Consider the following 143,835-nt stretch of genomic DNA (forward strand, 5'->3'; position numbering starts at 1 on the left):
CTTTTGCTTCAGTTCATGAGAGTTACTCCACTTGTGCAATTTCCAGGATGCCGTAGTATCTCTTCTCAGCAGCAGTTTCTTTAAAAACAAACAGGGCCTGAAAAGACAAAAAACGTTTTCTTTGAAGTGATGACAAAAATACTGACCTGTGCAGTATTTATACTGGTAGTACTTAGAATAAGTAGGATTTAAACATTCTGGAAGACCACCCTGTCACCATTAATAAACAAATACAGTATTTCAGCTGTTGGAGGGAAGAATCAGTGTATTTTCAATTTCAGTATCATATAGTTTCAGTCAGAATATTTTGGTGAAGCATGATTACCCTGAAATTGAAACTCACATTTCTAGAAATGTTTGATGAAAATGATGCAAATGAATTACAATACAAAAAAAGTACTTATTGCAGATTAACTATAAGCAGATGAAAGCTGTTGATCAGAATGAATCAGTTTAGCTTCTCATGGTCGGTTTTTACTGCGAGCCTATAGAACATGGAAAAAAATTACCTGTTAAATTTATGTTGAAACTTACCGTGTATGAATTTTCATCACTGACCACATGTCTAATGATCTAGCGATGACAAAGCAGCACATTCAGTTTAAACATATATATCCTGTTCCCTTCAAGATGCTAATATCCAGCAGATGGCACTGTAATTAAACTTTTGCTATGTGATAAATTTTTCCCTTACTCTTAATTTTCTGTGCTCCAGATGATCAATGCTATTCCAAGATACTGAGGAAGATTTGACATCATGAAATTAAGAAAACTGAATTGATTCACTTAATCTAAATTCTCTGAATAATTTAGTGTTCTCCAAAATGGATGCATATATAACGTGGATGCATATATAACTTAAACTACAGCTTTTTATGGAAAGGAATGTGAATAGTTGCTGTCATGACAGTAATTGCAGTTATTCAGATGAATGAGCCTTTTACTCCTTTATTAGAGGCTTCCCAGATGTTGAAACCAATATAGTCCCAAACTATGCAGCTTGTGATTTCTTTTCTCTCTTAAGGAAGCGATTAGAAAGGTGTTATATTTGCAAATATATTTTGCTCAATTTGTGAGTTGTAACTTGTCTTTTTTTCCACTCACAACAATTTTTGTAAGGAATAAAAATAGGCAGAAGATGCATTTAAACAAATAAGTAAATTAATATTTTCAGCCATTTAATTTTTTTTTTTTTTAATTAGTATATATCTGCAACAGTAGCTCTTAGGATAAATATTCATGTATTTGTGATCATCTAATGGAACTGTGATTACATAATTTTTATTCCCTGTTTTCTGTTATCTTTCAGTGAATTACCTGACTCAGGCATTTCGTTCCCTTTGCGTGGACTTGAAGACAGATGAAGGAAAGATCTTATTTTTGCAATACCGATGTGTGCCTATCGTACTAAGCCACTTAACTATATCCAAAAAATGTCTCCTTTTTATTGCACTTAATGCATTAGTTGAGATGGCCATGAACAACGATAAAAGTGAGTAATTGAAAAAAATACATACAAAGTTATGATGAAAGTAGGTGAGGTAAGCATAAATACCAAATCAAAAATAACGTGCTGCTTCTCTATAAATAACCTGATCTAGCATTAGCATTCATTTGTGTCATTTAAATTCATTAGAGATATAAAGTATGTTTCTGAATTGTCCGTCTCTTCTCACTGTCAGCATCCAAGCTTTACATCTTGTCCTGGTTGCTTTCTTAGCGGTGTGATGAGATCCTTAGTGACTGAGTCTTAGTGACTGTTATGAGATCCTTGGTATCTGGCCAGGGGGGCCAAGAGATTAAGAGGAAGACAAAAGAAGCTGAAGGACGGTTGGGAGACAAGACCTGTGGAGAGTGTACAGAGAGTGTTCCATAAACTTGGAATAGTGCCGAGTAAGTACAAAGGGTGAGAGGAAGACTACGAGCCTTCAGCATGAAAGACCCCTAGAGACCCCCAGAGGAGACTGATGCGCATGCTCCAGTAGGAGGAACTGGACCCTGGAACATAATTATAATAATCTATTTTTTTTTAGAAGTAGTAATGAATATGTATTAGTCTAGGTGCATAAAAATCAGCTGCTTGATGTAACTGGTGTGCGTCCTGGTGGAGCAGAGACTCCCGGTGCACCCAGCGCTGTTTGCTTACCTCTATTACTTTATATTCTTTTAATAAGTCCTATTTTTTTATTTAATCCTAATTTGAATCCTGAGCCATTTATAACAATTTGGGGGCTCGTCTGGGATGGTTATAGTTCCTGAATTCTGATTTAATCTAGGAGAGGTGCCCCACCATTTGGTGGCTCCTGTTTGAGTCAGATCGGGACTAATGCCATCCTGAACCTGAATAAAGGTAAGCAAAGAATTTAATTTTTTTTGAGCTCCCGTGTTGCCGGCTGTTTTTTGCCCGTAATTCTGCGCGCGAAGATCCGGACGAAGATGACAGGGTCGTTTGGATACCGTTCGGTTGGATTCCGGTGCCCGGAATCGAACCGGATGAAGACGACAGTCGTTTGGATACCGTCTGGTTCGATCCCAGACGAAGACAGCAGAGACGCTGGTGGATACCGTCCGATTGGAGTCTGGACGAAGACGACTGATTCGTAAGATACCGTCCGGTTGGGTAAGGGTACGGTTGCCAGTTTTTGTGTGTGAGAGTGTAACTGAGACTTCTAAAGTCAGCGTGGAGGTCTTTTTGTTTTCTCACTGGTTCTAATCTCCTGTCGGGGGGGCTGGACTGGTGAGAAGAGGGATACGTGGGTGGGTGATAGGTCCTAAACCCCCTGCAAGACACTCTCACTGGGCAACCAAGGGCTGTGGGAATTGCCACTAGTAAAATTCCCGGATGGGTCAGATAAAATCGAAGACCGAGGACCAGAAAGGGAGAAAATTACCAGATATATGACCAAAAGGTCCAATATGAATAATGATTAGAAATTGGAACAATAAGGGCCCCAGAAAATTAAAGAGTAAATTAAAAATGATCCAGTATTTTATGACAGAATGACCAAAAGAACCCTTAAGACCCCCTGTATTTTGATCCACGGAGGACGGGGTCTGTCAGGCTTTGAACACTAATAGTAGAATACCCGTGGATCCAGAAAAGAGCAAGCTGAAACATTGGAATTAGAAATTAGAGAGCAATTGATTAAGAATGAATATGTGCTCCATTTGTGCCTGTGCTGCGCTTATATCACCAGATAACAGGAGCCTCTCGGACCCCGAGAACCAGATCAAAAACAACCTCATGGTTCAGACTTTAACCAAGGGGTCTAAGATAAGGAGGAGTGTTCACAAAGGGACAGGTTATGTGTGTGTATAGGAATGTTTATGTATATGTAACTTTTTACTAAAGCAACGTTAGGCCTGCACGACTTTGGGGGGGACTACCCGCCCCGTGCTGCACGGCACTGAGTAAACATACCTACTTTACAATCCTACTGATTGTGGAGTCAGCTTTCTGAGAGTCATTTTGGTGAGCCAGGCAGGAGACACTCTGCTCGGCTGCGGGATCAGCTGCAGCGTGGATGCCCCTAGGTGCACCCTGAGCGTTTTTGCTCGGAGGGGACTCCACTCTCAGCTGCTCACCGCAGGAGCAAAGAAACTCCTGAAACTGCAGACAAACGGTATGTTTTCGGCTGCTGGAGGGATACTAACTGGAGTGTTAATAATTGTATGTGTTTTTATGTATGTATTTTGTGTTGAAAGTATTTGTGTAAATGTAAGGGTTTGAAACAAAGTGTTACAAGTCACTTCACGAAGAACACAGTCAGAGACAATACTTGTTTGGTTGGTTATCATTCTAAATTATATTCCTGTGGTATGAATGAGATGTGCTGGAGGCCTCCGTGTGCGATGGTGCTGTGTGAGTGAGACGCAGCGTTGCTGCAAAGCGAGTGCAGAGTTCCGATCCGTTGTTCCGTACTCTCCGCAAGGGGAGTGGGCAGAGACGAACGAAGTGCTTGACAGACTGAAAAGAAGTGCTGTTTTATCCAAGTTTTGAGTGGTGGTGCCTAATATATGGGCCCGGTGTATCTTGTGTATCTTGTGTATCCTATTTTTGCTCTTAAATGTTTTGACTGTGACAAGAAAAAGGCAGGAGCATGACATGACATGCTTCCTGCAACATATGAGGCCCGCACAGGGCGAGACCTGGACTCGCTGAGACCTGAACAGGCCGAGACCAGAGCAGTGCTGGGAGAGCCGAGACACTACGGAGGGACTACCGCTGGACGGAGAGAGCCCTGAGAGACGCTGCGGAGCCACGGACGGCTCTGAGAGACACAGAATAGACCTGACAGAAGCTGCAAAACGCGGGGAAATTGAAGTAATTGCAGAACATCCGAGATCGAGTTGCTATGGGAGACCAGAGGCGTCAGTGGACACCGGTAGCTGACCCTCAGCGTGTGGCGAGTCAGCACAGAGCAGAGGGGCGGACATCAGGACCCTGCAGCCTGTCTGACATAACCATGGAGGCAGCGGCAGCAGCGGCTGTGCTGCTTCACTCTGGCATTCTTTTTATAAGAGGTTTATCTTGCAATGCAAAAAAGACTATTCGTCCCCAGATCGGTGTTATAACTATTGCTAATGACGACTTAGCTCTATTGCAGGGCGGGAGTGCAGAGACGCAGATTACACTGCCAAATGACCACCGGCAGGCTCTTTCACAAACCTAAGGTTGCAGCTGGCACTGCCTGCAGCCGTATAGCAGACGTTACACTCTCTTTCCTAACTAGTAATCATGTGTCTCATCCATTTGTGGTGAATGGTCAGTGGCAAAAAGAAAAGGAGGATGCCACTGACACTAACAGCATGGGTAATAGGAGTAGTATAAGTGACACAGGTGATGGTGCGGGGTGCTGGGTGCTCTGCCTGCTGCTCGCCTTCGCCTGACTGTGCACTGCTGCCAACGGTGCTAGAGTAAAATGTGAAGACTGTCTGGATGGCACTGATGAGAGTGCTTGTGTGAAGAAGATATGTGAAAAAGATGTGTGCTGAATCTGATTTTTTGTGCAACAGTGGTCAGTGTGTGCTAAACAGATGGCAGTGTGATGGGGATCCGGATTGTGAAGATGGGTCTGACAAAAGTGCTGAGCTGTGTCATATGAGAACAGTGTCATGGAAATGTGATGGTGAAAGAGACTGTGACAGTGGAGAGGATGAAGAGAATTGTGGCAATGTGACTTGTAGTGCAGCAGAGTTCACATGCAGTAGTGGACAATGTATTTCCAAAAGCTTTGTCTGCAATGGTCAAGGTGACTGCTCCGACCACTCGGATGAATCTTTGGAGCAGTGTGGCCGCCAGCCTGCACCTCCGGTGAAGTGTTCTGTGAGTGAGGTGCAGTGCGGCTCAGGTGAATGTATCCACAAGAAGTGGTGATGTGACAGAGATCCTGATTGCAAGGATGGAAGTGATGAAATTAACTGCCCTTCTTGGACCTGTGGACCAGACCAGTTCAGATGTGAAGATGGGAACTGTGTCCATGGGAGTAGGCAGTGCAATGGTGTGAGAGACTGTCTGGATGGCACTGATGAAGCAAACTGTAACAATGTTATTCAATGCTCTGGACCTGGCAAATTCAAGTGCAGAAGTGGAGAATGCATAGATATCAATAAAGTGTGTAACCAGCAGAGAGACTGCAAGGACTGGAGTGATAAGCCCCTGAAGGAATGCAACATAAATGAATGTGACTGTCCAGCTGGGAAACTGTGGAGTTAGTGATGAATGCCAAAACCCTGGTATCTGTAGTCAAATCTGTATCAACCTGAAAGGCTATCAGATGAATCCTGCTACAGGAACCTGGAAAGGGCCATACGGCAAAGCAAACTAGATAACTGTTATTTAACTTGTCAGAAGATAAAAAAGAAAGTGTTTCAACAAGCAGCCACGGGAGGGAAGAATCACTGAACCCTCGGTGTGAGGGACTGTACCTTGTTTTACTGACTACTGAAACAGCTGTGAGAACCGCAGAAAGGGACCCATGCATCCAGAATAAAAGGACCAGTAACTACTGAAACTTGGAGGGTTGAGTCCGCTCCTGGGAAACTGAAACTCAAGCTAAGGAAGAACTAATATTCTGGCAACGAGGCTCTGCATGAATTAAGGATGCCAAATAAAGGGGACAAGCTTGAAGTGAGGAAAGGGAGAAGGCAAGACCAGGGCAGGACCCTCCACTGTGGTGTGTATGGTCTACCGAGGGAGGCAACCCCTATGGGTATTGACTGCCGAGTGAGAGGGCCTCGACTGGACTTCTCCCACACTAAGGTTAGGTTGTCCTGAGAAAATAACATAAGAACCTTTATTTTAACCTATATAAATTTGTGATTCGTTTTCCAGGAGCTGGATCACCCTGACAGGCCGAACGGTAACACAAGCCTGAATCAACCCTGAAGGTGTTTGCCTATTATTATCCAGATACGTGGGCAGAAGACAGATCGTGGGACTATAGGACCCCAGTATATATACTTAATAGAATAATTAGGTTATTAGCTGTAATAGAAATAGTTATAAATGATGAGAACTGCTTTGTATCAAAATTGCCTAGCTTTGGATTATTTACTAGCACAAGAAGGAGAAGTCTGTGGAAAATTTAGCTTTAGTAATTGCTGTTTAAAGATTGATAAAAAGGGTGTTTCTTCCTAGTAGCTGATAGAATGTTATGTTCTGGTTTAGGATGAGAAGAATGTTAATAATATGCTGATGTTTTAATTGTTTTGAATTGTTACAGAGCAGTGCTTCCACCAAGCCAAGGACCAAGCCAAATTCAGCTTCTCACTGTCCTGCCAGCAGGCAGGCTGGGAGGAGGGCCGGACTGCTCGGGGTTGGGTTGGGCATCGGACAGCAGGTGGTGAGCAGTTGCATTGTGCATCACTTGTTTCGTATACATTATTACTAGTAGTAATATTATCATCATTATTATTGTTATTATTATTATTATTTTCTTGTTATCTCAACTCACAGGCTTCACTTTCCCATTTCTCTCTCCCATCCCAGAGAAGGAGAGGGGGGAGGTGAGCGAGCAAACACAAACCTGGAAGGATATGGAATGGGATTTATTTTCATGGCTGCCTGGTGGACCATGGGTTAAAAGAGTGTTATTTTTATTGTTATGTGGTGTAAAGATGTTATTGTCTATACCTTGTATGATACCTTGTCTTACATTATCAATACACCGGGTGATAAATAGTACATTGGTAATAACTTCATTAAAAAAGGAAGGGAATATGTCAATTATGATGCTTAAGGATTGGACCCTCCAAGAACAAACTGATGAAATCCAATTATTAATAACAGAAGAGACACGAATTGGGGATAGTAAAAAGAAGATAAGGGATTGTGAGGAATGTTTTAACAATTCCAATTCGTGTCCATAAAGAACAATTCTGTTTGAATCCTGTCTGCCTCTGGGCCCTGCACTGGCAATTTAATTCTTGAACCACAGATGCAGTGTATCCCAGTCTCCCCCTCATTCCAGTCAATTTATCACGTCTTCAGAAAACACTCCCTAAATTTATGAACCTGTTTGCTTTTGTTATTCCGGACTTCTATTTCTAACAGTTACAGCCTTTTTTTCCTGTCTTCTTCGAGATTAACTTAACACTGCTATAGATGTGTCTGTGAATGGCTGGGGAAGAAAGTTTTAATCACTCGTGAAGCATCAAATAAGAAAGCTGTTTGTGTTTGATGTCTGGGAGTTTCAGAACAACTGATAACAACTAGTGACTGTTATGGGATACTATGAGGATCCTTGGTATCTGGCCAGGGGGGCCAAGAGATTAAGAGGAAGAAAAAAGAAGCTGAAGGACGGTTGGGAGACAAGACCTGTGGAGAGTGTACAGAGAGTGTTCCATAAACTTGGAATAGTGCCGAGTAAGTACAAAGGGTAAGAGGAAGACTACAAGCCTTCAGAATGAAAGACCCCTAGAGACCCCCAGAGGAGACTGATGCGCATGCTCCAGTAGGAGGGAATGGACCCTGGAACCTAATTATAATAATCTATTTTTTTTTAGAAGTTGTAATAAAAATGTATTAGTCTAGGTGCATAAAAATCAGCTGCTTGATGTAACTGGTGTGCGTCCTGGTGGAGCAGAGACTCCCGGTGCAACCAGCGCTGTTGGCTTACCTCTATTCCTTTATATTATTTTAATAAATCCTATTTTTTTATTTAATCCTAATTTGAATCCTGAGACATTTATAACACTGAGGTCCCAATGCAGAGGTCACAATGCAGAGGTCCTATTCCTGAGGTCACAATGCTGAGGTCCTATAGCGGAGGTCCTATAGCGGAGGTCCTATAGCTGAGGTCCTATAGCTGAGGTCCTATAGCTGAGGTCCTATAGCTGAGGTCCTATAGCTAAGGTCCTATAGCTGAGGTCCTATTGCTCAGGTCCAATTGCTGAGGTCACAATGCTTACGTCCTATTGCTGAGGTCACAATGCTGAGATCAAAATGCTTAGGTCCTATTTCTGAGGTCACAATGCTGAGGTCCTATTGCTGAGGTACAATTGCTGAGGTCACAAGGCTGAGATTACGATGCTGAGGTCCTATTGCTGAGGGCCTATTGCTGAGGGCCTATTGCTGAGGTCACAATGCTGAGGTCCTATTGCTGAGGTCCTATTGCTGAGGTCTTATTGCTGAGGTCACAATGCTGAGGCCCTATTGCTGAGGTCACAATGCTGAGGTCCTATTGCGGAGGTCCTATTGCTGAGGTCACAATGCTGAGGTCACAATTCTGAGGTCCTATTGCTGAGGTCCAAATGCTGAGGTCACAATGATGAGGTCCTATTGCTGAGGTCCTATTGCTGAGGTCCTATTGCTGAGGTCCTATTGCTGAGGTCCTATTGCTGAGGTCCTATTGCTGAGGTCCTATTGCTGAGGTCCTATTGCTGAGGTCCTATTGCTGAGGTCACAATGCTGAGGTCACAATGCTGAGGTCACAATGCTGAGGTCACAATGCTGAGGTCCTATTGCTGAGGTCCTATTGCTGAGGTCAGAATTCATAGGTCCTATTGCTGTGTTCACAATGCTGAGGTCACAATGCTGAGGTCCTAATTCTGAGGTCACAAAACTGAGGTCCTATTGCTGAGGTCCTAGTGCTGCGGTCCTATTGCTTAGGTCACAAGGCTGAGGTCCTATTGCTGAGGTCCTATTGCTGAGGTCACAATGCAGAGGTCACAATGCAGAGGTCACAATGCAGAGGTCACAATGCAGAGGTCACAATGCAGAGGTCACAATGCAGAGGTCACAATGCAGAGGTCACAATGCAGAGGTCACAATGCAGAGGTCACAATGCAGAGGTCACAATGCAGAGGTCCTCTTGCTGAGGTCCTATTGCTGAGGTCCTAATGCTGAGGTCCTATTCTTGAGGTCACAATGCTGAGGTCACAATGCTGAGGTCCTATTGCTGAGGTCACAATGCTGAGGTTCTATTGCTGAGTTAACAATGCTGAGGTCACAATGCTGAGGTCACAATGCTGAGGTCCTATTGCTGAGGTCCTATTGCTGAGGTCCTATTGCTGAGGTCACAATGCTGAGGTCACAATGGTGAAGTCCTATTGCTGAGGTCACAATGCTAAGGTCCTATTGCTGAGGTCACAATGCTGAGGTCACAATGCTGAGGTCCTACTGCTGAGGCAGTATTGCTGAGGTCCTATTGCTGAGGCAGTATTGCTGAGGTCACAATGCTGAGGTCCTATTGCTGAGGTCCTATTGCTGAGGTCCTATTGCTGAGGTCCTATTGCTGAGGCCCTATTGCTGAGGCCCTATTGCTGAGGCCCTATTGCTGAGGCCCTATTGCTGAGGCCCTATTGCTGAGGCCCTATTGCTGAGGCCCTATTGCTGAGGCCCTATTGCTGAGGCCCTATTGCTGAGGCCCTATTGCTGAGGCCCTATTGCTGAGGCCCTATTGCTGAGGCCCTATTGCTGAGGCCCTATTGCTGAGGCCCTATTGCTGAGGCCCTATTGCTGAGGCCCTATTGCTGAGGCCCTATTGCTGAGGCCCTATTGCTGAGGCCCTATTGCTGAGGCCCTATTGCTGAGGCCCTATTGCTGAGGCCCTATTGCTGAGGCCCTATTGCTGAGGCCCTATTGCTGAGGCCCTATTGCTGAGGCCCTATTGCTGAGGCCCTATTGCTGAGGTCCTATTGCTGAGGTCCTATTGCTGAGGTCACAATGCTGAGGTCCTACTGCTGAGGTCCTATTGCTGAGGCAGTATTGCTGAGGTCCTATTGCTGAGGCAGTATTGCTGAGGTCACAATGCTGAGGTCCTATTGCTGAGGTCACAAGGCTGAGGTCCTATAGCTGAGGTCCTATAGCTGAGGTCCTATTGCTGAGGTCCTATTGCTGAGGTCCTATTGCTGAGGTCCTATTGCTGAGGTCCTATTGCTGAGGTCCTATTGCTGAGGTCCTATTGCTGAGGTCCTATTGCTGAGGTCCTATTGCTGAGGTCCTATTGCTGAGGTCCTATTGCTGAGGTCCTATTGCTGAGGTCCTATTGCTGAGGTCCTATTGCTGAGGTCCTATTGCTGAGGTCCTATTGCTGAGGTCACAATGCTGAGGCCCTATTGCTGAGGTCACAATGCTGAGGTCCTATTGCGGAGGTCCTATTGCTGAGGTCACAATGCTGAGGTCACAATTCTGAGGTCCTATTGCTGAGGTCACAATGCTGAGGTCACAATGATGAGGTCCTATTGCTGAGGTCCTATTGCTGAGGTCCTATTGCTGAGGTCCTATTGCTGAGGTCAGAATTCTTAGGTCCTATTGCTGTGTTCACAATGCTGAGGTCACAATGCTGAGGTCCTAATTCTGAGGTCATAAAACTGAGGTCCTATTGCTGAGGTCCTAGTGCTGCGGTCCTATTGCTTAGGTCACAAGGCTGAGGTCCTATTGCTGAGGTCACAATGCTGAGGTCCTATTGCTGAGGTCACAATGCAGAGGTCCTCTTGCTGAGGTCACAATGCAGAGGTCACAATGCAGAGGTCACAATGCAGAGGTCACAATGCAGAGGTCACAATGCAGAGGTCCTCTTGCTGAGGTCCTAATGCTGAGGTCCTAATGCTGAGGTCCTATTGTTGAGGTCACAATGCTGAGGTCACAATGCTGAGGTCCTATTGCTGATGTCACAATGCTGAGGTCACAATGCTGAGGTCCTATTGCTGAAGTCCTATTGCTGAGGTCACAATGCTGAGGTCCTATTGCTCAGGTCACAATGCTGAGGTCAAAATGCTGAGGTCCTATTGCTAATGTCTTATTGCTGAGGTCAAAATGCTGAGGTCCTATTGCTGAGGTCACAATGCTGAGGTCCTATTGCTAAGGTCTTATTGCTGAGGTCACAGTGCTGAGGTCACAATGCTGAGGTGTTATTGCTGAGGCCCTATTGCTGAGGTCCTATTGCTTAGGTCCTATTGCTTAGGTCCTATTGCTCATGTCCTATTGCTGAGGTCACAATGCTGAGGTCCTATTTCTGAGGTCCTATAGCTGAGGTCACAGTGCTGAGGTCACAATGCTGAGGTGTTATTGCTGAGGCCCTATTGCTGAGGTCCTATTGCTTAGGTCCTATTGCTTAGGTCCTATTGCTCATGTCCTATTGCTGAGGTCACAATGCTGAGGTCCTATTGCTGAGGTCACAATGCAGAGGTCACAATGCTGAGGTCCTCTTGCTGAGGTCCTATTGCTGAGGTCACAATGCTGAGGTCCTATTGCTGAGGTCACAATGCAGAGGTCACAATGCAGAGGTCACAATGCAGAGGTCACAATGCTGAGGTCCTCTTGCTGAGGTCCTATTGCTGAGGTCACAATGCTGAGGTCCTACTGCTGAGGTCCTATTGTTGAGGTCACAATGCTGAGGTCACAATGCTGAGGTCCTATTGCTGAGTTAACAATGCTGAGGTCACAATGCTGAGGTCACAATGCTGAGGTCCTATTTCTGAGGTCCTATTGCTGATGTCACAATGCTGAGGTCACAATGCTGAGGTCCTATTGCTGAAGTCCTATTGCTGAGGTCACAATGCTGAGGTCCTATTGCTATGGTCACAATGGTGAGGTCACAATGCTGAGGTCCTATTGCTAAGGTCTTATTGCTGAGGTCAAAATGCTGAGGTCCTATTGCTGAGGTCACAATGCTGAGGTCCTATTGCTAAGGTCTTATTGCTGAGGTCACCATGCCGAGGTCCTACTGCTGAGGTCCTACTGCTGAGGTCCTACTGCTGAGGTCCTACTGCTGAGGTCCTACTGCTGAGGTCCTACTGCTGAGGTCACAATGCTGAGGTCACAATGCTGAGGTCACAATGCTGAGGTCACAATGCTGAGGTCCTATTGCTGAGGTCCTATTGCTGAGGAACTATTGCGGAGGTCACAATGCTGAGGTCCTATTGCTGAGGTCCTATTGCTGAGGTCCTTTTGCTGAGGTCACAATGCTGAGGTCCTATTGCTGAGGTCCTATTGATGTGGTCCTATTGTTGAGGTCACAATGCTGAGGTCTTATTGCTGAGGCCCTATTGCTGAGGTCACAATGCTGAGGTCCTATAGCTGAGGTCCTATAGCTGAGGTCCTATTGCTGAGGTCACAGTGCTGAGGTCCTACTGCTGAGGTCCTATTGTTAAGGTCACAATGCTGAGGTCACAATGCTGAGGTCCTATTGCTGAGGTCCTATTGCTGAGGTCACAATGCTGAGGTCCTATTGCTGAGTTAACAATGCTGATGTCACAATGCTGAGGTCCTATTTCTGAGGTCCTATTGCTGATGTCACAATGCTGAGGTCACAATGCTGAGGTCCTATTGCTGAAGTCCTATTACTGAGGTCACAATGCTGAGGTCCTATTGCTATGGTCACAATGGTGAGGTCACAATGCTGAGGTCCTATTGCTAAGGTCTTATTGCTGAGGTCAAAATGCTGAGGTCCTATTGCTGAGGTCACAATGCTGAGGTCCTATTGCTAAGGTCTTATTGCTGAAGTCACCATGCCGAGGTCCAATTGCTGAGGTCACAATGCTGAGGTCACAATGCTGAGGTCACAATGCTGAGGTCCTACTGCTGAGGTCCTACTGCTGAGGTCCTATTGCTGTGGTCCTATTGTTGAGGTCACAATGCTGAGGTCTTATTGCTGAGGCCCTATTGCTGAGGTCACAATGCTGAGGTCTTATTGCTGAGGTCTTATTGCTGAGGTCCTATAGCTGAGGTCCTATTGCTGAGGTCACAGTGCTGAGGTCACAATGCTGAGGTCTTATTGCTGAGGCCCTATTGCTGAGGTCCTATTGCTGAGGTCGTATTGCTGAGGTCCTATTGCTGAGGTCCTATTGCTGAGGTCCTATTGCTGAGGTCCTATTGCTGAGGTCCTATTGCTGAGGTCACAATGCTGAGGTCACAATGCTGAGGTCACAATGCTGAGGTCACAATGCTGAGGTCCTATTGCTGTGGACCTATTGCTGAGGTCCTATTGCTGAGGTCACAATGCTGAGATCCTATTGCAGAGGTCCTATTGCTGAGGTCTTATTGCTGAGGTCACAATGCTGTGGCCCTATTGCTGAGGTCACAATGCTGAGGTCCTATTACTGAGGTCCTATTCCTGAGGTCACAATGCTGAGGTCCTATTGCTGAGGTCTTATTGCTGAGGTCCTATTGCTGAGGTCACAATGCTGAGGTCACAATGGTGAAGTCCTATTGCTGAGGTCACAATGCTGAGGTCACAATGCTGAGGTCACAATGCTGAGGTCACAATGCTGAGGCCCTATTGCTGAGGCCCTATTGCTGAGGCCCTATTGCTGAGGCCCTATTGCTGAGGCCCTATTGCTGAGGCCCTATTGCTGAGGTCCTATTGCTGAGGTCACAATGCTGAGGTCCTACTGCTGAGGTCCTATTGCTGAGGCAGTATTGCTAAGGTCACAATGCTGAGGTCCTATTGCTGAGGTCACAATGCTGAGGTCCTATTGCTGAGTTAACAATGCTGAGGTCACAATGCTGAGGTCACAATGCTGAGGTCCTATTTCTGAGGTCCTATTGCTGATGTCACAATGCTGAGGTCACAATGCTGAGGTCCTATTGCTGAAGTCCTATTGCTGAGGTCACAATGCTGAGGTCCTATTGCTCAGGTCACAATGCTGAGGTCAAAATGCTGAGGTCCTATTGCTAAGGTCTTATTGCTGAGGTCCTATTGCTGAGGTCACAATGCTGAGGTCCTATTGCTAAGGTCTTATTGCTGAGGTCACCATGCCGAGGTCCAATTGCTGAGGTCACAATGCTGAGGTCCTACTGCTGAGGTCCTACTGCTGAGGTCCTACTGCTGAGGTCCTACTGCTGAGGTCCTACTGCTGAGGTCCTACTGCTGAGGTCCTACTGCTGAGGTCCTACTGCTGAGGTCCTATTGCTGAGGAACTATTGCGGAGGTCACAATGCTGAGGTCCTTTTGCTGCGGTCACAATGCTGAGGTCCTATTGCTGAGGTCCTATTGCTGTGGTCCTATTGTTGAGGTCACAATGCTGAGGTCTTATTGCTGAGGCCCTATTGCTGAGGTCACAATGCTGAGGTCCTATTTCTGAGGTCCTATTTCTGAGGTCCTATAGCTGAGGTCCTATTGCTGAGGTCACAGTGCTGAGGTCACAATGCTGAGGCCCTATTGCTGAGGCCCTATTGCTGAGGCCCTATTGCTTAGGTCCTATTGCTTAGGTCCTATTGCTGAGGTCACAATGCTGAGGTCACAATGCTGAGGTCCTATTGCTGAGGTCACAATGCAGAGGTCACAATGCAGAGGTCACAATGCTGAGGTCCTCTTGCTGAGGTCCTATTGCTGAGGTCACAATGCTGAGGTCCTATTGCTGAGGTCACAATGCAGAGGTCACAATGCAGAGGTCACAATGCTGAGGTCCTCTTGCTGAGGTCCTATTGCTGAGGTCACAATGCTGAGGTCCTACTGCTGAGGTCCTATTGCTGAGGTCTTATTGCTGAGGTCACAATGCTGAGGTCCTATTGCTGAGGTCAAAATGCTGAGGTCCTATTGCTGAGTTAACAATGCTGAGGTCACAATGCTGAGGTCACAATGCTGAGGTCCTATTTCTGAGGTCCTATTGCTGATGTCACAATGCTGAGGTCACAATGCTGAGGTCCTATTGCTGAAGTCCTATTGCTGAGGTCACAATGCTGAGGTCCTATTGCTAAGGTCTTATTGCTGAGGTCAAAATGCTGAGGTCCTATTGCTGAGGTCACAATGCTAAGGTCCTATTGCTAAGATCTTATTGCTGAGGTCACCATGCCGAGGTCCTACTGCTGAGGTCCTACTGCTGAGGTCCTACTGCTGAGGTCCTACTGCTGAGGTCCTATTGCTGAGGTCCTATTGCTGAGGAACTATTGCGGAGGTCACAATGCTGAGGTCCTTTTGCTGAGGTCACAATGCTGAGGTCCTATTGCTGAGGTCCTATTGCTGTGGTCCTATTGTTGAGGTCACAATGCTGAGGTCTTATTGCTGAGGCCCTATTGCTGAGGTCAAAATGCTGAGGTCTTATTGCTGAGGTCTTATTGCTGAGGTCCTATAGCTGAGGTCCTATTGCTGAGGTCACAGTGCTGAGGTCACAATGCTTAGGTCTTTTTGCTGAGGCCCTATTGCTGAGGTCCTATTGCTGAGGTCCTATTGCTTAGGTCCTATTGCTGAGGTCCTATTGCTGAGGTCCTATTGCTGAGGTCCTATTGCTGAGGTCACAATGCTGAGGTCACAGTGCTGAGGTCACAATGCTGAGGTCCTATTGCTGAGGTCCTATTGCTGAGGTCACAATGCTGAGGTCCTATTGCAGAGGTCCTATTGCTGAGGTCTTATTGCTGAGGTCACAATGTTGAGGCCCTATTGCTGAGGTCACAATGCTGAGGTCCTATTGCTGAGGTCCTATTCCTGAGGTCACAATGCTGAGGTCACAATGCTGAGGTCACAATGCTGAGGTCACAATGCTGAGGTCCTATTGCTGAGGTCCTATTGCTGAGGTCAGAATTCTAAGGTCCTATTGCTGTGTTCACAATGCTGACGTCACAATGCTGAGGTCCTATTGCTGAGGTCACAAGGCTGAGATCACAATTCTGAGGTCACAATTCTGAGGTCCTTTTGCTGAGGTCACAATGCTGAGGTCCTAATATTGAGATCACAAGGCTGAGGTCACAAAACTGAGGTCCTATTGCTGAGGTCCTATTGCTGAGGTCAAAGTGCTGAGGTCACAATGCTGAGGTCTTATTGCTGAGGCCCTATTGCTGAGGTCACAATGCTGAGGTCACAATGCTGAGGTCTTATTGCTGAGGCCCTATTGCTGAGGTCACAATGCTGAGGTCTTATTGCTGAGGTCTTATTGCTGAGGTCCTATAGCTGAGGTCCTATTGCTGAGGTCACAGTGCTGAGGTCACAATGCTTAGGTCTTATTGCTGAGGTCCTATTGCTGAGGTCCTATTGCTGAGGTCCTATTGCTGAGGTCCTATTGCTGAGGTCCTATTGCTGAGGTCCTATTGCTGAGGTCCTATTGCTGAGGTCCTATTGCTGAGGTCCTATTGCTGAGGTCCTATTGCTGAGGTCACAAGGCTGAGGTCACAAGGCTGAGGTCACAAGGCTGAGGTCCTATTGCTGAGGTCCTATTGCTGAGGTCACAATTCTGAGGTCCTATTGCAGAGGTCCTATTGCTGAGGTCTTATTGCTGAGGTCACAATGTTGAGGCCCTATTGCTGAGGTCACAATGCTGAGGTCCTATTGCTGAGGTCCTATTCCTGAGGTCACAATGCTGTGGTCACAATGCTGAGGTCACAATGCTGAGGTCCTATTGCTGAGGTAACAATGCTGAGGTCCTATTGCTGAGGTCCTATTGCTGAGGTCAGAATTCTAAGGTCCTATTGCTGTGTTCACAATGCTGACATCACAATGCTGAGGTCCTATTGCTGAGGTCACAAGGCTGAGATCACAATTCTGAGGTCACAATGCTGAGGTCCTTTTGCTGAGGTCACAATGCTGAGGTCCTAATTCTGAGATCACAAGGCTGAGGTCACAAAACTGAGGTCCTATTGCTGAGGTCCTATTGCTGAGGTCAAAGTGCTGAGGTCCTATTGCTGAGGTCACAATGCTGAGGTCACAATGCTGAGGTCACAATGCTGAGGTCACAATGCTGAGGTCACAATGCTGAGGTCACAATGCTGAGGTCACAATGCAGAGGTCACAATGCAGAGGTCACAATGCTGAGGTCCTATTGCTGGGGTCACAATGCTGAGGTCCTACTGCTGAGGTCACAATGCTGAGGTCACAATGCTGAGGTCACAATGCTGAGGTCACAATGCTGAGGTCGTATTGCTGAGGTCCTATTGCTAGAGGTCACAATGCTGAGGTCCTATTGCTGAGGTCACAATGCTGAGGTCACAATGCTGAGGTCCTATTTCTGAGGTCCTATTGCTGAGGTCACAATGCTGAGGTCCTATTGCTGAAGTCCTATTGCTGAGGTCACAATGCTGAGGTCCTATTGCTGAGGTCACAATGCTGAGGTCCTATTGCTAAGGTCTTATTGCTGAGGTCACAATGCTGAGATCCTATTGCTGAGGTCACGATGCTGAGGTCCTATTGCTAAGGTCTTATTGCTGAGGTCACAATGCTAAGGTCTTATTGCTGAGGTCACAATGCCGAGGTCCAATTGCTGAGGTCACAATGCTGAGGTCCTATTGCTGAGGTCCTATTGCTGTGGTGCTATTGTTGAGGTCACAATGCTGAGGTCTTATTGCTGAGGCCCTATTCCTGAGGTCACAATGCTGAGGTCCTATTGCTGAGGTCACAATGCTGAGGTCCTATTGCAGAGGTCCTATTGCTGAGGTCACAATACAGAGGTCACAATGCTGAGGTCCTATTGCTGAGGTCACAATGCTGAGGTCACAATGCTGAGGTCCTATTGCTGAGGTCTTATTGCTGAGGTCACAATGCTGAGGTCACAATGCTGAGGTCACAATGCTGAGGTCACAATGCTGAGGTCACAATGCTGAGGTCCTATTGCTGAGGTCACAATGCTGAGGTCCTATTGCTGAGGTCACAATGCTGAGGTCCTATTTCTGAGGTCCTATTGCTGAGGTCACAATGCTGAGGTCACAATGCTGAGGTCACAATGCTGAGGTCCTATTGCAGAGGTCCTATTGCTGAGGATACAATACAGAGGTCACAATGCTGAGGTCCTATTGCTGAGGTCACAATGCTGAGGTCCTATTGCTGAGGTCTTATTGCTGAGGTCACAATGCTGAGGTCACAATGCTGAGGTCCTATTGCTGAGGTCACAATGCTGAGGTCCTATTGCAGAGGTCCTATTGCTGAGGTCTTATTGCTGAGGTCACAATGCTGAGGCCCTATTGCTGAGGTCACAATGCTGAGGTCCTATTGCTGAGGTCCTTTTCCTGAGGTCACAATGCTGTGGTCACAATGCTGAGGTCCTATTGCTGAGGTCACAATGCTGAGGTCACAATACTGAGGTCCTATTGCTGAGGTCCTATTGCTGAGGTCAGAATTCTAAGGTCCTATTGCTGTGTTCACAATGCTGACGTCACAATGCTGAGGTCCTATTGCTGAGGTCACAAGGCTGAGATCACAATGCTGCGATCACAATTCTGAGGTCACAATGCTGAGGTCCTATTGCTGAGGTCCTTTTGCTGAGGTCACAATGCTGAGGTCCTAATTCTGAGATCACAAGGCTGAGGTCCTATTGCTGAGGTCCTATTGCTGAGGTCCTATTGCTGAGGTCAAAGTGCTTAGGTCCTATTGCTGAGGTCACAATGTTGAGGTCCTATTGCTGAGGTCCTATTGCTGAGGTCACAATGCAGAGGTCACAATGCTGAGGTCCTCTTGCTGAGGTCCTATTGCTGGGGTCACAATGCTGAGGTCCTACTGCTGAGGTCCTATTGTTGAGGTCACAATGCTGAGGTCACAATGCTGAGGTCGTATTGCTGAGGTCCTATTGCTGAGGTCACAATGCTGAGGTCCTATTGCTGAGGTCACAATGCTGAAGTCACAATGCTGAGGTCCTATTGCTGAGGTCCTATTGCTGAGGTCCTATTGCTGAGGTCACAATGCTGAGGTCCTATTGCTGAGGTCACAATGCTGAGGACCTATTGCTAAGGTCTTATTGCTGAGGTCACAATGCTGAGGTCCTATTGCTAAGGTCTTATTGCTGAGGTCACAATGCTAAGGTCTTATTGCTGAGGTCACAATGCCGAGGTCCAATTGCTGAGGTCACAATGCTGAGGTCCTACTGCTGAGGTCCTATTGCTGTGGTGCTATTGTTGAGGTCACAATGCTGAGGTCTTATTGCTGAGGTCACAATGCTGAGGTCCTATTGCTGAGGTCACAATGCTGAGGTCCTATTGCTGAGGTCTTATTGCTGAGGTCCTATTGCTGAGGTCCTATTGCTGAGGTCTTATTGCTGAGGTCACAATGCTGAGGTCCTATTGCTGAGGTCACAATGCTGAGGTCCTATTGCTGAGGTCCTATTGCTGAGGTCCTATTGCTGAGGTCACAATGCTGAGGTCACAATGCTGAGGTCACAATGCTTAGGACCTATTGCTGAGGTCACAATGCTGAGGTCCTATTGCAGAGGTCACAATGCAGAGGTCACAATGCAGAGGTCACAATTCTGAGGTCCTATTGCTGAGGTCACAATGCTGAGGTCACAATGCTGAGGTCCTACTGCAGAGGTCCTGTTGCCCATGTCCTTTTGCTGAGGTCACAATGTTGAGGTCCAATTGCTGAGGTCCTATTGCTGAGGTCACAATGTTGAGGTCCTCTTGCTGAGGTCCTCTTGCTGAGGTCCTCTTGCTGAGGTCCTCTTGCTGAGGTCCTATTCCTGAGGTCACAATGCAGAGCTCACAATGCTGAGGTCCTCTTGCTGAGGTCCTCTTGCTGAGGTCCTATTGATAAGGTCCTATTGCTGAGGTCCTATTGCTGACGTCACAATGATGAGATCCTATTTCTGAGGTCACAATGCTGAGGTCCTATTGCTGAGGTCCTATTGCTGAGGTCCTATTGCTGAGGTCCTATTGCTGAGGTCCTATTGCTGAGGTCACAAGGCTGAGGTCACAATGCTGAGGTCCTATTGCTGAGGTCACAATGCTGAGGTCACAATGGTTAGGTCCTACTGCTGAGGTTAAAATACGGAGGTCACAATGCCGAGGTCCTATTGCTGAGGTCCTATTGCTGAGGTCCTATTGCTTAGGTCACAATGCTGAGGTCCTATTGCTGAGGTCCTTTTGCTGAGGTCCTATTGTTGAGGTCCTATTGCTGAGGTCACAATGCTGAGGTCACATTGCTGAGGTCCTATTGCTTAGGTGACAATGCTGAGGTCCTATTGCTGTGGTCCTATTGCTGAGGTCACACTGCTGAGGTCCTATTCCTGAGGTCAAAATGCTGAGGTCCTATTGCTAAGGTCTTATTGCTGAGGTCACAATGCTGAGGTCCTATTGCTGAGGTCACACTACTGAGGTCACAATGCTGAGGCCCTATTGCTGAGGTCCTATTGCTGAGGTCCTATTGCTGAGGTCCTATGCTGAGGTCACAATGCTGATGTCCTATTGCTTAGGTCTTATTGCAGAGGTCACAATGCTGAGGTCCTATTGCTGAGGTCCTATTGCTGAGGTCCTATTGCTGAGGTCACAATGCTGAGGTCAGAATGCTGAGGTCAGAATGCTGAGGTCAGAATGCTGAGGTCACAATGGTGAGGTCCTATTGCTGAAGTCCTATTGCTGAGGTCCTCTTGCTGAGGTCCTATTGCTGAGGTCACAATGCTGAGGTCCTATTGCTAAGGTCTTATTGCTGAGGTCACAATGCTGAGGTCCTATTGCTGAGGTCACACTACTGAGGTCACAATGCTGAGGCCCTACTGCTGAGGTCCTATTGCTGAGGTCCTATTGCTGAGGTCACAATGCTGAGGTCCTATTGCTGAGGTCCTGTAGCTGAGGTCCTATTGCTGTGGTCCTATTGCTGAGGTCACAATCCTGAGGTCTTATTGCTGAGGCCCTATTGCTGAGGTCACAATGCTGAGCTCCTATTGCTGAGGTCCTATTACTGAGGTCCTATTGCTGAGGTGCTATTGCTGAGGTCACAATGCTTAGGTCACAATGCTGAGGTCCTATTGCAGAGGTCCTATTGCAGAGGTCCTATTGCTGAGGTCACAATGCTGAGGTCCTATTGCTGAGGTCCTATTGCTGTGGTCCTATTGCTGAGGTCACAATGCTTAGGTCACAATGCTGAGGTCCTATTGCTGAGGTCTTCTTGCTGAGGTCAAAATGCTGAGGCCGTATTGCTGAGGTCACAATGCTGAGGTCCTATTTCTGAGGTCCTATTGCTGAGGTCACAATGCTGAGGTCCTATTTCTGAGGTCCTATTGCTGTGGTCACAATGCTGAGGTCACAATGCTGAGGTCACAATGCTGAGGTCACAATGCTGAGGTCACAATGCTGAGGTCACAATGCTGAGGTCCTATTGCTGAGGTCACAATGCTGATGTCACAATGCTGAGGTCCTATTGCTGAGGTCACAAGGCTGAGGCCCTCTTGCTGAGGTCAAAATGCTGAGGTCCTATTGCTGAGATCCTATTTCTGAGCTATTATTGCTGAGGTCACAATGCTGAGGTCCTATTGCTGAGGTCACAATGCTGAGGTCTTATTGCTGTGGTCCTATTGCTGAGGTCAAAATGCTGAGGTCCTATTGCTGAGGTCCTATTACTGAGGCCCTATTGCTGAGGTCACAATGCTGAGGTCCTATTGCTGAGGTCCTATTGCTGAGGTCCTGTTGCTGACGTCACAATGATGAGATCTTATTGCTGAGGTCACAATGTTGAGGTCCTATTGCTGAGGTCCTATTGCTGAGGTCACAATGTTGAGGTCCTATTTCTGAGGTCCTATTGCTGAGTTCACAATGCTGAGGTCCTATTGCTGAGGTCACAATGCTGAGGTCACAATGCTGAGGTCCTATTGCTGAGGTCACAATGCTTAGGTCACAATGCTTAGGTCCTATTGCTGAGGTTACAATGCTGAGGTCACAATGCTGAGGTCCTATTGCTGAGGTCCTATTGCTGAGGTCACAATGCTGAGGTCACATTGCTGAGGTCCTATTGCTTAGGTGACAATGCTGAGGTCCTATTGCTGAGGTAAATATGCTGAGGTCCTATTGCTGAGGTCAAAATGCTGAGGTCCTATTGCTAAGGTCAAAAGGCTGAGGTCCTATTGCTGAGGTCCTATTGCTGAGGTCCTATTACTGAGGTAACAATGCTGAGGTCCTATTGCTGAGGTCCTATTGCTGAGGTCCTTTTGCTGAGGTCACAATGCTGAGGTCCTTTTGCTGAGGTCCTATTTCTGTGGTCCTATTGCTGAGGTCACAATGCAGAGGTCCTATTGCTGAGGTCACAATGCTGAGGTCCTATTGCTGAGGTCACAATGCTGAGGTCCTATTGCTGAGGTCACAATGCTGAGGTCCTATTGCTGAGGTCACAATGCTGAGGTCACATTGCTGAGGTCACAATGCAGAGGTCACAATTCTGAGGTCCTATTGCTGAGGTCCTATTGCTGAGGTCCTATTGCTGAGTTCACAATGCTGAGGTCCTATTGCTGAGTTCCTATTTCTGTGGTCCTATTGCTGAGGTCACAATGCTGAGGTCCTATTGCTGAGGTCACAATGCTGAGGTCCTATTGCTGAGGTCCTATTGCTGAGGTCACAATGCTGAGGTCACAATGCTGAGGTCCTATTGCTGAGGTCCTATTGCTGATGTCCTATTGCTGAGGTCCTGTTGCTAAGGTCACAATGCAGAGGTCCTATTGCTGAGGACCTATTGCTGAGGCACTATTGCGGAGGTCACAATGCTGAGGTCATATTGCTGAGGTCACAATGCTGAGGTCCTATTGCTGAGGTCCTATTGCTGAAGTCCTATTGCTGTGGTTCTATTCCTGAGGTCACAATGCTGAGGTCCTATTGCTGAGGTGCTATTGCTGAGGTCACAATGCTGAGGTCCTATTGCTGAGGTTCTGTTGCTGAGGTCCTATTGCTGAGGTCACAATGCTGAGGTCCTATTGCTGAGGTTCTATTCCTGACGTCCTATTGCTGAGGTCAAAATGCTGAGGTCCTATTGCTGAGGTCACAATGCTGAGGTCCTATTGCTGAGGTCCTATTGCTGAGGTCACAATGCTGAGGTCACAATGCTGAGGTCCTATTTCTGAGGTCCTATTGTTGAGGTCCTATTGCTGAGGTCACAATGCTGAGGTCCTATTGCTGAGGTCACAATGCAGAGGTCACAATGCAGAGGTCCTATTGCTGAGGTCCTATTGCTGAGGTCCTATTGCTGAGGTCCTATTGCTGAGTTCACAATGCTGAGGTCCTATTGCTGAGGTCCTATTTCTGTGGTCCTATTGCTGAGGTCACAATGCTGAGGTCCTATTGCTGAGGTCCTATTGCTGAGGTCACAATGCTGAGGTTACAATGCAGAGGTCACAATGCAGAGGTCACATTTCTGAGGTCCTATTGCTGAGGTCCTATTGCTGAGGTCACAATGCTTCGGTCACAATGCTGAGGTCCTATTGCTGAGGTCACAATGCTGAGGCCCTATTGCTGAGGTCCTATTGCTGAGGTCCTATTGCTGAGGTCCTATTGCTGAGGTCCTATTGCTGAGGTCACAATGCTGAGGTCACAATGCTGAGGTCACAATGCTGAGGTCACAATGCTGAGTTCCTATTTCTGAGGTCCTATTGCTGAGGTCACAATGCTGAGGTCACAATGCTGAGGTCCTATTGCTGAGGTCCTATTGCTGAGGTCACAATGCTGAGGTCCTATTGCTGAGGTCCTATTGCTGAGGTCCTATTGCTGAGGTCACAATGCTGAGGTCCTATAGCTAAGGTCTTATTGCTGAGGTCACAATGCTGAGGTCCTATTGCTGAGGTCACAATGCTGAGGTCACAATGCTGAGGCCCTATTGCTGAGGTCCTATTGCTGAGGTCACAATGCTGAGGTCACAATGCAGAGGTCACAATGCTGAGGTCCTATTGATGAGGTCCTATTATTGAGGTCCTATTGCTGAGGTCACAATGCTGAGGTCCTATTGCTGAGGTCACAATGCTGAGGTCACAATGCTGACGTCCTATTGCTGAGGTCCTATTGCTGAGGTCCTATTGCTGAGGTCCTATTGCTGAGGTCCTATTGCTGAGGTCACAATGCTGAGGTCACAATGCTGAGGTCACAATGCTGAGGTCCTATTGCTGAGGTCACAATGCTGAGGTTCTCTTGCTGAGGTCACAATGCTGAGGTCCTATGGCTGAGGTCCTATTGCTGAGGTCACAATGCTGAGGTCCTATTGCTGAGGTCCTATTGCTGTGGTCCTATTGCTGAGGTCACAATGCTGAGGTCCTTTTGCTGAGGTCACAATGCTGAGGTCCTATTGCTGAGGTCACAATGATGAGGTCACAATGCTGAGGTCCTATTTCTGAGGTCCTATTGCTGAGGTCCTATTGCTGAGGTCACAATGCTGAGGTCCTATTGCTGACGTCCTATTGCAGAGGACCTATTGCTGAGGTCACAATACTAAGGTCCTATTGATGAGACCCTATTTCTGAGGTCACAATGCTGAGGTCCTATTGCTGAGGTCCTATTGCTGAGGTTACAATGCTGAGGTCCTATTGCTGAGGTCACAATGCTGAGGTCCTATTGCTGAGGTCCTACTGCTGAGATCACAATGCTGAGGTCCTATTGCTGAGGTCACATGGCTGAGGTCCTATTGCTGAGGTCACAATGCTGAGATCACAATGCTGAGGTCCTATTGCTGAGGTCACAATGCTGAGGTCCTATTGCTGAGGTCACAATGCTGAGGTCCTATTTCTGAGGTCCTATTGCTGAGGTCACAATGCTGAGGTCCTATTTCTGAGGTCCTATTGCTGTGGTCACAATGCTGAGGTCCTATTGCTGAGGTCCTATTGCTGAGGTCCTATTGCTGAGGTCCTATTGCTGAGGTCACAATGCTGAGGTAACAATGTTGAGGTCCTATTGCTGAGGTCCTATTGCTGAGGTCACAATGCTGATGTCACAATGCTGAGGTCCTATTGCTGAGGTCACAAGGCTGAGGCCCTCTTGCTGAGGTCAAAATGCTGAGGTCCTATTGCTGAGATCCTATTTCTGAGCTATTATTGCTGAGGTCACAATGCTGAGGTCACAATGCTGAGGTCTTATTGCTGTGGTCCTATTGCTGAGGTCAAAATGCTGAGGTCCTATTGCTGAGGTCCTATTACTGAGGCCCTATTGCTGAGGTCCTATTACTGAGGCCCTATTGCTGAGGTCACAATGCTGAGGTCCTATTGCTGAGGTCCTATTGCTGAGGTCCTGTTGCTGACGTCACAATGATGAGATCCTATTGCTGAGGTCACAATGTTGAGGTCCTATTGCTGAGGTCCTATTGCTGAGGTCACAATGTTGATGTCCTATTTCTGAGGTCCTATTGCTGAGGTCCTATTGCTGAGGTCACAATGCTGAGGTCACAATGCTGAGGTCCTATTGCTTAGGTCACAATGCTTAGGTCCTATTGCTGAGGTCACAATGCTGAGGTCCTATTACTGAGGTCCTATTGCTGAGGTCCTATTGCTGAGGTCCTTTTGCTTCGGTCCTATTGTTGAGGTCCTATTGCTGAGGTCACAATGCTGAGGTCACATTGCTGAGGTCCTATTGCTTAGGTGACAATGCTGAGGTCCTATTGCTGAGGTCCTATTGCTGAGGTAAAAATGCTGAGGTCCTATTGCTGAGGTCAAAATGCTGAGGTCCTATTGCTGAGGTCAAAAGGCTGAGGTCCTATTGCTGAGGTCCTATTGCTGAGGTCCTATTACTGAGGTAACAATGCTGAGGTCCTATTACTGAGGTAACAATGCTGAGGTCCTGTTGCTGAGGTCACAATGCTGAGGTCCTATTGCTGAGGTCCTATTGCTGAGTTCACAATGCTGAGGTCACAATGCAGAGGTCCTATTTCTGTGGTCCTATTGCTGAGGTCACAATGCTGAGGTCCTATTGCTGAGGTCCTATTGCTGAGGTCACAATGCTGAGGTCCTATTGCTGAGGTCCTATTGCTGAGGTCACAATGCTGAGGTCACAATGCTGAGGTCCTATTGCTGAGGTCACAATGCTGAGGTCCTATTGCTGAGGTCACAATGCTGAGGTCCTATTTCTGAGGTCCTATTGCTGAGGTCACAATGCTGAGGTCCTATTTCTGAGGTCCTATTGCTGTGGTCACAATGCTGAGGTCCTATTGCTGAGGTCCTATTGCTGAGGTCCTATTGCTGAGGTCCTATTGCTGAGGTCACAATGCTGAGGTAACAATGTTGAGGTCCTATTGCTGAGGTCCTATTGCTGAGGTCACAATGCTGATGTCACAATGCTGAGGTCCTATTGCTGAGGTCACAAGGCTGAGGCCCTCTTGCTGAGGTCAAAATGCTGAGGTCCTATTGCTGAGATCCTATTTCTGAGCTATTATTGCTGAGGTCACAATGCTGAGGTCACAATGCTGAGGTCTTATTGCTGTGGTCCTATTGCTGAGGTCAAAATGCTGAGGTCCTATTGCTGAGGTCCTATTACTGAGGCCCTATTGCTGAGGTCCTATTACTGAGGCCCTATTGCTGAGGTCACAATGCTGAGGTCCTATTGCTGAGGTCCTATTGCTGAGGTCCTGTTGCTGACGTCACAATGATGAGATCCTATTGCTGAGGTCACAATGTTGAGGTCCTATTGCTGAGGTCCTATTGCTGAGGTCACAATGTTGATGTCCTATTTCTGAGGTCCTATTGCTGAGGTCCTATTGCTGAGGTCACAATGCTGAGGTCACAATGCTGAGGTCCTATTGCTTAGGTCACAATGCTTAGGTCCTATTGCTGAGGTCACAATGCTGAGGTCACAATGCTGAGGTCCTATTACTGAGGTCCTATTGCTGAGGTCCTATTGCTGAGGTCCTTTTGCTTCGGTCCTATTGTTGAGGTCCTATTGCTGAGGTCACAATGCTGAGGTCACATTGCTGAGGTCCTATTGCTTAGGTGACAATGCTGAGGTCCTATTGCTGAGGTCCTATTGCTGAGGTAAAAATGCTGAGGTCCTATTGCTGAGGTCAAAATGCTGAGGTCCTATTGCTGAGGTCAAAAGGCTGAGGTCCTATTGCTGAGGTCCTATTGCTGAGGTCCTATTACTGAGGTAACAATGCTGAGGTCCTATTACTGAGGTAACAATGCTGAGGTCCTGTTGCTGAGGTCACAATGCTGAGGTCCTATTGCTGAGGTCCTATTGCTGAGTTCACAATGCTGAGGTCACAATGCAGAGGTCCTATTTCTGTGGTCCTATTGCTGAGGTCACAATGCTGAGGTCCTATTGCTGAGGTCCTATTGCTGAGGTCACAATGCTGAGGTCCTATTGCTGAGGTCCTATTGCTGAGGTCACAATGCTGAGGTCACAATGCTGAGGTCCTATTGCTGAGGTCACAATGCTGAGGTCACATTGCTGAGGTCCTTTTTCTGTGGTCCTATTGCTGAGGTCACAATGCTGAGGTCCTATTGCTGAGGTCCTATTGCTGAGGTCCTGTTGCTGAGTTCACAATGCTGAGGTCCTATTGCTGAGTTCCTATTTCTGTGGTCCTATTGCTGAGGTCACTATGCTGAGGTCCTATTGCTGAGGTCACAATGCTGAGGTCTTATTGTTGAGGTCACAATGCTGAGCTCCTATTGCTGAGGTCACAATGCTGAGCTCCTATTGCTGAGGTCCTATTGCTGAGGTCCTATTGCTGAGGTCCTATTGCTGAGGTCACAATGCTTAGGTCACAATGCTGAGGTCCTATTGCTGAGGTCCTATTGCTGAGGTCCTATTGCTGAGGTCCTATTGCTGTGGTCCTATTGCTGAGGTCACAATGCTGAGGCCCTATTGCTGAGGTCACAATGCTGAGGTCCTATTTCTGAGGTCCTATTGCTGAGGTCCTATTGCTGAGGTCCTATTTCTGAGGTCCTATTTCTGAGGTCCTATTTCTGAGGTCCTATTGCTGTGGTCACAATGCTGAGGTCCTATTGCTGAGGTCACAATGCTGAGGTCACAATGCTGAGGTCCTATTGCTTAGGTCCTATTACTGAGGTCACAATGCTGATGTCACAATGCTGAGGTCCTATTGCTGAGGTCACAATGCTGAGGTCCTCTTGCTGAGGTCACAATGCTGAGGTCCTATTGCTGAGATCCTATTTCTGAGGTATTATTGCTGAGGTCACAATGCTGAGGTCCTATTGCTGAGGTCCTATTGCTGAGGTCCTATTGCTGAGGTCCTATTGCTGAGTTCCTATTGCTGAGTTCACAATGCTGAGGTCCTATTGCTGAGGTCCTATTTCTGTGGTCCTATTGCTGAGGTCACAATTCTGAGGTCCTATTGCTGAGGTCCTATTGCTGAGCTCACAATGCTGAGGTCACAATGCTGAGGTCCTATTGCTGAGGTCCTATTGCTGTGGTCCTATTGCTGAGGTCACAATGCTTAGGTCACAATGCTGAGGTCCTATTGCAGAGGTCCTATTGCTGAGGTCTTCTTGCTGAGGTCACAATGCTGAGGCCCTATTGCTGAGGTCACATTGCTGAGGTCCTATTTCTGAGGTCCTATTGCTGAGGTCCTATTTCTGAGGTCCTATTTCTGAGGTCCTATTGCTGTGGTCACAATGCTGAGGTCCTATTGCTGAGGTCCTATTGCTGAGGTCACAATGCTGAGGTCACAATGCTGAGGTCACAATGCTGAGGTCACAATGCTGAGGTCCTATTGCTGAGGTCCTATTGCTGAGGTCACAATGCTGATGTCACAATGCTGAGGTCCTATTGCTGAGGTCACAAGGCTGAGGCCCTCTTGCTGAGGTCAAAATGCTGAGGTCCTATTGCTGAGATCCTATTTCTGAGCTATTATTGCTGAGGTCACAATGCTGAGGTCCTATTGCTGAGGTCACAATGCTGAGGTCTTATTGCTGTGGTCCTATTGCTGAGGTCAAAATGCTGAGGTCCTATTGCTGAGGTCCTATTACTGAGGCCCTATTGCTGAGGTCACAATGCTGAGGTCCTATTGCTGAGGTCCTGTTGCTGACGTCACAATGATGAGATCTTATTGCTGAGGTCACAATGTTGAGGTCCTATTGCTGAGGTCCTATTGCTGAGGTCACAATGTTGAGGTCCTATTTCTGAGGTCCTATTGCTGAGGTCACAATGCTGAGGTCCTATTGCTGATGTCACAATGCTGAGGTCACAATGCTGAGGTCCTATTGCTGAGGTCACAATGCTTAGGTCACAATGCTGAGGTCCTATTGCTGAGGTTACAATGCTGAGGTCACAATGCTGAGGTCCTATTGCTGAGGTCCTATTGCTGAGGTCCTGTTGCTGAGGTCACAATGCTGAGGTCACATTGCTGAGGTCCTATTGCTTAGGTGACAATGCTGAGGTCCTATTGCTGAGGTAAATATGCTGAGGTCCTATTGCTGAGGTCCTATTGCTGAGGTCAAAATGCTGAGGTCCTATTGCTAAGGTCAAAAGGCTGAGGTCCTATTGCTGAGGTCCTATTGCTGAGGTCCTATTACTGAGGTAACAATGCTGAGGTCCTATTGCTGAGGTCACAATGCTGAGGTCCTATTGCTGAGGTCCTTTTGCTGAGGTCACAATGCTGAGGTCAAAATGCTGAGGTCCTATTTCTGTGGTCCTATTGCTGAGGTCACAATGCAGAGGTCCTATTGCTGAGGTCCTATTGCTGAGGTCACAATGCTGAGGTCCTATTGCTGAGGTTCTATTGCTGAGGTCACAATGCTGAGGTCCTATTGCTGAGGTCACAATGCTGAGGTCACATTGCTGAGGTCACAATGCAGAGGTCACAATTCTGAGGTCCTATTGCTGAGGTCCTATTCCTGAGGTCCTATTGCTGAGTTCACAATGCTGAGGTCCTATTGCTGAGTTCCTATTTCTATGGTCCTATTGCTGAGGTCACAATGCTGAGGTCCTATTGCTGAGGTCACAATGCTGAGGTCACAATGCTGAGGTCCTATTGCTGAGGTCCTATTGCTGAGGTCACAATGCTGAGGTCCTATTGCTGAGGTCCTATTGCTGATGTCCTATTGCTGAGGTCCTGTTGCTGAGGTCACAATGCAGAGGTCCTATTGCTGAGGACCTATTGCTGAGGCACTATTGCGGAGGTCACAATGCTGAGGTCATATTGCTGAGGTCACAATGCTGAGGTCTTATTGCTGAGGTCCTATTGCTGAAGTCCTATTGCTGTGGTTCTATTCCTGAGGTCACAATGCTGAGGTCCTATTGCTGAGGTGCTATTGCTGAGGTCACAATGCTGAGGTCCTATTGCTGAGGTTCTGTTGCTGAGGTCCTATTGCTGAGGTCACAATGCTGAGGTCCTATTGCTGAGGTTCTATTCCTGACGTCCTATTGCTGAGGTCAAAATGCTGAGGTCCTATTGCTGAGGTCACAATGCTGAGGTCACAATGCTGAGGTCCTATTGCTGAGGTCCTATTGCTGAGGTCACAATGCTGAGGTCACAATGCTGAGGTCCTATTTCTGAGGTCCTATTGTTGAGGTCCTATTGCTGAGGTCACAATGCTGAGGTCCTATTGCTGAGGTCACAATGCTGAGGTCCTATTGCTGAGGTCCTATTGCTGAGGTCCTATTGCTGAGGTCACAATGCTGAGGTCCTATTGCTGAGGTCCTATTGCTGAGGTCCTATTGCTGAGGTCACAATGCTGAGGTCCTATAGCTAAGGTCTTATTGCTGAGGTCCTATTGCTGAGGTCCTATTGCTGAGGTCACAATGCTGAGGTCCTATTGCTGAGGTCACAATGCTGAGGTCACAATGCTGAGGCCCTATTGCTGAGGTCCTATTGCTGAGGTCACAATGCTGAGGTCACAATGCAGAGGTCACAATGCTGAGGTCCTATTATTGAGGTCCTATTGCTGAGGTCACAATGCTGAGGTCCTATTGCTGAGGTCACAATGCTGAGGTCACAATGCTGAGGTGCTATTGCTGAGGTGCTATTGCTGAGGTGCTATTGCTGAGGTCCTATTGCTGAGGTCACAATGCTGAGGTCACAATGCTGAGGTCACAATGCTGAGGTCCTATTGCTGAGGTCACAATGCTGAGGTTCTCTTGCTGAGGTCACAATGCTGAGGTCCTATGGCTGAGGTCCTATTGCTGAGGTCACAATGCTGAGGTCCTATTGCTGAGGTCCTATTGCTGTGGTCCTATTGCTGAGGTCACAATGCTGAGGTCCTTTTGCTGAGGTCACAATGCTGAGGTCCTATTGCTGAGGTCACAATGATGAGGTCACAATGCTGAGGTCCTATTGCTGAGGTCCTATTGCTGAGGTCACAATGCTGAGGTCCTATTGCTGAGGTCACAATGCTGAGGTCCTATTGCTGACGTCCTATTGCTGAGGACCTATTGCTGAGGTCACAATACTAAGGTCCTATTGATGAGACCCTATTTCTGAGGTCACAATGCTGAGGTCCTATTGCTGAGGTCCTATTGCTGAGGTTACAATGCTGAGGTCCTTTTGCTGAGGTCACAATGCTGAGGTCCTATTGCTGAGGTCCTACTGCTGAGATCACAATGCTGAGGTCCTATTGCTGAGGTCACATGGCTGAGGTCCTATTGCTGAGGTCACAATGCTGAGATCACAATGCTGAGGTCCTATTGCTGAGGTCACAATGCTGAGGTCCTATTGCTGAGGTCACAATGCTGAGGTCCTATTTCTGAGGTCCTATTGCTGAGGTCACAATGCTGAGGTCCTATTTCTGAGGTCCTATTGCTGTGGTCACAATGCTGAGGTCCTATTGCTGAGGTCCTATTGCTGAGGTCCTATTGCTGAGGTCACAATGCTGAGGTCACAATGCTGAGGTCCTATTGCTGAGGTCCTATTGCTGAGGTCACAATGCTGATGTCACAATGCTGAGGTCCTATTGCTGAGGTCACAAGGCTGAGGCCCTCTTGCTGAGGTCAAAATGCTGAGGTCCTATTGCTGAAATCCTATTTCTGAGCTATTATTGCTGAGGTCACAATGCTGAGGTCACAATGCTGAGGTCTTATTGCTGTGGTCCTATTGCTGAGGTCAAAATGCTGAGGTCCTATTGCTGAGGTCCTATTACTGAGGCCCTATTGCTGAGGTCACAATGCTGAGGTCCTATTGCTGAGGTCCTATTGCTGAGGTCCTGTTGCTGACGTCACAATGATGAGATCCTATTGCTGAGGTCACAATGTTGAGGTCCTATTGCTGAGGTCCTATTGCTGAGGTCACAATGTTGATGTCCTATTTCTGAGGTCCTATTGCTGACGTCCTATTGCTGAGGTCACAATGCTGAGGTCCTATTGCTGAGGTCACAATGCTGAGGTCACAATGCTGAGGTCCTATTGCTGAGGTCACAATGCTTAGGTCCTATTGCTGAGGTCACAATGCTGAGGTCCTATTGCTGAGGTCCTTTTGCTGAGGTCCTTTTGCTGAGGTCCTATTGCTGAGGTCCTATTGCTGAGGTCACAATGCTGAGGTCACATTGCTGAGGTCCTATTGCTTAGGTGACAATGCTGAGGTCCTATTGCTGAGGTCCTATTGCTGAGGTCAAAATGCTGAGGTCCTATTGCTGAGGTCAAAAGGCTGAGGTCCTATTGCTGAGGTCCTATTGCTGAGGTCCTATTACTGAGGTAACAATGCTGAGGTCCTATTACTGAGGTAACAATGCTGAGGTCCTGTTGCTGAGGTCACAATGCTGAGGTCCTATTGCTGAGGTCCTATTGCTGAGTTCACAATGCTGAGGTCACAATGCAGAGGTCCTATTTCTGTGTCCTATTGCTGAGGTCACAATGCTGAGGTCCTATTGCTGAGGTCCTATTCCTGAGGTCACAATGCTGAGGTCCTATTGCTGAGGTCCTATTGCTGAGGTCACAATGCTGAGGTCCTATTGCTGAGGTCCTATTGCTGAGGTCCTATTGCTGAGGTCACAATGCTGAGGTCACATTGCTGAGGTCCTTTTTCTGTGGTCCTATTGCTGAGGTCACAATGCTGAGGTCCTATTGCTGAGGTCCTATTGCTGAGGTCCTATTGCTGAGTTCACAATGCTGAGGTCCTATTGCTGAGTTCCTATTTCTGTGGTCCTATTGCTGAGGTCACTATGCTGAGGTCCTATTGCTGAGGTCACAATGCTGAGGTCTTATTGTTGAGGCCCTATTGCTGAGGTCACAATGCTGAGCTCCTATTGCTGAGGTCCTATTGCTGAGGTCCTATTGCTGAGGTCACAATGCTTAGGTCACAATGCTGAGGTCCTATTGCAGAGGTCCTATTGCAGAGGTCCTATTGCAGAGGTCCTATTGCTGAGGTCCTATTGCTGAGGTCCTATTGCTGTGGTCCTATTGGTGAGGTCACAATGCTGAGGCCCTATTGCTGAGGTCACAATGCTGAGGTCCTATTTCTGAGGTCCTATTGCTGAGGTCACAATGCTGAGGTCCTATTTCTGAGGTCCTATTGCTGTGGTCACAATGCTGAGGTCCTATTGCTGAGGTCCTATTGCTGAGGTCCTATTGCTGAGGTCCTATTGCTGAGGTCACAATGCTGAGGTCACAATGCTGAGGTCCTATTGCTGAGGTCCTATTGCTGAGGTCACAATGCTGATGTCACAATGCTGAGGTCCTATTGCTGAGGTCACAATGCTGAGGTCCTCTTGCTGAGGTCCTATTGCTGAGGTCCTAATGCTGAGGTCCTACTGCTGAGGTCCTATTCTTGAGGTCACAATGCTGAGGTCCTATTGCTGAGGTCCTATTGCTGAGGTCCTATTTCTGTGGTCCTATTGCTGAGGTCACAATGCTGAGGTCCTATTGCTGAGGTCACAATGCTGAGGTCCTATTGCTGAGGTCCTATTGCTGAGGTCACAATGCTGAGGTCCTATTGCTGAGGTCACAATGCTGATGTCACAATGCTGAGGTCCTATTGCTGAGGTCACAAGGCTGAGGTCCTCTTGCTGAGGTCACAATGCTGAGGTCCTATTGCTGAGATCCTATTTCTGAGGTCCTATTGCTGAGGTCACAATGCTTCGGTCACAATGCTGAGGTCCTATTGCAGAGGTCCTATTGCTGAGGTCACAATGTTGAGGTCCTATTGCTGAGGTCACAAGGCTGAGGTCCTATTGCTGAGGTCACAATGCTGAGGTCCTATTGCTGCGGTCACAATGCTGAGGTCACAATGCTTAGGTCCTATTGCTGAGGATACAATGCTGAGGTCACAATGCCGAGGTCCTATTGCTGAGGTCCTATTGCTGAAGTCCTATTGCTGAGGTCACAAGGCGGAGGTCCTATTGCTGAGGTCCTATTTCTGAGGTCCTATTGCTTAGGTCACAATTCTGAGGTCCTATTGCTGAGGTCCTTTTGCTGAGGTCCTATTGTTGAGGTCCTATTGCTGAGGTCACAATGCAGAGGTCACAATGCAGAGGTCACAATTCTGAGGTCCTTTTGCTGAGGTCCTATTGCTGAGGTCACAATGCTGAGGTCACAATGCTGAGGTCCTGTTGCTGAGGTCCTGTTGCTGAGGTCCTATTGCTGAGGTCCTATTGCTGAGGTCCTATTGCTGAGGTCACAATTCTGAGGTCACAATTCTGAGGTCCTATTGCTGAGGTCCTATTGCTGAGGTCCTATTGCTGAGGTCACAATGCTTCGGTCACAATGCTGAGGTCCTATTGCTGAGGTCACAATGCTGATGTCACAATGCTGAGGTCCTATTGCTGAGGTCACAAGGCTGAGGTCCTCTTGCTGAGGTCACAATGCTGAGGTCCTATTGCTGAGATCCTATTTCTGAGGTCCTATTGCTGAGGTCACAATGCTTCGGTCACAATGCTGAGGTCCTATTGCTGAGGTCCTATTGCTGAGGTCACAATGTTGAGGTCCTATTGCTGAGGTCACAAGGCTGAGGTCCTATTGCTGAGGTCACAATGCTGAGGTCCTATTGCTGAGGTCACAATGCTGAGGTCACAATGCTTAGGTCCTATTGCTGAGGATACAATGCTGAGGTCACAATGCCGAGGTCCTATTGCTGAGGTCCTATTGCTGAAGTCCTATTGCTGAGGTCACAAGGCGGAGGTCCTATTGCTGAGGTCCTATTTCTGAGGTCCTATTGCTTAGGTCACAATGCTGAGGTCCTATTGCTGAGGTCCTTTTGCTGAGGTCCTATTGTTGAGGTCCTATTACTGAGGTCACAATGCTGAGGTCACATTGCTGAGGTCCTATTGCTTAGGTGACAATGCTGAGGTCCTATTGCTGAGGTAAAAATGCTGAGGTCCTATTGCTGAGGTCACAATGCTGAGGTCCTATTGCTGAAGTCCTATTGCTGAGGTCCTATTGCTGAGGTCACAAGGCTGAGGTCCTATTGCTGAGGTCCTGTTACTGAGGTCTTATTACTGAGGTAACAATGCTGAGGTCCTGTTGCTCAGGTCCTATTGCTGAGGTCCTATTTCTGAGTTCACAATGCTGAGGTCCTATTGCTGAGGTCCTATTTCTGTGGTCCTATTGCTGAGGTCACAAGGCTGAGGTCCTATTGCTGAGGTCACAATGCTGAGGTCCTATTGCTGAGGTCACAATGCTGAGGTCACAATGCTGAGGTCACAATGCTGAGGTCCTATTGTTGAGGTCCTATTGTTGAGGTCCTATTGCTGAGGTCACAATGCAGAGGTCACAATGCAGAGGTCACAATGCAGAGGTCCTATTGCTGAGGTCCTATTGCTGAGGTCCTATTGCTGAGGTCCTATTGCTGAGTTCACAATGCTGAGGTCCTATTGCTGAGGTCCTATTTCTGTGGTCCTATTGCTGAGGTCACAATGCTGAGGTCCTATTGCTGAGGTCCTATTGCTGAGGTCACAATGCTGAGGTCCTATTGCTGAGGTCCTATTGCTGAGGTCACAATGCTGAGGTCACAATGCTGAGGTCCTATTGTTGAGGTCCTATTGTTGAGGTCCTATTGCTGAGGTCCTATTGCTGAGGTCACAATGCAGAGGTCACAATGCAGAGGTCACAATGCAGAGGTCACAATGCAGAGGTCCTATTGCTGAGGTCCTATTGCTGAGGTCCTATTGCTGAGGTCCTATTGCTGAGGTCCTATTGCTGAGGTCCTATTGCTGAGGTCCTATTGCTGAGGTCCTATTGCTGAGTTCACAATGCTGAGGTCCTATTGCTGAGGTCCTATTTCTGTGGTCCTATTGCTGAGGTCACAATGCTGAGGTCCTATTGCTGAGGTCCTATTGCTGAGGTCACAATGCAGAGGTCACAATGCAGAGGTCACAATTCTGAGGTCCTGTTGCTGAGGTCCTATTGCTGAGGTCACAATGCTTCGGTCACAATGCTGAGGTCCTATTGCTGAGGTCACAATGCTGAGGCCCTATTGCTGAGGCCCTATTGCTGAGGCCCTATTGCTGAGGTCCTATTGCTGAGGTCACAATGCTGAGGTCACAATGCTGAGTTCCTATTTCTGAGGTCCTATTGCTGAGGTCACAATGCTGAGGTCACAATGCTGAGGTCCTATTGCTGAGGTCCTATTGCTGAGGTCACAATGCTGAGGTCCTATTGCTGAGGTCCTATTGCTGAGGTCACAATGCTGAGGTCCTATAGCTAAGGTCTTATTGCTGAGGTCACAATGCTGAGGTCCTATTGCTGAGGTCACAATGCTGAGGTCACAATGCTGAGGTCACAATGCAGAGCTCACAATGCTGAGGTCCTATTGATGAGGTCCTATTATTGAGGTCCTATTGCTGAGGTCACAATGCTGAGGTCCTATTGCTGAGGTCACAATGCTGAGGTCACAATGCTGACGTCCTATTGCTGAGGTGCTATTGCTGAGGTCCTATTGCTGAGGTCACAATGCTGAGGTCACAATGCAGAGGTCACAATGATGAGGTCCTATTGCTGAGATCACAATGCTGAGGTTCTCTTGCTGAGGTCACAATGCTGAGGTCCTATTGATGAGGTCCTATGGCTGAGGTCCTATTCCTGAGGTCACAATGCTGAGGTCCTATTGCTGACGTCCTATTGCTGAGGACCTATTGCTGAGGTCACAATACTAAGGTCCTATTGATGAGACCCTATTTCTGAGGTCACAATGCTGAGGTCCTATTGCTGAGGTCCTATTGCTGAGGTTACAATGCTGAGGTCACAATGCTGAGGTCACAATGCTGAGGTCCTATTGCTGAGGTCCTACTGCTGAGGTCACAATGCTGAGGTCCTATTGCTGAGGTCACATGGCTGAGGTCCTATTGCTGAGGTCACAAGGCTGAGGTCCTATTGCTGAGGTCACAAGGCTGAGTTCACAATGCTGAGGTCCTATTGCTGAGGTCACAATGCTGAGGTCACAATTCTGAGGTCCTATTGCTGAGGTCCTACTGCTGAGGTCCTATTACTGAGGTCACAAGGCTAAGGTCCTATTACTGAGGTCCTATTGCTGAGGTCACATGGCTGAGGTCCTATTGCTGAGGTCACAAGGCTGAGTTCACAATGCTGAGGTCCTATTGCTGAGGTCCTATTGTTGAGGTCCTCTTGCTGAGGTCACAATGCTGAGGTCACATTGCTGAGGTCCTATTGCTTAGGTGACAATGCTGAGGTCCTATTTCTGAGGTCCTATTGCTGAGGTGCTATTGCTGAGGTCACATTGCTGAGGTCCTATTGCTTAGGTGACAATGCTGAGGTCCTATTGCTGAGGTCCTATTGCTGAGGTCACAATGCTGAGGTCCTACTGCTGACGTCCTATTGCTGAGGTCACAATGCTGAGGTCACAATCCTAAGGTCCTATTGATGAGGCCCTATTTCTGAGGTCACAATGCTGAGGTCCTATTGCTGAGGTCCTATTGCTGAGGTCACAATGCTGAGGTCACAATGCTGAGGTCACAATGCTGAGGTCCTATTGCTGAGGTCCTATTGCTGAGGTCAAAATGCTGAGGTCCTATTGCTGAGGTCACAAGGCTGAGGTCACAATCCTGAGGTCCTATTACTGAGGTCACAATGCTGAGGTCACAATGCTTAGGTCCTATTGCTGAGGTCACAATTCTGAGGTCCTATTGCTGAGGTCCTACTGCTGAGGTCCTATTGCTGAGGTCACAAGGCTAAGGTCCTATTACTGAGGTCCTATTGCTGAGGTCCTATTGCTGAGGTCAGAATGCTGAGGTCCTATTGCTGAGGTCACAATGCTGAGGTCCTATTGCTGTGGTCCTATTGCTGAGGTCCTATTGTTGAGGTCCTCTTGCTGAGGTCACAATGCTGAGGTCACATTGCTGACGTCCTATTGCTTAGGTGACAATGCTGAGGTCCTATTGCTGAGGTCCTATTGCTGAGGTCCTATTACTGAGGTAACAATGCTGAGGTCCTATTACTGAGGTAACAATGCTGAGGTCCTGTTGCTGAGGTCACAATGCTGAGGTCCTATTGCTGAGGTCCTATTGCTGAGTTCACAATGCTGAGGTCACAATGCAGAGGTCCTATTTCTGTGTCCTATTGCTGAGGTCACAATGCTGAGGTCCTATTGCTGAGGTCACAATGCTGAGGTCCTATTGCTGAGGTCCTATTGCTGAGGTCACAATGCTGAGGTCCTATTGCTGAGGTCCTATTGCTGAGGTCACAATGCTGAGGTCACATTGCTGAGGTCCTTTTTCTGTGGTCCTATTGCTGAGGTCACAATGCTGAGGTCCTATTGCTGAGGTCCTATTGCTGAGGTCCTATTGCTGAGTTCACAATGCTGAGGTCCTATTGCTGAGTTCCTATTTCTGTGGTCCTATTGCTGAGGTCACTATGCTGAGGTCCTATTGCTGAGGTCACAATGCTGAGGTCTTATTGTTGAGGCCCTATTGCTGAGGTCAAAATGCTGAGCTCCTATTGCTGAGGTCCTATTACTGAGGTCCTATTGCTGAGGTCCTATTGCTGAGGTCACAATGCTTACGTCACAATGCTGAGGTCCTATTGCTGAGGTCCTATTGCTGAGGTCCTATTGCTGAGGTCCTATTGCTGAGGTCCTATTGCTGTGGTCCTATTGGTGAGGTCACAATGCTGAGGCCCTATTGCTGAGGTCACAATGCTGAGGTCCTACTGCTGAGGTCCTATTCTTGAGGTCACAATGCTGAGGTCCTATTGCTGAGGTCCTATTGCTGAGGTCCTATTGCTGAGTTCCTATTGCTGAGTTCACAATGCTGAGGTCCTATTGCTGAGGTCCTATTTCTGTGGTCCTATTGCTGAGGTCACAATGCTGAGGTCCTATTGCTGAGGTCACAATGCTGAGGTCCTATTGCTGAGGTCCTATTGCTGAGGTCACAATGCTGAGGTCCTATTGCTGAGGTCACAATGCTGATGTCACAATGCTGAGGTCCTATTGCTGAGGTCACAAGGCTGAGGTCCTCTTGCTGAGGTCACAATGCTGAGGTCACAATGCTGAGGTCACAATGCTGAGGCCCTATTGCTGAGGTCCTATTGCTGAGGTCACAATGCAGAGGTCACAATGCAGAGCTCACAATGCTGAGGTCCTATTGATGAGGTCCTATTATTGAGGTCCTATTGCTGAGGTCACAATGCTGAGGTCCTATTGCTGAGGTCACAATGCTGAGGTCACAATGCTGACGTCCTATTGCTGAGGTGCTATTGCTGAGGTCCTATTGCTGAGGTCACAATGCTGAGGTCACAATGCAGAGGTCACAATGATGAGGTCCTATTGCTGAGATCACAATGCTGAGGTTCTCTTGCTGAGGTCACAATGCTGAGGTCCTATTGATGAGGTCCTATGGCTGAGGTCCTATTCCTGAGGTCACAATGCTGAGGTCCTATTGCTGACGTCCTATTGCTGAGGACCTATTGCTGAGGTCACAATACTAAGGTCCTATTGATGAGACCCTATTTCTGAGGTCACAATGCTGAGGTCCTATTGCTGAGGTCCTATTGCTGAGGTTACAATGCTGAGGTCACAATGCTGAGGTCACAATGCTGAGGTCCTACTGCTGAGGTCACAATGCTGAGGTCACAATGCTGAGGTCCTATTGCTGAGGTCACATGGCTGAGGTCCTATTGCTGAGGTCACAATGCTGAGATCACAATACTGAGGTCCTATTGCTGAGGTCACAATGCTGAGGTCCTATTGCTGAGGTCACATGGCTGAGGTCCTATTGCTGAGGTCACAAGGCTGAGGTCCTATTGCTGAGGTCACAAGGCTGAGTTCACAATGCTGAGGTCCTATTCCTGAGGTCACAATGCTGAGGTCACAATTCTGAGGTCCTATTGCTGAGGTCCTACTGCTGAGGTCCTATTACTGAGGTCACAAGGCTAAGGTCCTATTACTGAGGTCCTATTGCTGAGGTCACATGGCTGAGGTCCTATTGCTGAGGTCACAAGGCTGAGTTCACAATGCTGAGGTCCTATTGCTGAGGTCACAATGCTGAGGTCACAATTCTGAGGTCCTATTGCTGAGGTCCTACTGCTGAGGTCCTATTACTGAGGTCCTATTGCTGAGATCCTATTGCTTAGGTCCTATTGCTGAGGTCACAATGCTGAGGTCCTATTGCTGAGGTCACAATGCTGAGGTCCTATTGCTGTGGTCCTATTGCTGAGGTCCTATTGTTGAGGTCCTCTTGCTGAGGTCACAATGCTGAGGTCACATTGCTGAGGTCCTATTGCTTAGGTGACAATGCTGAGGTCCTATTTCTGAGGTCCTATTGCTGAGGTGCTATTGCTGAGGTCACATTGCTGAGGTCCTATTGCTTAGGTGACAATGCTGAGGTCCTATTGCTGAGGTCCTATTGCTGAGGTCACAATGCTGAGGTCCTACTGCTGACGTCCTATTGCTGAGGTCACAATGCTGAGGTCACAATCCTAAGGTCCTATTGATGAGGCCCTATTTCTGAGGTCACAATGCTGAGGTCCTATTGCTGAGGTCCTATTGCTGAGGTCACAAGGGTGAGGTATTATTGCTGAGGTCACAATGCTGAGGTCCTATTGCTGAGGTCCTATTGCTGAGGTCAAAATGCTGAGGTCCTATTGCTGAGGTCACAAGGCTGAGGTCACAATCCTGAGGTCCTATTACTGAGGTCACAATGCTGAGGTCACAATGCTTAGGTCCTATTGCTGAGGTCACAATTCTGAGGTCACAATTCTGAGGTCCTATTGCTGAGGTCCTACTGCTGAGGTCCTATTGCTGAGGTCACAAGGCTAAGGTCCTATTACTGAGGTCCTATTGCTGAGGTCCTATTGCTGAGGTCCTCTTGCTGAGGTCCTATTGCTGAGGTCACAATGCTGAGGTCCTATTGCTGTGGTCCTATTGCTGAGGTCCTATTGTTGAGGTCCTCTTGCTGAGGTCACAATGCTGAGGTCACATTGCTGACGTCCTATTGCTTAGGTGACAATGCTGAGGTCCTATTGCTGAGGTCCTATTGCTGAGGTCCTATTACTGAGGTAACAATGCTGAGGTCCTATTACTGAGGTAACAATGCTGAGGTCCTGTTGCTGAGGTCACAATGCTGAGGTCCTATTGCTGAGGTCCTATTGCTGAGTTCACAATGCTGAGGTCACAATGCAGAGGTCCTATTTCTGTGTCCTATTGCTGAGGTCACAATGCTGAGGTCCTATTGCTGAGGTCACAATGCTGAGGTCCTATTGCTGAGGTCCTATTGCTGAGGTCACAATGCTGAGGTCCTATTGCTGAGGTCCTATTGCTGAGGTCACAATGCTGAGGTCACATTGCTGAGGTCCTTTTTCTGTGGTCCTATTGCTGAGGTCACAATGCTGAGGTCCTATTGCTGAGGTCCTATTGCTGAGGTCCTATTGCTGAGTTCACAATGCTGAGGTCCTATTGCTGAGTTCCTATTTCTGTGGTCCTATTGCTGAGGTCACTATGCTGAGGTCCTATTGCTGAGGTCACAATGCTGAGGTCTTATTGTTGAGGCCCTATTGCTGAGGTCACAATGCTGAGCTCCTATTGCTGAGGTCCTATTACTGAGGTCCTATTGCTGAGGTCCTATTGCTGAGGTCACAATGCTTACGTCACAATGCTGAGGTCCTATTGCTGAGGTCCTATTGCTGAGGTCCTATTGCTGAGTTCCTATTGCTGAGGTCCTATTGCTGAGGTCCTATTGCTGTGGTCCTATTGGTGAGGTCACAATGCTGAGGCCCTATTGCTGAGGTCACAATGCTGAGGTCCTATTTCTGAGGTCCTATTGCTGAGGTCACAATGCTGAGGTCCTATTTCTGAGGTCCTATTGCTGTGGTCACAATGCTGAGGTCCTATTGCTGAGGTCCTATTGCTGAGGTCACAATGCTGAGGTCCTATTGCTGAGGTCCTATTGCTGAGGTCACAATGCTGATGTCACAATGCTGAGGTCCTATTGCTGAGGTCACAATGCTGAGGTCCTCTTGCTGAGGTCCTATTGCTGAGGTCCTAATGCTGAGGTCCTACTGCTGAGGTCCTATTCTTGAGGTCACAATGCTGAGGTCCTATTGCTGAGGTCCTATTGCTGAGGTCCTATTGCTGAGTTCCTATTGCTGAGTTCACAATGCTGAGGTCCTATTGCTGAGGTCCTATTTCTGTGGTCCTATTGCTGAGGTCACAATGCTGAGGTCCTATTGCTGAGGTCACAATGCTGAGGTCCTATTGCTGAGGTCCTATTGCTGAGGTCACAATGCTGAGGTCCTATTGCTGAGGTCACAATGCTGATGTCACAATGCTGAGGTCCTATTGCTGAGGTCACAAGGCTGAGGTCCTCTTGCTGAGGTCACAAGGCTGAGGTCCTCTTGCTGAGGTCACAATGCTGAGGTCCTATTGCTGAGATCCTATTTCTGAGGTCCTATTGCTGAGGTCACAATGCTTCGGTCACAATGCTGAGGTCCTATTGCAGAGGTCCTATTGCTGAGGTCACAATGTTGAGGTCCTATTGCTGAGGTCACAAGGCTGAGGTCCTATTGCTGAGGTCACAATGCTGAGGTCCTATTGCTGCGGTCACAATGCTGAGGTCACAATGCTTAGGTCCTATTGCTGAGGATACAATCCTGAGGTCACAATGCCGAGGTCCTATTGCTGAGGTCCTATTGCTGAAGTCCTATTGCTGAGGTCACAAGGCGGAGGTCCTATTGCTGAGGTCCTATTTCTGAGGTCCTATTGCTTAGGTCACAATTCTGAGGTCCTATTGCTGAGGTCCTTTTGCTGAGGTCCTATTGTTGAGGTCCTATTGCTGAGGTCACAATGCAGAGGTCACAATGCAGAGGTCACAATTCTGAGGTCCTTTTGCTGAGGTCCTATTGCTGAGGTCCTATTGCTGAGGTCACAATGCTGAGGTCACAATGCTGAGGTCCTATTGCTGAGGTCCTGTTGCTGAGGTCAGAATGCTGAGGTCCTATTGCTGAGGTCCTATTGCTGAGGTCACAATGCTGAGGTCACAATGCAGAGGTCACAATGCAGAGGTCACAATGCAGAGGTCACAATTCTGAGGTCCTATTGCTGAGGTCCTATTGCTGAGGTCCTATTGCTGAGGTCACAATGCTTCGGTCACAATGCTGAGGTCCTATTGCTGAGGTCACAATGCTGATGTCACAATGCTGAGGTCCTATTGCTGAGGTCACAAGGCTGAGGTCCTCTTGCTGAGGTCACAATGCTGAGGTCCTATTGCTGAGATCCTATTTCTGAGGTCCTATTGCTGAGGTCACAATGCTTCGGTCACAATGCTGAGGTCCTATTGCAGAGGTCCTATTGCTGAGGTCACAATGTTGAGGTCCTATTGCTGAGGTCACAAGGCTGAGGTCCTATTGCTGAGGTCACAATGCTGAGGTCCTATTGCTGAGGTCACAATGCTGAGGTCACAATGCTTAGGTCCTATTGCTGAGGATACAATGCTGAGGTCACAATGCCGAGGTCCTATTGCTGAGGTCCTATTGCTGAAGTCCTATTGCTGAGGTCACAAGGCGGAGGTCCTATTGCTGAGGTCCTATTTCTGAGGTCCTATTGCTTAGGTCACAATGCTGAGGTCCTATTGCTGAGGTCCTTTTGCTGAGGTCCTATTGTTGAGGTCCTATTACTGAGGTCACAATGCTGAGGTCACATTGCTGAGGTCCTATTGCTTAGGTGACAATGCTGAGGTCCTATTGCTGAGGTAAAAATGCTGAGGTCCTATTGCTGAGGTCCTATTGCTGAGGTCACAATGCTGAGGTCCTATTGCTGAAGTCCTATTGCTGAGGTCCTATTGCTGAGGTCACAAGGCTGAGGTCCTATTGCTGAGGTCCTGTTACTGAGGTCTTATTACTGAGGTAACAATGCTGAGGTCCTGTTGCTCAGGTCCTATTGCTGAGGTCCTATTTCTGAGTTCACAATGCTGAGGTCCTATTGCTGAGGTCCTATTTCTGTGGTCCTATTGCTGAGGTCACAAGGCTGAGGTCCTATTGCTGAGGTCACAATGCTGAGGTCCTATTGCTGAGGTCACAATGCTGAGGTCACAATGCTGAGGTCACAATGCTGAGGTCACAATGCTGAGGTCCTATTGTTGAGGTCCTATTGCTGAGGTCACAATGCAGAGGTCACAATGCAGAGGTCACAATGCAGAGGTCACAATGCAGAGGTCCTATTGCTGAGGTCCTATTGCTGAGGTCCTATTGCTGAGTTCACAATGCTGAGGTCCTATTGCTGAGGTCCTATTTCTGTGGTCCTATTGCTGAGGTCACAATGCTGAGGTCCTATTGCTGAGGTCCTATTGCTGAGGTCACAATGCTGAGGTCCTATTGCTGAGGTCCTATTGCTGAGGTCACAATGCTGAGGTCACAATGCTGAGGTCCTATTTCTGAGGTCCTATTGTTGAGGTCCTATTGCTGAGGTCACAATGCAGAGGTCACAATGCAGAGGTCACAATGCAGAGGTCCTATTGCTGAGGTCCTATTGCTGAGGTCCTATTGCTGAGGTCCTATTGCTGAGGTCCTATTGCTGAGTTCACAATGCTGAGGTCCTATTGCTGAGGTCCTATTTCTGTGGTCCTATTGCTGAGGTCACAATGCTGAGGTCCTATTGCTGAGGTCCTATTGCTGAGGTCACAATGCTGAGGTCACAATGCAGAGGTCACAATGCAGAGGTCACAATTCTGAGGTCCTATTGCTGAGGTCCTATTGCTGAGGTCACAATGCTTCGGTCACAATGCTGAGGCCCTATTGCTGAGGCCCTATTGCTGAGGCCCTATTGCTGAGGTCCTATTGCTGAGGTCACAATGCTGAGGTCACAATGCTGAGTTCCTATTTCTGAGGTCACAATGCTGAGGTCACAATGCTGAGGTCACAATGCTGAGGTCCTATTGCTGAGGTCCTATTGCTGAGGTCCTATTGCTGAGGTCACAATGCTGAGGTCCTATTGCTGAGGTCCTATTGCTGAGGTCACAATGCTGAGGTCCTATAGCTAAGGTCTTATTGCTGAGGTCACAATGCTGAGGTCCTATTGCTGAGGTCACAATGCTGAGGTCACAATGCTGAGGTCACAATGCTGAGGCCCTATTGCTGAGGTCCTATTGCTGAGGTCACAATGCAGAGGTCACAATGCAGAGCTCACAATGCTGAGGTCCTATTGATGAGGTCCTATTATTGAGGTCCTATTGCTGAGGTCACAATGCTGAGGTCCTATTGCTGAGGTCACAATGCTGAGGTCACAATGCTGACGTCCTATTGCTGAGGTGCTATTGCTGAGGTCCTATTGCTGAGGTCACAATGCTGAGGTCACAATGCAGAGGTCACAATGATGAGGTCCTATTGCTGAGATCACAATGCTGAGGTTCTCTTGCTGAGGTCACAATGCTGAGGTCCTATTGATGAGGTCCTATGGCTGAGGTCCTATTGCTGAGGTCACAATGCTGAGGTCCTATTGCTGACGTCCTATTGCTGAGGACCTATTGCTGAGGTCACAATACTAAGGTCCTATTGATGAGACCCTATTTCTGAGGTCACAATGCTGAGGTCCTATTGCTGAGGTCCTATTGCTGAGGTTACAATGCTGAGGTCACAATGCTGAGGTCACAATGCTGAGGTCCTATTGCTGAGGTCCTACTGCTGAGGTCACAATGCTGAGGTCCTATTGCTGAGGTCACATGGCTGAGGTCCTATTGCTGAGGTCACAATGCTGAGATCACAATACTGAGGTCCTATTGCTGAGGTCACAATGCTGAGGTCCTATTGCTGAGGTCACATGGCTGAGGTCCTATTGCTGAGGTCACAAGGCTGAGGTCCTATTGCTGAGGTCACAAGGCTGAGTTCACAATGCTGAGGTCCTATTGCTGAGGTCACAATGCTGAGGTCACAATTCTGAGGTCCTATTGCTGAGGTCCTACTGCTGAGGTCCTATTACTGAGGTCACAAGGCTAAGGTCCTATTACTGAGGTCCTATTGCTGAGGTCACATGGCTGAGGTCCTATTGCTGAGGTCACAAGGCTGAGTTCACAATGCTGAGGTCCTATTGCTGAGGTCACAATGCTGAGGTCACAATTCTGAGGTCCTATTGCTGAGGTCCTACTGCTGAGATCCTATTGCTTAGGTCCTATTGCTGAGGTCACAATGCTGAGGTCCTATTGCTGAGGTCACAATGCTGAGGTCCTATTGCTGTGGTCCTATTGCTGAGGTCCTATTGTTGAGGTCCTCTTGCTGAGGTCACAATGCTGAGGTCACAATTCTGAGGTCCTATTACTGAGGTCCTATTGCTGAGATCCTATTGCTTAGGTCCTATTGCTGAGGTCACAATGCTGAGGTCCTATTGCTGAGGTCACAATGCTGAGGTCCTATTGCTGTGGTCCTATTGCTGAGGTCCTATTGTTGAGGTCCTCTTGCTGAGGTCACAATGCTGAGGTCACATTGCTGAGGTCCTATTGCTTAGGTGACAATGCTGAGGTCCTATTTCTGAGGTCCTATTGCTGAGGTGCTATTGCTGAGGTCACATTGCTGAGGTCCTATTGCTTAGGTGACAATGCTGAGGTCCTATTGCTGAGGTCCTATTGCTGAGGTCACAATGCTGAGGTCCTACTGCTGACGTCCTATTGCTGAGGTCACAATGCTGAGGTCACAATCCTAAGGTCCTATTGATGAGGCCCTATTTCTGAGGTCACAATGCTGAGGTCCTATTGCTGAGGTCCTATTGCTGAGGTCACAAGGGTGAGGTATTATTGCTGAGGTCACAATGCTGAGGTCCTATTGCTGAGGTCCTATTGCTGAGGTCAAAATGCTGAGGTCCTATTGCTGAGGTCACAAGGCTGAGGTCACAATCCTGAGGTCCTATTACTGAGGTCACAATGCTGAGGTCACAATGCTTAGGTCCTATTGCTGAGGTCACAATTCTGAGGTCACAATTCTGAGGTCCTATTGCTGAGGTCCTACTGCTGAGGTCCTATTGCTGAGGTCACAAGGCTAAGGTCCTATTACTGAGGTCCTATTGCTGAGGTCCTATTGCTGAGGTCCTATTGCTGAGGTCACAATGCTGAGGTCCTATTGCTGTGGTCCTGTTGCTGAGGTCCTATTGTTGAGGTCCTCTTGCTGAGGTCACAATGCTGAGGTCACATTGCTGACGTCCTATTGCTTAGGTGACAATGCTGAGGTCCTATTGCTGAGGTCCTATTGCTGAGGTCCTATTGCTGAGGTCACAATGCTGAGGTCCTATTGCTGAGGTCCTATTGCTGAGGTCCTACTGCTGAGGTCACAATGCTGAGGTCCTATTGCTGAAGTCGTATTGCTGAGGTCACAATGCTGAGGTGCTATTGCTGAGGTCACAATGCTGAGGTCCTATTGCTGAGGTCCTATTGCTTAGGTCCTATTGCTGAGGTCACAATGCTGAGGTCCTATTGCTGAGGTCACAATGCTGAGGTCCTATTGCTGAGGTCCTATTGCTGAGGTCCTATTGCTGAGGTCCTATTGCTGAGGTCACAATGATGAGGTCCTATTGCTGAGGTCAAAGTGCTGAGGTCCTATTGCTGAGGTCCTATTGCTGAGGTCCTATTGCTGAGGTCCTATTGCTGAGGTCACAATGATGAGGTCCTATTGCTGAGGCCCTATTTCTGAGGTCACAATTCTGAGGTCCTATTGCTGAGGTCCTATTGCTGAGGTCCTAATGCTGAGGTCACAATGCTGGGGTCACAATGCTGAGGTCCTATTGCTGAGGTTACAATGCTGAGATCACAATGCTGAAGTCCTATTGCTGAGGTCACAAGGCTGAGGTCACAATGCTGAGGTCCTATTACTGAGGTCACAATGCTGAGGTCACAATGCTTAGGTCCTATTGCTGAGGTCCTATTGTTGAGGTCCTCTTGCTGAGGTCACAATGCTGAGGTCACATTGCTGAGGTCCTATTGCTTAGGTGACAATGCTGAGGTCCTATTTCTGAGGTCCTATTGCTGAGGTGCTATTGCTGAGGTCACATTGCTGAGGTCCTATTGCTTAGGTGACAATGCTGAGGTCCTATTGCTGAGGTCCTATTGCTGAGGTCACAATGCTGAGGTCCTACTGCTGACGTCCTATTGCTGAGGTCACAATGCTGAGGTCACAATCCTAAGGTCCTATTGATGAGGCCCTATTTCTGAGGTCACAATGCTGAGGTCCTATTGCTGAGGTCCTATTGCTGAGGTCACAAGGGTGAGGTATTATTGCTGAGGTCAGAATGCTGAGGTCCTATTGCTGAGGTCCTATTGCTGAGGTCAAAATGCTGAGGTCCTATTGCTGAGGTCACAAGGCTGAGGTCACAATCCTGAGGTCCTATTACTGAGGTCACAATGCTGAGGTCACAATGCTTAGGTCCTATTGCTGAGGTCACAATTCTGAGGTCACAACTCTGAGGTCCTATTGCTGAGGTCCTACTGCTGAGGTCCTATTGCTGAGGTCACAAGGCTAAGGTCCTATTACTGAGGTCCTATTGCTGAGGTCCTATTGCTGAGGTCAGAATGCTGAGGTCCTATTGCTGAGGTCACAATGCTGAGGTCCTATTGCTGTGGTCCTATTGCTGAGGTCCTATTGTTGAGGTCCTCTTGCTGAGGTCACAATGCTGAGGTCACATTGCTGACGTCCTATTGCTTAGGTGACAATGCTGAGGTCCTATTGCTGAGGTCCTATTGCTGAGGTCCTATTGCTGAGGTCCTATTGCTGAAATCACAATGCTGAGGTCCTATTGCTGAGGTCCTATTGCTGAGGTCCTACTGCTGAGGTCACAATGCTGAGGTCCTATTGCTGAAGTCATATTGCTGAGGTCACAATGCTGAGGTGCTATTGCTGAGGTCACAATGCTGAGGTCCTATTGCTGAGGTCCTATTGCTTAGGTCCTATTGCTGAGGTCACAATGCTGAGGTCCTATTGCTGAGGTCACAATGCTGAGGTCCTATTGCTGAGGTCCTATTGCTGAGGTCCTATTGCTGAGGTCACAATGATGAGGTCCTATTGCTGAGGTCAAAGTGCTGAGGTCTTATTGCTGAGGTCCTATTGCTGAGGTCCTATTGCTGAGGTCACAATGATGAGGTCCTATTGCTGAGGCCCTATTTCTGAGGTCACAATTCTGAGGTCCTATTGCTGAGGTCCTATTGCTGAGGTCCTAATGCTGAGGTCACAATGCTGGGGTCACAATGCTGAGGTCCTATTGCTGAGGTAACAATGCTGAGGTCCTATTGCTGAGGTCCTATTGCTGAGAACCTATTGCTGAGGTTACAATGCTGAGATCACAATGCTGAAGTCCTATTGCTGAGGTCACAAGGCTGAGGTCACAATGCTGAGGTCCTATTACTGAGGTCACAATGCTGAGGTCACAATGCTTAGGTCCTATTGCTGAGGTCCTATTGCTGAGGTCCTATTCCTGAGGTCAAAATGCTGAGGTCCTATTTCTGAGGTCCTATTGCTGAGGTCCTATTGCTTAGGTCACAATGCAGAGGTCACAATGCTGAGTTCCTATTTCTGAGGTCCTATTGCTGAGGTCCTATTGCTGAGGTCACAATGCTGAGGCCCTATTGCTGAGGTCCTATTGCTGAGGTCCTATTGCTGAGGTCCTATTGCTGAGGTCCTATTGCTGAGGTCCTATTGCTGAGGTCACAATGCTGAGGTCACAATGCTGAGTTCCTATTTCTGAAGTCCTATTGCTGAGGTCACAATGCTGAGGTCACAATGCTGAGGTCCTATTGCTGAGGTCACAATGCTGAGGTCCTATTGCTGAGGTCCTATTGCTGAGGTCACAATGCTGAGGTCCTATAGCTAAGGTCTTATTGCTGAGGTCACAATGCTGAGGTCCTATTGCTGAGGTCACAATGCTGAGGTCACAATGCTGAGGTCCTATTGATGAGGTCCTATTATTGAGGTCCTATTGCTGAGGTCACAATGCTGAGGTCCTATTGCTGAGGTCACAATGCTGAGGTCACAATGCTGACGTCCTATTGCTGAGGTGCTATTGCTGAGGTCACAATGCAGAGGTCACAATGCAGAGGTCACAATGCTGAGGTCTTATTGCTGAGGTCACAATGCTGAGGTTCTCTTGCTGAGGTCACAATGCTGAGGTCCTATTGTTGAGGTCCTATGGCTGAGGTCCTATTGCTGAGGTCACAATGCTGAGGTCCTATTGCTGAGGTCCTATTGCTGTGGTCCTATTGCTGAGGTCACAATGCTGAGGTCCTTTTGCTGAGGTCACAATGCTGAGGTCCTATTGCTGAGGTCACAATGATGAGGTCACAATGCTGAGGTCCTATTGCTGAGGTCCTATTGCTGAGGTCACAATGCTGAGGTCCTATTGCTGACGTCCTATTGCTGAGGACCTATTGCTGAGGTCACAATACTAAGGTCCTATTGATGAGACCCTATTTCTGAGGTCACAATGCTGAGGTCCTATTGCTGAGGTCCTATTGCTGAGGTTACAATGCTGAGGTCCTATTGCTGAGGTCACAATGCTGAGGTCACAATGCTGAGGTCCTATTGCTGAGGTCCTACTGCTGAGATCACAATGCTGAGGTCCTATTGCTGAGGTCACATGGCTGAGGTCCTATTACTGAGGTCACAATGCTGAGATCACAATGCTGAGGTCCTATTGCTGAGGTCACAATGCTGAGGTCCTATTGCTGAGGTCACAAGGCTGAGTTCACAATGCTGAGGTCCTATTGCTGAGGTCACAATGCTGAGGTCACAATTCTGAGGTCCTATTGCTGAGGTCCTACTCCTGAGGTCCTATTACTGAGGTCACAAGGCTAAGGTCCTATTACTGAGGTCCTATTGCTGAGATCCTATTGCTTAGGTCCTCTTGCTGAGGTCACAATGCTGAGGTCCTATTGCTGAGGTCACAATGCTGAGGTCCTATTGCTGTGTTCCTATTGCTGAGGTCCTATTGTTGAGGTCCTCTTGCTGAGGTCACAATGCTGAGGTCACATTGCTGAGGTCCTATTGCTTAGGTGACAATGCTGAGGTCCTATTGCTGAGGTCACAATGCTGAGGTCACAATGCTGAGGTCCTATTGCTGAGGTCCTATTGCTGAGGTCACAATGCTGAGGTCCTACTGCTGACGTCCTATTGCTGAGGTCACAATGCTGAGGTCACAATGGTAAGGTCCTATTGATGAGGCCCTATTTCTGAGGTCACAATGCTGAGGTCCTATTGCTGAGGTCCTGTTGCTGAGGTCACAAGGGTGAGGTATTATTGCTGAGGTCACAATGCTGAGGTCCTATTGCTGAGGTCAAAATGCTGAGGTCCTATTGCTGAGGTCACAAGGCTGAGGTCACAATCCTGAGGTCCTATTACTGAGGTCACAATGCTGAGGTCACAATGCTTAGGTCCTATTGCTGAGGTCACAATTCTGAGGTCCTATTGCTGAGGTCCTACTGCTGAGGTCCTATTGCTGAGGTCACAAGGCTAAGGTCCTATTGCTGAGGTCCTATTGCTTAGGTCCTATTGCTGAGGTCAGAATGCTGAGGTCCTATTGCTGAGGTCACAATGCTGAGGTCCTATTGCTGTGGTCCTCTTGCTGAGGTCCTCTTGCTGAGGTCCTCTTTCTGAGGTCACAATGCTGAGGTCACATTGCTGAGGTCCTATTGCTTAGGTGACAATGCTGAGGTCCTATTGCTGAGGTCCTATTGCTGAGGTCACAATGCTGAGGTCCTATTGCTGAGGTCCTATTGCTGAGGTCCTACTGCTGAGGTCACAATGCTGAGGTCCTATTGCTGAAGTCATATTGCTGAGGTCACAATGCTGAGGTGCTATTGCTGAGGTCACAATGCTGAGGTCCTATTGCTGAGGTCCTATTGCAGAGGTCCTATTGCTGAGGTCCTATTGTTGAGGTCCTATTGCTGAGGTCACAATGCTGAGGTCACATTGCTGAGGTCCTATTGCTTAGGTGACAATGCTGAGGTCCTATTGCTGAGGTCCTATTGCTGAGGTCCTATTGCTGAGGTCACAATGCTGAGGTCCTATTGCTGAGGTCACAATGCTGAGGTCACAATGCTGAGGTCCTATTGCTTAGGTGACAATGCTGAGGTCCTATTGCTGAGGTCCTATTGCTTAGGTGACAATGCTGAGGTCCTATTTCTGAGGTCCTATTTCTGAGGTCCTATTGCTGAGGTCACAATGCTGAGGTCACATTGCTGAGGTCCTATTGCTTAGGTGACAATGCTGAGGTCCTATTTCTGAGGTCCTATTGCTGAGGTGCTATTGCTGAGGTCACATTGCTGAGGTCCTATTGCTTAGGTGACAATGCTGAGGTCCTATTGCTGAGGTCCTATTGTTTAGGTCCTCTTGCTGAGGTCACAATGTAGAGGTCACATTGCTGAGGTCCTATTGCTTAGGTGACAATGCTGAGGTCCTATTGCTGAGGTCCTATTGCTGAAATCCTATTGCTGAGGTCACAATGCTGAGGTCCTATTGCTGAGGTCACAATGCAGAGGTCACAATGCTGAGGTCCTATTGCTGAGGTCACAATGCTGAGGTCCTATTGCTGAGGTCCTATTGCTGAGGTCACTATGCTGAGGTCACAATGCTGAGGTCCTATTCCTGAGGTCCTATTGCTGAGGTCCTATTGCTGAGGTCACAAGGCTGAGGTCCTATTGCTGAGGTCACAATGCTGAGATCACAATGCTGAGGTCCTATTACTGAGGTCACAATGCTGAGGTCCTATTGCTGAGGTCCTATTGCTTAGGTTACAATGCAGAGGTCACAATGCTGAGGTCCTATTGCTGAGGTCACAATGCTGAGGTCCTATTGCTGAGGTCCTATTGCTGAGGTCACAATGCTGAGGTCACAACACTGAGGTTCTATTGCTGAGGTCCTATTGCTGATGTCCTATTGCTGAGGTCCCAAGACTGAGGTCCTATTGCTGAGGTCCTATTGCTGAGGTCACAGTGCTGAGGTCCTCTTGCTGAGGTCACAATGCTGAAGTCCTATTGCTGAGGTCACAATGCTGAGATCACAATTCTGAGGTCACAATGCTGAGGTCACAATGCTGAGGTCCTATTGCAGAGGTCCTATTGCTGCGGTCCTATTCTTGAGGTCCTATTTCTGAGGTCACAATGCTGAGGTCCTATTGCTGAGGTCCTATTGCTTAGGTGACAATGCTGAGGTCCTATTGCTGAGGTCACAATGCTGAGGTCCTATTGCTAAGGTCCTATTGCTGAGGTCCTATTGCTGTGGTCCTATTGCTGAGGTCCTAATGCTGAGGTCACAATGCTGAAGTCCTATTGCTGAGGTTTTATTGCTGAGGTGCTATTGCTGAGGTCACAATGATGAGGTCCTATTGCTGAGGCCCTATTGCTGAGGTCACAATTCTGAGGTCCTATTGCTAAGGTCCTATTGCTTAGGTCCTATTCCTGAGGTCACAATGCTGAGGTCCTATTGCTGAGGTCACAATGATGAGGTCCTATTGCTGAGGTCACAGTGCTGAGGTCTTATTGCTGAGGTCCTATTGCTGAGGTGCTATTGCTGAGGTCACAATGATGAGGTCCTATTGCTGAGGCCCTATTTCTGAGGTCACAATTCTGAGGTCCTATTGCTGAGGTCCTATTGCTGAGGTCCTAATGCTGAGGTCACAATGCTGGGGTCACAATGCTGAGGTCCTATTGCTGAGGTAACAATGCTGAGGTCCTATTGCTGAGGTGCTATTGCTGAGGTCACATTGCTGAGGTCCTATTGCTTAGGTGACAATGTTGAGGTCCTATTGCTGAGGTCCTATTGTTGAGGTCCTGTTGCTGAGGTCACAATGCAGAGGTCACATTGCTGAGGTCCTATTGCTTAGGTGACAATGCTGAGGTCCTATTGCTGAGGTCCTATTGCTGAAATGCTATTGCTGAGGTCACAATGCTGAGGTCCTATTGCTGAGGTCACAATGCAGAGGTCACAATGCTGAGGTCCTATTGCTGAGGTCCTATTGCTGAGGTCCTATTGCTGAGGTCACAATGCTGAGGTCCTATTGCTGAGGTCACTATGCTGAGGTCACAATGCTGAGGTCCTATTGCTGAGGTCCTATTGCTGAGGTCACAAGGCTCAGGTCCTATTGCTGAGGTCACAATGCTGAGATCACAATGCTGAGGTCCTATTACTGAGGTCACAATGCTGAGGTCCTATTGCTGAGGTCCTATTGCTTAGGTCACAATGCTGAGGTCACAACACTGAGGTTCTATTGCTGAGGTCCTATTGCTGATGTCCTATTGCTGAGGTCACAAGACTGAGGTCCTATTGCTGAGGTCCTATTGCTGAGGTCACAGTGCTGAGGTCCTCTTGCTGAGGTCACAATGCTGAAGTCCTATTGCTGAGGTCACAATGCTGAGATCACAATTCTGAGGTCACAATGCTGAGGTCACAATGCTGAGGTCCTATTGCAGAGGTCCTATTGCTGCGGTCCTATTCTTGAGGTCCTATTTCTGAGGTCACAATGCTGAGGTCCTATTGCTGAGGTCCTATTGCTTAGGTGACAATGCTGAGGTCCTATTGCTGAGGTCCTATTGCTGAGGTCACAATGCTGAGGTCCTATTGCTGAGGTCCTATTGCTGTGGTCCTATTGCTGAGGTCCTAATGCTGAGGTCCTATTGCTGAGGTCCTATTGCTGAGGCCCTATTGCTGAGGTCACAATTCTGAGGTCCTATTGCTAAGGTCCTATTGCTTAGGTCCTATTCCTGAGGTCACAATGCTGAGGTCCTATTGCTGAGGTCCTATTGCTGAGGTCACAATGCTGAGGTCCTATTGCTGAGGTCCTATTGCTGAGGTCCTATTGCTGAGGTCACAATGATGAGGTCCTATTGCTGAGGTCACAGTGCTGAGGTCTTATTGCTGAGGTCCTATTGCTGAGGTGCTATTGCTGAGGTCACAATGATGAGGTCCTATTGCTGAGGCCCTATTTCTGAGGTCACAATTCTGAGGTCCTATTGCTGAGGTCCTATTGCTGAGGTCCTAATGCTGAGGTCACAATGCTGGGGTCACAATGCTGAGGTCCTATTGCTGAGGCCCTATTTCTGAGGTCACAATTCCGAGGTCCTATTGCTGAGGTCCTATTGCTGAGGTCCTAATGCTGAGGTCACAATGCTGGGGTCACAATGCTGAGGTAACAATGCTGAGGTCCTATTCCTGAGGTCCTATTGCTGAGAACCTATTGCTGAGGTTACAATGCTGAGATCACAATGCTGAGGTCCTATTGCTGAGGTCACAATGCTGAGGTCACAATGCTGAGGTCCTATTGCTTAGGTGACAATGCTGAGGTCCTATTCCTGAGGTCCTATTGCTTAGGTGACAATGCTGAGGTCCTATTTCTGAGGTCCTATTGCTGAGGTCCTATTGCTGAGGTCACAATGCTGAGGTCACATTGCTGAGGTCCTATTGCTTAGGTGACAATGCTGAGGTCCTATTTCTGAGGTCCTATTGCTGAGGTGCTATTGCTGAGGTCACATTGCTGAGGTCCTATTGCTTAGGTGACAATGCTGAGGTCCTATTGCTGAGGTCCTATTGTTGAGGTCCTGTTGCTGAGGTCACAATGCAGAGGTCACATTGCTGAGGTCCTATTGCTTAGGTGACAATGCTGAGGTCCTATTGCTGAGGTCCTATTGCTGAAATGCTATTGCTGAGGTCACAATGCTGAGGTCCTATTGCTGAGGTCACAATGCAGAGGTCACAATGCTGAGGTCCTATTGCTGAGGTCACAATGCTGAGGTCCTATTGCTGAGGTCCTATTGCTGAGGTCACAATGCTGAGGTCCTATTGCTGAGGTCCTATTGCTGAGGTCACTATGCTGAGGTCACAATGCTGAGGTCCTATTGCTGAGGTCCTATTGCTGAGGTCCTATTGCTGAGGTCACAAGGCTGAGGTCCTATTGCTGAGGTCACAATGGTGAGATCACAATGCTGAGGTCCTATTACTGAGGTCACAATGCTGAGGTCCTATTGCTGAGGTCCTATTGCTTAGGTCACAATGCAGAGGTCACAATGCTGAGGTCCTATTGCTGAGGTCACAATGCTGAGGTCCTATTGCTGAGGTCCTATTGCTGAGGTCACAATGCTGAGGTCACAACACTGAGGTTCTATTGCTGAGGTCCTATTGCTGATGTCCTATTGCTGAGGTCACAAGACTGAGGTCCTATTGCTGAGGTCCTATTGCTGAGGTCACAGTGCTGAGGTCCTCTTGCTGAGGTCACAATGCTGAAGTCCTATTGCTGAGGTCACAATGCTGAGATCACAATTCTGAGGTCACAATGCTGAGGTCACAATGCTGAGGTCCTATTGCTGAGGTCCTATTGCTGAGGTCACAATGCTGAGGTCCTATTGCTAAGGTCCTATTGCTGAGGTCCTATTGCTGTGGTCCTATTGCTGAGGTCCTAATGCTGAGGTCTTATTGCTGAGGTCCTATTGCTGAGGCCCTATTGCTGAGGTCACAATTCTGAGGTCCTATTGCTAAGGTCCTATTGCTTAGGTCCTATTCCTGAGGACACAATGCTGAGGTCCTATTGCTGAGGTCACAATGCTGAGGTCCTATTGCTGAGGTCCTATTGCTGAGGTCACAATGATGAGGTCCTATTGCTGAGGTCACAGTGCTGAGGTCTTATTGCTGAGGTCCTATTGCTGAGGTGCTATTGCTGAGGTCACAATGATGAGGTCCTATTGCTGAGGCCCTATTTCTGAGGTCACAATTCTGAGGTCCTATTGCTGAGGTCCTATTGCTGAGGTCCTAATGCTGAGGTCACAATGCTGGGGTCACAATGCTGAGGTCCTATTGCTGAGGTAACAATGCTGAGGTCCTATTGCTGAGGTCCTATTGCTGAGAACCTATTGCTGAGGTTACAATGCTGAGATCACAATGCTGAGGTCCTATTGCTGAGGTTACAAGGCTGAGGTCACAATGCTGAGGTCCTATTACTGAGGTCCTATTGCTGAGGTCACAATGCTGAGGTCCTATTGCTGAGGTCCTATTGCTGAGGTCCTATTGCTGAGGTCCTATTGCTGAGGTCACAATGCTGAGGTCCTATTGCTGAGGTCCTATTGCTGAGGTCCTACTGCTGAGGTCACAATGCTGAGGTCCTATTGCTGAGGTCCTATTGCTGAGGTCCTATTGCTGAGGTCACAATGCTGAGGTCCTATTGCTGAGGTCCTATTGCTGAGGTCCTACTGTTGAGGTCACAATGCTGAGGTCCTATTGCTGAAGTCATATTACTGAGGTCACAATGCTGAGGTGCTATTGCTGAGGTCACAATGCTGAGGTCCTATTGCTGAGGTCCTATTGCTGAGGTCACAATGCTGAGGTCCTATTGCTGAGGTCACAATGCTGAGGTCCTATTGCTGAGGTCACAATGCTGAGGTCCTATTGCTGAGGTCACAATGATGAGGTCCTATTGCTGAGGTCACAGTGCTGACGTCTTATTGCTGAGGTCCTATTGCTGAGGTCCTATTGCTGAGGTCACAATGATGAGGTCCTATTGCTGAGGCCCTATTTCTGAGGTCACAATTCTGAGGTCCTATTGCTGAGGTCCTAATGCTGAGGTCAAAATGCTGGGGTCACAATGCTGAGGTCCTATTGCTGAGGTAACAATGCTGAGGTCCTATTGCTGAGAACCTATTGCTGAGGTTACAATGCTGAGATCACAATGCTGAGGTCCTATTACTGAGGTCACAATGCTGAGGTCACAATGCTGAGGTCCTATTGCTGAGGTCCTATTGCTGAGGTCCTATTCCTGAGGTCAAAAGGCTGAGGTCCTATTGCTGAGGTCCTATTGCTGAGGTCCTATTGCTTAGGTCACAATGCAGAGGTCACAATGCTGAGGTCCTATTGCTGAGGTCCTATTGCTGAGGTCCTATTGCTGAGGTCCTATTGCTAAAGTCACAATGCTGAGGTCACAATGCTGAGGTCCTATTGCTGAGGTCCTATTGCTGAGGTCCTATTGCTGAGGTCCTATTGCTGAGGTCCTATTGCTGAGGTCCTATTGTTGAGGTCCTATTGTTGAGGTCCTATTGCTGAGGTCACAATGCAGAGGTCACAATGCTGAGGTCACTATGCTGAGGTCACAATGCTGAGGTCCTATTGCTGAGGTCCTATTGCTGAGGTCACAATGCTGAGGTCCTATTTTTAAGGTCTTATTGCTGAGGTCACAATGCTGAGGTCCTATTACTGAGGTCACAATGCTGAGGTCACAATGCTGAGGCCCTGTTGCTGAGGTCCTATTGCTGAGGTCACAATGCTGAGGTCACAATGCTGAGGTCCTATTGCTGAGGTCCTATTGCTCATGTCCTATTGCTGAGGTCACAATGCTGAGATCCTATTGCTGAGGTCACAATGCTGAGGTCCTATTGCAGAGGTCCTATTGCTGAGGTCCTATTGTTGAGGTCCTATTGCTGAGGTCACATTGCTGAGGTCCTATTGCTTAGGTGACAATGCTGAGGTCCTATTGCTGAGGTCCTATTGCTGAGGTCCTATTGCTGAGGTCCTATTGCTGAGGTCACAATGCTGAGGTCCTATTGCTGAGGTCACAATGCTGAGGTCACAATGCTGAGGTCCTATTGCTTAGGTGACAATGCTGAGGTCCTATTGCTGAGGTCCTATTGCTTAGGTGACAATGCTGAGGTCCTATTTCTGAGGTCCTATTGCTGAGGTCCTATTGCTGAGGTCACAATGCTGAGGTCCTATTGCTGAGGTCACAATGCTGAGGTCCTATTGCTGAGGTCCTATTGCTGAGGTCCTATTGCTGAGGTCACAATGATGAGGTCCTATTGCTGAGGTCACAGTGCTGACGTCTTATTGCTGAGGTCCTATTGCTGAGGTCCTATTGCTGAGGTCACAATGATGAGGTCCTATTGCTGAGGCCCTATTTCTGAGGTCACAATTCTGAGGTCCTATTGCTGAGGTCCTAATGCTGAGGTCACAATGCTGGGGTCACAATGCTGAGGTCCTATTGCTGAGGTAACAATGCTGAGGTCCTATTGCTGAGGTCCTATTGCTGAGAACCTATTGCTGAGGTTACAATGCTGAGATCACAATGCTGAGGTCCTATTACTGAGGTCCTATTGCTGAGGTCCTATTGCTGAGGTCCTATTGCTGAGGTCCTATTGCTAAGGTCCTATTGCTGAGGTCCTATTGCTGAGGTCACAATGCTGAGGTCCTATTGCTGAGGTCCTATTGCTGAGGTCCTATTGCTGAGGTCCTATTTATGAGGTCACAATGCTGAGGTCCTATTGCTGAGGTCCTATTGCTGAGGTGCTATTGCTGAGGTCACAATGATGAGGTCCTATTGCTGAGGCCCTATTGCTGAGATCACAATTCTGAGGTCCTATTGCTAAGGTCCTATTGCTTAGGTCCTGTTCCTGAGGTCCTATTGCTGAGGTCCTATTGCTGAGGTCACAATGCTGAGGTCTAATTGCTGAGGTCACAAGGCTGAGGTCCTATTGCTGACGTCACAATGCTGAGATCAGAATGCTGAGGTCCTATTACTGAGGTCACAATTCTGAGGTCACAATACTTAGGTGCTATTGCTGATGTCCTATTGCTGAGGTCACAAGGCTGAGGTCCTATTGTTGAGGTCCTATGGCTGAGGTCCTATTGCTAAGGTCACAATGCAGAGGTCACAATGCTGAGGTCCTATTGCTGAGGTCACAGTGCTGAGGTCTTATTGCTCAGGTCCTATTGCTGAGGTCCTATTGCTGAGGTCCTATTGCTGAGGTCACAATGATGAGGTCCTATTGCTGAGGTCCTATTGCTGAGGTCACAATTCTGAGGTCCTATTGCTGAGGTCCTATTGCTGAGGTCCTATTGCTGAGGTCACAATTGTGAGGTCCTATTGCTGAGGTCACAATGCTGAGGTTCTATATGCTGAGGTCCTATTGCTGAGGTCACAATGCTGAGGTCCTATTGCTGAGGTCATAATGCTGAGGTCACAATGCTGAGATCCTATTGCTGAGGTCCTAATGCTGAGGTAACAATGCTGAGGTCCTATTGCTGAGGTCCTATTGCTGAGGTTACAATGCTGAGATCAGAATGCTGAGGTCACAAGGCTCAGGTCACAATGCTGATGTCCTATTACTGAGGTCACAATGCTGAGGTCACAATGCTTAGGTCCTATTGCTGAGGTCACAATGCTGAGGTCCTATTGCTTAGGTCCTATTGCTGAGGTCCTGTTCCTGAGGTCAAAAGGCTGAGGTCCTATTGCTGAGGTCCTGTTGCTGAGGTCCTATTGCTTAGGTCACAATGCAGAGGTCACAATGCTGAGGTCCTGTTTCTCAGGTCACAATGCTGAGGTAACAATGCTGAGGTCCTATTGCAGAGGTCCTATTGCTGAGGTCCTATTGCTGAGGTCACAATGCTGAGGTCACAATGCTGAGGTCCTATTGCTGAGGTGCTATTGCTGAGGTCACAATGCTGAGGTCCTATTGCTGAGGTCACAATGCTGAGGTCCTATTGCTGTGGTCCTATTGCTGAGGTCCTATTGTTGAGGTCCTCTTGCTGAGGTCACAATGCTGAGGTCACATTGCTGAGGTCCTATTGCTTAGGTGACATTGCTGAGGTCCTATTGCTGAGGTCACAATGCTGAGGTCACAATGCTGAGGTCCTATTGCTGAGGTCCTATTGCTGAGGTCACAATGCTGAGGTCACAATGCTAAGGTCCTATTGATGAGGCCTTATTTCTGAGGTCACAATGCTGAGGTCCTATTGCTGAGGTCCTATTGCTGAGGTCACAAGGGTGAGGTATTATTGCTGAGGTCACAATGCTGAGGTCCTATTGCTGAGGTCACAATGCTGAGGTCAAAATGCTGAGGTCCTATTGCTGAGGTCACAAGGCTGAGGTCACAATCCTGAGGTCCTATTACTGAGGTCACAATGCTGAGGTCACAATGCTTAGGTCCTATTGCTGAGGTCACAATTCTGAGGTCACAATTCTGAGGTCCTATTGCTGAGGTCCTACTGCTGAGGTCCTATTGCTGAGGTCACAAGGCTAAGGTCCTATTACTGAGGTCCTATTGCTGAGGTCCTATTGCTTAGGTCCTATTGCTGAGGTCAGAATGCTGAGGTCCTATTGCTGTGGTCCTATTGCTGAGGTCCTATTGTTGAGGTCCTCTTGCTGAGGTCACAATGCTGAGGTCACATTGCTGACGTCCTATTGCTTAGGTGACAATGCTGAGGTCCTATTGCTGAGGTCCTATTGCTGAGGTCACAATGCTGAGGTCCTATTGCTGAGGTCCTATTGCTGAGGTCACAATGCTGAGGTCCTATTGCTGAGGTCCTATTGCTGAGGTCCTACTGCTGAGGTCACAATGCTGAGGTCCTATTGCTGAAGTCATATTGCTGAGGTCACAATGCTGAGGTGCTATTGCTGAGGTCACAATGCTGAGGTCCTATTGCTGAGGTCCTATTGCTGAGGTCACAATGCTGAGGTCCTATTGCTGAGGTCCTATTGCTGAGGTCCTATTGCTGAGGTCACAATGATGAGGTCCTATTGCTGAGGTCACAGTGCTGACGTCTTATTGCTGAGGTCCTATTGCTGAGGTCCTATTGCTGAGGTCACAATGATGAGGTCCTATTGCTGAGGCCCTATTTCTGAGGTCACAATTCTGAGGTCCTATTGCTGAGGTCCTAATGCTGAGGTCACAATGCTGGGGTCACAATGCTGAGGTCCTATTGCTGAGGTAACAATGCTGAGGTCCTATTGCTGAGGTCCTATTGCTGAGAACCTATTGCTGAGGTTACAATGCTGAGATCACAATGCTGAGGTCCTATTACTGAGGTCACAATGCTGAGGTAACAATGCTTAGGTCCTATTGCTGAGGTCCTATTGCTGAGGTCCTATTCCTGAGATCAAAAGGCTGAGGTCCTATTTCTGAGGTCCTATTGCTGAGGTCGTATTGCTTAGGTCACAATGCAGAGGTCACAATGCTGAGTTCCTATTGCTGAGGTCCTATTGCTGAGGTCCTATTGCTGAGGTCCTATTGCTGAGGTCCTATTGCTGAAGTCACAATGCTGAGGTCACAATGCTGAGGTCCTATTGCTGAGGTCCTATTGCTGAGGTCCTATTGCTGACGACCTATTGCTGAGGTCCTATTGTTGAGGTCCTATTGTTGAGGTCCTATTGTTGAGGTCCTATTGCTGAGGTCACAATGCAGAGGTCACAATGCTGAGGTCACTATGCTGAGGTCACAATGCTGAGGTCCTATTGCTGAGGTCCTATTGCTGAGGTCACAATGCTGAGGTCCTATTTTTAAGGTCTTATTGCTGAGGTCACAATGCTGAGGTCCTATTACTGAGGTCACAATGCTGAGGTCACAATGCTGAGGCCCTGTTGCTGAGGTCCTATTGCTGAGGTCACAATGCTGAGGTCACAATGCTGAGGTCCTATTGCTGAGGTCCTATTGCTCATGTCCTATTGCTGAGGTCCTATTGCTGAGGTCACAATGCTGAGATCCTATTGCTGAGGTCACAATGCTTAGGTCCTATTGCAGAGGTCCTATTGCTGAGGTCCTATTGTTGAGGTCCTATTGCTGAGGTCACAGTGCTGAGGTCACATTGCTGAGGTCCTATTGCTTAGGTGACAATGCTGAGGTCCTATTTCTGAGGTCCTATTGCTGAGGTCCTATTGCTGAGGTCACAATGCTGAGGTCCTATTGCTGAGGTCACAATGCTGAGGTCACAATGCTGAGGTCCTATTGCTTAGGTGACAATGCTGAGGTCCTATTGCTGAGGTCCTATTGCTTAGGTGACAATGCTGAGGTCCTATTGCTGAGGTCACAATGCTGAGGTCCTATTGCTGAGGTCACAATGCTGAGGTCCTATTGCTGAGGTCCTATTGCTGAGGTCACAATGATGAGGTCACAATGATGAGGTCCTATTGCTGAGGTCACAGTGCTGACGTCTTATTGCTGAGGTCCTATTGCTGAGGTCCTATTGCTGAGGTCACAATGATGAGGTCCTATTGCTGAGGCCCTATTTCTGAGGTCACAATTCTGAGGTCCTATTGCTGAGGTCCTAATGCTGAGGTCACAATGCTGGGGTCACAATGCTGAGGTCCTATTGCTGAGGTAACAATGCTGAGGTCCTATTGCTGAGGTCCTATTGCTGAGAACCTATTGCTGAGGTTACAATGCTGAGATCACAATGCTGAGGTCCTATTACTGAGGTCACAATGCTGAGGTCACAATGCTTAGGTCCTATTGCTGAGGTCCTATTGCTGAGGTCCTATTCCTGAGGTCAAAAGGCTGAGGTCCTATTTCTGAGGTCCTATTGCTGAGGTCCTATTGCTTAGGTCACAATGCAGAGGTCACAATGCTGAGTTCCTATTGCTGAGGTCCTATTGCTGAGGTCCTATTGCTAAGGTCCTATTGCTGAGGTCCTATTGCTGTGGTCCTATTGCTGAGGTCACAATGCTGAGGTCCTATTGCTGAGGTCACAATGCTTAGGTCCTATTGCTGAGGTCCTATTGCTGAGGTCCTATTGCTGAGGTCACAATGCTGAGGTCCTATTGCTGAAGTCCTATTGCTGAGGTCCTATTGCTGAGGTCCTATTGCTGAGGTCACAATGCTGAGGTCAAAATGCTGAGGTCCTATTGCAGAGGTCCTATTGCTGAGGTCACAATGCTGAGGTCCTATTACTGAGGTCACTATGCTGAGGTCACAATGCTGAGGTCCTATTGCTGAGGTCCTATTGCTGAGGTCACAATGCTGAGGTCCTATTGCTGAGGTCACAAGGCTGAGGTCCTATTGCTGAGGTCACAATGCTGAGATCACAATGCTGAGGTCCTATTACTGAGGTCACAATGCTGAGGTCCTATTGCTGAGGTCCTATTGCTTAGGTCACAATGCAGAGGTCACAATGCTGAGGTCCTATTGCTGAGGTCACAATGCTGAGGTCCTATTGCTGAGGTCACAATGCTGAGGTCACAATGCTGAGGTCCTATTGCTGAGGTCACAATGCTGAGGTCCTATTGCTGAGGTCACAATGCTGAGGTCACAACACTGAGGTTCTATTGCTGAGGTCCTATTGCTGAGGTCACAGTGCTGAGGTCCTCTTGCTGAGGTCACAATGCTGAGGTCCTATTGCTGAGGTCACAATGCTGAGATCACAATTCTGAGGTCAAAATGCTGAGGTCACAATGCTGAGGTCCTATTGCAGAGGTCCTATTGCTGCGGTCCTATTGTTGAGGTCCTATTTCTGAGGTCACAATGCTGAGGTCCTATTGCTGAGGTCCTATTGCTTAGGTGACAATGCTGACGTCCTATTGCTGAGGTCCTATTGCTGAGGTCACAATGCTGAGGTCCTATTGCTAAGGTCCTATTGCTGAGGTCCTATTGCTGTGGTCCTATTGCTGAGGTCACAATGCTGAGGTCCTGTTGCTGAGGTCCTATTGCTGAGGTCCTATTGCTGAGGTCACAATGCTGAGGTCCTATTGCTGAAGTCCTATTGCTGAGGTCCTATTGCTGAGGTGCTATTGCTGAGGTCACAATGATGAGGTCCTATTGCTGAGGCCCTATTGCTGAGGTCACAATGCTGAGGTCCTATTGCTGAGGTCCTATTGCTGAGGTCACAGTGCTGAGGTCCTCTTCCTGAGGTCACAATGCTGAGGTCCTATTGCTGAGGTCACAATGCTGAGATCACGATTCTGAGGTCACAATGCTAAGGTCACAATGCTGAGATCGTATTGCTGAGGTCCTATTGCTGAGGTCCTATTGATGAGGTCACAATGCTGAGGTCCTATTGCTGAGGTCCTATTGCTGAGGTCCTATTTCTGAGGTCACAATGCTGAGGTCACAATGCTGAGGTCACAATGCTGAGGTCCTATTGCTGAGGTCCCATTGCTGAGGTCACAATGCTGAGGCCCTATTGCTGAGGTCCAATTGCTGAGGTCCTATTGCTGAGGTCACAATGCTGAGGTCCTATTGCTGAGTTCCTATTGCTGAGGTCCTATTACTGAGGTCCTATTGCTGAGGTCACAATGCTGAGGCCCTATTGCTGAGGTCCTATTGCTGAGGTCACAATGCTGAGGTCACAATGCTGAGGTCCTATTGCTGAGTTCCTATTGCTGACGTCCTATTACTGAGGTCCTATTGCTGAGGTCACAATGCTGAGGTCCTATTGCTGAGGTCCTATTGCTGTGGTCTTATTGCTGAGGTCACAATGCTGAGTTCCTATTGCTGAGGTCCTATTGCTGAGGTCACAAGACTGAGGTCCTATTGCTGAGGTCCTATTGCTGAGGTCACAGTGCTGAGGTCCTCTTGCTGAGGTCACAATGCTGAGGTCCTATTGCTGAGGTCATAATGCTGAGATCACGATGCTGAAGTCACAATGCTGAGGTCACAATGCTGAGGTCCTATTGCTTAGGTCGCAATGCTGAGGTCACAATGCTGAGGTCCTATTGCTGAGGTCACAATGCTTAGGTCCTATTGCTGAGGTCACAAGACTGAGGTCCTATTGCTGAGGTCCTATTGCTGAGGTCACAGTGCTGAGGCCCTCTTGCTGAAGTCACAATGCTGAGGTCACAATGCTGAGGTCCTATTGCTGAGGTCACAATGCTGAGATCACGATGCTGAAGTCACAATGCTGAGGTCACAATGCTGAGATCACGATGCGGAGGTCCTATTGCTGAGGTCCTATTGCTGAGGTCCTATTGCTGAGGTCCTATTGCTGAGGTCACAAGGCTGAGGTCCTATTGCTGAGGTCCTATTGCTAAGGTCACAATGCTGAGGCCTTTTTGCTGAGGTCCAATTGCTGCGGTCCTATTGCTGAGGTCAAAATAGTGAGGTCTTATTGCTGAGGCCCTATTGCTGAGGTCACAATGCTGAGGTCACAATGCTGAGGTCCTATTGCTGAGGTCACAATGCTGAGGTGCTATTGCTGAGGTCACAATGCTGAGGTCACAATGCTGAGGTCCTATTGCTGAGGTCACAATGCTGAGGTCCTGTTTCTGAGGTCCTATTGCTGAGGTCACAATGCTGAGGTCACAATGCTTAGGTCCTATTCCTGAGGTCCTATTCCTGAGGTCACAATGCTGAGGTTCTATTGCTGAGGTCACAATGCTGAGGTCCTATTGCTAAGGTCTTATTGCTGAGGTCACAATGCTGAGGTCCTCTTGCTGAGGTCACAATGCTGAGGCCCTATTGCTGAGGTCCTTTTGCTGAGGTCACAGTGCTGAGGTCCTCTTGCTGAGGTCACAATGCTGAGGTCCTATTGCTGAGGTCCTATTGCTGAGGTCACAGTGCTGAGGTCCTATTGCTGAGGTCACAGTGCTGAGGTCCTCTTGCTGAGGTCACAATGCTTAGATTACCATGCGGAGGTCCTATTGCTGAGAACCTATTGCTGAGGTCACAAGGCTGAGGTCCTATTGATGAGGTCCTATTGATGAGGTCACAGTGCAGAGGTCCTCTTGCTGAGGTCACAATGCTGAGGTCACAATACTGAGGTCCTATTGATGAGGTCCTATTGCTGACGTACTATTGCTGAGGTCCTATTGCTGAGGTCCTATTGCTGACGTCCTATTGCTGAGGTCCTATTGCTGAGGTCCTATTGCTGAGGTCACAATGCTGAGGTCAAAATGCTGAGGTCCTATTGCTGAAGGTCACAATGCTTAGTTCCTATTGCTGAGGTCACAATGCTGAGGTCACAATGCTGAGTTCCTATTGCTGAGGTCCTGTTGCTGAGGTCACAATGCTGAGGTCCTATTGCTGAGGTCACAATGCTCTGGTCCTATTGCTGAGGTCTTTTTGCTGAGGTCCTATTGCTGAGGTCCTATTGCTGAGGTCACAATGCTGAGGTCCTCTTGCTGAGGTCACAATGCTGAGGTCCTATTGCTGAGGTCCTATTGCTGAGGTCACAGTGCTGAGGTCACAATGCTGAGGTCCTATTGCTGAGGTCCTGTTGCTGAGGTCCTGTTGCTGAGGTCACAATGCTGAGATCACAATGCTGAGGTCCTATAGCTGAGGTCCTATTTCTTAGGTCACAATGCTGAGGTCACAATGCTCTGGTCCTATTGCTGAGGTCCTATTGATGAGGTCCTATTGCTGAGGTCACAATGCTGAGGTCCTATTGCTGAGGTGCTATTGCTGAGGTCCTATTGCTGAGGTCACAATGCTGAGGTCACAAGACTGAGGTCCTATTGCTGAGGTCACAGTGCTGAGGTCCTCTTGCTGAGGTCACAATGCTGAGATCACGATGCTGAGCTCACAATGCTGAGCTCACAATGCTGAGATCACGATGCGGAGGTCCTATTGCTGAGGTCCTATTGCTGAGGTCAGAAGGCTGAGGTCCTATTGCTGAGGTCCTATTGCTGAGGTCCTATTGCTGAGGTCCTATTACTGAGGTCACAATGCTGAGGTCTTATTGCTGAGGCCCTATTGCTGAGGTCACAATGCTGAGATCTTATTGCTGAGGCCCTATTGCTGAGGTCCTATTGCTGTGGTCCTATTTCTGAGGCTACAATGCTTAGGTCACAATACTGAGGTCCTATTGCAGAGGTCCTATTTCTGAGGTCCTGTTGCTGAGGTCACAATGCTGAGGTCACAATGCTTAGGTCCTATTGCTGAGGTCCTATTCCTGAGGTCACAATGCTGAGGTCCTATTGCTGAGGTAACAATGCAGAGGTCCTATTGCTAAGGTCTTATTGCTGAGGTCACAATGCTGAGGTCCTATTGCTGAGGTCCTATTGCTGAGGTCCTATTGCTGAGGTCGTATTGCTGAGGTCACAATGCTGAGGTCACAATGCTGAGGTCCTCTTGCTGAGGTCACAATGCTGAGGTCCTATTGCTGAGGTCCTATTGCTGAGGTCACAGTGCTGAGGTCCTCTTGCTGAGGTCACAATGCTGAGGTCCTATTGCTGAGGTCCTATTGCTGAGGTCACAATGATGAGGTCCTATTTCTGAGGCCCTATTGCTGAGGTCACAGTGCTGAGGTCCTCTTGCTGAGGTCACAATACTGAGGTCCTATTGCAGAGGTCCTATTTCTGAGGTCCTGTTGCTGAGGTCACAATGCTGAGGTCACAATGCTTAGGTCCTATTGCTGAGGTCCTATTCCTGAGGTCACAATGCTGAGGTCCTATTGCTGAGGTAACAATGCAGAGGTCCTATTGCTAAGGTCTTATTGCTGAGGTCACAATGCTGAGGTCCTATTGCTGAGGTCCTATTGCTGAGGTCCTATTGCTGAGGTCGTATTGCTGAGGTCACAATGCTGAGGTCACAATGCTGAGGTCCTCTTGCTGAGTTACTTTTGCTTAGGTCCTATTGCTGAGGTCCTATTGCTGAGGTCCTCTTGCTGAGGTCACAGTGCTGAGGTCCTCTTGCTGAGGTCACAATGCTGAGGTCACGATGCTGAAGTCACAATGCTGAGGTCACGATGCTGAGGTCCTATTGCTTAGGTCGCAATGCTGAGGTCACAATGCTGAGGTCCTATTGCTGAGGTCACAATGCTTAGGTCCTATTGCTGAGGTTACAATGCTGAGGTCACAAGACTGAGGTCCTATTGCTGAGGTCCTATTGCTGAGGTCACAGTGCTGAGGCCCTCTTGCTGAGGTCACAATGCTGAGGTCACAATGCTGAGGTCCTATTGCTGAGGTCACAATGCTGAGATCACGATGCTGAAGTCACAATGCTGAGGTCACAATGCTGAGATCACGATGCTGAGGCCCTATTGCTGAGGTCACAATGCTGAGGTCCTATTTCTGAGGTCCTATTGCTGAGGTCCTATTGCTAAGGCCACAATGCTGAGGCCTTATTGCTGAGGTCCAATTGCTGAGGTCCTATTGCTGAGGTCAAAATAGTGAGGTCTTATTGCTGAGGCCCTATTGCTGAGGTCACAATGTTGAGGTCACAATGCTGAGGTCCTATTGCTGAGGTCACAATGCTGAGGTGCTATTGCTGAGGTCACAATGCTGAGGTCCTATTGCTGAGGTCCTATTGCTGAGGTCACAATGCTGAGGTCCTGTTTCTGAGGTCCTATTGCTGAGGTCACAATGCTGAGGTTCTATTGCTGAAGTCACAATGCTGAGGTCCTATTGCTGAGGTCCTATTGCTGAGGTCCTTTTGCTGAGGTCACAGTGCTGAGGTCCTCTTGCTGAGGTCACAATGCTGAGGTCCTATTGCTGAGGTCCTATTGCTGAGGTCCTTTTGCTGAGGTCACAGTGCTGAGGTCCTCTTGCTGAGGTCACAATGCTGAGGTCCTATTGCTGAGGTCCTATTGCTGAGGTCACAGTGCTGAGGTCCTCTTGCTGAGGTCACAATGCTGAGGTCCTATTGCTGAGGTCACAATGCTTAGATTACCATGCGGAGGTCCTATTGCTGAGAACCTATTGCTGAGGTCACAAGGCTGAGGTCCTATTGATGAGGTCCTATTGATGAGGTCACAGTGCAGAGGTCCTCTTGCTGAGGTCACAATGCTGACGTCACAATACTGAGGTCCTATTGATGAGGTCCTATTGCTGAGGTCCTATTGCTGAGGTCCTATTGCTGAGGTCACAGTGCTGAGGTCCTATTGCTGAGGTCCTATTCCTGAGGTCAAAAGGCTGAGGTCACAATGCTGAGGTCCTATTGCTGAGGTCCTATTGCTGAGGTCACAATGCTTAGTTCCTATTGCTGAGGTCACAATGCTGAGGTCACAATGCTGAGTTCCTATTGCTGAGGTCCTGTTGCTGAGGTCACAATGCTGAGGTCCTATTGCTGAGGTCACAATGCTCTGGTCCTATTGCTGAGGTCTTATTGCTGAGGTCACAAGGCTGAGGTCCTATTGCTGAGGTCCTATTGCTGAGGTCACAATGCTGAGGTCCTCTTGCTGAGGTCACAATGCTGAGGTCCTATTGCTGAGGTCCTATTGCTGAGGTCCTATTGCTGAGGTCCTATTGCTGAGGTCCTATTGCTGAGGTCCGGTTGCTGAGGTCACAATGCTGAGATCACAATGCTGAGGTCCTATAGCTGAGGTCCTATTTCTTAGGTCACAATGCTGAGGTCACAATGCTCTGGTCCTATTGCTGAGGTCCTCTTGCTGAGGTCACAATGCTTAGGTCCTATTGCTGAGGTCCTATTGCTGAGGTCCTATTGCTGAGGTCACAGTGCTGAGGTCCTCTTGCTGAGGTCACAATGCTTAGGTCCTATTGCTGAGGTCCTATTCCTGAGGTCACAATGCTGAGGTCCTATTGCTGAGGTCACAATGCAGAGGTACTATTGCTAAGGTCTTATTGCTTAGGTCACAATGCTGAGGTCCTATTGCTGAGGTCCTATTGCTGAGGTCACAATGCTGAGGTCCTCTTGCTGAGGTCACAATGCTGAGGTCCTATTGCTGAGGTCACAGTGCTGAGGTCCTCTTGCTGAGGTCACAATGATGAGGTCCTATTGCTGAGATCACGATGCTGAGGTCACAATGCTGAGGTCACAATGCTGAGATCACGATGCTGAGGTCCTATTGCTGAGGTCCTATTGCTGACGTACTATTGCTTAGGTCCTATTGCTGAGGTCCTATTGCTGAGGTCACAATGATGAGGTCCTATTGCTGAGGCCCTATTGGTGAGGTCACAATTCTGAGGACCTATTGCTGAGTTACTTTTGCTTAGGTCCTATTTCTGAGGTCCTATTGCTGAGGTCCTCTTGCTGAGGTCACAGTGCTGAGGTCCTCTTGCTGAGGTCACAATGCTGAGGTCACAATGCTGAGGTCCTATTGCTGAGGTCACAATGCTGAGATCACGATGCTGAAGTCACAATGCTGAGGTCACAATGCTGAGGTCCTATTGCTTAGGTCGCAATGCTGAGGTCACAATGCTGAGGTCCTATTGCTGAGGTCACAATGCTTAGGTCCTATTGCTGAGGTCACAATGCTGAGGTCACAAGACTGAGGTCCTATTGCTGAGGTCCTATTGCTGAGGTCACAGTGCTGAGGCCCTCTTGCTGAGGTCACAATGCTGAGGTCACAATGCTGAGGTCCTGTTGCTGAGGTCACAATGCTGAGATCACGATGCTGAAGTCACAATGCTGAGGTCACAATGCTGAGATCACGATGCTGAGGCCCTATTGCTGAGGTCACAATGCTGAGGTCCTATTTCTGAGGTCCTATTGCTGAGGTCCTATTGCTAAGGCCACAATGCTGAGGCCTTATTGCTGAGGTCCAATTGCTGAGGTCCTATTGCTGAGGTCAAAATAGTGAGGTCTTATTGCTGAGGCCCTATTGCTGAGGTCACAATGTTGAGGTCACAATGCTGAGGTCCTATTGCTGAGGTCACAATGCTGAGGTGCTATTGCTGAGGTCACAATGCTGAGGTCCTATTGCTGAGGTCCTATTGCTGAGGTCACAATGCTGAGGTCCTGTTTCTGAGGTCCTATTGCTGAGGTCACAATGCTGAGGTCACAATGCTTAGGTCCTATTCCTGAGGTCCTATTCCTGAGGTCACAATGCTGAGGTTCTATTGCTGAGGTCACAATGCTGAGGTCCTATTGCTAAGGTCTTATTGCTGAGGTCACAATGCTGAGGTCCTATTGCTGAGGTCCTTTTGCTGAGGTCACAGTGCTGAGGTCCTCTTGCTGAGGTCACAATGCTGAGGTCCTATTGCTGAGGTCCTATTGCTGAGGTCACAGTGCTGAGGTCCTCTTGCTGAGGTCACAATGCTGAGGTCCTATTGCTGAGGTCACAATGCTTAGATTACCATGCGGAGGTCCTATTGCTGAGAACCTATTGCTGAGGTCACAAGGCTGAGGTCCTATTGATGAGGTCCTATTGATGAGGTCACAGTGCAGAGGTCCTCTTGCTGAGGTCACAATGCTGAGGTCACAATACTGAGGTCCTATTGATGAGGTCCTATTGCTGACGTACTATTGCTGAGGTCCTATTGCTGAGGTCCTATTGCTGACGTCCTATTGCTGAGGTCCTATTGCTGAGGTCCTATTGCTGAGGTCACAATGCTGAGGTCAAAATGCTGAGGTCCTATTGCTGAGGTCACAATGCTTAGTTCCTATTGCTGAGGTCACAATGCTGAGGTCACAATGCTGAGTTCCTATTGCTGAGGTCCTGTTGCTGAGGTCACAATGCTGAGGTCCTATTGCTGAGGTCACAATGCTCTGGTCCTATTGCTGAGGTCTTATTGCTGAGGTCACAAGGCTCAGGTCCTATTGCTGAGGTCCTATTGCTGAGGTCACAATGCTGAGGTCCTCTTGCTGAGGTCACAATGCTGAGGTCCTATTGCTGAGGTCCTATTGCTGAGGTCACAGTGCTGAGGTCCTATTGCTGAGGTCACAATGCTGAGGTCCTATTGCTGAGGTCCTATTGCTGAGGTCCTGTTGCTGAGGTCACAATGCTGAGATCACAATGCTGAGGTCCTATAGCTGAGGTCCTATTTCTTAGGTCACAATGCTGAGGTCACAATGCTCTGGTCCTACTGCTGAGGTCCTCTTGCTGAGGTCACAATGCTAAGGTCCTATTGCTGAGGTCACAGTGCTGAGGTCACAGTGCTGAGGTCCTCTTGCTGAGGTCACAATGCTTAGGTCCTATTGCTGAGGTCCTATTCCTGAGGTCCTATTGCTGAGGTCACAATGCAGAGGTCCTATTGCTGAGGTCACAGTGCTGAGGTCCTCTTGCTGAGGTCACAATGATGAGGTCCTATTGCTGAGGTCACAGTGCTGAGGTCCTCTTGCTGAGGTCACAATGATGAGGTCCTATTGCTGAGATCACGATGCTGAGGTCACAATGCTGAGGTCACAATGCTGAGATCACAATGCTGAGGTCACAATGCTGAGGTCCTATTGCTGAGGTCACAAGGCTGAGGTCCTATTGCTGAGGTCCTATTGATGAGGTCCTATTGCTGACGTACTATTGCTTAGGTCCTATTGCTGAGGTCACAATGATGAGGTCACAATGATGAGGTCCTATTGCTGAGGCCCTATTGGTGAGGTCACAATGCTGAGGTGCTATTGCTGAGGTCACAATGCTGAGGTCCTATTGCTGAGGTCCTATTGCTTAGGTCCTATTGCTGAGGTCACAATGCTGAGGTCCTATTGCTGAGGTCACAATGCTGAGGTCCTATTGCTGAGGTCCTATTGCTGAGGTCACAATGATGAGGTCACAATGATGAGGTCACAATGCTCTGGTCCTACTGCTGAGGTCCTCTTGCTGAGGTCACAATGCTGAGGTCCTATTGCTGAGGTCCTATTGCTGAGGTCACAATGCTTAGGTCCTATTGCTGAGGTCCTATTCCTGAGGTCACAATGCTGAGGTCCTATTGCTGAGGTCACAATGCAGAGGTACTATTGCTAAGGTCTTATTGCTTAGGTCACAATGCTGAGGTCCTATTGCTGAGGTCCTATTGCTGAGGTCACAATGCTGAGGTCCTCTTGCTGAGGTCACAATGCTGAGGTCCTATTGCTGAGGTCACAGTGCTGAGGTCCTCTTGCTGAGGTCACAATGATGAGGTCCTATTGCTGAGATCACGATGCTGAGGTCACAATGCTGAGGTCACAATGCTGAGATCACGATGCTGAGGTCCTATTGCTGAGGTCCTATTGCTGAGGTCACAAGGCTGAGGTCCTATTGCTGAGGTCCTATTGATGAGGTCCTATTGCTGACGTACTATTGCTTAGGTCCTATTGCTGAGGTCCTATTGCTGAGGTCACAATGATGAGGTCCTATTGCTGAGGCCCTATTGGTGAGGTCACAATTCTGAGGACCTATTGCTGAGTTACTTTTGTTTAGGTCCTATTTCTGAGGTCCTCTTGCTGAGGTCACAATGCTGAGGTCCTATTGCTGAGGTCACAATGCTGATGTAACAATGTTGAGGTCCTATTGCTGATGTCCTGTTGCTGATGTCCTGTTGCTGAGTGATGTCCTGTTGCTGAGGTCCTGTTGCTGAGGTCACAATGCTAAGATCACAATGCTGAGGTCACAACGCTGAGGTCCTGTTCCTGAGGTCACAAGGCTGATGTCACAGTGCTGAGGTCCTATTGCTGAGGTCCTATTGCTGAGGTCACAATGCTTTGTTCCTATTGCTTAGGTCACAAGGCTGAGGTCCTATTGCTGAGGTCCTATTGCTGAGGTCACAATGCTTAGGTCCTATTGCTGAGGTCACAATGCTTAGTTCCTATTGCTGAGGTCCTATTGCTGAGGTCCTGTTGCTGAGGTCACAATGCTGAGATCACAATGCTGAGGTCCTATAGCTGAGGTCCTTTTGCTGAGGTCACAATGCTGAGGTCCTGTTGCTGAGGTCACAATGCTGAGGTCACAGTGCTGAGATGCTATTGCTGAGGTCACAATGCTGAGGTCAAAATGCTGAGGTCCTATTGCTGAGGTCACAATGCTTAGTTCCTATTGCTGAGGTCACAATGCTGAGGTCACAATGCTGAGTTCCTATTGCTGAGGTCCTGTTGCTGAGGTCACAATGCTTAGGTCCTATTGCTGAGGTCACAATGCTGAGGTCACAATGCTGAGGTCCTATTGCTGAGGTCTTATTGCTGAGGTCCTATTTCTGAGGTCCTATTGCTGAGGTCACAATGCTGAGGTCCTATTGCTGAGGTCCTATTGCTGAGGTCACAATGCGGAGGTCCTATTGCTGAGGTGCTATTGCTGAGGTCCTATTGCTGAGGTCACAGTGCTGAGGTCCTCTTGCTGAGGTCACAATGCTGAGGTCCTATTGCTGAGGTCACAATGCTGAGATCACGATGCTGAGGTCACAATGCAGAGGTCACAATGCTTAGATCACCATGCGGAGGTCCTATTGCTGAGGTCACAAGGCTGAGGTCCTATTGATGAGGTCCTATTGATGAGGTCACAGTGCAGAGGTCCTCTTTCTGAGGTCACAATGCTGAGGTCACAATGCTGAGGTCCTATTGCTGACGTACTATTGCTGAGGTCACAATGCAGAGGTCACAATGCTGAGGTCCTCTTGCTGAGGTCACAGTGCTGAGGTCCTATTGCTGAGGTCACAATGCTGAGATCACGATGCTGAGGTCCTATTGCTGAGGTCACAAGGCTGAGGTCCTATTGCTGAGGTCCTATTGATGAGGTCCTATTGCTGACGTACTATTGCTGAGGTCCTATTGCTGAGGTCCTATTGCTGAGGTCACAATGCTGAGGTCCTATTGCTGAGGTCCTATTGCTGAGGTCCTATTGCTGAGGTCACAATGATGAGGTCCTATTGCTGAGGCCCCATTGGTGAGGTCACAATTCTGAGGACCTATTCCTGAGTTACTTTTGCTTAGGTCCTATTTCTGAGGTCCTATTGCTGAGGTCCTCTTGCTGAGGTCACAATGCTGAGGTCCTATTGCTGAGGTAACAATGTTGAGGTCCTATTGCTGAGGTCCTATTGCTGATGTCCTATTGCTGAGGTCACAATGATGAGGTCCTGTTGCTGAGGCCCCATTGGTGAGGTCACAATTCTGAGGAGCTATTGCTGAGTTACTTTTGCTTAGGTCCTATTTCTGAGGTCCTATTTCTCAGGTCCTCTTGCTGAGGTCCTCTTGCTGAGGTCAAAATGCTGAGGTCCTATTGCTGAGGTCACAATGCTGAGGTAACAATGTTGAGGTCCTATTGCTGAGGTCCTATTGCTCAGGTCCTATTGCTGAGGTCACAATGATGAGGTCCTATTGCTGAGGCCCCATTGGTGAGGTCACAATTCTGAGGACCTATTGCTGAGTTACTTTTGCTGAGGTCCTATTTCTGAGGTCCTATTGCTGAGGTCCTCTTGCTGAGGTCACAATGCTGAGGTCACAAGGCTGAGGTCCTATTGCTGAGGTCCTATTCCTGAGGTCTCAATGCAGAGGTCACAATGCTGAGGTCACAATGCTGAGGTCCTATTGCTGAGGTCCTATTGCTGTGGTCCTATTTCTGACGTTACAATGCTTAGGTCACAATACTGAGGTCCTATTGCAGAGGTCCTATTTCTGAGGTCCTATTGCTGAGGTCACAATGCTGAGGTCACAATGCTTAGGTCCTATTGCTGAGGTCCTATTCCTGAGGTCACAATGCTGAGGTCCTATTGCTGAGGTAACAATGCAGAGGTCCTATTGCTAAGGTCTTATTGCTGAGGTCACAATGCTGAGGTCCTATTGCTGAGGTCCTATTGCTGAGGCCCTATTGCTGAGGTCACAATGCTGAGGTCCTCTTGCTGAGGTCACAATGCTGAGGTCCTATTGCTGAGGTCCTATTGCTGACGTCACAGTGCTGAGGTCCTCTTGCTGAGGTCACAATGCTGAGGTCCTCTTGCTGAGGTCACAATGCTGAGGTCCTATTGCTGAGGTCACAATGCTGAGATCACGATGCTGAGGTCACAATGCTGAGGTCACAATGCTTAGATCACCATGCGGAGGTCCTATTGCTGAGTTCACAAGGCTGAGGTCCTATTGATGAGGTCCTATTGATGAGGTCACAGTGCAGAGGTCACAATGCTTAGGTCCTATTGCTGAGGTCCTATTGCTGACGTACTATTGCTGAGGTCACAATGCAGAGGTCACAATGCTGAGGTCCTCTTGCTGAGGTCACAGTGCTGAGGTCCTATTGCTGAGGTCACAATGCAGAGGTCACAATGCTGAGGTCCTCTTGCTGAGTTCACAATGCTGAGGTCCTATTGCTGAGGTCCTATTGCTGAGGTCACAGTGCTGAGGTCCTATTGCTGAGGTCACAATGCTGAGGTCACAATGCTGAGGTCCTATTGCTGAGGTCCTATTGCTGAGGTCCTATTGCTGAGGTCACAATGATGAGGTCCTATTGCTGAGGCCCCATTGGTGAGGTCACAATTCTGAGGACCTATTGCTGAGTTACTTTTGCTTAAGTCCTATTTCTGAGGTCCTATTGCTGAGGTCCTCTTGCTGAGGTCACAATGCTGAGGTCCTATTGCTGAGGTAATAATGTTGAGGTCCTATTGCTGAGGTCCTATTGCTGATGTCCTATTGCTGAGGTCACAATGATGAGGTCCTATTGCTGAGGCCCCATTGGTGAGGTCACAATTCTGAGGAGCTATTGCTGAGTTACTTTTGCTTAGGTCCTATTTCTGAGGTCCTATTTCTGAGGTCCTCTTACTGAGGTCCTCTTGCTGAGGTCACAATGCTGAGGTCCTATTGCTGAGGTCACAATGCTGAGGTAACAATGTTGAGGTCCTATTGCTGAGGTACAATTGCTGAGGTCACAATGATGAGGTCCTATTGCTGAGGCCCCATTGGTGAGGTCACAATTCTGAGGACCTATTGCTGAGTTACTTTTGCTGAGGTCCTATTTCTGAGGTCCTATTGCTGAGGTCCTCTTGCTGAGGTCACAATGCTGAGGTCCTATTACTGAGGTCACAAGGCTGAGGTCCTATTGCTGAGGTCCTATTGCTGAGGTCCTATTGCTGAGGTCCTATTGCTGAGGTCCTATTGCTGAGGTCACAATGCTGAGGTCCTATTGCTGAGGTCCTATTGCTGTGGTCCTATTGCTGAGGTCACACTGCTGAGGTCCTATTGCTGAGGTCCTATTGCTGAGGTCACAATGCTGAGGTCCTATTGCTGAAGTCCTATTGCTGAGGTCCTATTGCTGAGGTCACAATGATGAGGTCCTATTGCTGAGGCCCTATTGCTGAGGTCACAATTCTGAGGTCCTATTCCTGAGGTCCTATTCCTGAGGTCCTATTGCTGAGGTCCTATTGCTGAGGTCACAATGCTGAGGTCTAATTGCTGAGGTCACAAGTCTGAGGTCCTATTGCTGACGTCACAATGCTGAGATCACAATGCTGAGGTCCTATTACTGAGGTCACAATTCTGAGGTCACAATGCTTAGGTGCTATTGCTGAGGTCCTATTGCTAAGGTCACAATGCAGAGGTCACAATGCTGAGGTCCTATTGCTGAGGTCACAATGCTGAGGTCCTATTGCTGAGGTCACAGTGCTGAGGTAACAATGTTGAGGTCCTATTGCTGAGGTCCTATTGCTGATGTCCTGTTGCTGAGGTCCTGTTGCTGAGGTCACAATGCTGAGATCACAATGCTGAGGTCACAACGCTGAGGTCCTGTTCCTGAGGTCACAAGGCTGATGTCACAGTGCTGAGGTCCTATTGCTGAGGTCCTATTGCTGAGGTCACAATGCTTTGTTCCTATTGCTGAGGTCCTATTGCTGAGGTCCTATTGCTGAGGTCCTATTGCTGAGGTCCTATTGCTGAGGTCCTATTGCTGAGGTCACAATGCTTAGCTCCTATTGCTGAGGTCACAATGCTGAGGTCCTATTGCTGAGGTCCTACTGCTGAGGTCCTGTTGCTGAGGTCACAATGCTGAGATCACAATGCTGAGGTCCTATAGCTGAGGTCCTATTGCTGAGGTCACAATGCTGAGGTCCTGTTGCTGAGGTCACAATGCTGAGGTCACAGTGCTGAGGTCCTATTGCTGAGGTCACAATGCTGAGGTCAAAATGCTGAGGTCCTATTGCTGAGGTCACAATGCTTAGTTCCTATTGCTGAGGTCACAATGCTGAGTTCCTATTGCTGAGGTCCTGTTGCTGAGGTCACAATGCTTAGGTCCTATTGCTGAGGTCACAATGCTGAGGTCACAATGCTGAGGTCCTATTGCTGAGGTCTTATTGCTGAGGTCCTATTTCTGAGGTCCTATTGCTGAGGTCACAATGCTGAGGTCCTATTGATGAGGTCCTATTGCTGAGGTCACAATGCTGAGGTCCTATTGCTGAGGTGCTATTCCTGAGGTCCTATTGCTGAGGTCACAGTGCTGAGGTCCTCTTGCTGAGGTCACAATGCTGAGGTCCTATTGCTGAGGTCACAATGCTGAGATCACGATGCTGAGGTCACAATGCAGAGGTCACAATGCTTAGATCACCATGCGGAGGTCCTATTGCTGAGGTCACAAGGCTGAGGTCCTATTGATGAGGTCCTATTGATGAGGTCACAGTGCAGAGGTCCTCTTTCTGAGGTCACAATGCTGAGGTCACAATGCTGAGGTCCTATTGCTGACGTACTATTGCTGAGGTCACAATGCAGAGGTCACAATGCTGAGGTCCTCTTGCTGAGGTCACAGTGCTGAGGTCCTATTGCTGAGGTCACAATGCTGAGATCACGATGCTGAGGTCCTATTGCTGAGGTCACAAGGCTGAGGTCCTATTGCTGAGGTCCTATTGATGAGGTCCTATTGCTGACGTACTATTGCTGAGGTCCTATTGCTGAGGTCACAATGCTGAGGTCACAATGCTGAGGTCACAATGCTGAGGTCACAATGCTGAGGTCACAATGCTGAGGTCCTATTGCTGAGGTCCTATTGCTGAGGTCACAATGATGAGGTCCTATTGCTGAGGCCCCATTGGTGAGGTCACAATTCTGAGGACCTATTGCTGAGTTACTTTTGCTTAGGTCCTATTTCTGAGGTCCTATTGCTGAGGTCCTCTTGCTGAGGTCACAATGCTGAGGTCCTATTGCTGAGGTAATAATGTTGAGGTCCTATTGCTGAGGTCCTATTGCTGATGTCCTATTGCTGAGGTCACAATGATGAGGTCCTATTGCTGAGGCCCCATTGGTGAGGTCACAATTCTGAGGAGCTATTGCTGAGTTACTTTTCCTTAGGTCCTATTTCTGAGGTCCTATTTCTGAGGTCCTCTTGCTGAGGTCCTCTTGCTGAGGTCACAATGCTGAGGTCCTATTGCTGAGGTCACAATGCTGAGGTAACAATGTTGAGGTCCTATTGCTGAGGTCCTATTGCTGAGGTCACAATGATGAGGTCCTATTGCTGAGGCCCCATTGGTGAGGTCACAATTCTGAGGACCTATTGCTGAGTTACTTTTGCTGAGGTCCTATTTCTGAGGTCCTATTGCTGAGGTCCTCTTGCTGAGGTCACAATGCTGAGGTCACAAGGCTGAGGTCCTATTGCTGAGGTCCTATTCCTGAGGTCTCAATGCAGAGGTCACAATGCTGAGGTCACAATGCTGAGGTCCTGTTGCTGAGGTTCTATTGCTGTGGTCCTATTTCTGACGTTACAATGCTTAGGTCACAATACTGAGGTCACAATGCTTAGGTCCTATTGCTGAGGTCCTATTCCTGAGGTCACAATGCTGAGGTCCTATTGCTGAGGTAACAATGCAGAGGTCCTATTGCTAAGGTCTTATTGCTGAGGTCACAATGCTGAGGTCCTATTGCTGAGGCCCTATTGCTGAGGCCCTATTGCTGAGGTCACAATGCTGAGGTCACAATGCTGAGGTCCTCTTGCTGAGGTCACAATGCTGAGGTCCTATTGCTGAGGTCACAGTGCTGAGGTCCTCTTGCTGAGGTCACAATGCTGAGGTCCTATTGCTGAGGTCACAATGCTGAGATCACGATGCTGAGGTCACAATGCTGAGGTCACAATGCTTAGATCACCATGCGGAGGTCCTATTGCTGAGGTCACAAGGCTGAGGTCCTATTGATGAGGTCCTATTGATGAGGTCACAGTGCAGAGGTCCTCTTTCTGAGGTCACAATGCTGAGGTCCTATTGCTGAGGTCCTATTGCTGACGTACTATTGCTGAGGTCACAATGCAGAGGTCACAATGCTGAGGTCCTCTTGCTGAGGTCACAGTGCTGAGGTCCTATTGCTGAGGTCACAATGCAGAGGTCACAATGCTGAGGTCCTCTTGCTGAGGTCACAATGCTGAGGTCCTATTGCTGAGGTCCTATTGCTGAGGTCACAGTGCTGAGGTCCTATTGCTGAGGTCACAATGCTGAGGTCACAATGCTGAGGTCCTATTGCTGAGGTCCTATTGCTGAGGTCCTATTGCTGAGGTCCTATTGCTGAGGTCACAATGATGAGGTCCTATTGCTGAGGCCCCATTGGTGAGGTCACAATTCTGAGGACCTATTGCTGAGTTACTTTTGCTTAGGTCCTATTTCTGAGGTCCTATTGCTGAGGTCCTCTTGCTGAGGTCACAATGCTGAGGTCCTATTGCTGAGGTAATAATGTTGAGGTCCTATTGCTGAGGTCCTATTGCTGATGTCCTATTGCTGAGGTCACAATGATGAGGTCCTATTGCTGAGGCCCCATTGGTGAGGTCACAATTCTGAGGAGCTATTGCTGAGTTACTTTTGCTTAGGTCCTATTTCTGAGGTCATATTTCTGAGGTCCTCTTGCTGAGGTCCTCTTGCTGAGGTCACAATGCTGAGGTCCTATTGCTGAGGTCACAATGCTGAGGTAACAATGTTGAGGTCCTATTGCTGAGGTACAATTGCTGAGGTCACAATGATGAGGTCCTATTGCTGAGGCCCCATTGGTGAGGTCACAATTCTGAGGACCTATTGCTGAGTTACTTTTGCTGAGGTCCTATTTCTGAGGTCCTATTGCTGAGGTCCTCTTGCTGAGGTCACAATGCTGAGGTCCTATTACTGAGGTCACAAGGCTGAGGTCCTATTGCTGAGGTCCTATTGCTGAGGTCCTATTGCTGAGGTCCTATTGCTGAGGTCACAATGCTGAGGTCCTATTGCTGTGGTCCTATTGCTGAGGTCACACTGCTGAGGTCCTATTGCTGAGGTCCTATTGCTGAGGTCCTATTGCTGAGGTCACAATGCTGAGGTCCTATTGCTGAAGTCCTATTGCTGAGGTCCTATTGCTGAGGTCACAATGATGAGGTCCTATTGCTGAGGCCCTATTGCTGAGGTAACAATTCTGAGGTCCTATTGCTAAGGTCCTATTGCTTAGGTCCTATTCCTGAGGTCCTATTGCTGAGGTCCTATTGCTGAGGTCACAATGCTGAGGTCTAATTGCTGAGGTCACAAGTCTGAGGTCCTATTGCTGACGTCACAATGCTGAGATCACAATGCTGAGGTCCTATTACTGAGGTCACAATTCTGAGGTCACAATGCTTAGGTGCTATTGCTGAGGTCCTATTGCTGAGGTCACAAGGCTGAGGTCCTATTGTTGAGGTCCTATGGCTGAGGTCCTATTGCTAAGGTCACAATGCAGAGGTCACAATGCTGAGGTCCTATTGCTGAGGTCACAATGCTGAGGTCCTATTGCTGAGGTCACAGTGCTGAGGTCTTATTGCTCAGGTCCTGTTGAGGGATTTCTTGAAACAGCAAAAATCCCATGGCTTGCTGTAGCTGAGCAAACCAAGCTACCAGGGCAACTATGAGAAGTTCCCATGACAGTGTTCCCACATCGCCCAATTGAGGAACTCAGAAAAATATTGTTACCAGTAGCTGGCTTCAAGGACAAGGTTTATGTGACTGCTAATCACAAGGGGGTTGTTTTCTTGCAGGTGGGGTTGTTTTCTTGCAGTTGTTTGTCTGAGTGCTTTTGACCAATAATCTTGTGTGAAACACTGTCCACCCCTGTTAAGTTCTCTATAAAAGTTAGGCTATTCGGGCAATAAAATGGAGGAGCATGATCTGACCCTACTGTGTGTCTGTCGTGCTTTCGGCTGTGCTTCCTGCAACATATGGCGCCCGAACAGGCTGAGACCTGAACAGGACCTGAACAGACATCGCACCGGAGCAGACATCGCAGCCGAGCACGGACATCGCAGCGGCGCCGGGGCAAACATCGCAGCGCAGCGGGACACCAGCGGCGCCGGCACATCCGAACGCAGGTAGACCAGGAGACCAGCGGCGCCGGGACCGGCGGCGCCGGGACCAGCGGCGCCGCGATCTCGCCGCGCCGTCGGGACTTCGGAGCGCCCATCCGACCGGCGCTTGAGCAGACCGGACACCGGCCCGGACACACGGTACACGGGCCTCACGGTGAGACGCGGTACTCCCGCTGAGAGACGCGTGAAAACGGTGGGAAACGGGGTTTTTGCGGCGGGACGTGGAATTGCGGAGGGCCGCGGGTAAACGGAGTTGCGGCGAGACGTGGAATTGCGGAGGGCCGCGGGAAAAAGAGTTGCGGTGAGACGTGGAATTGCGGAGGGCCGCGGGTAAACGGAGTTGCGGCGGGACGTGGAATTGCGGAGGGCCGCGGGAAAAAGAGTTGCGGCAAGACGTGGAATTGCGGAGGGCCGCGGGTAAACGGAGTTGCGGCGGGACGTGGAATTGCGGAGGGCCGCGGGAAATAGAGTTGCGGTGAGACGTGGAATTGCGGAGGGCCGCGGGAAAAAGAGTTGCGGCGAGACGTGGAATTGCGGAGGGCCGCGGGAAATAGAGTTGCGGCGAGACGTGGAATTGCGGAGGGCCGCGGGAAAAAGAGTTGCGGCGAGACGTGGAATTGCGGAGGGCCGCGGGAAAAAGAGTTGCGGTGAGACGTGGAATTGCGGAGGGCCGCGGGAAAAAGAGTTGCGGCGAGACGTGGAATTGCGGAGGGCCGCGGGAAAAAGAGTTGCGGCGAGACGTGGAATTGCGGAGGGCCGCGGGAAATAGAGTTGCGGCGAGACGTGGAATTGCGGAGGGCCGCGGGAAAAAGAGTTGCGGCGAGACGTGGAATTGCGGAGGGCCGCGGGAAAAAGAGTTGCGGTGAGACGTGGAATTGCGGAGGGCCGCGGGAAAAAGAGTTGCGGCGAGACGTGGAATTGCGGAGGGCCGCGGGAAAAAGAGTTGCGGCGAGACGTGGAATTGCGGAGGGCCGCGGGAAATAGAGTTGCGGCGAGACGTGGAATTGCGGAGGGCCGCGGGAAACGGAGTTGCGGCGGGACGTGGAATTGCGGAGGGCCGCGGGGAATAGAGTTGCGGCGGGACGTGGAATTGCGGAGGGCCGCGGGAAATTGACGTGATCACGGTGCGATGCGGGACATCCGAGATCGAGTTGCTATGGGAGACCAGAGGCAACAGTGGACAACGGCAGCCGACCCTCACCGTGTGACGAGTCGGCACAGAGCAGAGGGGCGGACATCAGGACCCTGCAGCCTGTCTGACGTAACCATGGAGGCAGCAGCAGCGGCTGTGCTGCTTCTCTTTGGCATTCTTTTTATAAGAGGTTTATCTTGCAATGCAAAAAAGACTCTTCGTCCCCAGATCGGTGTTATAACTATGTTTCTGGATAACATTCCGTGGGGTTGCCTCATTCTACGGACTATTAATGACGATTTAGCTCTATTGCAGGGCAGGAGTGCAGAGACGCAGATTACACTGCCAAATGACCACCGGCAGGCTCGTTCACAAACAGCTTCTAGGATTGCAGCTGGCACTGCCTGCAGCCGTATAGCAGACGTTACACTCTCTTTCCTAACTAGTAATCATGTGTCTTATCCATTTGTGGTGAATGGTCAGTGGCAAAAAGAAAAGGGGGAGACTAAGGGGCGGCAAAGACAGAAACGGTACCAGGAGGATGCCACTGACACTACTAGCATGGGTAATAGGAGTAGTATAAGTGACATAGGTGCAGGGCGGCGGCAGGCACTGCCGCGCTGTGGGGCATTCTGCCTGCTGCTCGCCCTCACCTGCCTGTGCACTGCTGCTGACAGTGCTAGAGCAAAATGTGAAGACTGCTCAGACAGCAGTGATGAGAGTGCTTGTGTGAAGAAGACGTGTGCTGAATCTGACTTTGTGTGCAACAGTGGTCAGTGTGTGCCAAACAGATGGCAGTGTGATGGGGATCCGGACTGTGAAAATGGGTCTGATGAGATTGCTGATCTGTGTTATATGAGAACATGCCAGGTAAATGAAATCAGCTGTGGTCCTCAGTCAACCCAGTGTATCCTGGTGTCCTGGAAATGTGATGGTGAAAAAGACTGTAACAGAGATCCTGATTGCAAGGATGGAAGTGATGAAATTAACTGCCCTTCTCAGACCTGCAGGCCAGACCAGTTCAGATGTGAAGATGGGAACTGTGTCCATGGGAGTGGGCAGTGCAGTGGTGTGAGAGACTGTCTGGATGGCACTGATGAAGCAAGCTGTAACAATGTTATTCAGTGCTCTGGACCTGGCAAATTCAAGTGCAGAAGTGGAGAATGCATAGATATCAATAAAGTGTGTAACCAGCAGAGAGACTGCAAGGACTGCGGTGATGAGCCCCTGAAGGAATGCAACATACATGAATGTGACTGTCCAGCTGGGTTTGAGTTTGTAGACAAGAGAAACTGTGGAGATATTGATGAATGTCAAAACCCTGGTATCTGTAGTCAAATCTGTATCAACCTGAAAGGTGGCTACAAATGTGAACGTAGCCGTGGCTATCAGGTGAATCCTGCTACAGGAACCGGGAAAGGGCCATACTGGTACAAAAACACAAATAACACCTGTGATTACAATGACGCTGCTAAGCAGGGTTTAGGGGTTTGTAGCATGGAGACAAGGGGTAACAACTACAGTGTTTGGAACAATTGTGCAGCTTTGGCCTTACCTCCTGATGTGCTTCTGATTTGTGGGGATGGGGCCTGGCAAGGTATCGCTGCAAATGCTATCAGATGTCCATGTTACTTAGATAAACTCATTGTATTTGCTCCTAGCTTGTTACAGTTGCGTGAGATCACCAGACATAAATGGGCATTGCTTGCATCGGATTGCAATGATAATGTTGAATTGTGTGGGGTTGCAGCTAGAGCGGCATTAGCAATTTCAGTGCCTGGAGTGGCATCTGCGGCCGCACATAACAACTTAGAAAAATTGGTATGCTGGGCCGAGAGGCAAGCCTATGCCACGACAGAGATACTTGAGGAAATGTTACCAGATCAAAATAGTCTGCGACATCTGCTTTTACAGGATCAAGCTGCTATTGACATCTTGCTTTTGGCTCAAAGGAATGGGTGTGAGGACTTTAAGGGAATGTACTGTTTAAACCTTTCTGATCATAATGAGTCAATTCACAAATCCATTACTTTCCTGAAAGAGCATATGAGAAAGATTCAGTATGGTATCAATCCTTTCAATCAATGGTTCACTGACTTGTTTGAAACAAGGTGTAGATGGTTGCTGGGTTTAGTCACAAGGGGATTAAGGATTTGGTTTATGGTGGTGGTAATCATCGTTGTGTGTTGTAAGTATAGCTATAGAGTCACTTGTAAAACTGCTGTGTTGGGCTTGGTTTGCTCAAAAGAAGAAGGGGGAATTGTTGAGGGATTTCTTGAAACAGCAAAAATCCCATGGCTTGCTGTAGCTGAGCAAACCAAGCTACCAGGGCAACTATGAGAAGTTCCCATGACAGTGTTCCCACATCGCCCAATTGAGGAACTCAGAAAAATATTGTTACCAGTAGCTGGCTTCAAGGACAAGGTTTATGTGACTGCTAATCACAAGGGGGTTGTTTTCTTGCAGGTGGGGTTGTTTTCTTGCAGTTGTTTGTCTGAGTGCTTTTGACCAATAATCTTGTGTGAAACACTGTCCACCCCTGTTAAGTTCTCTATAAAAGTTAGGCTATTCGGGCAATAAAATGGAGGAGCATGATCTGACCCTACTGTGTGTCTGTCGTGCTTTCGGCTGTGCTTCCTGCAACAAGGTCCTATTGCTGAAGTCCTATTGCTGAGGTCCTATTGCTGAGGTCACAATGATGAGGTCCTATTGCTGAGGTCCTATTGCTGAGGTCACAATTCTGAGGTCCTATTGCTGAGGTCCTATTGCTGAGGTCACAATACTGAGGTTCTATATGCTGAGGTCCTATTGCTGAGGTGCTAATGCTGAGGTCCTATTGCTGAGGTCCTATTGCTGAGGTTACAATGCTGAGATCAGAATGCTGAGGTCCTATTACTGAGGTCACAATGCTGAGGTCACAATGCTTAGGTCCTATAGCTGAGGTCACAATGCTGAGGTCCTATTGCTTAGGTCCTATTGCTGAGGTCCTGTTCCTGAGGTCAAAAGGCTGAGGTCCTATTGCTGAGGTCCTGTTGCTGAGGTCCTATTGCTTAGGTCACAATGCAGAGGTCACAATGCTGAGGTCCTGTTTCTGAGGTAACAATGCTGAGGTCCTATTGCAGAGGTCCTATTGCAGAGGTCCTATTGCTGAGGTCCTATTGCTGAGGTCACAAGGCTCAGGTCACAATGCTGATGTCCTATTACTGAGGTCAAAATGCTGAGGTCACAATGCTTAGGTCCTATTGCTGAGGTCACAATGCTGAGGTCCTATTGCTTAGGTCCTATTGCTGAGGTCCTGTTCCTGAGGTCAAAAGGCTGAGGTCCTATTGCTGAGGTCCTGTTGCTGACGTCACAAGGCTGAGGTCCTGTTGCTGAGGTCATATTGCTGACGTCACAATGCTGAGGTCCTATTGCTAAGGTCTTATTGCTGAGGTCACTATGCTGAGGTCCTATTGCTGAGGTCACAATGCTGAGGTCACAATGCTGAGGCCCTATTGCTGAGGTCCTGTTGCTGAGGTCCTATTGCTGAGGTCACAATGCTGAGGTCACAATGCTGAAGTCCTACTGCTGAGGTCCTATTGCTCATGTCCTATTGCTGAGGTCCTATTGCTTAGGTCTTATTGCTGAGGTCCTATTGCTGAGGTCACAATGCTGAGGTCAAAATGCTGAGGTCCTATTGCAGAGGTCCTATTGCTGAGGTCACAGTGCTGAGGTCCTATTGCTGAGGTCACTATGCTGAGGTCACAATGCTGAGGTCCTATTGCTGAGGTCCTATTGCTGAGGTCACAATGCTGAGGTCCTATTGCTGAGGTCACAAGGCTGAGGTCCTATTGCTGAGGTCACAATGCTGAGATCACAATGCTGAGGTCCTATTACTGAGGTCTCAATGCTGAGGTCCTATTGCTGAGGTCCTATTGCTTAGGTCACAATGCAGAGGTAACAATGCTGAGGTCCTATTGCTGAGGTCACAATGCTGAGGTCCTATTGCTGAGGTCACAATGCTGAGGTCACAATGCTGAGGTCCTATTGCTGAGGTCACAATGCTGAGGTCACAACACTGAGGTTCTATTGCTGAGGTCCTATTGCTGAGGTCACAGTGCTGAGGTCCTCTTGCTGAGGTCACAATGCTGAGGTCCTATTGCTGAGGTCACAATGCTGAGATCACAATTCTGAGGTCACAATGCTGAGGTCACAATGCTGAGGTCCTATTGCAGAGGTCCTATTGCTGCGGTCCTATTGTTGAGGTCCTATTTCTGAGGTCACAATGCTGAGGTCCTATTGCTGAGGTCCTATTGCTTAGGTGACAATGCTGAGGTCCTATTGCTGAGGTCCTATTGCTGAGGTCACAATGCTGAGGTACTATTGCTAAGGTCCTATTGCTGTGGTCCTATTGCTGTGGTCCTATTGCTGAGGTCACAATGCTGAGGTCCTATTGCTGAGGTCCTATTGCTGAGGTCACAATGCTGAGGTCCTATTGCTGAAGTCCTATTGCTTAGGTCCTATTGCTGAGGTCCTATTTCTGAGGTCACAATGCTGAGGTCACAATGCTGAGGTCCTATTGCTGAGGTCATATTGCTGAGGTCCCATTGCTGAGGTCACAATGCTGAGGTCGTATTGCTGAGGTCCTATTGCTGAGGTCCTATTGCTGAGGTCACAATGCTGAGGTCCTATTGCTAAGGTCCTATTGCTGATGTCACAATGATGAGGTCCTATTGCCGAGGCCCTATTGCTGAGTTCACAATTTTGAGGTCCTGTTGCTGAGGTCCTATTGCTTAGGTCCTATTGCTGAGGTCCTATTTCTGAGGTCACAATGCTGAGGTCACAATGCTGAGGTCCTATTGCTGAGGTCCCATTGCTGAGGTCACAATGCTGAGGTCGTATTGCTGAGGTCCTATTGCTGAGGTTTTATTGCTGAGGTCACAATGCTGAGGTCCTATTGCTAAGGTCCTATTGCTGCGGTCACAATGCTGAGGTCCTATTTCTGAGGTCAGAATGCTGAGGTCCTATTGCTGAGGTCCTATTGCTGAGGTCCTATTGCTGAGGTCACAATGCTGAGGTCCTATTTTTGAGGTCCTATTGCTCAGGTCACAATGCTGAGGTCACAATGCTGAGGTCCTATTGCTGAGGTCACAATGCGGAGGTCCTGTTGCTGAGGTCCTATTGCTTAGGTCCTATTGCTGAGGTCCTATTTCTGAGGTCACAATGCTGATTTCACAATGCTGAGGTCCTATTGCTGAGGTCTTATTGCTGAGGTCCTACTGCTGAGGTGCTATTGCTGAGGTCACAATGATGAGGTCCTATTGCTGAGGCCCTATTGCTGAGGTCACAATTCTGAGGTCCTATTGCTGAGGTCCTATTGCTGAGGTCCTATTGCTGAGGTCCTATTGCTGAGGTCACAATGTTGAGGTCCTATTGCTGAGGTCACAATGCTGAGGTCCTATTGCTGAGGTCACAAGGCTGAGGTCCTATTGCTGAGGTCACAATGCTGAGATCACAATGCTGAGGTCCTATTACTGAGGTCACAATGCTGAGGTCACAGTGCTGAGGTCCTATTGCTGAGGTCCTATTGCTTAGGTCACAATGCTGATATCCTATTGCTGAGGTCACAATGCTGAGGTCCTATTGCTGAGGTCACAGTGCTGAGGTCCTATTGCTGAGGTCCTATTGCTAAGGTCCTATTGCTGAGGTCCTATTGCTGAGGTCCTATTGCTGAGGTCACAATGATGAGGTCCTATTGCTGAGGTCATAATTCTGATGTCACAATGCAGAGGTCCTATTGCTGAGGTCACAATGCTGAGGTCACAATGCTGAGGTCCTATTGCTGAGGTAACAATGCTGAGGTCCTATTGCTGAGGTCTTATTTTTGAGGTCCTATTGCTGAGGTTACAATGCTGAGATCAGAATGCTGAGGTCCTATTGCTGAGGTCACAAGACTCAGGTCACAATGCTGAGGTCCTATTACTGAGGTCACAATGCTGAGGTCACAATGCTTAGGTCCTATTGCTGAGGTCACAATGCTGCGGTCCTATTGCTGAGGTCCTATTGCTGAGGTCACAGTGCTGAGGTCCTCTTCCTGAGGTCACAATGCTGAGGTCCTATTGCTGAGGTCACGATTCTGAGGTCACAGTGCTGAGGTCCTCTTCCTGAGGTCACAATGCTGAGGTCCTATTGCTGAGGTCACAATGCTGAGATCACGATTCTGAGGTCACAATGCTGAGGTCACAATGCTGAGATCCTATTGCTGAGGTCCTATTGCTGAGGTCCTATTGATGAGGTCACAATGCTGAGGTCACAATGCTGAGGTCCTATTGCTGAGGTCCTATTGCTGAGGTCACAATGCTGAGGTCACAATGCTGAGGTCCTATTGCTGAGGGCATATTGCTGAGGTCACAATGCTGAGGTCGTATTGCTGAGGTCCTATTTCTGAGGTCCTATTGCTGAGGTCCTATTGCTGAGGTCACAATGCTGAGGTCCTATTGCTGAGGTCCTATTGTTGAGGTCCTATTGCTGAGGTCACAATGCTGAGGTTCTATTGCTGAGGTCGTATTGCTTAGGTGACAATGCTGAGGTCCTATTGCTGAGGTCAGAATGCTGAGGTCCTATTGCTGAGGTCACAATGCTGAGGTCCTATTGCTGAGGTGCTATTACTGAGGTCCTATTGCTGAGGTCACAATGCTGAGGTCCTATTTCTGAGGTCCTATTGCTGAGGTCACAATGCAGAGGTCACAATGCTGAGGTCCTATTGCTAAGGTCACAATGCTGAGGTCCTATTTCTGAGGTCAGAATGCTGAGGTCCTATTGCTGAGGTCCTATTGCTGAGGTCCTATTGCTGAGGTCCTATTGCTGAGGTCACAATGCTGAGGTCCTATTGTTGATGTCCTATTGCTGAGGTCACAATGCTGAGGTCCTATTGCTGACGTCCTATTGCTGAGGTCACAATGCGGAGGTCCTATTGCTGAGGTCCTATTGCTGAGGTCCTATTGCTGAGGTCCTATTGCTGAGGTCCTATTGCTGAGGTCCTATTGCTGAGGTCACAATGCTGAGGTCACAATGCTGAGGTCCTATTGCTGAGGTCCCATTGCTGAGGTCACAATGCTGAGGTCGTATTGCTGAGGTCCTATTGCTGAGGTTTTATTGCTGAGGTCACAATGCTGAGGTCCTATTGCTAAGGTCCTATTGCTGCGGTCACAATGCTGAGGTCCTATTTCTGAGGTCAGAATGCTGAGGTCCTATTGCTGAGGTCCTATTGCTGAGGTCACAATGCTGAGGTCCTATTTTTGAGGTCCTATTGCTCAGGTCACAATGCTGAGGTCACAATGCTGAGGTCCTATTGCTGAGGTCACAATGCGGAGGTCCTGTTGCTGAGGTCCTTTTGCTGAGGTCCTATTGCTGAGGTCCTATTTCTGAGGTCACAATGCTGAGGTCACAATGCTGAGGTCCTATTGCTGAGGTCTTATTGCTGAGGTCCTACTGCTGAGGTGCTATTGCTGAGGTCACAATGATGAGGTCCTATTGCTGAGGCCCTATTGCTGAGGTCACAATTCTGAGGTCCTATTGCTGAGGTCCTATTGCTGAGGTCCTATTGCTGAGGTCCTATTGCTGAGGTCACAATGTTGAGGTCCTATTGCTGAGGTCACAATGCTGAGGTCCTATTGCTGAGGTCACAAGGCTGAGGTCCTATTGCTGAGGTCACAATGCTGAGATCACAATGCTGAGGTCCTATTACTGAGGTCACAATGCTGAGGTCACAGTGCTGAGGTCCTATTGCTGAGGTCCTATTGCTTAGGTCACAATGCTGAGGTCCTATTGCTGAGGTCACAATGCTGAGGTCCTATTGCTGAGGTCACAGTGCTGAGGTCCTATTGCTGAGGTCCTATTGCTAAGGTCCTATTGCTGAGGTCCTATTGCTGAGGTCCTATTGCTGAGGTCACAATGATGAGGTCCTATTGCTGAGGTCATAATTCTGATGTCACAATGCAGAGGTCCTATTGCTGAGGTCACAATGCTGAGGTCACAATGCTGAGGTCCTATTGCTGAGGTAACAATGCTGAGGTCCTATTGCTGAGGTCCTATTTTTGAGGTCCTATTGCTGAGGTTACAATGCTGAGATCAGAATGCTGAGGTCCTATTGCTGAGGTCACAAGACTCAGGTCACAATGCTGAGGTCCTATTACTGAGGTCACAATGCTGAGGTCACAATGCTTAGGTCCTATTGCTGAGGTCACAATGCTGAGGTCCTATTGCTGAGGTCCTATTGCTGAGGTCACAGTGCTGAGGTCCTCTTCCTGAGGTCACAATGCTGAGGTCCTATTGCTGAGGTCACGATTCTGAGGACACAGTGCTGAGGTCCTCTTCCTGAGGTCACAATGCTGAGGTCCTATTGCTGAGGTCATAATGCTGAGATCACGATTCTGAGGTCACAATGCTGAGGTCACAATGCTGAGATCCTATTGCTGAGGTCCTATTGCTGAGGTCCTATTGATGAGGTCACAATGCTGAGGTCACAATGCTGAGGTCCTATTGCTGAGGTCCTATTGCTGAGGTCCTATTTCTGAGGTCACAATGCTGAGGTCACAATGCTGAGGTCCTATTGCTGAGGGCATATTGCTGAGGTCACAATGCTGAGGTCGTATTGCTGAGGTCCTATTTCTGAGGTCCTATTGCTGAGGTCCTATTGCTGAGGTCACAATGCTGAGGTCCTATTGCTGAGGTCCTATTGTTGAGGTCCTATTGCTGAGGTCACAATGCTGAGGTTCTATTGCTGAGGTCGTATTGCTTAGGTGACAATGCTGAGGTCCTATTGCTGAGGTCAGAATGCTGAGGTCCTATTGCTGAGGTCACAATGCTGAGGTCCTATTGCTGAGGTGCTATTACTGAGGTCCTATTGCTGAGGTCACAATGCTGAGGTCCTATTTCTGAGGTCCTATTGCTGAGGTCACAATGCAGAGGTCACAATGCTGAGGTCCTATTGCTAAGGTCACAATGCTGAGGTCCTATTTCTGAGGTCAGAATGCTGAGGTCCTATTGCTGAGGTCCTATTGCTGAGGTCCTATTGCTGAGGTCCTATTGCTGAGGTCACAATGCTGAGGTCCTATTGTTGATGTCCTATTGCTGAGGTCACAATGCTGAGGTCCTATTGCTGACGTCCTATTGCTGAGGTCACAATGCGGAGGTCCTATTGCTGAGGTCCTATTGCTGAGGTCCTATTGCTGAGGTCCTATTGCTGAGGTCCTATTGCTGTGGTCCTATTGCTGAGGTCACAATGCTGACGTCCTATTGCTGAGGTCCTATTGCTGAGGTCCTAATGCTGAGGTCACAATGCTGAGGTCCTATTGCTGAGGTCCTATTGCTGAGGTCCTACTGCTGAGGTGCTATTGCTGAGGTCACAATGATGAGGCCCTATTGCTGAGGCCCTATTGCTGAGGTCACAATTCTGAGGTCCTATTGCTTAGGTAGTATTGCTGAGGTCCTATTGCTGAGGTTCTATTGCTGACGTCCTATTGCTGAGGTCCTATTGCTGAGGTCACAATGCTGAGGTCCTATTGCTGAGGTCCTATTACTGAGGTCACAATGCTGAGGTCCTATTGCTGAGGTCACAAGGCTGAGGTCCTATTGCGGAGGTCATAATGCTGAGATCACAATGCTGAGGTCCTATTACTGAGGTCACAATGCTGAGGTCCTATTGCTGAGGTCCTATTGCTGAGGTCCTATTGCTGAGGTCCTATTGCTGAGGTCCTATTGCTGAGGTCACAAGGCTGAGGTCCTATTGCTGAGGTCCTATTGCTTAGGTCACAATGCAGAGGTCACAATGCTGAGGTCCTATTGCTGAGGTCGCAATGCTGAGGTCCTATTGCTGACGTCTCAGTGCTGAGGTCCTATTGCTGAGGTCACAATGCTGAGGTCCTATTTTTGAGGTCCTATTGCTCAGGTCACAATGCTGAGGTCACAATGCTGAGGTCCTGTTGCTGAGGTCACAATGCGGAGGTCCTGTTGCTGAGGTCCTTTTGCTGAGGTCCTATTGCTGAGGTCCTATTTCTGAGGTCACAATGCTGAGGTCACAATGCTGAGGTCCTATTGCTGAGGTCTTATTGCTGAGGTCCTACTGCTGAGGTGCTATTGCTGAGGTCACAATGATGAGGTCCTATTGCTGAGGCCCTATTGCTGAGGTCACAATTCTGAGGTCCTATTGCTGAGGTCCTATTGCTGAGGTCCTATTGCTGAGGTCCTATTGCTGAGGTCACAATGCTGAGGTCCTATTGCTGAGGTCCTATTGCTGAGGTCACAATGCTGAGGTCCTATTGCTGAGGTCACAAGGCTGAGGTCCTATTGCTGAGGTCACAATGCTGAGATCACAATGCTGAGGTCCTATTACTGAGGTCACAATGCTGAGGTCACAGTGCTGAGGTCCTATTGCTGAGGTCCTATTGCTTAGGTCACAATGCTGAGGTCCTATTGCTGAGGTCACAATGCTGAGGTCCTATTGCTGAGGTCACAGTGCTGAGGTCCTATTGCTGAGGTCCTATTGCTAAGGTCCTATTGCTGAGGTCCTATTGCTGAGGTCCTATTGCTGAGGTCACAATGATGAGGTCCTATTGCTGAGGTCATAATTCTGATGTCACAATGCAGAGGTCCTATTGCTGAGGTCACAATGCTGAGGTCACAATGCTGAGGTCCTATTGCTGAGGTAACAATGCTGAGGTCCTATTGCTGAGGTCCTATTGCTGAGGTCACAATGCTGAGGTCCTATTGCTGAGGTTACAATGCTGAGATCAGAATGCTGAGGTCCTATTGCTGAGGTCACAAGACTCAGGTCACAATGCTGAGGTCCTATTACTGAGGTCACAATGCTGAGGTCACAATGCTTAGGTCCTATTGCTGAGGTCACAATGCTGAGGTCCTATTGCTGAGGTCCTATTGCTGAGGTCACAGTACTGAGGTCCTCTTCCGGAGGTCACAATGCTGAGGTCCTATTGCTGAGGTCACAATTCTGAGGTCACAGTGCTGAGGTCCTCTTCCTGAGGTCACAATGCTGAGGTCCTATTGCTGAGGTCACAATGCTGAGATCACGATTCTGAGGTCACAATGCTGAGGTCACAATGCTGAGATCCTATTGCTGAGGTCCTATTGCTGAGGTCCTATTGATGAGGTCACAATGCTGAGGTCACAATGCTGAGGTCCTATTGCTTAGGTCCTATTGCTGAGGTCCTATTTCTGAGGTCACAATGCTGAGGTCACAATGCTGAGGTCCTATTGCTGAGGGCATATTGCTGAGGTCACAATGCTGAGGTCGTATTGCTGAGGTCCTATTTCTGAGGTCCTATTGCTGAGGTCCTATTGCTGAGGTCACAATGCTGAGGTCCTATTGCTGAGGTCCTATTGTGGAGGTCCTATTGCTGAGGTCACAATGCTGAGGTTCTATTGCTGAGGTCGTATTGCTTAGGTGACAATGCTGAGGTCCTATTGCTGAGGTCAGAATGCTGAGGTCCTATTGCTGAGGTCAGAATGCTGAGGTCCTATTGCTGAGGTCCTATTGCTGAGGTCCTATTGCTGAGGTGCTATTACTGAGGTCCTATTGCTGAGGTCACAATGCTGAGGTCCTATTTCTGAGGTCCTATTGCTGAGGTCACAATGCAGAGGTCACAATGCTGAGGTCCTATTGCTAAGGTCACAATGCTGAGGTCCTATTTCTGAGGTCAGAATGCTGAGGTCCTATTGCTGAGGTCCTATTGCTGAGGTCCTATTGCTGAGGTCACAATGCTGAGGTCCTATTGTTGATGTCCTATTGCTGAGGTCACAATGCTGAGGTCCTATTGCTGACGTCCTATTGCTGAGGTCACAATGCGGAGGTCCTATTGCTGAGGTCCTATTGCTGAGGTCCTATTGCTGAGGTCCTATTGCTGAGGTCCTATTGCTGAGGTCCTATTGCTGAGGTCACAATGCTGACGTCCTATTGCTGAGGTCCTAATGCTGAGGTCACAATGCTGAGGTCCTATTGCTGAGGTCCTATTGCTGAGGTCCTATTGCTGAGGTCCTACTGCTGAGGTGCTATTGCTGAGGTCACAATGATGAGGCCCTATTGCTGAGGTCACAATTCTGAGGTCCTATTGCTTAGGTAGTATTGCTGAGGTCCTATTGCTGAGGTTCTATTGCTGACGTCCTATTGCTGAGGTCACAATGCTGAGGTCCTATTGCTGAGGTCCTATTACTGAGGTCACAATGCTGAGGTCCTATTGCTGAGGTCACAAGGCTGAGGTCCTATTGCTGAGGTCACAATGCTGAGATCACAATGCTGAGGTCCTATTACTGAGGTCACAATGCTGAGGTCCTATTGCTGACGTCCTATTGCTGAGGTCACAATGCGGAGGTCCTATTGCTGAGGTCCTATTGCTGAGGTGCTGTTGCTGAGGTCCTATTGCTGAGGTCCTATTGCTAAGGTCACAATGCTGAGGTCCTATTGCTTAGGTCCTATTGCTGAGGTCCTATTTCTGAGGTCAAAATGCTGAGGTCACAATGCTGAGGTCACAATGCTGAGGTCCTGTTGCTGAGGTCCCATTGCTGAGGTCACAATGCTGAGGCCCTATTGCTGAGGTCCAATTGCTGAGGTCCTATTGCTGAGGTCACAATGCTGAGGTCCTATTGCTGAGTTCCTATTGCTGAGGTCCTATTGCTGAGGTCACAATGCTGAGGTCCTATTGCTGACGTCCTATTACTGAGGTCCTATTGCTGAGGTCACAATGCTGAGGTCCTATTGCTGAGGTCCTATTGCTGTGGTCTTATTGCTGAGGTCACAATGCTGAGTTCCAATTGTTGAGGTCCTATTGCTGAGGTCACAAGACTGAGGTCCTATTGCTGAGGTCCTTTTGCTGAGGTCACAGTGCTGAGGTCCTCTTGCTGAGGTCACAATGCTGAGGTCACAATGCTGAGGTCCTATTGCTGAGGTCACAATGCTGAGATCACGATGCTGAAGTCACAATGCTGAGTTCACAATGCTGAGGTCCTATTACTTAGGTCGCAATGCTGAGGTCACAATGCTGAGGTCCTATTGCTGAGGTCACAATGCTGAGGTCACAAGACTGAGGTCCTATTGCTGAGGTCCTATTGCTGAGGTCACAGTGCTGAGGCCCTCTTGCTGAGGTCACAATGCTGAGGTCACAATGCTGAGGTCCTATTGCTGAGGTCACAATGCTGAGATCACGATGCTGAAGTCACAATGCTGAGGTCACAATGCTGAGATCACGATGCGGAGGTCCTATTGCTGAGGTCCTATTGCTGAGGTCACAAGGCTGAGGTCCTGTTGCTGAGGTCCTATTGCTGAGGTCCTATTGCTAAGGTCACAATGCTGAGGCCTTATTGCTGAGGTCCAATTGCTGAGGTCCTATTGCTGAGGTCAAAATAGTGAGGTCTTATTGCTGAGGCCCTATTGCTGAGGTCACAATGCTGAGGTCACAATGCTGAGGTCCTATTGCTGAGGTCACAATGCTGAGGTGCTATTGCTGAGGTCACAATGCTGAGGTCACAATGCTGAGGTCCTATTGCTGAGGTCACAATGCTGAGGTCCTGTTTCTGAGGTCCTATTGCTGAGGTCACAATGCTGAGGTCACAATGCTTAGGTCCTATTCCTGAGGTCCTATTCCTGAGGTCACAATGCTGAGGTTCTATTGCTGAGGTCACAATGCTGAGGTCCTATTGCTAAGGTCTTATTGCTGAGGTCACAATGCTGAGGTCCTATTGCTGAGGTCCTATTGCTGAGGTCCTTTTGCTGAGGTCACAGTGCTGAGGTCCTCTTGCTGAGGTCACAATGCTGAGGTCCTATTGCTGAGGTCCTATTGCTGAGGTCCTATTGCTGAGGTCCTATTGCTGAGGTCACAGTGCTGAGGTCCTCTTGCTGAGGTCACAATGCTGAGGTCCTATTGCTGAGGTCACAATGCTTAGATTACCATGCGGAGGTCCTATTGCTGAGAACCTATTGCTGAGGTCACAAGGCTGAGGTCCTATTGATGAGGTCCTATTGATGAGGTCACAGTGCAGAGGTCCTCTTGCTGAGGTCACAATGCTGAGGTCACAATACTGAGGTCCTGTTGCTGAGGTCCTATTGCTGACGTACTATTGCTGAGGTCCTATTGCTGAGGTCCTATTGCTGACGTCCTATTGCTGACGTCCTATTGCTGACGTCCTATTGCTGAGGTCCTATTGCTGAGGTCACAATGCTGAGGTCAAAATGCTGAGGTCCTATTGCTGAGGTCACAATGCTTAGTTCCTATTGCTGAGGTCACAATGCTGAGGTCACAATGCTGAGTTCCTATTGCTGAGGTCCTGTTGCTGAGGTCACAATGCTGAGGTCCTATTGCTGAGGTCACAATGCTGAGGTCACAATGCTCTGGTCCTATTGCTGAGGTCTTATTGCTGAGGTCACAAGGCTGAGATCCTATTGCTGAGGTCACAATGCTGAGGTCCTCTTGCTGAGGTCACAATGCTGAGGTCCTATTGCTGAGGTCCTATTGCTGAGGTCACAGTGCTGAGGTCCTATTGCTGAGGTCACAGTGCTGAGGTCCTATTGCTGAGGTCACAATGCTGAGGTCCTATTGCTGAGGTCCTATTGCTGAGGTCCTGTTGCTGAGGTCACAATGCTGAGATCACAATGCTGAGGTCCTATAGCTGAGGTCCTGTTTCTTAGGTCACAATGCTGAGGTCACAATGCTCTGGTCCTATTGCTGAGGTCTTATTGCTGAGGTCACAAGGCTGAGGTCCTATTGCTGAGGTCCTATTGCTGAGGTCACAATGCTGAGGTCCTCTTGCTGAGGTCACAATGCTTAGGTCCTATTGCTGAGGTCCTATTCCTGAGGTCACAATGCTGAGGTCCTATTGCTGAGGTCACAATGCAGAGGTACTATTGCTAAGGTCTTATTGCTGAGGTCACAATGCTGAGGTCCTATTGCTGAGGTCCTATTGCTGAGGTCACAATGCTGAGGTCCTCTTGCTGAGGTCACAATGCTGAGGTCCTATTGCTGAGGTCACAGTGCTGAGGTCCTCTTGCTGAGGTCACAATTATGAGGTCCTATTGCTGAGGTCACGATGCTGAGGTCACAATGCTGAGATCACGATGCTGAGGTCCTATTGCTGAGGTCACAAGGCTGAGGTCCTATTGCTGAGGTCCTATTGATGAGGTCCTATTGCTGACGTACTATTGCTGAGGTCCTATTGCTGAGGTCCTATTGCTGAGGTCACAATGATGAGGTCCTATTGCTGAGGCCCTATTGGTGAGGTCACAATTCTGAGGACCTATTGCTGAGTTACTTTTGTTTAGGTCCTATTTCTGAGGTCCTATTGCTGAGGTCCTCTTGCTGAGGTCACAATGCTGAGGTCCTATTGCTGAGGTCACAATGCTGAGGTAACAATGTTGAGGTCCTATTGCTGATGTCCTGTTGCTGATGTCCTGTTCCTGAGTGATGTCCTCTTGCTGAGGTCCTGTTGCTGAGGTCACAATGCTAAGATCACAATGCTGAGGTCACAACGCTGAGGTCCTGTTCCTGAGGTCACAAGGCTGATGTCACAGTGCTGAGGTCCTATTGCTGAGGTCCTATTGCTGAGGTCACAATGCTGAGGTCCTATTGCTGAGGTCACAATGCTGAGGTCCTATTGCTGAGGTCCTATTGCTGAGGTCACAATGCTGAGGTCCTCTTGCTGAGGTCACCATGCGGAGGTCCTATTGCTGAGGTCACAAGGCTGAGGTCCTATTGATGAGGTCGTATTGATGAGGTCACAGTGCAGAGGTCCTCTTTCTGAGGTCACAATGCTGAGGTCACAATGCTGAGGTCCTATTGCTGAGGTCCTATTGCTGACGTACTATTGCTGAGGTCACAATGCAGAGGTCACAATGCTGAGGTCCTATTTCTGAGGTCCTATTGCTGAGGTCCTATTGCTGAGGTCACAGTGCTGAGGTCCTCTTGCTGAGGTCACAATGCTGAGGTCGTATTGCTGAGGTCACAATGCTGAGATCACGATGCTGAGGTCACAATACTGAGATCACGATGCTGAGGTCCTATTGCTGAGGTCACAATGCTGAGCTCACAAGGCTGAGGTCCTATTGCTGAGGTCCTATTGCTGAGGTCCTATTGCTGAGGTCCAATTCCTGAGGTCTCAATGCAGAGGTCACAATGCTGAGGTCCTATTGCTGAGGTCACAATGCTGAGGTCCTATTGCTGAGGTCCTATTGCTGTGGTCCTATTGCTGAGGTCACAATGCTGAGGTCCTATTGCTGAGGTCCTATTGCTGAGGTCACAATGCTGAGGTCCTATTGCTGAGGTCCTATTGCTCAGGTCACAATGCTGAGGTCACAATGCTGAGGTCCTATTGCTGAGGTCACAATGCGGAGGTCCTGTTGCTGAGGTCCTATTGCTTAGGTCCTATTGCTGAGGTCCTATTTCTGAGGTCACAATGCTGAGGTCACAATGCTGAGGTCCTATTGCTGAGGTCTTATTGCTGAGGTCCTACTGCTGAGGTGCTATTGCTGAGGTCACAATGATGAGGTCCTATTGCTGAGGCCCTATTGCTGAGGTCACAATTCTGAGGTCCTATTGCTGAGGTCCTATTGCTGAGGTCCTATTGCTGAGGTCCTATTGCTGAGGTCACAATGCTGAGGTCCTATTGCTGAGGTCCTATTGCTGAGGTCACAATGCTGAGGTCCTATTGCTGAGGTCACAAGGCTGAGGTCCTATTGCTGAGGTCACAATGCTGAGATCACAATGCTGAGGTCCTATTACTGAGGTCACAATGCTGAGGTCCTATTGCTGAGGTCCTATTGCTGAGGTCCTATTGCTGAGGTCCTATTGCTGAGGTCACAATGCTGAGGTCCTATTGCTGAGGTCACAGTGCTGAGGTCCTATTGCTGAGGTCCTATTGCTAAGGTCCTATTGCTGAGGTCCTATTGCTGAGGTCCTATTGCTGAGGTCACAATGATGAGGTCCTATTGCTGAGGTCATAATTCTGATGTCACAATGCTGAGGTCCTATTGCTGAGGTCACAATGCTGAGGTCACAATGCTGAGTTCCTATTGCTGAGGTAACAATGCTGAGGTCCTATTGTTGAGGTCCTATTGCTGAGGTTACAATGCTGAGATCAGAATGCTGAGGTCCTATTGCTGAGGTCACAAGACTCAGGTCACAATGCTGAGGTCCTATTACTGAGGTCACAATGCTTAGGTCCTATTGCTGAGGTCACAATGCTGAGGTCCTATTGCTGAGGTCCTATTGCTGAGGTCACAGTGCTGAGGTCCTCTTCCTGAGGTCACAATGCTGAGGTCCTATTGCTGAGGTCACGATTCTGAGGTCACAGTGCTGAGGTCCTCTTCCTGAGGTCACAATGCTGAGGTCCTATTGCTGAGGTCACAATGCTGAGATCACGATTCTGAGGTCACAATGCTGAGGTCACAATGCTGAGATCCTATTGCTGAGGTCCTATTGCTGAGGTCCTATTGATGAGGTCACAATGCTGAGGTCACAATGCTGAGGTCCTATTGCTTAGGTCCTATTGCTGAGGTCCTATTTCTGAGGTCACAATGCTGAGGTCCTATTTCTGAGGTCCTATTGCTGAGGTCACAATGCAGAGGTCACAATGCTGAGGTCCTATTGCTAAGGTCACAATGCTGAGGTCCTATTTCTGAGGTCAGAATGCTGAGGTCCTATTGCTGAGGTCCTATTGCTGAGGTCCTATTGCTGAGGTCCTATTGCTGAGGTCCTATTGCTGAGGTCACAATGCTGAGGTCCTATTGTTGATGTCCTATTGCTGAGGTCACAATGCTGAGGTCCTATTGCTGACGTCCTATTGCTGAGGTCACAATGCGGAGGTCCTATTGCTGAGGTCCTATTGCTGAGGTCCTATTGCTGAGGTCCTATTGCTGAGGTCCTATTGCTGAGGTCCTATTGCTGAGGTCACAATGCTGACGTCCTATTGCTGAGGTCCTATTGCTGAGGTCCTAATGCTGAGGTCACAATGCTGAGGTCCTATTGCTGAGGTCCTATTGCTGAGGTCCTATTGCTGAGGTCCTACTGCTGAGGTGCTATTGCTGAGGTCACAATGATGAGGCCCTATTGCTGAGGTCACAATTCTGAGGTCCTATTGCTTAGGTAGTATTGCTGAGGTCCTATTGCTGAGGTTCTATTGCTGACGTCCTATTGCTGAGGTCCTATTGCTGAGGTCACAATGCTGAGGTCCTATTGCTGAGGTCCTATTACTGAGGTCACAATGCTGAGGTCCTATTGCTGAGGTCACAAGGCTGAGGTCCTATTGCTGAGGTCACAATGCTGAGATCACAATGCTGAGGTCCTATTACTGAGGTCACAATGCTGAGGTCCTATTGCTGACGTCCTATTGCTGAGGTCACAATGCGGAGGTCCTATTGCTGAGGTCCTATTGCTGAGGTCCTGTTGCTGAGGTCCTATTGCTGAGGTCCTATTGCTAAGGTCACAATGCTGAGGTCCTATTGCTTAGGTCCTATTGCTGAGGTCCTATTTCTGAGGTCAAAATGCTGAGGTCACAATGCTGAGGTCACAATGCTGAGGTCCTGTTGCTGAGGTCCCATTGCTGAGGTCACAATGCTGAGGCCCTATTGCTGAGGTCCAATTGCTGAGGTCCTATTGCTGAGGTCACAATGCTGAGGTCCTATTGCTGAGTTCCTATTGCTGAGGTCCTATTGCTGAGGTCACAATGCTGAGGTCCTATTGCTGACGTCCTATTACTGAGGTCCTATTGCTGAGGTCACAATGCTGAGGTCCTATTGCTGAGGTCCTATTGCTGTGGTCTTATTGCTGAGGTCACAATGCTGAGTTCCAATTGTTGAGGTCCTATTGCTGAGGTCACAAGACTGAGGTCCTATTGCTGAGGTCCTATTGCTGAGGTCACAGTGCTGAGGTCCTCTTGCTGAGGTCACAATGCTGAGGTCACAATGCTGAGGTCCTATTGCTGAGGTCACAATGCTGAGATCACGATGCTGAAGTCACAATGCTGAGTTCACAATGCTGAGGTCCTATTACTTAGGTCGCAATGCTGAGGTCACAATGCTGAGGTCCTATTGCTGAGGTCACAATGCTGAGGTCACAAGACTGAGGTCCTATTGCTGAGGTCCTATTGCTGAGGTCACAGTGCTGAGGCCCTCTTGCTGAGGTCACAATGCTGAGGTCACAATGCTGAGGTCCTATTGCTGAGGTCACAATGCTGAGATCACGATGCTGAAGTCACAATGCTGAGGTCACAATGCTGAGATCACGATGCGGAGGTCCTATTGCTGAGGTCCTATTGCTGAGGTCACAAGGCTGAGGTCCTGTTGCTGAGGTCCTATTGCTGAGGTCCTATTGCTAAGGTCACAATGCTGAGGCCTTATTGCTGAGGTCCAATTGCTGAGGTCCTATTGCTGAGGTCAAAATAGTGAGGTCTTATTGCTGAGGCCCTATTGCTGAGGTCACAATGCTGAGGTCACAATGCTGAGGTCCTATTGCTGAGGTCACAATGCTGAGGTGCTATTGCTGAGGTCACAATGCTGAGGTCACAATGCTGAGGTCCTATTGCTGAGGTCACAATGCTGAGGTCCTGTTTCTGAGGTCCTATTGCTGAGGTCACAATGCTGAGGTCACAATGCTTAGGTCCTATTCCTGAGGTCCTATTCCTGAGGTCACAATGCTGAGGTTCTATTGCTGAGGTCACAATGCTGAGGTCCTATTGCTAAGGTCTTATTGCTGAGGTCACAATGCTGAGGTCCTATTGCTGAGGTCCTATTGCTGAGGTCCTTTTGCTGAGGTCACAGTGCTGAGGTCCTCTTGCTGAGGTCACAATGCTGAGGTCCTATTGCTGAGGTCCTATTGCTGAGGTCCTATTGCTGAGGTCCTATTGCTGAGGTCACAGTGATGAGGTCCTCTTGCTGAGGTCACAATGCTGAGGTCCTATTGCTGAGGTCACAATGCTTAGATTACCATGCGGAGGTCCTATTGCTGAGAACCTATTGCTGAGGTCACAAGGCTGAGGTCCTATTGATGAGGTCCTATTGATGAGGTCACAGTGCAGAGGTCCTCTTGCTGAGGTCACAATGCTGAGGTCACAATACTGAGGTCCTATTGCTGAGGTCCTATTACTGAGGTCACAATGCTGAGGTCCTATTGCTGAGGTCACAAGGCTGAGGTCCTATTGCTGAGGTCACAATGCTGAGATCACAATGCTGAGGTCCTATTACTGAGGTCACAATGCTGAGGTCCTATTGCTGAGGTCCTATTGCTGAGGTCCTATTGCTGAGGTCACAAGGCTGAGGTCCTATTGCTGAGGTCCTATTGCTTAGGTCACAATGCAGAGGTCACAATGCTGAGGTCCTATTGCTGAGGTCACAATGCTGAGGTCCTATTGCTGACGTCTCAGTGCTGAGGTCTTATTGCTGAGGTCCTATTGCTGAGGTCCTATTGCTGAGGTCCTATTGCTGAGGTCCTATTGCTGAGGTCACAATGATTAGGTCCTATTGCTGAGGTCCTATTGCTGAGGTCACAATTCTGAGGTCCTATTGCTGAGGTCCTATTGCTGAGGTCCTATTGCTGAGGTCACAATGGTGAGTTCCTATTGCTGAGGTCATAATTCTGATGTCACAATGCTGAGGTCCTATTCCTGAGGTCACAATGCTGAGGTCCTGTTGTTGAGGTCCTATTGCTGAGGTTACAATGCTGAGATCAGAATGCTGAGGTCCTATTCCTGAGGTCACAAGGCTCAGGTCACAATGCTGAGGTCCTATTACTGAGGTCACAATGCTGAGGTCACAATGCTTAGGTCCTATTGCTGAGGTCACAATGCTGAGGTCCTATTGCTGAGGTCCTATTGCTGAGGTCACAGTGCTGAGGTCCTCTTCCTGAGGTCACAATGCTGAGGTCCTATTGCTGAGGTCACAATGCTGAGGTCACGATTCTGAGGTCACAATGCTGAGGTCACAATGCTGAGGTCCTATTGCTAAGGTCACAATGCTGAGGTCCTATTGCTTAGGTCCTATTGCTGAGGTCCTATTTCTGAGGTCAAAATGCTGAGGTCACAATGCTGAGGTCACAATGCTGAGGTCCTATTGCTGAGGTCCCATTGCTGAGGTCACAATGCTGAGGCCCTATTGCTGAGGTCCAATTGCTGAGGTCCTATTGCTGAGGTCACAATGCTGAGGTCCTATTGCTGAGTTCCTATTGCTGAGGTCCTATTGCTGAGGTCACAATGCTGAGGTCCTATTGCTGACGTCCTATTACTGAGGTCCTATTGCTGAGGTCACAATGCTGAGGTCCTATTGCTGAGGTCCTATTGCTGTGGTCTTATTGCTGAGGTCACAATGCTGAGTTCCAATTGTTGAGGTCCTATTGCTGAGGTCACAAGACTGAGGTCCTATTGCTGAGGTCCTATTGCTGAGGTCACAGTGCTGAGGTCCTCTTGCTGAGGTCACAATGCTGAGGTCACAATGCTGAGGTCCTATTGCTGAGGTCACAATGCTGAGATCACGATGCTGAAGTCACAATGCTGAGGTCACAATGCTGAGGTCCTATTACTTAGGTCGCAATGCTGAGGTCACAATGCTGAGGTCCTATTGCTGAGGTCACAATGCTGAGGTCACAAGACTGAGGTCCTATTGCTGAGGTCCTATTGCTGAGGTCACAGTGCTGAGGCCCTCTTGCTGAGGTCACAATGCTGAGGTCACAATGCTGATGTCCTATTTCTGAGGTCACAATGCTGAGATCACGATGCTGAAGTCACAATGCTGAGGTCACAATGCTGAGATCACGATGCGGAGGTCCTATTGCTGAGGTCACAAGGCTGAGGTCCTGTTGCTGAGGTCCTATTGCTGAGGTCCTATTGCTAAGGTCACAATGCTGAGGCCTTATTGCTGAGGTCCAATTGCTGAGGTCCTATTGCTGAGGTCAAAATAGTTAGGTCTTATTGCTGAGGCCCTATTGCTGAGGTCACAATGCTGAGGTCACAATGCTGAGGTCCTATTGCTGAGGTCACAATGCTGAGGTGCTATTGCTGAGGTCACAATGCTGAGGTCACAATGCTGAGGTCCTATTGCTGAGGTCACAATGCTGAGGTCCTGTTTCTGAGGTCCTATTGCTGAGGTCACAATGCTGAGGTCACAATGCTTAGGTCCTATTCCTGAGGTCCTATTCCTGAGGTCACAATGCTGAGGTTCTATTGCTGAGGTCACAATGCTGAGGTCCTATTGCTAAGGTCTTATTGCTGAGGTCACAATGCTGAGGTCCTATTGCTGAGGTCCTATTGCTGAGGTCCTTTTGCTGAGGTCACAGTGCTGAGGTCCTCTTGCTGAGGTCACAATGCTGAGGTCCTATTGCTGAGGTCCTATTGCTGAGGTCCTATTGCTGAGGTCACAGTGCTGAGGTCCTCTTGCTGAGGTCACAATGCTGAGGTCCTATTGCTGAGGTCACAATGCTTAGATTACCATGCGGAGGTCCTATTGCTGAGAACCTATTGCTGAGGTCACAAGGCTGAGGTCCTATTGATGAGGTCCTATTGATGAGGTCACAGTGCAGAGGTCCTCTTGCTGAGGTCACAATGCTGAGGTCACAATACTGAGGTCCTATTGCTGAGGTCCTATTGCTGACGTACTATTGCTGAGGTCCTATTGCTGACGTCCTATTGCTGAGGTCCTGTTTCTGAGGTCCTATTGCTGAGGTCACAATGCTGAGGTCACAATGCTTAGGTCCTATTCCTGAGGTCCTATTCCTGAGGTCACAATGCTGAGGTCCTATTCCTGAGGTACTATTGCTGAGGTCACAATGCTAAGGTCCTATTGATGTGGTCACAATGCTAAGGTCCTATGGCTGAGGTCACAATGCTGAGGTCCTATTGCTGAGGTCACAATGCTGAGGTCCTATTGCTGAGGTCGCAATGCTGAGGTCACAATGCTGAGGTCCTATTGTTGAGGTCCTATTGCTGAGGTCACAGTTCTGAGGTCCTATTGCTGAGGTCCTATTGCTGAGGTCACAATGCTGAGGTCTTATTTCTGAGGCCCTATTGCTGAGGTCACAATGCTGAGGCCCTATTGCTGAGGTCCAGTTGCTGAGGTCCTATTGCTGAGGTCACAATGCTGAGGTCTTATTGCTGAGGCCCTATTGCTGAGGTCACAATGCTGAGGCCCTATTGCTGAGGTCCAATTGCTGAGGTTCTATTGCTGAAGTCACAATGCTGAGGTCTTATTGCTGAGGCCCTATTGCTGAGGTCACAATGCTGAGGCCCTATTGCTGAGGTCCAATTGCTGAGGTCCTATTGCTGAAGTCACAATGCTGAGGCCTTATTGCTGAGGCCCTATTGCTGAGGTCCTATTGCTGTGGTCCTATTGCTGAGGTTACAATGCTTAGGTCACAGTACTGAGGTCCTATTGCAGAGGTCCTATTTCTGAGGCCCTATTGCTGAGGTCACAATGCTGAGGTCACAATGCTGAGGTCCTATTGCAGAGGTCCTATTGCTGAAGTCCTATTGCTGAGGTCACAATGCTGAGGTCATAATGCTGAGGTCCTATTGCTGAGGTCCTATTGCTGAGGCCCTATTGCTGAGGTCACAATTCTGAGGTCCTATTGCTAAGGTCCTATTGCTGAGGTCCTATTGCTGAGGTCCTGTTGCTGTGGTCCTATTGCTGAGGTCCTATGGCTATGGTCCTATTGCGGAGGTCACAATGCTGAGGTCCTATTGCTGAGGTCCTATTGCTGTGGTCCTATTGCTGAGGTCACAATGCTGAGGTCCTATTGCTGAGGTCCTATTGATGAGGTTTTATTGCTGAGGTCACAATGCTGAGGTCCTATTGCTGACGTCACAATGATGAGGTCCTATTGCTGATGTCACAATGCAGAGGTCCAATTCCTGAGGTCCTATAGCTGAGGTCCTTTTTTCTGAGGTCACAATGCAGAGGTCCTATTGCTGAGGTCCTATTGCTGAGGTCACAATGCAGAGGTTCTATTGCTGAGGTCCTATTGCTGAGGTCACAATGCTGAGGTCACAAGGCTGAGGTCCTATTGCTGAGGTCCTATTGATGAGGTCACAAGGCTGAGGTCCTATTGCTGAGGTCACAATGCTGAGGTCTTATTGCTGAAGCCCTATTGCTGAGGTCACAATGCTGAGGCCCTATTGCTGAGGTCCAATTGCTGAGGTCCTATTGCTGAAGTCACAACGCTGAGGTCTTATTGCTGAGGCCCTATTGCTGAGGTCCTATTGCTGTGGTCACAATGCTAAGGTCCTATGGCTGAGGTCACAATTCTGAGGTCACAATGCTGAGGTCACAATGCTGAGGTCCTATTGCTGAGGTCACAATGCTGAGGTCACAATGCTGAGGTCACAATGCTGAGGTCACAATGCTGAGGTCCTATTGCTGAGGTCACAATGCTGAGGTCCTATTCTGAGGTCACAATGCTGAGGTCACAATGCTTAGGTCCTATTGCTGAGGTCCTATTCCTGAGGTCACAATGCTGAGGTCACAATGCTTAGGTCCTATTGCTGAGGTCCTATTCCTGAGGTCACAATGCTGAGGTCCTATTGCTAAGGTCTTATTGCTGAGGTCACAATGCTGAGGTCCTATTGCTTAGGTACTATTACTGAGGTTCTATTGCTGAGGTCCTATTGCTTAGGTCACAATGCTGAGGTCCTATTGCTGAGGTCACAATGCTGAGGTCCTATTGCTGAGGTCCTATTGCTGAGGTCACAATGCTGAGGTCCTATTGCTGAGGTCACAATGCTAAGGTCCTATTGATGTGGTCACAATGCTAAGGTCCTATGGCTGAGGTCACAATTCTGAGGTCACAATGCTGAGGTCCTATTGCTGAGGTCACAATGCTGAGGTCCTATTGCTGAGGCACTATTGCGGAGGTCACAATGCTGAGGTCCTATTGCTGAGGTCACAATGCTGAGGTCTTATTGCTGAGGTCCTATTGCTGAGGTCCTAGTGCTGAGGTCCTTTTGCTGAGGTCACAATGCTGAGGTCTTATTGCTGAGGCCCTATTGCTGAGGTCACAATGCTGAGGCCCTATTGCTGTAGTCCAATTGCTGAGGTCCTATTGCTGAGGTCACAATGCTGAGGTCTTATTGCTGCTGCCCTATTGCTGAGGTCACAATGCTTAGGTCACAATGCTGAGGTCCTATTGCTGAAGTCCTATTGCTGAAATCCTATTGCTGAGGTCACAATGCTGAGGTTACAATGCTTAGATCACCATGCGGAGGTCCTATTGCTGAGGTCACAAGGCTGAGGTCCTATTGATGAGGTCCTATTGATGAGGTCACAGTGCAGAGGTCCTCTTGCTGAGGTCACAATGCTGAGGTCCTATTGCTGAGGTCCTATTGCTGACGTACTATTGCTGAGGTCACAATGCAGAGGTCACAATGCTGAGGTCCTATTGCTGAGGTCCTATTGCTGAGGTCCTATTGCTGAGGTCCTATTGCTGAGGTCACAGTGCTGAGGTCCTATTGCTGAGGTCACAATGCTGAGGTCCTATTGCTGAGGTCCTATTGCTGAGGTCACAATGCTGAGATCACAATGCTGAGGTCCTATTGCTGAGGTCCTATTGCTAAGGTCACAATGCTGAGGCCTTATTGCTGAGGTCCAATTGCTGAGGTCCTATTGCTGAGGTCAAAATAGTTAGGTCTTATTGCTGAGGCCCTATTGCTGAGGTCACAATGCTGAGGTCACAATGCTGAGGTCCTATTGCTGAGGTCACAATGCTGAGGTGCTATTGCTGAGGTCACAATGCTGAGGTCACAATGCTGAGGTCCTATTGCTGAGGTCACAATGCTGAGGTCCTGTTTCTGAGGTCCTATTGCTGAGGTCACAATGCTGAGGTCACAATGCTTAGGTCCTATTCCTGAGGTCCTATTCCTGAGGTCACAATGCTGAGGTTCTATTGCTGAGGTCACAATGCTGAGGTCCTATTGCTAAGGTCTTATTGCTGAGGTCACAATGCTGAGGTCCTATTGCTGAGGTCCTATTGCTGAGGTCCTTTTGCTGAGGTCACAGTGCTGAGGTCCTCTTGCTGAGGTCCTATTGCTGAGGTCCTATTGCTGAGGTCCTATTGCTGAGGTCCTATTGCTGAGGTCACAGTGCTGAGGTCCTCTTGCTGAGGTCACAGTGCTGAGGTCCTCTTGCTGAGGTCACAATGCTTAGATTACCATGCGGAGGTCCTATTGCTGAGAACCTATTGCTGAGGTCACAAGGCTGAGGTCCTATTGATGAGGTCCTATTGATGAGGTCACAGTGCAGAGGTCCTCTTGCTGAGGTCACAATGCTGAGGTCACAATACTGAGGTCCTATTGCTGAGGTCCTATTGCTGACGTACTATTGCTGAGGTCCTATTGCTGAGGTCCTATTGCTGACGTCCTATTGCTGAGGTCCTGTTTCTGAGGTCCTATTGCTGAGGTCACAATGCTGAGGTCACAATGCTTAGGTCCTATTCCTGAGGTCCTATTCCTGAGGTCACAATGCTGAGGTCCTATTCCTGAGGTACTATTGCTGAGGTCACAATGCTAAGGTCCTATTGATGTGGTCACAATGCTAAGGTCCTATGGCTGAGGTCACAATGCTGAGGTCCTATTGCTGAGGTCACAATGCTGAGGTCCTATTGCTGAGGTCGCAATGCTGAGGTCACAATGCTGAGGTCCTATTGTTGAGGTCCTATTGCTGAGGTCACAGTTCTGAGGTCCTATTGCTGAGGTCCTATTGCTGAGGTCACAATGCTGAGGTCTTATTTCTGAGGCCCTATTGCTGAGGTCACAATGCTGAGGCCCTATTGCTGAGGTCCAGTTGCTGAGGTCCTATTGCTGAGGTCACAATGCTGAGGTCTTATTGCTGAGGCCCTATTGCTGAGGTCACAATGCTGAGGCCCTATTGCTGAGGTCCAATTGCTGAGGTTCTATTGCTGAAGTCACAATGCTGAGGTCTTATTGCTGAGGCCCTATTGCTGAGGTCACAATGCTGAGGCCCTATTGCTGAGGTCCAATTGCTGAGGTCCTATTGCTGAAGTCACAATGCTGAGGCCTTATTGCTGAGGCCCTATTGCTGAGGTCCTATTGCTGTGGTCCTATTGCTGAGGTTACAATGCTTAGGTCACAGTACTGAGGTCCTATTGCAGAGGTCCTATTTCTGAGGCCCTATTGCTGAGGTCACAATGCTGAGGTCACAATGCTTAGGTCACAATGCTGAGGTCCTATTGCAGAGGTCCTATTGCTGAAGTCCTATTGCTGAGGTCACAATGCTGAGGTCATAATGCTGAGGTCCTATTGCTGAGGTCCTATTGCTGAGGCCCTATTGCTGAGGTCACAATTCTGAGGTCCTATTGCTAAGGTCCTATTGCTGAGGTCCTATTGCTGAGGTCCTGTTGCTGTGGTCCTATTGCTGAGGTCCTATGGCTATGGTCCTATTGCGGAGGTCACAATGCTGAGGTCCTATTGCTGAGGTCCTATTGCTGTGGTCCTATTGCTGAGGTCACAATGCTGAGGTCCTATTGCTGAGGTCCTATTGATGAGGTTTTATTGCTGAGGTCACAATGCTGAGGTCCTATTGCTGACGTCACAATGATGAGGTCCTATTGCTGATGTCACAATGCAGAGGTCCAATTCCTGAGGTCCTATAGCTGAGGTCCTTTTTTCTGAGGTCACAATGCAGAGGTCCTATTGCTGAGGTCCTATTGCTGAGGTCCTATTGCTGAGGTCACAATGCAGAGGTTCTATTGCTGAGGTCCTATTGCTGAGGTCACAATGCTGAGGTCACAAGGCTGAGGTCCTATTGCTGAGGTCCTATTGATGAGGTCCTATTGATGAGGTCACAAGGCTGAGGTCCTATTGCTGAGGTCACAATGCTGAGGTCTTATTGCTGAAGCCCTATTGCTGAGGTCACAATGCTGAGGCCCTATTGCTGAGGTCCAATTGCTGAGGTCCTATTGCTGAAGTCACAACGCTGAGGTCTTATTGCTGAGGCCCTATTGCTGAGGTCCTATTGCTGTGGTCACAATGCTAAGGTCCTATGGCTGAGGTCACAATGCTGAGGTCACAATGCTGAGGTCCTATTGCTGAGGTCACAATGCTGAGGTCACAATGCTGAGGTCCTATTGCTGAGGTCACAATGCTGAGGTCCTATTTCTGAGGTCCTATTCTGAGGTCACAATGCTGAGGTCACAATGCTTAGGTCGTATTGCTGAGGTCCTATTCCTGAGGTCACAATGCTGAGGTCACAATGCTTAGGTCCTATTGCTGAGGTCCTATTCCTGAGGTCACAATGCTGAGGTCCTATTGCTAAGGTCTTATTGCTGAGGTCACAATGCTGAGGTCCTATTGCTTAGGTACTATTACTGAGGTTCTATTGCTGAGGTCCTATTGCTTAGGTCACAATGCTGAGGTCCTATTGCTGAGGTCACAATGCTGAGGTCCTATTGCTGAGGTCCTATTGCTGAGGTCACAATGCTGAGGTCCTATTGCTGAGGTCACAATGCTAAGGTCCTATTGATGTGGTCACAATGCTAAGGTCCTATGGCTGAGGTCACAATTCTGAGGTCACAATGCTGAGGTCCTATTGCTGAGGTCACAATGCTGAGGTCCTATTGCTGAGGCACTATTGCGGAGGTCACAATGCTGAGGTCCTATTGCTGAGGTCACAATGCTGAGGTCTTATTGCTGAGGTCCTATTGCTGAGGTCCTAGTGCTGAGGTCCTTTTGCTGAGGTCACAATGCTGAGGTCTTATTGCTGAGGCCCTATTGCTGAGGTCACAATGCTGAGGCCCTATTGCTGTAGTCCAATTGCTGAGGTCCTATTGCTGAGGTCACAATGCTGAGGTCTTATTGCTGCTGCCCTATTGCTGAGGTCACAATGCTTAGGTCACAATGCTGAGGTCCTATTGCAGAGGTCCTATTGCTGAAGTCCTATTGCTGAGGTCACAATGCTGAGGTTACAATGCTTAGATCACCATGCGGAGGTCCTATTGCTGAGGTCACAAGGCTGAGGTCCTATTGATGAGGTCCTATTGATGAGGTCACAGTGCAGAGGTCCTCTTGCTGAGGTCACAATGCTGAGGTCACAATGCTGAGGTCCTATTGCTGAGGTCACAGTGCTGAGGTCCTATTGCTGAGGTCACAATGCTGAGGTCCTATTGCTGAGGTCCTATTGCTGAGGTCCTATTGCTGAGGTCACAATGCTGAGATCACAATGCTGAGGTCCTATTGCTGAGGTCCTATTGTTGAGGTCCTATTGCTGTGGTCCTATTGATGAGGTCGTATTGCTGACGTACTATTGCTGAGGTCCTATTGCGGAGGTCACAATGCTGAGGTCCTATTTCTGAGGTCCTATTACTGAGGTCCTATTGCTGAGGTCACAATGCTGAGGTCCTATTGCTGAGGCCCTATTGCTGAGGTCACAATTCTGAGGACCTATTCCTGAGTTCCTTTTGCTTAGGTCCTATTTCTGAGGTCCTATTTCTGAGGTCCTCTTGCTGAGGTCACAATGGTGAGGTAACAATGTTGAGGTCCTATTGCTGATATCCTGTTGCTGAGGTCACAATGCTGAGATCACAATGCTGAGGTCACAACGCTGAGGTCCTGTTGCTGAGGTCACAAGGCTGATGTCACAGTGCTGAGGTCCTGTTGCTGAGGTCCTATTGCTGAGGTCACAATGCTTAGTTCCTATTGCTGAGGTCACAATGCTGAGGTCCTATTGCTGAGGTCCTATTGCTGAGGTCACAAGGCTGAGGTCCTATTGCTGAGGTCACAATGCTTAGGTCCTATTGCTGAGGTCGCAATGCTGAGGTCACAATGCTGTGGTCCTATTGCTGAGGTCCTATTGCTGAGGTCCTATTGCTGAGGTCACAAGGCTGAGGTCCTATTGCTGAGGTCCTATTGCTGAGGTCCTATTCCTGAGGTCTCAATGCAGAGGTGACAATGCTGAGGTCCTATTGCTGAGGTCACAATGCTGAGGTCCTATTGCTGAGGTCCTATTGCTGTGGTCCTATTGCTGAGGTCACAATTCTGAGGTCACAATGCTGAGGTCCTATTGCTGAGGTCACAATGCTGAGGTCCTATTGCTGAGGTCGCAATGCTGAGGTCACAATGCTGAGGTCCTACTATTGAGGTCCTATTGCTGAGGTCACAATTCTGAGGTCCTATTGCTGAGGCACTATTGCTGAGGTCACCATGATAAGGTCCTATTGCTGAGGTCACAGTGCTGAGGTCCTATTGCTGAGGTCCTATTCCTGAGGTCAAAAGGCTGAGGTCACAATGCTGAGGTCTTATTGCTGAGGCCCTATTGCTGAGGTCACAATGCTGAGGTCTTATTGCTGAGGCCATATTGCTCAGGTCCTATTGCTGAGGTCCTATTGCTGAAGTCACAATGCTGAGGCCCTATTGCTGAGGTCCTATTGCTGAGGTCCTATTGCTGTGGTCCTATTGCTGAGGTCACAATGCTTAGGTCACAATGCTGAGGTCCTATTGCTGACGTCCTATTGCTGAGGTCACAATGCTGAGGTCCTATTGCTGAGGTCCTATTGCTGAGGTCCTATTGCTGAGGTCCTATTGCTGAGGTCACAATGCTGAGGTCACAATGATGAGGTCCTATTGCTGAGGCCCTATTACTGAGGTCACAATTCTGAGGTCCTATTGCTGAGGTCCTATTGCTGAGGTCCTATTGCTGAGGTCCTATTGCTGAGGTCACAATGCCGAGGTCACAATGCCGAGGTCACAATGCTGAGGTCCTATTTCTGAGGTCCTATTGCTGAGGTCACAATGCTTAGGTCCTATTGCTGAGGTCACAGGGCTGAGGTCCTATTGCTGAGGTCACAATGCTGAGATCACAATGCTGAGGTCGTATTGCTGAGGTCCTATTGCTGAGGTCACAAGGCTGAGGTCCTATTGCTGAGGTCCTATTGCTGAGGTCCTATTGCTGAGGTCCTATTGCTGAGGTCCTATTGCTTAGGTCCTATTGCTGAGGTCACAATGCTGAGGTCCTATTGCTGAGGTCCTATTTCTGAGGTCCTATTGTTGAGGTCCTATTGCTGAGGTCACAAGGCTGAGGTCACATTGCTGAGGTCCTATTGCTTAGGTGATAATGCTGAGGTCCTATTGCTGAGGTCCTATTGCTGAGGTCACAATGCTGAGGTCCTATTGCTGAGGTCACAATGCTGAGGTCACAATGCTGAGGTCCTATTGCTGAAGTCCTATTGCTGAGGTCACAATGCTGAGGTCACAATGCTGAGGTCCTATTGCTGAGGTCACAATGCTGAGATCACAATGCTGAGGTCCTATTGCTGAGGTCCTATTGCTGAGGTTACAATGCTGAGGTCCTATTGCTGAGGTCACAAGGCTGAGGTCACAATGCTGAGGTCCTATTACTGAGGTCACAATGCTGAGTTCCTATTGCTGAGGTCCTATTGCTGAGGTCACAATGCTGAGGTCACAATTCTGAGGTCCTACTGCTGAGGTCCTACTGCTGAGGTCCTATTGCTGAGGTCACAAGGCTAAGGTCCTATTGCTGAGGTCACAATGCTGAGATCACAATGCCGAGGTCCTATTGCTGAGGTCCTATTGCTGAGGTTACAATGCTGAGGTCCTATTGCTTAGGTCACAAGGCTGAGGTCACAATGCTGAGGTCCTATTACTGAGGTCACAATGCTGAGGTCACAATGCTTAGGTCCTATTGCTGAGGTCACAATGCTGAGGTCCTATTTCTGAGGTCACAATGCTGAGGTCACAATGCTGAGGTCCTATTGCTGAAGTCCTATTGCTGAGGTCACAATGCTGAGGTCACAATGCTGAGGTCCTATTGCTGAGGTCACAATGCTGAGATCACAATGCTGAGGTCCTATTGCTGAGGTCCTATTGCTGAGGTTACAATGCTGAGGTCCTATTGCTGAGGTCACAAGGCTGAGGTCACAATGCTGAGGTCCTATTACTGAGGTCACAATGCTGAGTTCCTATTGCTGAGGTCCTATTGCTGAGGTCACAATGCTGAGGTCACAATTCTGAGGTCCTACTGCTGAGGTCCTACTGCTGAGGTCCTATTGCTGAGGTCACAAGGCTAAGGTCCTATTGCTGAGGTCACAATGCTGAGATCACAATGCCGAGGTCCTATTGCTGAGGTCCTATTGCTGAGGTTACAATGCTGAGGTCCTATTGCTTAGGTCACAAGGCTGAGGTCACAATGCTGAGGTCCTATTACTGAGGTCACAATGCTGAGGTCACAATGCTTAGGTCCTATTGCTGAGGTCACAATGCTGAGGTCCTACTGCTGAGGTCCTACTGCTGAGGTCCTACTGCTGAGGTCCTACTGCTGAGGTCCTATTGCTGAGGTCACAAGGCTAAGGTCCTATTGCTGAGGTCCTATTGCTGAGGTCCTCTTGCTGAGGTCCTATTGCTGAGGTCCTATTGCTGAGGTCACAATGCTGAGGTCCTATTGCTGAAGTCATATTGCTGAGGTCCTATTGCTGAGGTCACAAGGCTGAGGTCCTATTGCTTAGGTCAAAATGCTGAGGTCCTATTGCTGAGGTCCTATTTCTGAGGTCACAATGCTGAGGTCCTATTGCTGAGGTCACAATGCTGAGGTCACAATGCTGAGGTCACAATGCTTAGGTCCTATTGCTGAGGTCACAATGCTGAGGTCACATTTCTGAGGTCCTATTGCTGAGGTCCTACTGCTGAGGTCCTATTGCTGAAGTCACAAGGCTGAGGTCCTATAGCTGAGGTCCTATTGCTTAGGTCTTATTGCTGAGGTCACAATGCTGAGGCCCTATTGCTGAGGTGACAATGCTGAGGTCCTATTGCTGAGGTCCTATTGTTGAGGTCTTCTTGCTGAGGTCACAATGCTGAGGTCATATTGCTGAGGTCCTATTGCTTAGGTGACAATGCTGAGGTCCTATTGCTGAGGTCCTATTGCTGAGGTCACAATGCTGATGTCCTGTTGCTGAGGTCCTATTGCTGAGGTCCTATTGCTGAGGTCACAATGCTGAGGTCCTATTGCTGAGGTCACAAGGCTGAGGTCCTATTGCTGAGGTCCTATTGCTGAGGTCCTATTGCTGACGTACTATTGCTGAGGTCACAATGCAGAGGTCACAATGCTGAGGTCCTATTGCTGAGGTCCTATTGCTGAGGTCCTATTGCTGAGGTCCTATTGCTGAGGTCCTATTGCTGAGGTCACAATGCTGAGGTCCTATTGCTGAGGTCCTATTGCTGAGGTCACAATGCTGAGATCACAATGCTGAGGTCCTATTGCTGAGGTCCTATTGTTGAGGTCCTATTGCTGTGGTCCTATTGATGAGGTCGTATTGCTGACGTACTATTGCTGAGGTCCTATTGCGGAGGTCACAATGCTGAGGTCCTATTTCTGAGGTCCTATTACTGAGGTCCTATTGCTGAGGTCACAATGCTGAGGTCCTATTGCTGAGGCCCTATTGCTGAGGTCACAATTCTGAGGACCTATTCCTGAGTTCCTTTTGCTTAGGTCCTATTTCTGAGGTCCTATTTCTGAGGTCCTCTTGCTGAGGTCACAATGGTGAGGTAACAATGTTGAGGTCCTATTGCTGATATCCTGTTGCTGAGGTCACAATGCTGAGATCACAATGCTGAGGTCACAACGCTGAGGTCCTGTTGCTGAGGTCACAAGGCTGATGTCACAGTGCTGAGGTCCTGTTGCTGAGGTCCTATTGCTGAGGTCACAATGCTTAGTTCCTATTGCTGAGGTCACAATGCTGAGGTCCTATTGCTGAGGTCCTATTGCTGAGGTCCTATTGCTGAGGTCACAAGGCTGAGGTCCTATTGCTGAGGTCACAATGCTTAGGTCCTATTGCTGAGGTCGCAATGCTGAGGTCACAATGCTGTGGTCCTATTGCTGAGGTCCTATTGCTGAGGTCCTATTGCTGAGGTCACAAGGCTGAGGTCCTATTGCTGAGGTCCTATTGCTGAGGTCCTATTCCTGAGGTCTCAATGCAGAGGTGACAATGCTGAGGTCCTATTGCTGAGGTCACAATGCTGAGGTCCTATTGCTGAGGTCCTATTGCTGTGGTCCTATTGCTGAGGTCACAATTCTGAGGTCACAATGCTGAGGTCCTATTGCTGAGGTCACAATGCTGAGGTCCTATTGCTGAGGTCGCAATGCTGAGGTCACAATGCTGAGGTCCTACTATTGAGGTCCTATTGCTGAGGTCACAATTCTGAGGTCCTATTGCTGAGGCACTATTGCTGAGGTCACCATGATAAGGTCCTATTGCTGAGGTCACAGTGCTGAGGTCCTATTGCTGAGGTCCTATTCCTGAGGTCAAAAGGCTGAGGTCACAATGCTGAGGTCTTATTGCTGAGGCCCTATTGCTGAGGTCACAATGCTGAGGTCTTATTGCTGAGGCCATATTGCTGAGGTCCTATTGCTGAGGTCCTATTGCTGAAGTCACAATGCTGAGGCCCTATTGCTGAGGTCCTATTGCTGAGGTCCTATTGCTGTGGTCCTATTGCTGAGGTCACAATGCTTAGGTCACAATGCTGAGGTCCTATTGCTGACGTCCTATTGCTGAGGTCACAATGCTGAGGTCCTATTGCTGAGGTCCTATTGCTGAGGTCCTATTGCTGAGGTCACAATGCTGAGGTCACAATGATGAGGTCCTATTGCTGAGGCCCTATTACTGAGGTCACAATTCTGAGGTCCTATTGCTGAGGTCCTATTGCTGAGGTCCTATTGCTGAGGTCCTATTGCTGAGGTCACAATGCCGAGGTCACAATGCCGAGGTCACAATGCTGAGGTCCTATTTCTGAGGTCCTATTGCTGAGGTCACAATGCTTAGGTCCTATTGCTGAGGTCACAGGGCTGAGGTCCTATTGCTGAGGTCACAATGCTGAGATCACAATGCTGAGGTCGTATTGCTGAGGTCACAAGGCTGAGGTCCTATTGCTGAGGTCCTATTGCTGAGGTCCTATTGCTGAGGTCCTATTGCTGAGGTCCTATTGCTGAGGTCCTATTGCTGAGGTCCTATTGATTAGGTCCTATTGCTGAGGTCACAATGCTGAGGTCCTATTGCTGAGGTCCTATTTCTGAGGTCCTATTGTTGAGGTCCTATTGCCGAGGTCACAAGGCTGAGGTCACATTGCTGAGGTCCTATTGCTTAGGTGATAATGCTGAGGTCCTATTGCTGAGGTCCTATTGCTGAGGTCACAATGCTGAGGTCCTATTGCTGAGGTCACAATGCTGAGGTCACAATGCTGAGGTCCTATTGCTGAAGTCCTATTGCTGAGGTCACAATGCTGAGGTCACAATGCTGAGGTCCTATTGCTGAGGTCACAATGCTGAGATCACAATGCTGAGGTCCTATTGCTGAGGTCCTATTGCTGAGGTTACAATGCTGAGGTCCTATTGCTGAGGTCACAAGGCTGAGGTCACAATGCTGAGGTCCTATTACTGAGGTCACAATGCTGAGTTCCTATTGCTGAGGTCCTATTGCTGAGGTCACAATGCTGAGGTCACAATTCTGAGGTCCTACTGCTGAGGTCCTATTGCTGAGGTCACAAGGCTAAGGTCCTATTGCTGAGGTCACAATGCTGAGATCACAATGCCGAGGTCCTATTGCTGAGGTCCTATTGCTGAGGTTACAATGCTGAGGTCCTATTGCTTAGGTCACAAGGCTGAGGTCACAATGCTGAGGTCCTATTACTGAGGTCACAATGCTGAGGTCACAATGCTTAGGTCCTATTGCTGAGGTCACAATGCTGAGGTCCTATTTCTGAGGTCCTACTGCTGAGGTCCTACTGCTGAGGTCCTATTGCTGAGGTCACAAGGCTAAGGTCCTATTGCTGAGGTCCTATTGCTGAGGTCCTCTTGCTGAGGTCCTATTGCTGAGGTCCTATTGCTGAGGTCACAATGCTGAGGTCCTATTGCTGAAGTCATATTGCTGAGGTCCTATTGCTGAGGTCACAAGGCTGAGGTCCTATTGCTTAGGTCAAAATGCTGAGGTCCTATTGCTGAGGTCCTATTTCTGAGGTCACAATGCTGAGGTCCTATTGCTGAGGTCACAATGCTGAGGTCACAATGCTGAGGTCACAATGCTTAGGTCCTATTGCTGAGGTCACAATGCTGAGGTCACATTTCTGAGGTCCTATTGCTGAGGTCCTACTGCTGAAGTCACAAGGCTAAGGTCCTATTGCTGAGGTCCTATAGCTGAGGTCCTATTGCTTAGGTCTTATTGCTGAGGTCACAATGCTGAGGTCCTATTGCTGAGGTGACAATGCTGAGGTCCTATTGCTGAGGTCCTATTGTTGAGGTCTTCTTGCTGAGGTCACAATGCTGAGGTCACATTGCTGAGGTCCTATTGCTTAGGTGACAATGCTGAGGTCCTATTGCTGAGGTCCTATTGCTGAGGTCCTATTGCTGATGTCCTGTTGCTGATGTCCTGTTGCTGAGGTCCTATTGCTGAGGTCCTATTGCTGAGGTCACAATGCTGAGGTCCTATTGCTGAGGTCACAAGGCTGAGGTCCTATTGCTGAGGTCCTATTGCTGAGGTCCTATTGCTGAGGTCACAATGCTGAGGTCCTATTGCTGAGGTCCTATTGCTGTGGTCCTATTGCTGAGGTCACAATGCTGAGGTCCTATTGCTGAGGTCCTATTTCTTAGGTCACAATGCTGAGGTCCTATTGCTGTGGTCCTATTGCTGAGGTCCTGTTGCTGAGGTCACAATGCTGAGGTCATATTGTTGAGGTCCTATTGCTGAGGTCCTATTGCTGAGATTTTATTGCTGAGGTCACAATGCTGAGGTCCTATTGCTGAGGTCACAGTGCTGAGTTCTTATTCCTGAGGTCCTATTGCTGAGGTCCTATTGCTGAGGTCACAATGATGAGGTCCTATTGCTGAGGCCCTATTTCTGAGGTCACAATGCTGAGGTCCTATTGCTGAGGTCATAATGCTGAGGTCCTACTGCTGAGGTCCTATTGCTGAGGTCCTATTGCTAAGGTCCTATTGCTGAGGTCACAATGCTGAGGTCCTATTGCTGAGGTCCTATTGCTGATGTCCTATTTTTGAGGTCCTATTGCTGAGGTCACAATGCTGAGGTCCTATTGCTGAGGTCTTATTGCTGAGGTCACAATGCTGACGTCCTGTTTTTGAGGTCACAATGCTGACGTCACAATGCTGACGTCCTATTGCTGAGGTCACAATGCTGAGGTCCTATTGCTGAGTTCCTATTGCTGAGGTCCTATTGCTGAGTTCACAATGCTGAGGTCCTATTGCTGAGGTCCTATTGCTGTGGTCCTATTGCTGAGGTCACAATGCTGAGGTCCTATTGCTGAGGTCCTATTGCTGTGGTCCTATTGCTGAGGTTACAATGCTGAGGTCCTATTGCTTAGGTCCTATTGCTGAGGTCCTATTGCTGAGGTCCTATTGCTGTGATCCTATTGCTGAAGTCCTGTTGCTGAGGTCACAATGCTGAGGTCCTATTGCTGAGGTCCTATTGCTGAGGTCCTATTGCGGAGGTCACAATGCTGAGATCACAATGCTGAGGTCCTATTGCTGAGGTCACAGTGCTAAGTTCTTATTGCTGAGGTCCTATTGCTGAGGTCCTATTGCTGAGGCCCTATTTCTGAGGTCACAATTCTGAGGTCCTATTGCTGAGGTCCTATTGCTGAGGTCCTATTGCTGAGGTCCTATTGCTGAGGTCACAATGCTGAGGTCACAATGCTGAGGTCCTATTGCTGAGGTCCTATTGCTTAGGTGACAATGCTGAGGTCCTATTGCTGAGGTCCTATTGCTGAGGTCACAATGCTGAGGTCACAATGCTGAGGTCCTATTGCTGAGGTCCTATTGCTTAGGTGACAATGCTGAGGTCCTATTGCTGAGGTCACAATGCTGAGGTCACAATGCTGAGGTCCTATTGCTGAGGTCCTATTGCTTAGGTGACAATGCTGAGGTCCTATTGCTGAGGCCACAATGATGAGGTCCTATTGCTGAGGCCCTATTTCTGAGGTCACAATTCTGAGGTCCTGTTGCTGAGGTCCTATTGCTGAGGTCACAATGCTGAGGTCCTATTGCTGAGGTCACAATGCTGAGGTCCTATTGTTGAGGTCCTATTGCTTAGGAGACAATGCTGAGGTCCTATTGCTGAGGTCCTATTGCTGAGGACCTATTGCTGAGGTCACAATGCTGAGGTCCTATTGCTGAGGTCCTATTGCTGAAGACCTGTTGCTGAGGTCACAATGCTGAGGTCCTATTGCTGAGGTCATAAGGCTGAGGTCCTATTGCTGAGGTCAAAATTCTGAGGTCCTATTGCCTAGGTCCTAATGCTGATTTCCTATTGCTGAGGTCACAATGCTGAGGTCCTATTGCTGAGGTCGCAATGCTGAGGTCACAATGCTGAGGTCCTATTGTTGAGGTCCTATTGCTGAGGTCACAGTTCTGAGGTCCTATTGCTGAGGTCCTATTGCTGAGGTCACAATGCTGAGGTCTTATTTCTGAGGCCCTATTGCTGAGGTCACAATGCTGAGGCCCTATTGCTGAGGTCCAGTTGCTGAGGTCCTATTGCTGAGGTCACAATGCTGAGGTCTTATTGCTGAGGCCCTATTGCTGAGGTCACAATGCTGAGGCCCTATTGCTGAGGTCCAATTGCTGAGGTTCTATTGCTGAAGTCACAATGCTGAGGTCTTATTGCTGAGGCCCTATTGCTGAGGTCACAATGCTGAGGCCCTATTGCTGAGGTCCAATTGCTGAGGTCCTATTGCTGAAGTCACAATGCTGAGGCCTTATTGCTGAGGCCCTATTGCTGAGGTCCTATTGCTGTGGTCCTATTGCTGAGGTTACAATGCTTAGGTCACAGTACTGAGGTCCTATTGCAGAGGTCCTATTTCTGAGGCCCTATTGCTGAGGTCACAATGCTGAGGTCACAATGCTTAGGTCACAATGCTGAGGTCCTATTGCAGAGGTCCTATTGCTGAAGTCCTATTGCTGAGGTCACAATGCTGAGGTCATAATGCTGAGGTCCTATTGCTGAGGTCCTATTGCTGAGGCCCTATTGCTGAGGTCACAATTCTGAGGTCCTATTGCTAAGGTCCTATTGCTGAGGTCCTATTGCTGAGGTCCTGTTGCTGTGGTCCTATTGCTGAGGTCCTATGGCTATGGTCCTATTGCGGAGGTCACAATGCTGAGGTCCTATTGCTGAGGTCCTATTGCTGTGGTCCTATTGCTGAGGTCACAATGCTGAGGTCCTATTGCTGAGGTCCTATTGATGAGGTTTTATTGCTGAGGTCACAATGCTGAGGTCCTATTGCTGACGTCACAATGATGAGGTCCTATTGCTGATGTCACAATGCAGAGGTCCAATTCCTGAGGTCCTATAGCTGAGGTCCTTTTTTCTGAGGTCACAATGCAGAGGTCCTATTGCTGAGGTCCTATTGCTGAGGTCCTATTGCTGAGGTCACAATGCAGAGGTTCTATTGCTGAGGTCCTATTGCTGAGGTCACAATGCTGAGGTCACAAGGCTGAGGTCCTATTGCTGAGGTCCTATTGATGAGGTCCTATTGATGAGGTCACAAGGCTGAGGTCCTATTGCTGAGGTCACAATGCTGAGGTCTTATTGCTGAAGCCCTATTGCTGAGGTCACAATGCTGAGGCCCTATTGCTGAGGTCCAATTGCTGAGGTCCTATTGCTGAAGTCACAACGCTGAGGTCTTATTGCTGAGGCCCTATTGCTGAGGTCCTATTGCTGTGGTCACAATGCTAAGGTCCTATGGCTGAGGTCACAATGCTGAGGTCACAATGCTGAGGTCCTATTGCTGAGGTCACAATGCTGAGGTCACAATGCTGAGGTCCTATTGCTGAGGTCACAATGCTGAGGTCCTATTTCTGAGGTCCTATTCTGAGGTCACAATGCTGAGGTCACAATGCTTAGGTCCTATTGCTGAGGTCCTATTCCTGAGGTCACAATGCTGAGGTCACAATGCTTAGGTCCTATTGCTGAGGTCCTATTCCTGAGGTCACAATGCTGAGGTCCTATTGCTAAGGTCTTATTGCTGAGGTCACAATGCTGAGGTCCTATTGCTTAGGTACTATTACTGAGGTTCTATTGCTGAGGTCCTTTTGCTTAGGTCACAATGCTGAGGTCCTATTGCTGAGGTCACAATGCTGAGGTCCTATTGCTGAGGTCCTATTGCTGAGGTCACAATGCTGAGGTCCTATTGCTGAGGTCACAATGCTAAGGTCCTATTGATGTGGTCACAATGCTAAGGTCCTATGGCTGAGGTCACAATTCTGAGGTCACAATGCTGAGGTCCTATTGCTGAGGTCACAATGCTGAGGTCCTATTGCTGAGGCACTATTGCGGAGGTCACAATGCTGAGGTCCTATTGCTGAGGTCACAATGCTGAGGTCTTATTGCTGAGGTCCTATTGCTGAGGTCCTAGTGCTGAGGTCCTTTTGCTGAGGTCACAATGCTGAGGTCTTATTGCTGAGGCCCTATTGCTGAGGTCACAATGCTGAGGCCCTATTGCTGTAGTCCAATTGCTGAGGTCCTATTGCTGAGGTCACAATGCTGAGGTCTTATTGCTGCTGCCCTATTGCTGAGGTCACAATGCTTAGGTCACAATGCTGAGGTCCTATTGCAGAGGTCCTATTGCTGAAGTCCTATTGCTGAGGTCACAATGCTGAGGTTACAATGCTTAGATCACCATGCGGAGGTCCTATTGCTGAGGTCACAAGGCTGAGGTCCTATTGATGAGGTCCTATTGATGAGGTCACAGTGCAGAGGTCCTCTTGCTGAGGTCACAATGCTGAGGTCACAATGCTGAGGTCCTATTGCTGAGGTCCTATTGCTGAGGTCCTATTGCTGAGGTCACAGTGCTGAGGTCCTATTGCTGAGGTCACAATGCTGAGGTCCTATTGCTGAGGTCCTATTGCTGAGGTCACAATGCTGAGATCACAATGCTGAGGTCCTATTGCTGAGGTCCTATTGTTGAGGTCCTATTGCTGTGGTCCTATTGATGAGGTCGTATTGCTGACGTACTATTGCTGAGGTCCTATTGCGGAGGTCACAATGCTGAGGTCCTATTTCTGAGGTCCTATTACTGAGGTCCTATTGCTGAGGTCACAATGCTGAGGTCCTATTGCTGAGGCCCTATTGCTGAGGTCACAATTCTGAGGACCTATTCCTGAGTTCCTTTTGCTTAGGTCCTATTTCTGAGGTCCTATTTCTGAGGTCCTCTTGCTGAGGTCACAATGGTGAGGTAACAATGTTGAGGTCCTATTGCTGATATCCTGTTGCTGAGGTCACAATGCTGAGATCACAATGCTGAGGTCACAACGCTGAGGTCCTGTTGCTGAGGTCACAAGGCTGATGTCACAGTGCTGAGGTCCTGTTGCTGAGGTCCTATTGCTGAGGTCACAATGCTTAGTTCCTATTGCTGAGGTCACAATGCTGAGGTCCTATTGCTGAGGTCCTATTGCTGAGGTCCTATTGCTGAGGTCACAAGGCTGAGGTCCTATTGCTGAGGTCACAATGCTTAGGTCCTATTGCTGAGGTCGCAATGCTGAGGTCACAATGCTGTGGTCCTATTGCTGAGGTCCTATTGCTGAGGTCCTATTGCTGAGGTCACAAGGCTGAGGTCCTATTGCTGAGGTCCTATTGCTGAGGTCCTATTCCTGAGGTCTCAATGCAGAGGTGACAATGCTGAGGTCCTATTGCTGAGGTCACAATGCTGAGGTCCTATTGCTGAGGTCCTATTGCTGTGGTCCTATTGCTGAGGTCACAATTCTGAGGTCACAATGCTGAGGTCCTATTGCTGAGGTCACAATGCTGAGGTCCTATTGCTGAGGTCGCAATGCTGAGGTCACAATGCTGAGGTCCTACTATTGAGGTCCTATTGCTGAGGTCACAATTCTGAGGTCCTATTGCTGAGGCACTATTGCTGAGGTCACCATGATAAGGTCCTATTGCTGAGGTCACAGTGCTGAGGTCCTATTGCTGAGGTCCTATTCCTGAGGTCAAAAGGCTGAGGTCACAATGCTGAGGTCTTATTGCTGAGGCCCTATTGCTGAGGTCACAATGCTGAGGTCTTATTGCTGAGGCCATATTGCTCAGGTCCTATTGCTGAGGTCCTATTGCTGAAGTCACAATGCTGAGGCCCTATTGCTGAGGTCCTATTGCTGAGGTCCTATTGCTGTGGTCCTATTGCTGAGGTCACAATGCTTAGGTCACAATGCTGAGGTCCTATTGCTGACGTCCTATTGCTGAGGTCACAATGCTGAGGTCCTATTGCTGAGGTCCTATTGCTGAGGTCCTATTGCTGAGGTCCTATTGCTGAGGTCACAATGCTGAGGTCACAATGATGAGGTCCTATTGCTGAGGCCCTATTACTGAGGTCACAATTCTGAGGTCCTATTGCTGAGGTCCTATTGCTGAGGTCCTATTGCTGAGGTCCTATTGCTGAGGTCACAATGCCGAGGTCACAATGCCGAGGTCACAATGCTGAGGTCCTATTTCTGAGGTCCTATTGCTGAGGTCACAATGCTTAGGTCCTATTGCTGAGGTCACAGGGCTGAGGTCCTATTGCTGAGGTCACAATGCTGAGATCACAATGCTGAGGTCGTATTGCTGAGGTCCTATTGCTGAGGTCACAAGGCTGAGGTCCTATTGCTGAGGTCCTATTGCTGAGGTCCTATTGCTGAGGTCCTATTGCTGAGGTCCTATTGCTGAGGTCCTATTGCTTAGGTCCTATTGCTGAGGTCACAATGCTGAGGTCCTATTGCTGAGGTCCTATTTCTGAGGTCCTATTGTTGAGGTCCTATTGCTGAGGTCACAAGGCTGAGGTCACATTGCTGAGGTCCTATTGCTTAGGTGATAATGCTGAGGTCCTATTGCTGAGGTCCTATTGCTGAGGTCACAATGCTGAGGTCCTATTGCTGAGGTCACAATGCTGAGGTCCTATTGCTGAAGTCCTATTGCTGAGGTCACAATGCTGAGGTCACAATGCTGAGGTCCTATTGCTGAGGTCACAATGCTGAGATCACAATGCTGAGGTCCTATTGCTGAGGTCCTATTGCTGAGGTTACAATGCTGAGGTCCTATTGCTGAGGTCACAAGGCTGAGGTCACAATGCTGAGGTCCTATTACTGAGGTCACAATGCTGAGTTCCTATTGCTGAGGTCCTATTGCTGAGGTCACAATGCTGAGGTCACAATTCTGAGGTCCTACTGCTGAGGTCCTACTGCTGAGGTCCTATTGCTGAGGTCACAAGGCTAAGGTCCTATTGCTGAGGTCACAATGCTGAGATCACAATGCCGAGGTCCTATTGCTGAGGTCCTATTGCTGAGGTTACAATGCTGAGGTCCTATTGCTTAGGTCACAAGGCTGAGGTCACAATGCTGAGGTCCTATTACTGAGGTCACAATGCTGAGGTCACAATGCTTAGGTCCTATTGCTGAGGTCACAATGCTGAGGTCCTATTTCTGAGGTCACAATGCTGAGGTCACAATGCTGAGGTCCTATTGCTGAAGTCCTATTGCTGAGGTCACAATGCTGAGGTCACAATGCTGAGGTCCTATTGCTGAGGTCACAATGCTGAGATCACAATGCTGAGGTCCTATTGCTGAGGTCCTATTGCTGAGGTTACAATGCTGAGGTCCTATTGCTGAGGTCACAAGGCTGAGGTCACAATGCTGAGGTCCTATTGCTGAGTTCCTATTGCTGAGGTCCTATTGCTGAGGTCACAATGCTGAGGTCACAATTCTGAGGTCCTACTGCTGAGGTCCTACTGCTGAGGTCCTATTGCTGAGGTCACAAGGCTAAGGTCCTATTGCTGAGGTCACAATGCTGAGATCACAATGCCGAGGTCCTATTGCTGAGGTCCTATTGCTGAGGTTACAATGCTGAGGTCCTATTGCTTAGGTCACAAGGCTGAGGTCACAATGCTGAGGTCCTATTACTGAGGTCACAATGCTGAGGTCACAATGCTTAGGTCCTATTGCTGAGGTCACAATGCTGAGGTCCTACTGCTGAGGTCCTACTGCTGAGGTCCTACTGCTGAGGTCCTATTGCTGAGGTCACAAGGCTAAGGTCCTATTGCTGAGGTCCTCTTGCTGAGGTCCTCTTGCTGAGGTCCTATTGCTGAGGTCCTATTGCTGAGGTCACAATGCTGAGGTCCTATTGCTGAAGTCATATTGCTGAGGTCCTATTGCTGAGGTCACAAGGCTGAGGTCCTATTGCTTAGGTCAAAATGCTGAGGTCCTATTGCTGAGGTCCTATTTCTGAGGTCACAATGCTGAGGTCCTATTGCTGAGGTCACAATGCTGAGGTCACAATGCTGAGGTCACAATGCTGAGGTCACAATGCTTAGGTCCTATTGCTGAGGTCACAATGCTGAGGTCACATTTCTGAGGTCCTATTGCTGAGGTCCTACTGCTGAGGTCCTATTGCTGAAGTCACAAGGCTAAGGTCCTATTGCTGAGGTCCTATAGCTGAGGTCCTATTGCTTAGGTCTTATTGCTGAGGTCACAATGCTGAGGCCCTATTGCTGAGGTGACAATGCTGAGGTCCTATTGCTGAGGTCCTATTGTTGAGGTCTTCTTGCTGAGGTCACAATGCTGAGGTCACATTGCTGAGGTCCTATTGCTTAGGTGACAATGCTGAGGTCCTATTGCTGAGGTCCTATTGCTGAGGTCACAATGCTGATGTCCTGTTGCTGAGGTCCTATTGCTGAGGTCCTATTGCTGAGGTCACAATGCTGAGGTCCTATTGCTGAGGTCACAAGGCTGAGGTCCTATTGCTGAGGTCCTATTGCTGAGGTCCTATTGCTGACGTACTATTGCTGAGGTCACAATGCAGAGGTCACAATGCTGAGGTCCTATTGCTGAGGTCCTATTGCTGAGGTCCTATTGCTGAGGTCCTATTGCTGAGGTCCTATTGCTGAGGTCACAGTGCTGAGGTCCTATTGCTGAGGTCACAATGCTGAGGTCCTATTGCTGAGGTCCTATTGCTGAGGTCCTATTGCTGAGGTCACAATGCTGAGATCACAATGCTGAGGTCCTATTGCTGAGGTCCTATTGTTGAGGTCCTATTGCTGTGGTCCTATTGATGAGGTCGTATTGCTGACGTACTATTGCTGAGGTCCTATTGCGGAGGTCACAATGCTGAGGTCCTATTTCTGAGGTCCTATTACTGAGGTCCTATTGCTGAGGTCACAATGCTGAGGTCCTATTGCTGAGGCCCTATTGCTGAGGTCACAATTCTGAGGACCTATTCCTGAGTTCCTTTTGCTTAGGTCCTATTTCTGAGGTCCTATTTCTGAGGTCCTCTTGCTGAGGTCACAATGGTGAGGTAACAATGTTGAGGTCCTATTGCTGATATCCTGTTGCTGAGGTCACAATGCTGAGATCACAATGCTGAGGTCACAACGCTGAGGTCCTGTTGCTGAGGTCACAAGGCTGATGTCACAGTGCTGAGGTCCTGTTGCTGAGGTCCTATTGCTGAGGTCACAATGCTTAGTTCCTATTGCTGAGGTCACAATGCTGAGGTCCTATTGCTGAGGTCCTATTGCTGAGGTCACAAGGCTGAGGTCCTATTGCTGAGGTCACAATGCTTAGGTCCTATTGCTGAGGTCGCAATGCTGAGGTCACAATGCTGTGGTCCTATTGCTGAGGTCCTATTGCTGAGGTCCTATTGCTGAGGTCACAAGGCTGAGGTCCTATTGCTGAGGTCCTATTGCTGAGGTCCTATTCCTGAGGTCTCAATGCAGAGGTGACAATGCTGAGGTCCTATTGCTGAGGTCACAATGCTGAGGTCCTATTGCTGAGGTCCTATTGCTGTGGTCCTATTGCTGAGGTCACAATTCTGAGGTCACAATGCTGAGGTCCTATTGCTGAGGTCACAATGCTGAGGTCCTATTGCTGAGGTCGCAATGCTGAGGTCACAATGCTGAGGTCCTACTATTGAGGTCCTATTGCTGAGGTCACAATTCTGAGGTCCTATTGCTGAGGCACTATTGCTGAGGTCACCATGATAAGGTCCTATTGCTGAGGTCACAGTGCTGAGGTCCTATTGCTGAGGTCCTATTCCTGAGGTCAAAAGGCTGAGGTCACAATGCTGAGGTCTTATTGCTGAGGCCCTATTGCTGAGGTCACAATGCTGAGGTCTTATTGCTGAGGCCATATTGCTGAGGTCCTATTGCTGAGGTCCTATTGCTGAAGTCACAATGCTGAGGCCCTATTGCTGAGGTCCTATTGCTGAGGTCCTATTGCTGTGGTCCTATTGCTGAGGTCACAATGCTTAGGTCACAATGCTGAGGTCCTATTGCTGACGTCCTATTGCTGAGGTCACAATGCTGAGGTCCTATTGCTGAGGTCCTATTGCTGAGGTCCTATTGCTGAGGTCCTATTGCTGAGGTCCTATTGCTGAGGTCACAATGCTGAGGTCACAATGATGAGGTCCTATTGCTGAGGCCCTATTACTAAGGTCACAATTCTGAGGTCCTATTGCTGAGGTCCTATTGCTGAGGTCCTATTGCTGAGGTCCTATTGCTGAGGTCACAATGCCGAGGTCACAATGCCGAGGTCACAATGCTGAGGTCCTATTTCTGAGGTCCTATTGCTGAGGTCACAATGCTTAGGTCCTATTGCTGAGGTCACAGGGCTGAGGTCCTATTGCTGAGGTCCTATTGCTGAGGTCCTATTGCTGAGGTCCTATTGCTGAGGTCCTATTGCTGAGGTCCTATTGCTGAGGTCCTATTGCTGAGGTCCTATTGCTGAGGTCACAATGCCGAGGTCACAATGCCGAGGTCACAATGCTGAGGTCCTATTTCTGAGGTCCTATTGCTGAGATCACAATGCTGAGGTCGTATTGCTGAGGTCACAAGGCTGAGGTCCTATTGCTGAGGTCCTATTGCTGAGGTACTATTGCTGAGGTCCTATTGCTGAGGTCCTATTGCTGAGGTCCTATTGCTGAGGTCCTATTGCTGAGGTCCTATTGATTAGGTCCTATTGCTGAGGTCACAATGCTGAGGTCCTATTGCTGAGGTCCTATTTCTGAGGTCCTATTGTTGAGGTCCTATTGCCGAGGTCACAAGGCTGAGGTCACATTGCTGAGGTCCTATTGCTTAGGTGATAATGCTGAGGTCCTATTGCTGAGGTCCTATTGCTGAGGTCACAATGCTGAGGTCCTATTGCTGAGGTCACAATGCTGAGGTCACAATGCTGAGGTCCTATTGCTGAAGTCCTATTGCTGAGGTCACAATGCTGAGGTCACAATGCTGAGGTCCTATTGCTGAGGTCACAATGCTGAGATCACAATGCTGAGGTCCTATTGCTGAGGTCCTATTGCTGAGGTTACAATGCTGAGGTCCTATTGCTGAGGTCACAAGGCTGAGGTCACAATGCTGAGGTCCTATTACTGAGGTCACAATGCTGAGTTCCTATTGCTGAGGTCCTATTGCTGAGGTCACAATGCTGAGGTCACAATTCTGAGGTCCTACTGCTGAGGTCCTACTGCTGAGGTCCTATTGCTGAGGTCACAAGGCTAAGGTCCTATTGCTGAGGTCACAATGCTGAGATCACAATGCCGAGGTCCTATTGCTGAGGTCCTATTGCTGAGGTTACAATGCTGAGGTCCTATTGCTTAGGTCACAAGGCTGAGGTCACAATGCTGAGGTCCTATTACTGAGGTCACAATGCTGAGGTCACAATGCTTAGGTCCTATTGCTGAGGTCACAATGCTGAGGTCCTATTTCTGAGGTCCTACTGCTGAGGTCCTACTGCTGAGGTCCTATTGCTGAGGTCACAAGGCTAAGGTCCTATTGCTGAGGTCCTATTGCTGAGGTCCTATTGCTGAGGTCCTCTTGCTGAGGTCCTATTGCTGAGGTCCTATTGCTGAGGTCACAATGCTGAGGTCCTATTGCTGAAGTCATATTGCTGAGGTCCTATTGCTGAGGTCACAAGGCTGAGGTCCTATTGCTTAGGTCAAAATGCTGAGGTCCTATTGCTGAGGTCCTATTTCTGAGGTCACAATGCTGAGGTCCTATTGCTGAGGTCACAATGCTGAGGTCACAATGCTGAGGTCACAATGCTTAGGTCCTATTGCTGAGGTCACAATGCTGAGGTCACATTTCTGAGGTCCTATTGCTGAGGTCCTACTGCTGAGGTCCTATTGCTGAAGTCACAAGGCTAAGGTCCTATTGCTGAGGTCCTATAGCTGAGGTCCTATTGCTTAGGTCTTATTGCTGAGGTCACAATGCTGAGGTCCTATTGCTGAGGTGACAATGCTGAGGTCCTATTGCTGAGGTCCTATTGTTGAGGTCTTCTTGCTGAGGTCACAATGCTGAGGTCACATTGCTGAGGTCCTATTGCTTAGGTGACAATGCTGAGGTCCTATTGCTGAGGTCCTATTGCTGAGGTCCTATTGCTGATGTCCTGTTGCTGAGGTCCTATTGCTGAGGTCCTATTGCTGAGGTCACAATGCTGAGGTCCTATTGCTGAGGTCACAAGGCTGAGGTCCTATTGCTGAGGTCCTATTGCTGAGGTCCTATTGCTGAGGTCACAATGCTGAGGTCCTATTGCTGAGGTCCTATTGCTGAGGTCACAATGCTGAGGTCCTATTGCTGAGGTCCTATTTCTTAGGTCACAATGCTGAGGTCCTATTGCTGTGGTCCTATTGCTGAGGTCCTGTTGCTGAGGTCACAATGCTGAGGTCATATTGTTGAGGTCCTATTGCTGAGGTCCTATTGCTGAGGTTTTATTGCTGAGGTCACAATGCTGAGGTCCTATTGCTGAGGTCACAGTGCTGAGTTCTTATTCCTGAGGTCCTATTGCTGAGGTCCTATTGCTGAGGTCACAATGATGAGGTCCTATTGCTGAGGCCCTATTTCTGAGGTCACAATGCTGAGGTCCTATTGCTGAGGTCATAATGCTGAGGTCCTACTGCTGAGGTCCTATTGCTGAGGTCCTATTGCTAAGGTCCTATTGCTGAGGTCACAATGCTGAGGTCCTATTGCTGAGGTCCTATTGCTGATGTCCTATTTTTGAGGTCCTATTGCTGAGGTCACAATGCTGAGGTCCTATTGCTGAGGTCTTATTGCTGAGGTCACAATGCTGACGTCCTGTTTTTGAGGTCACAATGCTGACGTCCTATTGCTGAGGTCACAATGCTGAGGTCCTATTGCTGAGTTCCTATTGCTGAGGTCCTATTGCTGAGTTCACAATGCTGAGGTCCTATTGCTGAGGTCCTATTGCTGTGGTCCTATTGCTGAGGTCACAATGCTGAGGTCCTATTGCTTAGGTCCTATTGCTTAGGTCCTATTGCTGAGGTCCTATTGCTGAGGTCCTATTGCTGTGATCCTATTGCTGAAGTCCTGTTGCTGAGGTCACAATGCTGAGGTCCTATTGCTGAGGTCCTATTGCTGAGGTCCTATTGCGGAGGTCACAATGCTGAGATCACAATGCTGAGGTCCTATTGCTGAGGTCACAGTGCTAAGTTCTTATTGCTGAGGTCCTATTGCTGAGGTCCTATTGCTGAGGCCCTATTTCTGAGGTCACAATTCTGAGGTCCTATTGCTGAGGTCCTATTGCTGAGGTCCTATTGCTGAGGTCCTATTGCTGAGGTCCTATTGCTGAGGTCCTATTGCTGAGGTCCTATTGCTGAGGTCACAATGCTGAGGTCACAATGCTGAGGTCACAATGCTGAGGTCCTATTGCTGAGGTCCTATTGCTTAGGTGACAATGCTGAGGTCCTATTGCTGAGGTCCTATTGCTGAGGTCACAATGCTGAGGTCACAATGCTGAGGTCACAATGCTGAGGTCCTATTGCTTAGGTGACAATGCTGAGGTCCTATTGCTGAGGTCACAATGCTGAGGTCACAATGCTGAGGTCCTATTGCTGAGGTCCTATTGCTTAGGTGACAATGCTGAGGTCCTATTGCTGAGGCCACAATGATGAGGTCCTATTGCTGAGGCCCTATTTCTGAGGTCACAATTCTGAGGTCCTGTTGCTGAGGTCCTATTGCTGAGGTCACAATGCTGAGGTCCTATTGCTGAGGTCACAATGCTGAGGTCCTATTGTTGAGGTCCTATTGCTTAGGAGACAATGCTGAGGTCCTATTGCTGAGGTCCTATTGCTGAGGACCTATTGCTGAGGTCACAATGCTGAGGTCCTATTGCTGAGGTCCTATTGCTGAAGACCTGTTGCTGAGGTCACAATGCTGAGGTCCTATTGCTGAGGTCAGAAGGCTGAGGTCCTATTGCTGAGGTCAAAATTCTGAGGTCCTATTGCCTAGGTCCTAATGCTGATTTCCTATTGCTGAGGTCACAATGCTGAGGTCCTATTTCTGAGGTCACAATGCTGAGGTCACAATGCTGAGGTCCTATTGCTGAGGTCCTGTTGCTGACGTCACAAGGCTGAGGTCCTATTGCTGAGGTCACAATGCTGAGGTCCTATTGCTGAGGTCCTATTGCTTAGGTCACAATGCTGAGGTCCTATTGCTGAGGTCACAAGGCTGAGGTCACAATGCTGAGGTCCTATTACTGAGGTCACAATGCTGAGGTCACAATGCTGAGGTCACAATTCTGAGGTCCTATTGCTGAGGTCCTACTGCTGAGGTCCTATTGCTGAGGTCACAAGGCTAAGGTCCTATTGCTGAGGTCCTATTGCTTAGGTCCCATTTCTGAGGTCACAATGCTGAGGTCCTATTGCTTAGGTGACAATGCTGAGGTCCTATTGCTGAGGTCCTATTGCTGAGGTCACAATGCTGAGGTCCTATTGCTGAGGTCCTATTGCTGAGGTCAGAATGCTGAGGTCCTATTATTGAAGTCCTATTGCTGAGGTCACAATGCTGAGGTCCTATTGCAGAGGTCCTGTTGCTGAGGTCCTATTGCTGAGGTCACAATGCTGAGGTCACAATGCTGAGGTCCTATTTCTGAGGTCCTATTGCTGAGATCCTATTGCTGAGGTCACAATGCTGAGGTCCTATTGCTGAGGTCCCATTGCTGAGGTCACAATGCTGAGGTCACAATGCTGAGGTCCTATTGCTGAGGTCCTATTGCTGAGGTCACAATGCTGAGGTCCTATTGATGAGGTCACGATGCTGAGGTCCTATTGCTAAGGTCTTATTGCTGAGGTCACAATGCTGAGGTCCTATTGCTGAGGTCCTATTGCTGAGGTCACAAGGCTGAGGTCACAATGCTGAGGTCCTATTGCTGAGGTCACAATGCTGAGGTCACAATGCTGAGGTCCTATTGCTGAGGTCCTATTGCTGAGGTCACAATGCTGAGGTCACAATGCTGAGGTCCTATTGCTGAGGTCCTATTGCTGAGGTCCTATTCCTGAGGTCAAAAGGCTGAGATCCTATTGCTGAGGTCCTATTGCTTAGGTCACAATGCAGAGGTCACAATGCAGAGGTCACAATGCTGAGGTCCTATTGCTGAGGTCTTATTGCTGAGGTCACAATGCTGACGTCCTGTTTCTGAGGTCACAATGCTGAGGTCACAATGATGAGGTCCTATTGCAGAGGTCCTGTTGCTGAGGTCCTATTGCTGAGGTCACAATGCTGAGGTCACAATGCTGAGGTCGTATTTCTGAGGTCCTATTGCTGAGATCCTATTCCTGAGGTCACAATGCTGAGGTCCTATTGCTGAGGTCCTATTGCTGAGGTCCTATTGCTGAGGTCACAATGCTGAGGTCCTATTGCTGACGTCCTATTGTTGAGGTCTTCTTGCTGAGGTCACAATGCTGAGGTCACATTGCTGAGGTCCTATTGCTTAGGTGACAATGCTGAGGTCCTATTGCTGAGGTCCTATTGCTGAGGTCCTATTGCTGAGGTCACAATGCTGATGTCCTGTTGCTGAGGTCCTATTGCTGAGGTCCTATTGCTGAGGTCCTATTGCTGAGGTCCTATTGCTGAGGTCACAATGCTGAGGTCACAATGCTGAGGTCGTATTGCTGAGGTCCTATTGCTGAGGTGACAATGCTGAGGTCCTATTGCTGAGGTCCTATTGTTGAGGTCTTCTTGCTGAGGTCACAATGCTGAGGTCACATTGCTGAGGTCCTATTGCTTAGGTGACAATGCTGAGGTCCTATTGCTGAGGTCCTATTGCTGAGGTCACAATGCTGAGGTCACAATGCTGATGTCCTGTTGCTGAGGTCCTATTGCTGAGGTCCTATTGCTGAGGTCACAAGGCTGAGGTCCTATTGCTGAGGTCCTATTGCTGAGGTCACAATGCTGAGGTCCTATTGCTGAGGTCCTATTGCTGTGGTCCTATTGCTGAGGTCACAATGCTGAGGTCCTATTGCTGAGGTCCTATTGCTGAGGTCACAATGCTGAGGTCCTATTGCTGTGGTCCTATTGCTGAGGTCACAATGCTGTGGTCCTATTGCTGAGGTCCTGTTGCTGAGGTCACAATGCTGAGGTCATATTGTTGAGGTCCTATTGCTGAGGTCCTATTGCTGAGGTTTTATTGCTGAGGTCACAATGCTGAGGTCCTATTGCTGAGGTCACAGTGCTGAGTTCGTATTGCTGAGGTCCTATTGCTGAGTCACAATGCTGAGGTCACAATGATGAGGTCCTATTGCTGAGGCCCTATTTCTGAGGTCACAATGCTGAGGTCACAATGCTGAGGTCCTATTGCTGAGGTCCTATTGCTGAGGTCACAATGCTGAGGTCCTATTGATGAGGTCACGATGCTGAGGTCCTATTGCTAAGGTCTTATTGCTGAGGTCACAATGCTGAGGTCCTATTGCTGAGGTCCTATTGCTGAGGTCACAAGGCTGAGGTCACAATGCTGAGGTCCTATTGCTGAGGTCACAATGCTGAGGTCCTATTGCTGAGGTCCTATTGCTGAGGTCACAATGCTGAGGTCACAATGCTGAGGTCCTATTGCTGAGGTCCTATTGCTGAGGTCCTATTCCTGAGGTCAAAAGGCTGAGATCCTATTGCTGAGGTCCTATTGCTTAGGTCACAATGCAGAGGTCACAATGCAGAGGTCACAATGCTGAGGTCCTATTGCTGAGGTCTTATTGCTGAGGTCACAATGCTGACGTCCTGTTTCTGAGGTCACAATGCTGAGGTCACAATGATGAGGTCCTATTGCAGAGGTCCTGTTGCTGAGGTCCTATTGCTGAGGTCACAATGCTGAGGTCACAATGCTGAGGTCGTATTTCTGAGGTCCTATTGCTGAGATCCTATTCCTGAGGTCACAATGCTGAGGTCCTATTGCTGAGGTCCTATTGCTGAGGTCCTATTGCTGAGGTGACAATGCTGAGGTCCTATTGCTGAGGTCCTATTGTTGAGGTCTTCTTGCTGAGGTCACAATGCTGAGGTCACATTGCTGAGGTCCTATTGCTTAGGTGACAATGCTGAGGTCCTATTGCTGAGGTCCTATTGCTGAGGTCCTATTGCTGAGGTCACAATGCTGATGTCCTGTTGCTGAGGTCCTATTGCTGAGGTCCTATTGCTGAGGTCACAAGGCTGAGGTCCTATTGCTGAGGTCCTATTGCTGAGGTCACAATGCTGAGGTCCTATTGCTGAGGTCCTATTGCTGTGGTCCTATTGCTGTGGTCCTATTGCTGAGGTCACAATGCTGAGGTCCTATTGCTGAGGTCACAATGCTGAGGTCACAATGCTGAGGTCATATTGCTGAGGTCCTATTGCTGAGGTTTTATTGCTGAGGTCACAATGCTGAGGTCCTATTGCTGAGGTCACAGTGCTGAGTTCGTATTGCTGAGGTCCTATTGCTGAGGTCACAATGCTGAGGTCACAATGATGAGGTCCTATTGCTGAGGCCCTATTTCTGAGGTCACAATGCTGAGGTCCTATTGCTGAGGTCCTATTGCTGAGGTCCTATTCCTGAGGTCAAAATGCTGAGATCCTATTGCTGAGGTCCTATTGCTTAGGTCACAATGCAGAGGTAACAATGCAGAGGTCACAATGCTGAGGTCCTATTGCTGAGGTCTTATTGCTGAGGTCACAATGCTGACGTCCTGTTTCTGAGGTCACAATGCTGAGGTCACAATGATGAGGTCCTATTGCAGAGGTCCTGTTGCTGAGGTCCTATTGCTGAGGTCACAATGTTGAGGTCACAATGCTGAGGTCGTATTTCTGAGGTCCTATTGCTGAGATCCTATTCCTGAGGTCCTATTGCTGAGGTCCTATTGCTGAGGTCCTATTGCTGAGGTCCTATTGCTGAGGTGACAATGCTGAGGTCGTATTGCTGAGGTCCTATTGTTGAGGTCTTCTTGCTGAGGTCACAATGCTGAGGTCACATTGCTGAGGTCCTATTGCTTAGGTGACAATGCTGAGGTCCTATTGCTGAGGTCCTATTGCTGAGGTCACAATGCTGAGGTCACAATGCTGATGTCCTGTTGCTGAGGTCCTATTGCTGTGGTCCTATTGCTGAGGTCACAATGCTGAGGTCCTATTGCTGAGGTCCTATTGCTGAGGTCGTATTGCTGAGGTCACAATGCTGAGGTCCTATTGCTGTGGTCCTATTGCTGAGGTCACAATGCTGTGGTCCTATTGCTGAGGTCCTGTTGCTGAGGTCACAATGCTGAGGTCATATTGTTGAGGTCCTATTGCTGAGGTCCTATTGCTGAGGTTTTATTGCTGAGGTCACAATGCTGAGCTCCTATTGCTGAGGTCACAGTGCTGAGTTCGTATTGCTGAGGTCCTATTGCTGAGGTCACAATGCTGAGGTCACAATGATGAGGTCCTATTGCTGAGGCCCTATTTCTGAGGTCACAATGCTGAGGTCCTATTGCTGAGGTCATAATGCTGAGGTCCTACTGCTGAGGTCCTATTGCTGAGGTCCTATTGCTGAGGTCCTATTGCTAAGGTCCTATTGCTGAGGTCACAATGCTGAGGTCCTATTGCTGACGTCCTATTGCTGACGTCCTATTTTTGAGGTCCTATTGCTGAGGTCACAATGCTGAGGTCCTATTGCTGAGGTCTTATTGCTGAGGTCACAATGCTGACGTCCTGTTTTTGAGGTCACAATGCTGACGTCACAATGCTGACGTCCTATTGCTGAGGTCACAATGCTGAGGTCCTATTGCTGAGTTCCTATTGCTGAGGTCCTATTGCTGAGTTCACAATGCTGAGGTCCTCTTGCTGAGGTCCTATTGCTGTGGTCCTATTGCTGAGGTCACAATGCTGAGGTCCTATTGCTGTGGTCCTATTGCTGAGGTCCTATTGCGGAGGTCACAGTGCTAAGTTCTTATTGCTGAGGTCCTATTGCTGAGGTCCTATTGCTGAGGTCCTATTGCTGAGGTCACAATGATGAGGTCCTATTGCTGAGGCCCTATTTCTGAGGTCACAATTCTGAGGTCCTATTGCTGAGGTCCTATTGCTGAGGTCCTATTGCTGAGGTCACAATGCTGAGGTCACAATGCTGAGGTCCTATTGCTGAGGTCCTTTTGCTTAGGTGACAATGCTGAGGTCCTATTGCTGAGGTCACAATGCTGAGGTCACAATGCTGAGGTCCTATTGCTGAGGTCCTATTGCTTAGGTGACAATGCTGAGGTCCTATTGCTGAGGTCACAATGCTGAGGTCACAATGCTGAGGTCCTATTGCTTAGGTCCTATTGATGAGGTCAGAATGCTGAGGTCCTGTTGCTGAGGTCCTGTTGCTGAGATCTCATTGCTGACGTCACAATGCTGAGGTCGTATTGCTGAGGTCCTATTGCTGAGGTCCTATTGCTGAGGTCCTATTGCTGAGGTCCTATTGCTGATGTCACAATGCTGAGGTCCTATTGCTGAGGTCCTATTGCTGAGGTCACAATGCTGAGATCAGGATGCTGAGGTCCTATCGCTGAGGTCCTATTGCTAAGGTCACAAGGCTGAGGTCCTATTGCTGAGGTCCTATTGCTGAGGTCACAATGCAGAGGTCACAATGCTGAGGTCCTATTGCTGAGGTCCTAGTGCTGAGGTCCTATTGCGGAGGTCCTATTTCTGAGGTCCTATTTCTGAGGTCCTATTTCTGAGGTCCTATTGCTGAGGTCCTATTGCTGAGGTTCTATTGCTGAGGTCACAATGATGACGTCCTATTGCTGAGGCCCTATTGCTGAGGTCACAATTCTGAGGTCATATTGCTGAGGTCCTATAGCTTAGGTCCTATTGCTGAGGTCCTATTCCTGAGGTCACAATGCTGAGGTCCTATTGCTGAGGTCACAATGCTGAGGTCACAATGCTGAGGTCACAATGCTGAGGTCCTATTGCTGAGGTCCTATTGCTGAGGTCCTATTGCTGAGGTCCTATTGCTGAGGTCCTATTGCTGAGGTCCTATTGCTGAGGTCCTATTTCTGATGTCCTATTGCTGAGGTCCTATTGCTGAGGTCCTATTGCTGAGGTCCTTTTGCTGAGGTCCTGTTGCTGAGGTCACAATGCTGAGATCACAATGCTGAGGTCCTATTGCTGAGGTCTTATTGCTGAAATAACAATGTTGAGGTCCTATTGCTGAGGTCCTATTGCTGAGGTCCTATTGCTGAGGTCACAATGCTTAGGTCCTATTGCTGAGGTCACAATGCTGAGGTCACAATGCTGAGGTCACAATGCTGAGGTCACAATGCTGAGGTCCTATTGCTAAGATCACAATGCTGAGGTCCTATTGCTGAGGTCACAATGCTAATGTCCTATTGCTGAGGTCACAATGCTGAGATTCTATTTCTGAGGTCACAATGCTGAGGTCACAATGCTGAGGTCCTATTGCTGAGGTCGCAATGCTGAGGTCACAATGCTGAGGTCCTATTGTTGAGGTCACAATGCTGAGGTCCTATTTCTGAGGTCCTATTTCTGAGGTCCTATTTCTGAGGTCCTATTGCTGAGGTCCTATTGCTGTGGTCCTATTGCTGAGGTCACAATGCTGAGGTCCTATTGCTGTGGTCCTATTGCTGAGGTCCTATTGCGGAGGTCACAGTGCTAAGTTCTTATTGCTGAGGTCCTATTGCTGAGGTCCTATTGCTGATGTCCTATTGCTGAGGTCACAATGATGAGGTCCTATTGCCGAGGCCCTATTTCTGAGGTCACAATTCTGAGGTCCTATTGCTGAGGTCCTATTTCTGAGGTCCTATTGCTGAGGTCACAATGCTGAGGTCACAATGCTGAGGTCCTATTGCTTAGGTGACAATGCTGAGGTCCTATTGCTGAGGTCACAATGCTGAGGTCACAATGCTGAGGTCCTATTGCTGAGGTCCTATTGCTTAGGTGACAATGCTGAGGTCCTATTGCTGAGGTCACAATGCTGAGGTCACAATGCTGAGGTCCTATTGATGAGGTCAGTATGCTGAGGTCCTATTGCTGAGGTCCTGTTGCTGAGGTCCTGTTGCTGAGGTCTCATTGCTGACGTCACAATGCTGAGGTCCTATTGCTGAGGTCACAATGCTGAGGTCGTATTGCTGAGGTCCTATTCCTGAGGTCCTATTGCTGAGGTCCTATTGCTGAGGTCCTATTGCAGAGGTCCTATTGCTGAGGTCACAATGCAGAGGTCACAATGCTGAGGTCCTATTGCTGAGGTCCTAGTGCTGAGGTCCTATTGCGGAGGTCCTCTTTCTGAGGTCCTATTGCTGAGGTCCTATTGCTGAGGTCCTTTTTGCTGAGGTCCTATTGCTGAGGTCCTATTGCTGAGGTTCTATTGCTGAGGTCACAATGATGACGTCCTATTGCTGAGGCCCTATTGCTGAGGTCACAATTCTGAGGTCATATTGCTGAGGTCCTATAGCTTAGGTCCTATTGCTGAGGTCCTATTCCTGAGGTCACAATGCTGAGGTCCTATTGCTGAGGTCACAATGCTGAGGTCACAATGCTGAGGTCACAATGCTGAGTTCCTATTGCTGAGGTCCTATTTCTGATGTCCTATTGCTGAGGTCCTATTGCTGAGGTCCTATTGCTGAGGTCCTATTTCTGATGTCCTATTGCTGAGGTCCTATTGCTGAGGTCCTATTGCTGAGGTCCTATTGCTGAGGTCCTGTTGCTGAGGTCACAATGCTGAGATCACAATGCTGAGGTCCTATTGCTGAGGTCTTATTGCTGAAATCACAATGCTGAGGTCCTATTGCTGAGGTCCTATTGCTGAGGTCCTATTGCTGAGGTCCTATTGCTGAGGTCACAATGCTTAGGTCCTATTGCTGAGGTCACAATGCTGAGGTCACAATGCTGAGGTCCTATTGCTGAGGTCACAATGCTGAGGTCCTATTGCTAAGATCACAATGCTGAGGTCCTATTGCTGAGGTCACAATGCTAATGTCCTATTGCTGAGGTCACAATGCTGAGATTCTATTTCTGAGGTCACAATGCTGAGGTCACAATGCTGAGGTCACAATGCTGAGGTCCTATTGCTGAGGTCGCAATGCTGAGGTCACAATGCTGAGGTCCTATTGTTGAGGTCACAATGCTGAGGTCCTATTTCTGAGGTCCTATTTCTGAGGTCCTATTGCTGAGGTCCTATTGCTGAGGTTCTATTGCTGAGGTCACAATGATGACGTCCTATTGCTGAGGCCCTATTGCTGAGGTCACAATTCTGAGGTCATATTGCTGAGGTCCTATAGCTTAGGTTCTATTTCTGAGGTCCTATTGCTGAGGTTTTATTCCTGAGGTCACAATGCTGAGTTCCTATTGTTGAGGTCAAAATGCTGAGGTCACAATGCTGAGGTCACAATGCTGAGGTCCTATTGCTGAGGTCGCAATGCTGAGGTCACAATGCTAATGTCCTATTGCGGAGGTCACAATGCTGAGGTCCTATTTCTGAGGTCCTATTGCTGAGGTCCTATTGCTGAGGTCCTATTGCTGAGGTCACAATGATGACGTCCTATTGCTGAGGCCCTATTGCTGAGGTCACAATTCTGAGGTCATATTGCTGAGGTCCTATAGCTTAGGTTCTATTTCTGAGGTCCTATTGCTGATGTTTTATTCCTGAGGTCACAATGCTGAGGTCCTATTGCTGAGGTCACAATGCTGAGGTCACAATGCTGAGGTCACAATGCTGAGGTCCTATTGCTGAGGTCCTATTTCTGATGTCCTATTGCTGATGTCCTATTGCTAAGGTTACAATGCTGAGATCACAATGCTGAGATCACAATGCTGAGGTCCTATTGCTGAGGTCTTATTGCTGAAATCACAATGCTGAGGTCCTATTGCTGAGGTCCTATTGCTGAGGTCCTATTGCTGAGGTCACAATGCTTAGGTCCTATTGCTGAGGTCACAATGCTGAGGTCACAATGCTGAGGTCCTATTGCTGAGGTCACAATGCTGAGGTCCTATTGCTAAGATCACAATGCTGAGGTCCTATTGCTGAGGTCACAATGCTAATGTCCTATTGCTGAGGTCACAATGCTGAGATTCTATTTCTGAGGTCCTATTTCTGAGGTCACAATGCTGAGGTCACAATGATGAGGTCCTATTGCTGAGATCGCAATGCTGAGGTCACAATGCTGAGGTCCTATTGTTGAGGTCTTATTGCTGAGGTCACAATTCTGAGGTCCTATTGCTGAGGTGCTATTGCTGAGGTCCTATTGCTTAGGTCAGAATGCTTAGGTCCTATTGTTGAGGCCCTATTGCTGAGGTCCTATTGCTGAGGTCCTATTGCTGAGGTCCTACTGCTGAGGTCACAATGCTGAGGTCCTATTGCTGAGGTCCTATTTCTGATGTCCTATTGCTGATATCCTATTGCTGAGGTCACAATGCTGAGGTCCTGTTGCTGAGGTGCTATTTCTGAGGTCCTATTGCTGAGGTCACAATGCTGAGGTCTTTTTGCTGAGGTCCTATTGCTGAGGTCCTGTTACTGAGGTCAATATGCTTAGGTCCTATAGCTGAGGTCCTATTGCTGAGGTCACAATGCTGAGGTCCTATTGCTGAGGTCCTATTGCTGAGGTCA

Source organism: Anas platyrhynchos, chromosome 39 (genome assembly GCF_047663525.1).
Source record: "Anas platyrhynchos isolate ZD024472 breed Pekin duck chromosome 39, IASCAAS_PekinDuck_T2T, whole genome shotgun sequence".
NCBI classification, from domain to species: Eukaryota; Metazoa; Chordata; class Aves; order Anseriformes; family Anatidae; genus Anas; species Anas platyrhynchos.